Source organism: Oncorhynchus clarkii, chromosome 25, assembly GCF_045791955.1.
Source record: "Oncorhynchus clarkii lewisi isolate Uvic-CL-2024 chromosome 25, UVic_Ocla_1.0, whole genome shotgun sequence".
Taxonomy (NCBI): Eukaryota; Metazoa; Chordata; class Actinopteri; order Salmoniformes; family Salmonidae; genus Oncorhynchus; species Oncorhynchus clarkii.
In genome coordinates this window covers 6,226,459-6,370,637 of record NC_092171.1, presented here as the reverse complement: position 1 = coordinate 6,370,637, position 144,179 = coordinate 6,226,459, and the positions used below count along the sequence as shown (strand labels likewise).

Below are 144,179 nucleotides of genomic sequence, written 5' to 3'. Positions count from 1 at the left end.
AAAGAACCATATAGACCTATCTCCATTTTGAAAACATGTACAGTATCTCAGTTTATCTATAGCCTAGTCTTGATATTAAATACAGACTATACATTTATAGACAATACATGTCCTTGTTAGTTGAGAACTCTGGACATTACAGAGAAATTATTATTAAATCCAAAATCTGGAAATTAAAAAACTCACATGTTCACCTATATGGTTCTTTGATTGAAGGGTCAATCTTTCTAAAAATCAATTTTAGGCTATCAGAGACCATCTTAAAAAAAACGAATTTTCTGTTTGACCTCTATTGAATATGCTAAACTTTTTTTTGTAGCAAATAAACATTGTAAAATAAGTGGTTGTTGTGAAATGTTTAAATAACTCATAAGTCAAGGTGTATTCTTATTTTTATTTTTTAAGCCAAGGTCAGGTATGAAGATTTGTATAGCTGTTTAGTCAGATAGGCCTTTTTAACGCGCGAGTTCCTTTTGCACTCAGCAACGACACGTGTCCCTGATTATCATAAAGGCATCCATCTACTTCTTCCGTTAGTAACGCTTCGTCATGTCTAACCCCGACCCTTATTTACATCACTAAATTATACTTTTTTCTTCGTGTAAGAATAGCCCTTGGATTGATAACATTTTGGTGTTGTAGATTCAGTAATCTACAACATTTTGTCTTCAAAAGTAAAAAATAAAAACGAAGATATATTTCATTATTACAATTAAATTCATTCTTAATTATTTAGGGCAATTTTTGTGATTTTAAACACATTTCACACATTTAATTTATATTCTGCTTTATCACAAATTTGACAAGGCCTATCTTAATTTTCATCACGATTCTTCTGGGCAAAGCTACTTCATCAAAACCAATAGCCCATCAAGGTTATTTTTTAAGCCAATTTTGTTTTTATTTTGAAGACACTATTAGAGGTATTGACCTAGATGTCATATTTATGAAATATATATATAATAGAGTGCAAAGTGTAGGCTATTGAAGATAGTTTTTGTTACAATGTTCTATTTGTGCCCTAGGCTACTTGTATTGTTGCATTTAGGCAAATGATGGTCCTCTGTCCCATGAGACCTTATCTTCAAATATCATCCTTACCCTTTAGTTTTGCATTGGTGAGGGAAAGGCCCTAATAGCACAATATGCTGGCGTTCAGTTGGCCCAGTGTGCTGTGTCAATAGGCCTTTATCTGATCATCTAAAGCTGTGTTTAGACAGGCAGCCCACTTCTGATCTTATTTTCACTAATTAGTCTCCTGACCAATAAGATGAGCTATGAAAAAGATCCGATATGAAAACATTTGATGTGAATTGTCAAAAGAACAATTATTGAAAAACATTTCCGAATTTTTGTTGTACTATAGTTTTTGGACACATGGGCTTTACTGTTTTCTACACATTTCACGAATCAAGTCATGAGAATACATGTTCATATTATCCGATCATAATAATTTTTGGTATATAGATTTTCCGGACCAATATATATATATATATATATATATATGACAACAATATCTAAAGAAATCCACACACACAGCTCTAGAGCATATGCAGTATAAGCAAATCCTGTAACGGCTCTCGTCGAAAGGAGTGGACCAAAGTGCAGCGTGGAAAGTGTTCATGATTTTTATTATCAAAAACCCCTCAAACAAAATAACAAAACTAAAGCGAACAGTTCTGTCAGGTACAGACACTAAACAGAAAACAAGATCCCACAAAACCCAAAAGGAAAATGACAACTTATGTGATCCCCAATCAGAGACAATGATAGACAGCTGCCTCTGATTGGGAACCACACTGCCAAAAATAAAGAAATAGAAAACAGACTTTCCCACCTGAGTCACACCCTGACCTAACCAAACATAGAGAATAATAAGGATCTCTAAGGTCAGGGCGTGACAGTACCCCCCCCCTCCCCCTCTACTCTACTCTCGGTGGGGGCTCCGGTAGGGGCTCCGGTGTGGGACGCAGACCCCGCTCCGCTTGAGGCTCCCCCCACTTCGGTGGCACCTCCGGTGCTGGGATCATCGCCGGGACTTCCGGACCGTAGATCGTCGCTGCAGGCTGGGGACTGTCGCTGGAGGCTCCGGACTGGGGACCGTCACTGGAGACTTCGGACTGGGGACCGTCACTGCAGGCTCCGGGCCATGGATCATCACTGGAGGGTTCGTGCCATGGATCATCACTGGAGGGTTCGTGCCATGGATCATCACTGGAGGGTTTGGGCCATGGATCATCACTGGAGGCTTCATACGTGGAGCCGGAACAGGTCTCACCGGACTGAGAAGACGTACTGGAAGCCTGGTACGTGGAGATGCCACAACGTGTCCTGCCTGGATACGCACTTTAGCTCGGTGAGTGTGGAGAGCTGTAACAGGATGCACTGGGCAATGAAGGCGCACTGGAGGCATAGTGCGTAGAGCCGGTGCAGGTTAAACTGGGCCGTGGATTCGCACCGGAGGTCTGGAGCTTAGAGCTGGCACAGCACGTCCTGGCTGAATACCCCCTGTAGCCCGGGAAGTGCGGGGAGCTGGAACAGGCCACACTAGGTTGTGCTGGAGAACTGGGGATACCGTGCGTAGAGCTGGCGCAGGATATCCTGGGCCAAAGAGACGCACCGGAGACCAGGAGCGCTGAGTCGGCACAATCCGTCCTGGCTGAATGCCCACTCTAGCACGGCAACTGCGGGATAATGGAACAGAGCGCACCGGGCTGTGAATGCGCACTGGAGACACCGTGCGCATCACCGCATAACATGGTGCCTGACCGGTCACACGCTCCCCACGGTAAGCACGAGGTTGGCTCAGGTCTAAACCCTGACTCCGCCAATCTCCCCGCGTGCCCCCTCCCAAAAATGTTTGGGGGCTGCCTCTCGTGCTTGCTTCGTTGTCCTAACTCCTCGTATCGTCGCCGTTCTGCTCTCGCTGCCTCCATCTGCTCCCTTGGACGGCGATACTCTCCGGCCCGTGTCCAGGGCCCTTTTCCATCCAGGATCTCCTCCCATGTCCACTCATCCTGGCCATGCTCCTTGGTCCGTTTTTGGTGGGGTCTTCTGTAACGGCTCTCGTCGAAAGGAGTGGACCAAAGTGCAGCATGGAAAGTGTTCATGAATCTTATTATCAAAAACCACTCAAACAAAATAACAAAGCGAAAACAAACGCGAACAGTTCTGTCAGGTACAGACACTAAACAGAAAACAAGATCCCACAAAATGCAAAAGGAAAATGACAACTTATATGTGATCCCCAATCAGAGACAACGATAGACAGCTGCCTCTGATTGGGAACCACACACAAGGCCAAAAACAAAGAAATAGAAAACATTTCCCACCTGAGTCGCACCCTGACCTAACCAAACATAGAGAATAATAAGGATATCTAAGGTCAGGACAAATCCAATGCAAGTCAACGGAGATTGGGGAGGGAGTAATTTAACGTTTTCTCTCTTTCTCAGATCTTAAACATGTTCAGATCTTACATTTTTGGTATATATATTTTCTGGTTCAATATATTCGTTGGGGCAATTCGTTGGGGCATGGACTCTACAAGGTGTCGAAAGCATTCCACAAGGATGCTGGCCCATGCTGACTCCAATGCTTCCCACAGTTGTGTCAAGTTGACTGGATGTCCTTTGGGCAGTGGACCATTATTAATACACACAGGAAACTGTGAAGCGTGAAAAACCCAGCAGCGTTACAGTCCTTGACACACTCGAACCGATGCGCCTAGCACTTACTACCATACCCCATTCAAAGGAACTTAAAATCTTTTGTCTTGCCCATTCACCCTCTGAATGGCACACATACACAATCCATGTCTCAATTGTCTCCAGGCTTAAAAATCCTTCTTTAACCTGTCTCTTCCCCGTTATCTACACTGATTGAAGTGGATTTTTTTTCTACACACAATACCCCATAATGACAAAGTGCAAAGGTGTTTTAGAAATGTTAGCAATTTTTTTGAAAATGAAATACATAAATATCTAATTTGCATAATTATTCACACACCTTAGTCAATACATGTTAGATTCACCTTTGGAAGCGATTACAGCTGTGAGTCTTTCTGGGTAAGTCTCTAAGAGCTTTGCACACCTGTATTGTACAGTATTTGCAAATTAGAATTATTTTAATTATTCAAGCTCTGTTAAGTTGGTTGTTGATCATTGCTAGACAGCCATTTTCAAGTCTTGTCATAGATTTTCTTGCCGATTTAAGTCAAAACTGTAACTAGGCCACACAGGAACATTCCATGTCCTCTTGGTAAGCAACCAAGCTCCCTTCCATGTATTTTTATCCTTAAAATGAAAAATGCAAATAGTCCGGGTAGCCATTTGATTAAATATTCAGCAGTCTTATGGCTTAGGGGAAGAAGCTGTTAAGGAGCCTTTTGGACCTAGACTTGGCCCTCCAGTACCGCTTGCAGTGCGGTAGCAAAGAGAATAGTCTATGACTAGGGTTGCCGGAGACTTTGACAATTTTTAGGGCCTTCCTCTGACACCGCCTGGTATAGATGTCCTGGATGGCAGGAAGTTTGGCCCCAGTGATGTACTGGGCCGTACGCACTACCATCTGTAGCCCCTTGTAGTCAGATGCCGAGCAGTTGCCATACTAGACGGTGATGCAACCAGTCAGGATGCTCTCGATGGTGCAGCTGTAGAACTTTATAAGGATCTGATGACCCATGCCAAATCTTTTCAGTCTCCTGAGGGGGAATAGGCATTGTTGTGCCCTCTTCACGACTGTCTGTGTGTGTTTGGACCATGATAGTTTGTTGGTGATGTGGAAACCAAGGAACTTGAAGCTCTCGACTCGCTCCACTACAGCCCCGTCGATGTGAATGGGGGCGTGCTCGGCCCTCCTTTTCCAGTAGTCCACGATCAGCTCCTTTGTCTTGATCACAATTGAGGGAGATGTAGTTGTCCTGGCACCACACTGCAAGGTCTCTGACCTCTCTATAGGATGTCTCATCGTTGTCGTTGATCAGGCCAACCACTGTTGTGTCAACTGCAAACTTAATGATGGTGTTGGAGTGGTGTTTGGTCATGCAGTCGTAGGTGAACAGGGACTACAGGAGGGGCCTAAGAACGCTGCATTGAGGGGCCACGGTGTTGAGGATCAGCATGGCAGATATGTTGTTGCCTACCCTTACCACCTGGGGGTGGCCAGTCAGGAAGTACAGGATCTTGTTGCATAGGGAGGTGTTTAGTCCCAGGGTCCTTAGCTTAGTGATGAGCTTTGAGTGCACTATGGTGTTGAACGCTGAGCTGTAGTAAATGAACAGCATTCTCACGCAGGTGTTCATTTTGTCCAGGTGGAAAAGGGCAGTGTGGAGTGCAGTTGAAATTGCGGCATCTGTGGATCTGTTGGGGAGCTGTGCGAATTGGATTGGGATGCAGGATGCATGCTTTGGAATATTGTTATTCTGTAAGGGCTTCCTTCTTTTTACTCTGTCATTTAGGTTAGTATTGTGGAGTAACTACAATGTTGTTGATCCATCCTCAGTTTTCTACTATCACAGCCATTAAACTCTCTATCTGTTTTAAAGTCACCATTGGCCTCATTGTGAAATCCCTGAGTGGTTTCCTTCCTCTCCGGCAACTGAGTTAGGAAGGAAGTTGTATCTTTGTAGTGACTGGGTGAATTGATACACCATCCAAAGTGCTTCACCATGCTCAAAGGGATATTCAATGTCTGTTTTCTGTTTGTTTTTTTTACCCGTTACCAATAGGTGCTCTTATTTGCGAGGCATTGGAAAACTTCTCTGATCTTTGTGGTTGAATCTGTGTGTTTGAAATTCACTGCTCGACTGGGGGATTTTACAGATGTGTGGGGTACAGAGATGAGGTAGTCATTCAAAAATCATGTTAAACACTGTTATTGAGTCCCTGCAACATATTATGTGACTTGTTAAGCCCATTTTTACTCCTGAATTTATAGAGAGAAACGGCAATGGCATCTTTCTGTAGGCACTAACTCCGCCTTGGTTCGTTGGACAAAGCATATGAGGAAAATGAATGCCGTTTTTGGATAAATGCCGAAAATAAAAGTCTGTGTTAAACACAATCTTAGGAGATCTTTTACGTTTTGTTCTATGAGATAATCATCAGTTAACATCACCTTTTGTGAATTTTGGAGACTGATGCAATAATAAAAAAACACCTAAATCACATACAGGCTTCCTAATTCATAAATGTCATTTAACTGATTGCTATTATCTCTTGAAACCAAAAAGTATAACATCTCCTAAACCTGTGTTAAAATCAGACCTTATTTCCAGCGTTTATTTCAAACCAACATTATTTTCACGTTCATTTTTCCCATAGGGAAGGCTGAATGAACCAGAGGTTATTTCTGGGTTTTAAGACGACAAGCCGGCGAGCTCTATTTAGGCTTGCCATAACAAAGATATTGAAGAATTATAGACTCAAGACATTTCAGCTTTTCATTTTTAATTTATCTGGAAAGATTTCGTTAAACATAATTCCACTTTGACATTACGGGTTGTTGTGTGTTGGCCAGTGACACAAAGTCTCCATTTAAGAAAAATGTTGAAAAAGTTAAAGGGTGTGAATACTTATCAGAAATCTACACTCTCTCTCACACACACATGCCGTATATGCAATAGAAGCAAATTCAATGGAGACTAGAGAGAGAGTCATTTTATGGTGCTTTCTCTCTTTCTCAGATCTTAAACATGTTCAAATCTTAATAATTGTCTGGAGCAATATATATAAAAACAATATCTAAAGAAATTCACACACACTCGCTCACACACTCCTAGAGTACTCGTATATTAGAGAAAGAGGGAGATCACATTCTCCATTGACTTGCATTGGGATTATTATTTTTTTGATGCTGTATGATCAACTCTAGGAGTGTGTGTGTGTGTGTGTGTGTGTGTGTGTGTGTGTGTGTGTGTGTGTGTGTGTGTGTTTTGTGGAATTCTTTAGGTATTGTTTTTATATATGTTGGTCCAGACAATTATCCAGGCTGTATCACATCTGGCCGTGATTGGGAGTCCCATAGGGGCGGCGCACAGTTGGCCATCATTATAAATAAGAATTTGTTCTGAACTGACTTGCCTAGTTAAATAAAGGTAACATTTTTTTTTTTTTTTTTAAGTTAAAAATAAAACGATTTTAACGTTTAAGATCTGAAAAAGAGAGAAAACACTGTAAAATGACTCACTCTCCAGTTTCCTTTGAATTTGCTTATACTGCGTATACTCCAAGTGTGTGTGCGTGCGTGCGTGCGTGCGTGTGTGCGTGCGTGTGAAAGAGAGTGTGTGTGGATTTCTTTAGATATTGTTTTTATATAAATTGTCCCGGACAATCTAAATATCAAAAAAGATTCTGATTTGATCATTTGAACATGTATGCTTATTTAAATCGCTTACCATTTTAAACGAAACACTCATTTATCATGGAATTGTATGCTGTCATGAATTTAGATTTAATCTAATCTCATGCATGCAGATGAAGGTTCGATTCTATTTCCTGTCTGTCTGGCGTCTCACAAATATCGACCTTCTGCGTGACTTTTTGATCACAGGTAGGCCTAAATGTAAAAAATATATTGTAATTCGTAGGCTTACTGATGATATTAAAGGTCACAAAATGTGTGTACATGAAAATGGTTTGTCGTCTACCATTCGATATCTGATTTTGCTTGTTTTGGCATCGCGTTATGTGAATGGCTTCGCCTGCAACACTTTCACATCAGGTCACTCCTCCATCTTTACCTTTTTGCATGACAGTTACATTTTGAAATGTATTTATGTATTGAATTGGGAAATAATAAATAATAGCTTTCCTCTCACAGCCTTTTTTTGGTGTCTTTCATGCGCTCTCATCCAGGCTTTTGCTTTCTTGGAACCATGTCCAATTTGGCATTTGAAAAATGGACAAAAAAAACAATTTCAACAGACAGTAGTGTTTCTCTCGATGTTGCTGCTTTATTTAAGGATACTTACAAAAAAAATAGAGGTTATAATGTCAATATTTCATCATCCAAAATGCAAGGGCATATTTGTTGAGTGGGATTTCACTTGCATGAATATGGGCAGATGCCTGCATAGGATTTTAGCTGAAGATAAGTTTCTATCTAGCCAAACGTAATAGATTCACCAACCAGTTCTCCTTTAAATCAATTTCGGTACTGCACTGGTTTACTAAATCCGTCCAACTATAAGTGTCCCCAACAACTAGGGCCACAGTTGGCTAGGCTACCCTGCTGTTACTCAGAATCCGGTGAGAATTCGTTCTAGTTGGAACACTGAAGATATAAGGCATAATTTGGGTCTACCTATCTTTCCCCCCCCCTCTCTCTCTCTCTCTCTCTCTCTCTCTCTCTCTCTCTCTCTCTCTCTCAGATGGGACACATGTACCTTGGAGGCATGTGAACACATGCATAAACACTGCCATTTGATTTCCACTTCTCGCCACATGGTCCGTGGCTACCCTGGCGTGATCCCTCTGTCCATTTGGCCATGGCGGTGGTCTACGTACGCATCTCTCTCTCTCTCTCTCTCTCGCTCTGTCTATCTGCCCATTTCTTTATCTTTGGTTCAGCTCGCTGGTCTCTCAGGTGAGTAAGTGTGTGACGTCCATGGCTTCTCTCTTGGCATTCACCGCGTGCCTTAATTGTATTGAAATTAAATCAAGGTCCACTGTGAACACAAAGAGCTCAAACCCAAGTTCCAACCTCCTCCTCTTCTCCTTTTCATCCTGTCCTTCTAGGCTACGTCCCTATCGCTTTACTATCCCTTTCTCTCAGTTGGCCTTCTAGGCTACGTCCCTATCACCTTACTATCCCTTTCTCTCAGTTGGCCTTCTAGGCTACGTCCCTATCACTTTACTATGCCTTTCTCTCAGTTGGCCTTTTTTGCTTTACATTCGCTGTTCTTTTCCCGCCCCCCTCTTCTCTTCTCAGTCCCACGTAGAGTCTTGTCTGCATGTGGATGCCTGCATGTAGAGTCTTGCACCGCCTGTAGTGTCTTCCACCCCCTGCAGTCTTCCACCCCCTGTAGTCTGACACCCCCCCCCCCCCCGTAGAGTCTTGCACCCCTGTACGTGCCCGACTGTGCTTGACCTAAGAGCTTCTAGTCCGTCCTCTCTGTTTTAGTCCATCAACTCTCCTCCCGCTCTCCTCTCATCCTCACCTGTCCTTCTCTTCCTCTTGGCTCTGGTGCTGTTCTGCCGACGTCCTTTTTGCAAGTCAGAAGCGCCTCGCCAGATAATCCCACGCACACACACATACATGCAGCCCCTTGGAGCACGGAAGAAACATGGACTCGCTACTATACACACACACACACGCAACGTCTATATGCGTGCCTATGCTGCTGCCTGCAGCGTATGTGGTGAGTGTGCAGGTGGGTGTATGCATATGTGTATGTATGTGAAGAAGCAATTCCAACAACACCTGTTCAGAAAAAACACCCAGTCACAGTCAAAGAAACATTCATATGGAATTGCGAATACTATTTTAGCATGCTACTGCTACAGTAAACCATGCACCAGAGAGAGAGAGAGAGAGAGAGAGAGAGAAAGAGAGAAATTTACCTTTTTTTGTATCATGCAGCCCTGGTACCTGCTTGCTAGTTCATTCCTGCAGTCAGACCTTGCCCGTAGTAGCAAAACAAAGGATGACAACACACACTGTGTCTGAAATGGCTCGACAGAGATGCTAAGCTATAAGCTATATCCATTACCCTTAGCGGTCGGATTGCAGCCCGTGGTTCATGTGAAGGTGTTCGCAAGCCGTTAGACCCACACCAAGCATTTCTCTGTCATAGTTAGTTTCAGCTGTGTGGCTCTCTCTCTCTCTCTCCATCCTATTCCCTCCCTCCCTCTCTCTCATCTCTCTCTCTCTCTCTCTCTCTCTCTTCATCCTATTCCCTCCCTCCCTCTCTCTCATCTCTCTCTCCCTCGCTCTCTTTCTGTCTCTCTCTCCTTGCGCAAGCATGTATAGCTCTTAAAGACACGTACGGAAAGAAAAAGGAAAAAGTGAAACATCCAAGATACTTTAAAGCACCACACTCAATGAAATGACTTACATACACGCAAATAAATGAATGAGTAAATACACGTGATAATCAAACCAAAATGAGAATGGTGCGAATACGCCAAGACTCTCATACATCCATATCTGCAGAGGCACTTAGTGATAATATACCATTCCTTTTTCTTTAAATCTTGACCAGTGGGCTCGATTCCCTTGAGTTTAGATTGAATATTAGACACAAGAAGAACACTGCCGTTTCAGATAACATCCTAATGGAGAAAAAATAGTCAGCGAGCAGAGTATTTCCTCCATATCCTTGGGTCCTTCGATTGTGGCGCATCTCCGTCCTGTGAAGCACCATCTGGGGCGGGAGTAGAGGGGTGCACGGGGGCTGGGGTAGGGGTGCAGGGTGCTGCTGGAGGGGGTCTGAGGGGATGGGATGCAGGCAGGTGTCACGCATACAGTCAGGGTTAGAAGGGAAAGGGTAGGAAAGGGGACGATGGGGAGATTTCAGTCGTAACACAAAAATCCTCCCCAATTCTCCCCGCCAAAAAAAATCCATTTGGTTTCTGCTCGCAAGACAAACCAAGAGAAAAAATGCCCAAAATATGAAATATACATATATATACATATATAAACCCAGAGAAAGGTATATATGTATAAGGATCCAAGGGAAGAGGAGGGAAACAGAGGTACAGGCGACTCGCTCAAACATACACACACACACACACACACACTGCACGCAGCCTAGGCATGGGGCTTCAATTTATGCTCTCTGTTTTGACACCACCCCCACCCTCACTCCACACACGCACACAGTCCCGCCCCTATCTGCCCCTGTCCCTGTCCCGTCCGGGTTGAGATGCGGCGTGGCCCAGTTGATCTGTGCTGAGGGATTAGCCAACGGGGCCAGCTGGCAGGGATTACACAGGCAGAGGGGGGGGGGGGGGGGGGTTTGGGGTAGGCCCTAATGCTATGCTAAAGCTGGGGGGGGGAGACCCTCTCTTTCCTGGACACACACACTCCGAGCCCCAGTGGTTATTAAAGGCGGGGGCGACGGGGGCGCACGCAATGTTGTTAAATGTATGTAAATGTTGCAGAGGGGAGTGTGTGTGGTGGGGACGGGGGACAGGGGCGTCTGACAATGCAAGGGGATGACCTCTGAACCCTTGCTCGCTCCATCATCCACGCCGATCAGCTGATCACGGGAAACAGGCAGCCGGCTGCAGGCTGGCAGGGAGGGTGAGAGGGGGGCAGGCAGCGTCCCGATCTGCTGGGGCACCTCCACCCCCCCCCCCCCCCCCCCCCCCCCCCTCATTCCCTCTCTCCATCCCTCCCTCTCAGCCATTTGCTCCTTGCTCTGTTCATCCTAATACATCAGTTACTAGCACATTGTTTTGGACCGTGCTAAACTGTAGCTCGAAAATAGTGGCCTGGGTTCACCATTTACGGATCCACTGTTATGTAGTATTTAGTCAATCCTAAATATTCATATCAGCGATGTAAAATGTAAAAAAAGACCCATGACCACTACCATGTGAAGTTCATAGGAGCACATCAAATTGGGTGTTAAATGAAAGCTAAAAGTCTATATTTCTGAAAAAAGTAAGGCTTAGATACATTTTTCAACCATTTTCCATCCCAAATATTAGGAATAAGCAAAAGCTTTCATATCTGGACAAACAGATGGAAAAGGTGTCTTTAGTAAACATCTAACAGAACAAGTCTTAAAAGGTATTAGGAATGCATCGAAACACGATGTTGACGTCAACTAACACCAACATTGACATTAACTTTTGCAGAAATGATTTGCCTTCTGTAAGTTTAAGAACTATTGCCTAGTGTCTTGTCATTCTGTTACCAAAACCCCACCTGTCTTTAAGATATGTTCACATTTCTATCCCTCGTGAGGGAGGGAGGATAATGAAAGTTCACAGAAGTAACAAGTAAAGGTAGACCCAACAAATTAGGTTATAGCGTTATTACTGGTAGCAATTTGGTTTATGATTTATTAAGTGGTTAAAACATGTAAATCTAATACCAGAATTACTACACAATTGTGAAACATAGCTGTCTATGAGTGGTACAGATTTGGGTCCAGTCTGAACCAACCAAATTGTGTATTTTTTTGGGGGGGCGTTTTGAATGATAGACATCGTCTAGAATAATACTCAAACATGCAAAAGGAGGATATTCAATTTTTCTACCTTTGTGTACCTATTCAGGATACACCACAATGAAGAGAATGACATTCATAATGATGCATTTCTGTATAATACAGACCAGGGACCCATGATGTCATTCTGTTACCATCATTCTGTTACCGGTTGTTAATCCACTTCACTTAGTGTAGTTCAATATCCAAAAAGAGATGATTTTTTTTTTTTTTCAAACTCAAGGTGTCACATCATAGCTGACACGTTTCTGCAGACATCTTTGAATCTTATTTCAAGAGTAGAGTTTTTTTGGGGGGAAAAGGTGGTCACATAAAAGAACCGAGGCACATTTTATAATGGTTTTTGTTACCAAACTTTACATTTGCACTGTTCTTTGAGTAAATGTTTTTTTGGGGAAAAAAATCTTATGTAGAAATTGTTAAAAGTTCTCCATAGAGTTTAATGGTTTTTTAAAACTTTGAAATCAACTTTTTTGGGGGGGGTGTACTTTTTAAAGGGAAACATCTCTGCGTCATTGTGTTACCGTGGAATTGCTCCAATGTAATTGTGTTATAACTCTATATAGTTTCAGAATTGGTCGAGGGGGACTTGTTTTTAGTACTTAGCTTTATTGTCCATTAATCCCCCCCCCCCCCCCCCCCCCCCAAAAAAAACAGACCACGGCTGAGAATATACCTAAAAGGTATCGTATTTTGAATCAGACAGGCAATGCAGCACATTTGAATAAACAATATACATTTTTTTGTGCCCAACACCAATGCACTGATGAACAAGGCCTTCTTGCCATTTTCCCTTTTTACATTTGTTTTATTTGTATTATTTCACCTTTATTTAACCAGGTACAAAAACAACAACACAGAGTTACACATGGGATAAACAAACGTACAGTCAATAACACAATAGAAAAATCTATGTACAGTGTGTACAAATGTAATAAGATTTTCCCGTCCTTAGAAATGACATATTGCAGAGGTGCACGGGGGGGGGGGGTGCTGAGGAGTATTTATGTCTGTAATAAAGTCATTTTGTGGGGAAAGACTTCTGATTTGAGCTGCAACAAACACTCAAACTGGACAGTTTTATCTCAATCTCTTCATTCAATGACTCAATCATGGACACTCTTACTGACAGTTGGGGGCTGCTTTGCGTGATGTACACTACCGGTCAAAAGTTTTAGAACACCTACTCATTCAAGGGTTTTTCTTTATTTTTTAAAACTATTTTCTACGTTGTAGAATAATAGTGAAGACATCAAAACTATGAAATAACACATGGAATCATGTCATAACCAAAAAAGTGTTAAACACTTTTATAGTTGAGATTCTTCAAATAGCCACCCTTTGACTATTTGAACATTTTTGGGGGGGGATTTCTGCATATAGACACATGCAAATGCAAACAGAACAAACATCCACAATTCCTTCCACATGTAATGAACAGTTGATGTGTGGTGGTGGTGGAGAAAGCACTGTTTGTTTGGTCATTGGTCGTGTGATATGTTAGAAGGAGATGTCGACCCTGTGCAGGCTAAACGGCATGCTTTTTTCCCCGTTGCCCCGTAGAAATTTGAGACACATTTCCCCCACAGCCTTTGATCTACATTTTTGGCAAGTGGAAAAATCTCTCTCTCCTTATCACGCCGAATTGCGTGCATTTCGAATAAATAAAATGACTTCTGATTTGTGCCGTTGAAAATATCGCATCGTCCCTAAAGAGAGCCTGTAACTGTTCGGTAGATATTAAAGCAGATTCAACTGCTTCTTCAGCCACCACCATTTTGTTTTATTCTATGTCATTTTGTGAGAAGCTGTATTCTATGTTTCTCACCAGGGGTCGAATCTTTAGGAAACGGTGATATAAGGCACAGAAAGCTCACTACTGTTTTCACTCTCTCAATCACTCTCCATTTTACTCGTATTCTCTCTCTCTCTCACACACACACACACACACACACACATACAAATATACATACATGCACACACAGAGAGATTGCACACTTATATGTGTGTGCAGGAACACGAACACATAAACATACGCTACACATTGCACACACACACCGGTATCGAGAAAGATTATTGTAAAATCTAAAGGAGATTCTGAGCGGCCTTGCAGTCAGACGGCGTCGGGTTTTAATGGTGAACGTATCAAGTCACACATGGAATCGCTGCGAAGCATAGGGAACGTTGAGGACTTTTCACATGAACAACACTGTAATGTTGCCTCGAGGTTTGGAGTGGGCTGATAGGGAAAGCATGTGTTTGTTTGGAAGTTGTTAAGAAGGGGACTGAGCATTGGATTATTTGATGTCCAAGCTCAAATGTGTTGGTTTTTGCAGAGCGTTTTAGCCATTCTTATTCCATTTTATGAAGAGAGTAAATATGTGCATTCTCTAATTTCTGTGTGTGAATGCATGTCAGCGAGAGGTGTATGTTTACAAAGGACTTTGTAGGGTAAATACTTTGTGTGTGTGTGTGTGTGCGTTTGTGTCTGACTTACATAACGTGGCCTACATAATGTGGACTACACACGTGTGTGTGTGTGTGTGTGTATGTGTGCACGTGCACATGCTTGCGTACGTGTGTGTGTAAGAGCCCATGTGTGTGTGTGTGTGTGTGTAAGAGCCCATGTGTGTGTGTGTGTGTGTGTTACATAGAGGAGGAGGAGGAGATTTGGTATTTTTCTCTATCCCATCTCCCTGCTACCACATCCTCCATTTTAACTGGTGTGCAGCAGAGTTTCTCTCCGCCATGGTTTGGTAATCTGATGGAGAGATTAGCACTTAGGCAGCATTTGGGCCGGATTATGATCTCATTACAAACGACTGGTGCTTCTCCAGACCCTGTTATACGTGTTAATGTGGCATTACACAGATTTCAGTCTATTTTTGTCAGCCATTTTGTAAGTAATCGACTACTCGTAGGAAGAACAGATTTTATTTCATTCATCTTATGAATCGCATGTTTGTTTTTTTGTGGGCAGCTGCTGGCATAGCTCGGCACCTGTTTGTGTTCTATTCCAAAACAATTATTTGTAAGCACCCTTTTCATTTAATTGAATATATTTATAATACTGTATGTGGCTCTTTTTTATTTCTTTTTTGTTTCTTCATCTTGACATGACAACTGTTTTTTTGTGAAATCCTCTAGTATTTTAGGAAATATGTTGGCTCATAGCACACACACACATGGGCTCTTACACACACACACACACACACACACGTATGTTAAGGAAATTAATGCATGTTGAATTTTTCTAGGCCTACTCTAAAATGTAGAAATATTAGCATTAAGGAGAATACACTTTTTGATTAAGAAAAATGCCCATGGTTATATATAAAGATGTTGTGTGAACCATTATTGTATGATTGCATCCTTTCAACAAATAGGTCTATAGTTTAATATTACATGCTGATTTTGCGAAAGATTTGATGTTAATCTACAGTGCCTTCAGAAAGTATTCATACCCCTTGACTTATTCCACATTTTGTTGTGCTATAGCCTAAATTCAAAATGGATTAAATAAAATAAAAATCTCACCCAATACCCCATAAAGTGAAAACATGTTTTTAGACATTTTTGCAGATTTATTGAAAATGAAATACTGATATATCTAATTCATGTAAGTATTCACACACCTGAGTCAATACTTTGAGTCGTCTTGGGTATGTCTGTATCAGCTTTGCACATCTGGATTTCTCTATTTTCTCCCATACTTCCCTGCAGATTTTCTCAAACTCTGTTAAATTAGACGGGGAGTGGCGGTGAACAGCAATCTGCAAGTCTTATCACAGATTTTCAATGGGATTCAAGTCTGGGCTTTGGCTGGACTTTCACATTCTTCTTCTGAAGCCATTCCAGCATTGTTTACCTCTTTACCCCAGTTTAAGGACATTTGCACTCTAAAGCAGGTTCTCATCAAGGATTTGCATGTATTTGGCTTTATTCATTGTTCCCTCTATCCTTACCAGTCTCTCAGTCCCTGCCTCTGAAAATAATTCCCATAGCATGATGCTGCCACCACCATGCTTTACGGTAGGGATGGTGTTAGACGGGTGATGAGCTGTGCCTGGTTTTCTCCAGACATAGTGCTTTGCATTCAGGCCAAAGAGTAACATTTTTGTAACATCAGAACACATAATCATTTGCCTTATGCTTTCAGCGTCTTTCAGGTGCCTTTTTGCAAACTCCAGGAGTGCTCTCATGTTCCTTTTTCTCAGGAGTGGCTTCCGTCTGCCACTCTCCCATAAAGCCCATATTGGTGAAGTGCTGCAGTGACTGTTGTCCTTCTGGCAGCTTCTCCCATCTCAGTCAAGGAACTCGGTTCTTTCAGAGTGGTCATTGGGTTCTTGGTCACCTCACTGACCAAGGTCCTTCTTGCCCGGTTGCTCAGCTTGGTCAGACGGCCAGAGTCTAGGAAGTTCCATATTTTTTCAATTTCCCAACGATGGAGACCACTGTGCTCTTGGACACTTCCCCGGACATATGCCTCATCACAATTCTATCTCAGAGATCTAAGGACAGTTCCTTGCACTTCGTGGTATAGTTTCTGCTCTGACATGCACTGTCAACTGTGTTATCTTATATAGACAGGTGTGTTTCTTTCTAAATCATGTCCAAACAATTGAATTGACCACAGGTGGACTCCAATCTAGTTGCAGTGACATCTCAAGGGATGACCGAAGGACATTGGATCAACCTGAGCTTCAATTTGGAGTGTCATAGCAAAGGGGTCTGAATACTTTTGTGAGTGAGATATTTATGCCTTTCTCTTAGAGACGAACCCAGAAAGACTCACGGCTGTAATCCCTGCCAAATGTGCTTCTACAAAGTATTGACTCAGGGGTGGGAGATATTTCTTTATTTCATTTTCAGTAAATTTGCGAACATTTCTAACAACATGTTTTCACTTGGTCATTACGGGATATTGTGTTTATACTGGGATGAGAAAATACATTTTGAATTCAGGCTGTAACACAACAACATGTGGAAGAAGTCAAGGGGTGTGAATACTTTCCGAAGGCGCTGTATTAGCTGTAGTATTGTGCCAATCCAAGCTCATGTGGCTTGTGCTGTACAAATGTTCACATGAATATATTCTCGACTCATCCTAGATACTATTCCTTATGCTCTCCTGCATGAAAAACGCAGCTTTTTGATGTTAATCTTTCAGTTTAACAACTGGCCAGCAAATGATTTATTTATATCCATAAAGCAATTTCAAATGATGTCATCAAGGTTTGTAGTTGCACTGATTGCAGATGATTATGGACTACACGTCTCTGAGCCTATATGGCAATGCAAATACAGCAGCTTTATCGACATCACTAACGCATTGACAGACGCTGTGCACTGTCCCCTTGCCCAGATAAGCTCGACTAGCTGTATCTGACTGGAGAGTACAATGGGAATGGCCTTGCATTATACGCTATGTCACATTCTGCTATGATGTCTGATACAGATGGATGTGTAGGTGGATAGGAGGACATTTTAAAGCGTGTGGGTTTGTCAGTGTGTGTGCAGAATGTAAATGTGTGTGTGAGTGCGTGTGTGTTTGTATGAATAAAGCATGTGTGAAGTGTGTGTGTACTGTATGTGTGTTTGTGTGTTTGAAGCGAGCAGTACGATAGGAGGGGGGAGGTGAGAGTAGCCGTGTTCCTCTATCTGGCACACGCCATAGAGCAGCTCGGCAAAATGGCTGATGGCAGCATGTGGTATTGTGTCTGCTGGAGCACGAACACACGTGTGCACCGCCTACTCATGGTGAGCTCTGTTTGCACACACACTCACAGCTCCTCGTAAACACGCGCACACACACACACACACACACACACACACACACACACACACACACACACACACATACACATAGTCTTGAAGATTTCACTGATTAAAGCAAGCACACTAGAACGGGAGACGTATCTCTATTGTATTTTTAACTACAAAGCTAAGCAGCCTCAATCTGTATCAAATAGGGGAAATAGCTATGCCTTTTTAGTTTTGATATAGTGTGTGTGTGTGTGCGCGCGTGTGTGCGTGCGTGTGCGTATGTTAATGTGCGTATGTGTGTGCGTGTGCACACTCATTTCAATTCCAGTGCGTGATAGAGCTGTTCATTGTGGACAGATCGATGACCTTGACTCTCAGTGGGTTAGACACTGATGTGCTCCAATGACCAGAATATCAGTTTCAGTTTCATTAGCGAGAGCACTAGAGTTACAGACTGACTGAGTGGTGTGTGTGTATGTGTGTGTGTGTGTGTGTGTGTGTGTGTGTGTGTGTGTGTGTGTGTGTGTGTGTGTGTGTGTGTGTGTGTGTGTGTGTGTGTGTGTGTGAGTGTGAGCGAGCGTGCGTGCGTGTGTGTGTGTGTTCGTATTTATCAAATAGTAAATATTTTTAGAGGATAGTTTAATGTGCCACTTGGTGCTAAGTATCCTAAAACGGTTCATCTGGCTATTTGTCTACTGTATATTACCGTGTGAGGGTTTTACTCTTAAAGCTATTCACTGTTACCATGGATGAAAAATATCACAATACAAACACCAGATAGTAGAAACAGGCTACACTACTACCAGTCTGGAGCTGGTGATTATAGCATCCGTATCTGCTTATAGTGGCCTAAATGGTCTCCACACAGCTAGCTAAATCTTACACAGCTTCTCCCCTGCATTATGGGGAGAAAGACCTACCCTCAACCAATCACAACATAACACGACAGTCAGAGAGGATACTGGGGTGTCTTCAATAATGCAGGCCGTAGCAAAATGTTTCAAAATGGAAAAACCTTTTGCGACGAGATCAAGAGATTCTGTTCAGGTAGATCCCTCCTGGTTTTGTTCTGTTTGGTTTAGTTTGGTTCCTATTGAATACACCACTGATGTTGAGGGGGACTGACCGCTTGACTGACACACATCGCATCTCTGAGAGAGCTTCCCCAAAACTTCTCTCTGCCTCTGCATCATTCTGCATTCAGCATGACCCAATTTCCCCCCCCCCCCTCTCTCTTCCATCCCCCTCTTTTTCTCAAATAAATCGCTTAGTGACCTACTTGTGATTTTGCACCATTTTCCAATCTTCACGTATTATTCAGTATTATTCTGCTGGACGATATCGTACGGAATTACATTTGTGCCAATAATTGATGCTATTATATCGGCACAAGTGTAATTACATAATATCAAAGAATCTGTGTAAAAAAAAAACAATAGACAAACGCACAGGATTTGATTATGTGTTGAATAAAATTAAAATTCAAAACATTATATTTAATCATTTAAATGTATTATCAGCTTTTTCAAAATGCTGAAATAAAATTTTTGATTGTTTGTCTGGTCCTTTGTGGCTTAGCTGGTAGAGCCTGGCGCTTGTGAAGCCTAGGTAGTGGGTTTGAGTTCTCTGACCACCCATATGTAAAATGTACTGTACCACGTGACTGTAAGTAGCTTTGGATGAAAGCGTCTGCTAAACGGCGTACATTATCTAGAAATGGTTGTGCAATTACAGCTTACATTGTTATGCATAGGCAATACGTTATACTTTTTCCATAAAACGGTATGTATAACATTTGTAATTACAATACATGGTTCATGGAGGATGTCTTTTCTGAGTTAAACGTAGAATAACGTCCCTACTACTAATAATAACAGTATGTCATCGTGATTGCGGGGATAAGGTAAATCAATTTTGCAGTCTTGTTAAGCAGAAAGAAGAGTGGTAATTTTTAATAATAAGCGCCGGCTTAATTCAATGGCCCACATAACATTGATAACTCATTTAGGTCTGCACCAGTTGGTATTGGAGATGCTGTTTTTATTACTGTTCGTTTTTTAGAAAGCCATAACATGGGTATGCTGCCAGTAGCTACCACCGACAGTGGGTTTTCAAGTATGTTCATTTGTTTTTAAATTAGAGTAGGCCTATATTGTTCAAGAGCATGCTCTGCTAGGCTAATTTTAGAGTGACATGGGGCATGTCTTGGCTAAACCAAAACAAAAGCCTACTGTATATATCATTTATTAGCTACAGAGATGAATGAATGTCACAGTGTGATAGGTGGCGGAGAAACAAACACCAGACTGAACAGTATCTACCAGTCACACAGTGATGGGACAGTTTCACCCTGCGATTGTGCATTTTGGCATCGTGCAATGAAGGGGATGTACTGTACAGTCATACGGTAGTAGGCCTGAAATCCCTGAATCCACTACTGGATATTGTGCAGAAGATGTGGTCATGTGAGCATGTACCATTACTATGCGTGTCATGCATGTGTGAATAATCACACACTGAGGGAATGAGGCGTATGCTGCAGTCTGTAGCACAGTGCTGCATGTGTCTTTTACTGTTAGCGTGAGTGTTGTTTATTTTTCTGTGTGTGTGTGCGTGTGCATGCGTGTGTGTGTGATTGTACAGTGTGTGAGTTTGAGCACGTGTGTGTGCATGTTTGTGTGTGCGCGAATGTGTGTGTGTGTGTGTGCATGTGTGTGTGATAGATTGAGGCTCCTTCCACTATACCGTTTACCAGTCCTGAGGAGAGGAGACGAGAAAAGCAGAGAGGAGAAAAGCGGAGAGAGAAGAAAAGAGGAGAGGGCACTGGGGACACGGTCGACCCTGATTGATTGGAATCAGACTCCACATGACGGCAAATCATTTTCATCCATTAACTATCTATCTCTCTCTGTCCATCCATACTCATCCCTCTCCTCCCTCGTCCTATCGCTCGCTCTGCTTTTTCCTCAAAGTATTCCATATGTTTGTCATTTCCTACTTCTCAATAACGGTAGTTGCACAAACGATCTAGCTATACTGTATGAACCTCTGAGCTGGTGGATTTGGAATGTCTTTGGTGTCAACTGCATTTGATTGGTACTGTTTTGCTGCATTGGTATGATGAGCCCAATCCATTAGTATTTTATGATACACTTTCATCTCTCTGTAGGGATTCCACTATAGAGATTCCCTCATTTTTTACTACGAGTGTTCAAGCTCAAGGGTATTTCTTCTTCTGCCCCTAAAGAATTGAACACAAAAACACTGGCCTACATCCTCTCTCTCTCTCTCTCTCGCTTTCTCTCTCTCTCTTTTACTCTCTCGCTCTCTCTCTCACCCTGGCTTTCAACTCAATGCGAAGCTCTGCTTCAGGGTGAATTTGCAATTTATTTCCGAAGACAAAAATACCAAAAGGGACGATATAGTCTTTTGTAGCTCCCTCCTCTCTCTTCTCCTCTTTTCTCCTCTCCACATCACTGTGCACTTCCTTCTTCTTACTCAGGCCTAGCAGGTTCCTCTGTCCCAGGGGTGATCGCACGGAGAGAGTATGGAAGGATGGATGGGTAATGGGCGCTGGGGGTTGGGCAGTTTGGGTGCAGGAGGAATTTCTAGACCATTGAAATTCCTTGGTATGTGTGGTCCATCGGAATTGTGTACACAAGTAGACATGCATGCACACGTATACACACACACACACACAGGCACGCACACACACACACACTTGCTCATTCTGTGGTATTAAACCCACATGGTATTTAAGTTGGTGCAACATTTTACCACACAATCATCATAGTTTGTGCACAAAATCCCAAGGTCTGTGTGTATTTCATACAGATAAGAAATCCATCTAGTATTTGTTTCATGTCCTGTATGATTTCTACTAGAGCGGGTCAGCTGGAGAGTGATTGGCTTGGCCTGGGAGGAAAAGTTGACCCTAACAGCAGGCTCAGAGTCTGTGTGAGGAGAGGGGAGTGAGTCACTAAAAAGGATTTCACCCAAAGCCTCTTTCCAAAGAGGAGGGAGGGATGGGGTTGAGGAGGGAGGGATGGGATATTGGATGACACAAGGTCCAGATTAACCCTAATCCCAGTACTGGTGCTCCATGCAGGGTTTAGGTGAGGGAACCAGCCTGTAGGTTAAAACCAGGGCGGGGTATCTGGGGAGGGAGTTGCTAGGGAAGAAAGAGACTGGGGGGGTCGGTGTGTGTGTATGGTGGGTGTGTGTGTGCTTCCATGTGTGTGTATATATGTGTGTGTTTGTGTCCATGTGTGTGTGTGTAGGCAGCAGGGTGAGGAGTGGTGACAGTGGCACATGCCTCTGGTGTCTGTGGGATTATGCACAGGGTTTAATCTGCCCTGTGTATGTAGGGCAAGAGTGGCTTAGCCGGGCCATTCTTAGCACGGGTCGATTGGGTTCGAGTTTGGGGAGGGCCAATGGGCTCTCCCCCTCTCTATAGATCCGGGCAGGCCCATAGTAACTTGCTATGCTCCATTGCCATTGTACACAAGTGCAGAGTACTCTTGCATGCTTGCAATCCCTTACCATATACTTGGTTGATGTGAGCGGTTGGATAAACTTGCTGGATTGTAGGCTATTTGGTAGGGGATAGTGATCTTGATCCGCAATAGACTTCCCTCCCCCCCTTTCCCTCTCTCTCTAACTATCTCTCTCTCTCTCTCTCCTGGCTTAAAGCAATGATGTAACAGGCAGTGAGATGTCACGCGGGTGTCACACCTACAAGGTGACCTTGTGCCACTACTGTACATTTCCTGTACCGACAGCTTCTGAATGTACTGACTTCTTGTAAGTGAGAGTTAAGACTACACATGAGCTGGACAGAGCCCAGAATTCACTCCTTTGTATCTATTTTGTCATTCAAATAGCTTCCTGTCTCTCTCACACTCTATTATAGGTCACTTCCTGTTTCTCAAACTCTGTTAAACATTCCCTACTCAGATCAAACAATGTACAAGGTAAGGCCTTCACCCCCCTGATCCATTGCACACAAACTGTCCGTCCTTGCGTTTGAATAGCCTCTCTCTAGTTCTCTCTCTCTCTCCCCCTCTCTCTCCTTCTCTCTCTCTCTCCCTCTCTCTCTCTCCCGCTCTCTCTTCTCTCTCTCTCTCTCTCTCTCCCTCTCTCTCCCTCTCTCTCCCTCTCTCTCTCTCTCCCTCTCTCTCCCTCTCTCTCCTTCTCTCTCCCTCTCCTCTCTCTCTCTCTCTCTCTCTCCCTCCCTCTCTCTCTCCTCTCTCTCTCTCTCTCTCTCTCTCTCTCTCTCCCTCCCTCCCTCCCTCCCTCCCTCTCTCTCTCCTCTCTCTCTCTCTCTCTCTCTCTCTCATGTGGCTAGCCTAAAAACATCTATGAAATTTGAAGATACAGTGTCATCAAGTAGAATGAGCCACGATGATGTAAGGCCGTGTTTGATCTCATAATGTGACCTGGAAAAAAGCCTGGCCTTAAAGACATAAAGTCAGGATGTCACCTGAGGTAATAAATAGGTCAAATTCTCACGTGTCATGGTAACTGATTATTTTTTGATTGGATCAACTTTGCGTATTTTGCCAATCCTGTCTATGTCACCACGGGGCAGCACCTGGGAAACGCTCTGTCAGAGAGTCACATGGCATTATTAAGCACAGACATAATCAGTCCTTTTGTTCGTTGGTGCCAACCGTGCCTCAGTCCCACCTGCCCAGGAAGAGGAGAGCCCTTTAGAAACGGCGAGCGAGGTGGGGTGATTGGTGAGTTATAATTTTAATGAAGGCCCTCAAGCAGTGTGAGACTAGCAAAAGCAACAATTACGCCAAAGTGCCAAACAGTCTGCTGCTTTTTTTCAAATGCTAATTCAAATCAGTTGTGGAGTCAAGAGGCAAAGATTGAAGCATGGCAGTAGTGGCCTATCTGTTTCTGACACACCTGGAGCCCAATCCCTATTCGCTTTATAGTGGCACTAAAATGGTGCACTATATAGGAAATAGGGTGTCACTTGGGATGCACTCCTAGACTGACACGGACTGTAGGTAGTCTCACTAATAATCAAATGGGGAAGCATGCTCACAAAGTATCTGACACCAAAAACACACTAATTCACATGTCCCACACCATGCACCGGTGTACACACACACACACACACATAAACCCCAAACCTGGTTTTGACTCAATTAGTTTTTTTTTTTTTTTTTTCAAACAACTTATATAACCACCACTGCAGTCAAACAGAATGGATGAGCCATGGAGTTCAGTGGGTTTGTTTATTCCAGGTCATTTGGTAATCTCTTTGATTCTCCGCCCAGATCTGCATAACCACTTCTTCTGACTGACGACAGCTGCCGTGTTTTTTCTTTCTTTCTTCTTTGCTCCCATGGGACCTCGTTTATCAAAGGTGCATGAGCACAACAAAAAAAGACTTTAAACCTTGCGTGCGGCAGTATTGCCCTAAAGGTTGGTATTTATCGATGTTGATCTTGCAGAGGAAATGTGCGTGTGTCCACCCAAATCTCAGACCATGCGTGGCTGAATGTTGCAAGCAAATGTGGTTCTTTTGAGGGGAAATGGAAATGTTTGGTGCTCGAGGAATTATAATAATGGAAGGCTAATAAAACATTAAAAACATAGGCCTAGTGATAAAACAGATGCATTTCCCATTGGTAAGGAGATCACATAGTAGCATGCGTTTCTTTGAGTTTTATGATATGGGCCTGAATCATAATCATATTTTCTGACATGACTGGTTTATTCCTGTTACACAACACATATTAGGATACCACTTATCCATCACCCATTCAATAGTCACACATGCTCAAAAGTAAATAGGGCCAGTAGCCTAGACAGCATGGGTAGGCTCCAGTATTGCTGTGAGATAGGAGTGTGGTATCATAGCCTATTTCATCTACAGTAAGAGCCTATACCAAGACAGGAGGTAGAAATACAAACAGCTATTGACAAACAAAATATTGAACAACAATTGTGACTTTGCATAGTGTGGGTTGTAGCATTTACTTTTAAATGGTTTGAACAGACAATCAATCATGCAGAATGTGCGGCAGGTATTTGGCACTCGCTATAGGCGGCATGCTTTTAAAAAAAAAAAACTTTTTTTAATGTCACTTAAAAAGATTAAAATATTCTGCCCACACTTCTACAGAAATGTGATCAACTTTGATTATGTAAGAAACAGACATGGCCCAGTTCCAAAATGTCTAAATCATACAGCAAATGAAGGTGGTTTTGTTAGGTGAATGGAGGCGTTTTCCAGGCAGGGGTTTAAATGCTCGTTTATGAGCACACACATATAATATGGTTTGGATTTACCATGGCATTGTTGAATACTTGTTTCTGATTGGCTTGAAGGGCATTCTAGAGTGTGTATTATTTCCCTATAACGCGTGGTATATTTGCACGGTGGAATTGAATCTATAGTTCATTCTTACACGTTCTATGTTTGAGCTGCTTTTGAAAGCAAAAAAAAATTACCCATTGTTGATTAGATTTTCATAATGGCAAGCTAGGAATGACGGTTTGGTTAGCTGAACTAGCAAATCTGTTTGTTTGGTTACCACGGTAACTACTCTAGTAAACTCGCTAGCTACTTCAGTGGATGTTGAACACATTTCTACCGGCAAAAACGAACACATTTGTAGCGGAAAATGTGTTAAATTATAGCCGTGGTATAAAAAGGCTAATCAACTTGGGGCTCTACTGTATGCGTTCTCTGGAAAATAATGTAACTCCGTGGAAGGTCAGTTCCACTCGTTGTCATTCATTATTTTCCATAGAATGCATAGCCCCTCGTTGATTATCCCTTACATGTCGCATACAACAGTTTGAGAAATCCCAATAATTTGTGGCACACACAAACCCTAGAATCTATACATACGCCAACATTTTGTATGAAATGCACGCACCGTTGATAAATGAGCGCCGGCGGATTCTAAAGGAAGTTACCGCTGACAACACACACACGCACGCACGCACGCACACACACACAGACAGAGTTACCCATACTGCATCATTAAACAGATCAATAGTTTGCATCCACAGTAAACATCACCTTACTTACTCTCCATCCCATGCAAATGTTGTGAGCATGATCAGATCAGGGGAACAATCAAATGTATTGCAAGCTAGCATTTCCTCTTGTGATTAGAATACAAACCACACATGGCCACATAGTCAAAGGCTTTTATTCTCCATATACAGCCTATTACACTTGAACATGGCAACCATGACATACATTAAGCTAATCACACAACGACGACTAACCAAATCTCTCTGGAGTTAGGAAAAACATGGAACACATTCATCTTTTTTTTTTCAGAAGAAAAAGAGGACACGCACAGACACATGAATGGGCTTAAAACACAAGGGCACAGCAGTCTTCTGTGAATCCCTTTCCTACACAACACCCCTCCATTTTTGCCCTTCATTCCGAGTGCTCCAATCAGTCAGCATCAACAGGCTTGTGAATCTTTCGCGTCTCTCACCGTCGCTTTCCCTTCTTGCTCTATTTTAGCCTGGGATGCCTTCCCCTCGCTCTCCTGGCTTTAGGTAATTACCTCACATTTGCATCACAAAGTCCCCCGAGCAGCCCTCGGATCCCCTCAGCTCCTCCGCAGGTGATTGAGCTTCAATATCTACCGTCGCAGACAGAGAGAGAGAGAGAGTTATGGAAGGGGTGATGTTATTTGTGGATTACATAGCCTACCTATATGTTTCATATCCACCTTGACAGGCAAAAAGAGAGAGGGGGAGAGAGGGATTGAGGCAGTTTGATATATGTAAATCATATGTGATATGATTTGCTTACATAAGTAGGCTACGTACGGTACCAGTCAAAAGTTTGGACACACCGACTCATTCAAAAGTTTGGACACGGCTACTCATTCAAAAGTTTGGACACGCCTACTCATTCAAAAGTTTGGACACGCCTACTCATTCAAAAGTTTGGTCACACCGACTCATTCAAAAGTTTGGACACGCCTACTCAAAAGTGTTAAAATAGTCCAAATGTATTTTATATTTGAGATTCTTCAAAGTAGCCACCCTTTGCCTTGATGACAGCTTTTCCACACACTTGGCATTCTCTCAACCAGCTTCATGAGGTAGTCACCTGGAATGCATTTCTTTTAACAGGTGTGCCTTTCCGCCAATCAGTTGTGCTATGACAAGGTAGGGGTGGTATACAGAAGATAACCCTATTTGGTAAAAGACCAAGTCCATATTATGGCAAGAACAGCTCAAATAAGCAAAGAGAAATGACAGTCCATCATTACTTCAAGACATGAAGGTCAGTCAATGTTGAAAATGTCAAGAACTTTGAAAGTTTCTTCAAGTGCAGTCGCAAAAACCATCAAGCACTATGGTGAAACTGGTTGTTATGTCCTTGAGGCCAAATTTGAGATTTTTGGTTCCAACAGCTGTGTCTTTGTGAGACACAGAGTAGGTAAATGTATGATCTCTGCATGTGTGGTTCCCACTGTGAAGCATGGAGGAGGAGCTGTGATGGTGTGGGGGTGCTTTGCTGGTGACACTGTCAGTGATTTATTTAGAATTCAAGGCACAGCATGGCTACCACAGCATTCTGCAGAGATACGCCATCCCATCTGGTTTGCACTTAGTGGGACTATCATTTAGTTTTCAACAGGACAATGACCTAACACACCTCCAGACTGTGTAAGGGCTATTTGACCAAGGAGAGTGATGGAATGCTGCATCAGATGACCTGGCCTCCACAATTAGCCGACCTCAACCCAATTGAGTTGGTTTGGGATGAGTTGGACCGCAAAGTGAAGGCAAAACAGCCAACAAGTGCTCAGCATATGTGGGAACTCCTTCAACTCCTCCTTCAATGTTGGAAAAGCATTCCGGGTGAAGCTGGTTGAGAGAATGCCAAGAGTGTGCAAAGATGTCATTAAGGCAAAGGATGGCTACTTTGAAGAATCTAAAATCTATTTTGATTTGTTTTTGGTTACTACATGATTCCATGTGTGTTATTTGATAGTTTTGATGTATTCACTATTATTCTACAATGTGGGAAATAGTCAAAATAAAGGAAAACCCTTGAATGAGTAGGTGTGTCCAAACTTTTGACTGGTACTGTATGTACACTGAGTGTACAAAACATTAGGAACACTGGCTTTTCCCATGACATACAGACCAGGTGAATCCAGGTGAAAGCTATGATCCCTTATTGATGTCACATGTTAAATCCATTTCAATCAGTGTCGATGATGGGGAGGAGACAGGTTAAAGTAGGATGTTTAAGCCTTGAGACAATTGAGACATTGATTGTATATGTGTGCCATTCAGAGGATGAATGGGTTAGACAAACTATTTAAGTGCCTTTGGACAGGGTATGGTAGTAGGTGCCAGGGTCACTGGTTAAAGTGTGTCACGAACTGCAAACACTGCTGGGTTTTTCACGCTCAACAGCTTCCCATGTGTATTGAGAATGGTCCACCACCCAAAGGACATCCAGATAACTTGACACAACTTTAGGAAGCATTGAAGTCAACATGGGCCTGTATCCCTGTGGAAGAGTCCATGCTCCAACGAATTGAGGCTGTTCTGAGTGCAAAAGGGAGTTATATATAACTCAATATTAGGAAGGTGTTCCTAATGTTTTGTACAATCAGGGTATATGCATATTAATACACTCTCAAAAGCATAATGCCTGGTAAAGCTCTCTCACTGCCTGAGACAGGAATTATGAGTCGATGTACAGGTATGTTCTCTTGGTTTATGATTGTGAACATCAAGGTGAACAACTTAAATAAAGTCCTGTGATTGAAATATTTCATCTTCTACCTTGTATAATGGTAGTTTTAGTTTATATTCAGAGGCAACACATTATAACGAAGAAAAAAGTCATTTCTAAGGTTATTCCAGCAAAATGTATGGCAAGCTTGTTATTGACAAAGTGTCCAATCTCAAAAAACATACTACAGTTTCGGAGCTCTTGGCTTCTTAACAAAAGAAGGGTGGCTAAGACTGCTTACCACCATCAAAATGGGTCTGATGGTGGTCTTTTCCTCCTCCATTTTGGTGAGCAGGGATGGACCACACATCCTTCCCTTACCCATTATCCCCTTGTTTTTGAGAGAAAACAAACTTCAATTCAACTTCCTGTGCCTAGTAGAAACTTCAAAGTGGCCATATCCTCATCCACAAAATGGAGATCATGTTATAACAAGTCTGTTACAAAGGGATTTATTTTTGACAGCGATCCAATTCACTTTACACTAAACACAGGTACCAGCACTGGAGCAATAATAAACCTAAACTGTAACAGTGGAAGAAAATGCATGGTTATTATACTCAAATATGGCAGATTATTTCGCCAATCTCATAAACAAAATGGCACAAACATTTCAGTGACGATTCTTCGGTAAATATAGGAGGATTCACAGACAAGTGAATGAAATATTTCAAACGAAAGGAAAATGGTTGAGCATTCAAATCTGGAAAATGTTTTCTGCGGAGCAATAAGAGACCTAAACTTTATTTTAATTGAATTACCTTGCATTTTCTTCCACGTTTTCTACCACTGTTAAAAACACATGAATTACTTGATTGGAAATTACCAAAGGGGAAAAAATATATAGTCTGTCTTTGCCCTCTGCTGCGTTTAAACAGATGCACCGCCCTGAACTAACCCCCAGAATGAGCGATGGCGGGTGGTGAAAAAAAGCTCATTTGCATGCTGAACGGCGTTCTTAATGTGGATATTTATTTAAATTTAATTTATTTCACGCACACACTGCACTGTAGGCTTTTGTGCCAAAGTCATATTAACCCCTGCCTAGTTATTATTCAGTGCACGACGTCCCGCACGCACGTTGAATATTCATGTTGATGGACATTCGCTGTCGTTTTACTCCTCCCATATCCCAACGCAACAGCGGCGCGACGCAGCGCCATGGAGACTGTCAAAGTACAGAAGGAACTATGTTTACTGTTATCCGCTAAAGCGCAACTGCTTCTCGCTTGGCGCCTTCTTTTGATTGTGTCACTCGCTGTCGCAGACATGGCAGACACAACAGCCATGCCCACCAAAGACCGCGCTCTGAAAGGAAGGGAGGAAAAAATGGTCGTGGCAGGTAAATGAAATCACGTCTCTCGTAAAACTACATCGTGCCACAGAAGATGTTTGTTTACAAGTCCTCCGGGCACCGCAAAGTCAGATGACGATGCACACGTTTTTTGACGATTGTCATATGACGTTTCTATGTTAATATATGGTTATTCACCTCTCTGGTTCAACTATAGGCATATGGGTTTAACGACCAATGAGGGGTGGTCCTGAGCCTAGTTTTGTGACGTGTTAGGCTACACCTTATGGTCACCAGTCATATTCAAAGTTATCCCAAACTATTTACCGTATCACTTTATCAGGCGCATAGTTTGCCCTCAGATCATTGAAAGTGTTGTTTGACTTGGTCTCTGTGTCATAATGGACAAAATATATTATTTTGACAAAGTAGCCTTTGCAAACATTCCCCTCCACTGTGGTGTAATTCTTTAGGGGCTATTTATTTGATATAATTTGAGTGAGTTTAATGCTTATCAGAGTATGTGCTTGGATGGTGTCTATAAATGTCTATGTAAGTTGTTTTTGTAATAAGCATAATCACCAATTTCAAGATTCCAACCACATAAGTCTGCACACATGACATATCAGATTGTTGGCATTGATTATGCAATGCATCATCCATCCTGAGATTGCAAAGAGGATGATTTTGAGGTCCGGTCAACCCCCCCACGCCCCTCCCCCTGGCCATCTAGCTGCTTAGTGCATGGCCTTGAGCACCACACCCAAAGCATTTTGGGGAGCTCTGCAGCCCACTGCAGCGTCCAGGGGCCCATCTGTGCATTATGCGCATGAGAAGCTCCGCCCTGTCGTAAATTCCCGGGCCGTCTGTCGGAGCAGCTCGGAGACACCGCATGGCGGAAATCTGTCCTCCCCTAGTCACCGTGGGGGGGTTGGGGTGGTTTGGGAGGGGGACTGAGAGAAGGACACCCTGTTCCTGGCCAACTTGGTCCTAAACGTGTCAGGGCCCGTTTTCACAAAGCATCTCAGACTATGATCAGGTCCCCATGTCCATGTAATCATATTCATTAGGATTTAAAAGGGGGAAATGATCCTAGATCAGCACTTCTACTCTGAGAACCTTTGTGAATATAAGCCCAGGCTTGTAGCTCAGCAGTAGAGCAGATGCTTTGCATGTACTGCACAAGACTTATCCATGGTTGATGGTTCAATCCTCAGCATATATCCTAATCGTGGTCTTGTTGTCTGTAGGCACTAACCAGAAACACCTAGCTTTAGGATAGACAGATAAGGTGGCAATACTATCCTAAGTCAGACTTTAACCTCAGGCCTTCATGGAAGGAAGTGCACACAGGCTATAGTGGTGTGAATGTCTACACACTGTGCTTTGCCACATTTTTTAAAAACTAGGCAAGTCAGTTCAGAACAAATTCTTATTTACAATGACAGCCTACCCCAGGCCAAACCCTAACCCGGACGACACTGGGCCAATTGTGTGCCGCCCTTTGTGACTCCCACGGCCGGTTGTGATACAGCCTGGAATTGAACCAGGGTCTGTAGTGACACCTCTAGCACTGGGATGCAGTGCCTTAGACCCGCTGCGCCATTCGGGAGCCCACACTTGCCTAACTGTTGTTCTCGGAAAGGAACTTGTAATGTCATTTCTCTGATGTGGTCTATCGACCAACATTTGTCCTGTCAATGCAGGTCATGTTTCCTACATGGTGTCAGTATCCCTGATATGACCCCGTCTCTTGTCAGTAGCCCAGATGGTCTCCCATCCAGGTTCTGACCAGGCCCAAGCCTGCTTAGCTTCAGATGACCGACAGCAGAGGGAATGACTCGTTGGCTTGTATTTGGTTTGACATGGCATCATAGTAGTAGCCGCTGACAGTCAGGATATAGCCTACTGTAGAGAAGGAGTCCTAACTGAGAAAGAATCCGCATGCTTTTGTTTTGGAATAGAGGCTACCTTAACACGGTTTGCTCTTTGGTTTTCCCTGTAGCCTCGTGTATTTTGTATTTTCTTCAGTATTCTGTTGCATGCTGCCGTCTTTCCCTGTACCTCCTGAAGTTATCAATTCCTCAGATTCCATACTGTAGCAGCTCCATCTTGCTGACTGTAGCAGTCAAGATCAATCGGGTGATGGGGCGGGAGTCCTCTCCATAGCAACCGGAAATGGTTGCTAGGATACACGTTATATGGGAAGCACGGGGGATGAATGTTCTGACGGTCTGTGGTCTCCCCTTCTCCCTCACTGTTTAAACGTTAGCACAAACTTGCCCACAACCCCAGTTTTCCCACTTAATGCTGTCTCGCTTTGGCTGAACTAGCGAAAGTCGTCGCTTTTAATGCCTCACTACTAGTGGCCCGTTGCAAATAGCTTTTTGGAACTTTTTCAAATATGCTGACCGTGTAGATATACCAATGACTATTTTTACTCACAGAAAAAGATAGTATAGTAAGTTTAGTTTTAAACTTTCAGCCACAACACTCCAAATGGAAAACCATTTGGTTTGTCATGTATTTTTTTCTCACTCAGAAGAGCTCAAGGCTCACTCACCTCTTCTTTCCAATAGCTATACAACTACAGACCACCATCACCACCACCATATTGCTCCATCCCACCTACCTCTCCCCACAATGCCTCGCTTCGCCTCATCCCGACTTATCATCCCATGATGCTTTGCGGTGCAGCAGAGCGTAGTTGGCACCAGTAGAAAGCGCCAACCTTCGCCTCGTGCCGGACTGTCTGCCAGCCTGTGTGAGGGGACAGAGAGAGAGAGAAAGAGAGGGACAATGCCACTTGGGAGAAGTTAAAAGTCTGGAATGCAACCTCTACATCACAGCATTGGCATGGAATTCCCGATTCCCGGAAACCTGGATTCTCTCATATTTACGTGTGCGGCAGGAATCTGTTTCCGCGGACGAAAAACGCAGGAATGTTACAGTGGCACGAAAGGCTAACAAAGGAAAACTCCAGTTCGGTGACGGAACTGGACATATTATCTGGTAGCAAAAGAGCGAACTTAGCCCTACCATGACCGGTGGAGAGACTGGCTAAAGCAAGTTTTGACCGAACGTGGTAGCCGATGGTTTGCGGAGTTGTTTTATTTCTACCGCCACAATTAAAAACCAAATCAGCCAACAAAAGCTGTCTGATTACTGATTACTACTGCTTTACGGTTCGACTGTAGGCGCTTTTCAATTTCCTCCAAAAACAAAGGACAAAGGAAACGCCCATATTTCATCCAAGTCACACCAAAAGTATTTTTCACACGTTGTATCCTTTTGTAAGCTCACCACCACCCTCCCTTATTCCCTTTCTCTCCCTCCTCTCCATTGCTGGCATATTCAACCAGTTATTTTGCCTCCTCGGTGCTATTTGTAAGGTGGGGTGTTGTTGGCAAAGGCGCCCGCTGGCAATGGCGGGGGGACTGGGCTCAGTGAAAAGAGTCATCCTGAAATCATCTGGACCTCTGCCAGGGCTCCATGGGAGAAATACCCACAGCAGAGGTTGGTGTGTGTGCTCCAAGGAGATGTGGCTTTCGTGTGTGTGTTAGTGTGTGTGTGTGTGTGTGTGTGTGTGTGTGTGCGTGTGTGTGTAAGGGAGAGAGAGGCTGATGATAGGAACGTGGTGGGAGGAGAGGAGGGGGTGTGAAGAGAGAGAAGGCAGGAGAATGGCAGGAACACAGAGAGAGAGAGTGAGAACGAGAGAATAGAGAGAGAGCGCGATTTTGGCGCTGAGCGAGATTCTGTTGACGACCGCTACATGTCAGCGTGTTCTTGGCCTTCTCTGTTTTTACATATTTAATTCCTTGTTTGTTTGTTTTTTCGACCCCCGTTCACTTTTTGGACCTGGCGCCCGTGCCATTGCGTTCATTTGCTGCCCAAAGGCATGGCGGTCTCGGAAGCCAAAAGAATCTCGTCGTCCATCCCTCTGCCACAGTCATCTGTTGCTTCTCCCTGGCGATTTTCTTCTCTTTTTTAAGCATTTGGCATCCTACACTCCTCCTTCTTCTTCTCCTACTCCTCCCACTCTTGCTTTTCTGTCCTCTCTCCACTTATTTCTCCACTTATTGCCTTCTTGCAATACTGCGATACTGCCGTTTGCCTGATCCTGTCTTTTTGTGAGAGGGTGGTGGGTGGTAGGGGTATGAGTGTGCCCATGAATAGGGTGGCAGGGCCAGTCTACCTACTGGCTCAAGATGTAACCTGACACGGGGGAGCGCAGTAAGACGAGTGTCTGCCCGAAGCGATCTATCCCAACATTAGGATTAGGAGTTTTTCCTGATCAAGGTTGTTTTTTCGTCAGGAGAAACTGTCTGCAGATCTTAGAGACTTTCCACTGGCGCCCCGTCATTCAAGATGGCTGTTCAGGGGTGGGTAGAGTGAGGCTACTCTGGGGTTCAGGGTTTACATTGATTTGTCGCAATGTTGTCTTTTCTATTTTCGCAAAGAGCTTCGTGTTGGCCAAGTTATCGTATTTATCCACTTGCTTCTCCACACAAGTCAATACATTTCATATTGTGGGTATTTACTGGATCTCAAGCTGAAATGCTATATAACATCTATTTGTATGGACCCTATTACACACAGTGCATTTGGAAAGTATTCACACCCCTTGATTTTTCCCCACATTTTGTTACGTTACAGCCTTGTTCTAAAATAGATTAAATAAAACATAATACTCGGCAATCTACACACAATACCCCATAATGAACAAGTGAAAAACAGTTTATTTGAAATATTTTCACATTTATAAAAAATGTAAAAGATAAATACTTTATTTACATAAGTATTCAGACTCTTTGCTATGAGACTGGAAATTGAGCTCAGGTGCATCCTGTTTCCATTGATCATCCTCGAGATGTTTCTACAACTTGATTGGAGTCCACCTATGGTAAATTAAATTGATTGGATATGATTTGGAAAGGCACACACCTGTCTATATAAGGTACCACAGTTGGCAGTGCATGTCAGAGCAAAACCCAAGCCATGAGGTCAAAGGAATTGTCTGTAGAGCTCCGAGACAGGATTGTGTCGAGGAACATATTTGGCGAAGGGTACCAAAAAATGTCTGCAGCACTGAAGGTACTCAAGAACACAGTGGCCTCAATTCTTAAAAGGAAAACGTTTGGCGCCATCAAGACTCTTCCTAGAGCTGGCTGCCCGACCAAACTGAGCAATCGGGGGAGAAGGGCCTTGGTCAGGGAGGTGACCAAGAGCCCGATGGTCACTCTGGCAGAGCTCCAGTGTTCCTCTGTGGAGATGGGAAAACTTTCCAGAAGGACAACCATCTCAACATCCCTCCACCAATCATGGTAGAGTGGCCAGACAGAAGCCACTCCTCATTAAAAGGCACATGACAGCCTGCTTGGAGTTTAACAAGAGGCACCTAAAGGACTCTCAGACCATGAGAAACAAGATTCTCTGGTCTGATGAAACCAAGATTGAACTCTTTGGCCAGAATGCCAAGCGTCACATCTGGAGGAAACCTGGCACCATCCCTACTGTGAAGCATGGTGGTGGCAGAGTCATGCTGTGGGGATGTTTTTCACCTGAAGGGTCTGGGAGACTAGTCAGGATTGAGGCAAAGATGAACAGAGCAAAGTACAGAGAGATCCTTGATGAAAACCTGCTCCAGAGCACTCAGGACCTCAGACTGGGGCAAAGATTCACCTTCCAACAGGACAACAACCCTAAGCACACAGTCAAGACAACGCAGGAGTGGCTTCAGGACAAGCCTCTGAATGTCCTTGAGTGGCCAAGCCAGAGCCAGGACTTGAACCCGATCGAACATCTCTGGAGAGACCTGTTAATAGCTGTGTAGCGACGCTCCCCATCCAACCTGACAGAGCTTGAGAGGATCTGCTGAGAAGAATGGAAGAAACAGGTGTGCCAAGCTTGTAGCATCATCCCCAAGATGACTTGATGCTGTAATCGCTGCCAAAAGTGCTTCAACAAAGTACTGAGTATAGGGTCTGAATACTTATGTAAATGTGATCTGTTTTTTAAATTTTTTATATAAATTAGCAAAAAATTCTAAAGACCTGTTTTTGCTTTGTCATTATGGGGTATTGTGTGTAGCTTGATGAGGGAATAAGGCTGTAACGTAACAAAATATCAGGGGGTCTGAATACTTTCCGAAGGCAAAGGTCGCTAGTCATTTCATCAGAAGTCTAAAATTACAACCCAAGCTAACCATTGTCTGTGGCTTTAGGATCACAATTACGGCCATCATTTCTATTATATGATATTTCCCTAATTGACAGTGAAAGCAGTCCACTGTAGAGATAACATTGAGCATATTAGAACAACCACACACACAACCGGGTGGCACCTGGCGATTGGAGATCTTCACTATTCAGGTTAATGTCAAACATGATCTGAAATTCACCCAGATATAACACTGACTAAAAGCAAACGCCCCCTTTTACACTCTGGTGTATGTGTGTGTGAGCATTTGTGCGCACACATTCACAGCCGTTTATCCACAAACTAAAATGAGTCTGTGAAGCAGTGTAAACCAGCCTGGCTCGGTTAGAGATTTACAGACTAAGTCACCTCAGTCGTGTTAGCATTAATCTGTGTGCTGGTTAGTCTTTCAGTTGTATACTTTGCGCTTTATTTCCATTCCATTTATTCCATCCATATCGGCACAGTTGGCATCGATGCACCGCTCCCGCAACCACTTCCGTATATGTAGCATATCATTTGTTTTTCAGGTTCTGTTCAATAACAAGGGGCACAGTTTGGCACGACAGCCATTTCCACCATGCACCATGCATCTTTCCACGTTTTGACCCCCTTGACAGAAATGGCTGCTGGTTGGTTTGAGGTAGGGGAGGGTGGGGTAGGGCTGGGCGATATGGACAAAATATTATCTCACGCTATTTAAAAAAACAATTGACGGTATTTGATGTTTTTTTAATAATACAAGTTCTAAATTTGTGTTATAAGTTAGTGCGTGACCCTAAGGTGGCAACACATACATTCTAAGTGATTTCAATGGGTGTTTCTCCATTCTGATTGTGTTATACTGTTCAACTTCAAACCCCCAAAAACGTCAGCATTTTCATTTGCATTTGAGATCATCTCCACACTGCCACGTAGGGCTGCATGATATTGGCACGTAAATCTGGGCCTTATTTTTAACCAAATTTAGAGCAAAACACTTGGGTTAACTGTTGGATTCATGGGAATATAATGTATATTCTAATTATATAGTTAGAATATACTAGTGGGCACATTTAATAAAGTGTGGTTTGACATGAAAATAAATCATCTTTGGCTACATTGAATGTTTTCTCTTAGCTACTTCATGTAGCTAACATATTCTTACTTTGCGTTTACCTCTTTAATTTAGAAGACACTGTTGCCCAAACAACATGCTGATTTAGGTCTACACCATCACTGGTATTATCAGGCTGTATAGCTAATTCCGCTTGCTCTTACTCCGTGCATTTATTAGCCAGCTAGCGATTAGCATTAGCGTCCACCAAGATTTAGGAACAACTTGTTAAGAAAAGGCAAACTAGCTGTTTGCAGATGTAAGAAGCACAAGCAAATAGTGATATTATAGAATGCTGCTAGTAGATTTATATTAAGAAGCAAAGTGAAAACGGCGTCATTGTCGTCAACATTGTTGCATGTGCTGCATTGACCATGCAGACTGAACGCAAGTGTCTCGTGGTTGAGGAACATCCAATGCGCTCCTTGAGTGACAGGAGGCGGGACGAGGTCTGTGTGGAAAGCGGCATGGAGAGAGAGAGAGAGCGGAGAAAGGAATGACTCAAGTTGCGGAGTAAACTATAAAAATGGACGTTACACACGGCGTATCACATTTAACAATCCAATCATTCAAATACCGTTATAGAAGGTAAAACAATCCAATCATTCAAATACCGTTATAGAAGGTAAAGTAAAAACCAAAACCGGTCCGTGCATCAATACCAGTATATCGCAAAAAACGGTATACCGCCCAGCCCTAGGGTGGGGTTAGAAATGGGGGTCAGAACCATTTAATCTTCTTAGTGTCTTCCAACTCTAGAGCCACCCGGCTCTGATCCCGCTTAGCAAGAACAGGCCAGCTTGCCAAAGCGGTCATTAATCCGACCCATGCCGCATGCCACCGTTTTAGTTTACCTGGGGAGAGAAGAGGAGAAGGGGAGGGAGGGGGAGATTATACTGGGACATCGCCTGACGAGTGCCACTTTACCCTGCTCCGCTGTGGTGACCTTTGTCCTCCTGACCTCCATCCACTACTGTTAAGCAGCATGGCACAGATAGGACACATACATACTCTCACATCGGCATGTTGATGTCGCCACTCACTGGTCAGGGTTCTGATGCTGTGATGTTGATTGTCTCATATTAATCCGTCATCGTCGGTCGTCATCATTTTCATTTGAATTGCACAAACCATATTATACACAAAGATACTGACTGTCATTTCTCTCTCTCTTTCTCTCTCCCCCTCCCCTCCCCCCATAGAGAAGCATGCTGTCAATGGCAACCCCACAGTGGAGCCGTTTCCAGAGGGCATGGAGACCATCATGTTTGGTAAGCCTCAATGTCTTTCAAATGACCGCTACCACCGATGACCGCTTTCACTTTTCATTGGTTCTCGTTAGCTGTGGTCATATTGCAGTCTTATGAACAATAGTAGCAGTGTTATTAGTATACTATAGTGATAGTGTTATATGGAGGAACACAGTAGTATTGATAGAGTATGTGTTTTTGATCATCTAGGATCAGCTTACCCTCCCCAAATTCTAAACTTGACAAAATCCAATCAAATTACATTTGTCACATGCGCCGAATACAACGGGTGTAGTAGACCTTACAGTGACATGCTTACTTACAAGCCCTTAACCAACAATGCAGTTAAGGAAAATACCGCCATAAATAAGAAATAAAAGTAACAAATAATTAAAGAGCAGCAGTAAAATAACAATAGCGAGGCTATATACAAGGGGTACCATTACAGAGTCAATGTGCGGGGGGCACCGGTTAGTCGAGGTAATTGAGGTAATATGTACATGTAGGTAGAGTTATTAAAGTGACTATGCATAGATAATAACAGAGAGTAGCAGCAGTGTAAAAGAAGGGCGGGGGGGGGGGGGGGGGGGGGGGGGGGGGTAGGGGGGGGCACAATGCAAGTAGTCTGGGTAGCCATTTGATTAGATGTTCAGGAGTCTTATGGCTTTGTGGGTAGAAGCTGTTTAGAAGCCTCTTGGACCGAGACTTGGCGCTCCGATACCGCTTGAGGTGCGGTAACGGAGAGAACAGTCTATGACTAGGGTGGCTGGAGTCTATGAGGTAAAACCATGTCAAACTGACCTTAGATCATGTCTTAAGTATGTCTCTCTCTGGGCCAGGTATGGGCTGTTTCTGGGGGCCTGAAAAGCGCTTCTGGCAGAAATCGGGGGTGTTCTCTACCCATGTGGGCTATTCAGGGGGACACACACCCAACCCCAACTACCAGGAAGTGTGCTCAGGTAACTACACACACACATACACAAACCCCACCCTCCTCACACAAAAACACGTCTATGCACACTAGTGAATCACGGGTCAGCTTGTTTGTTCACCCGTCCGCAACCACCTGACTACAGGTGATAAAGTGAGAATCTGTGGCCCACACCCGACCCCCTAACCCACAAATATAGAAAATGTGCTCCACAGTCAGAGATGCCGGAATGATTATTTGTTATTCAACTTGTCTATAATAATTAGATACATGCCGTTTCTCTTCTGTCATTACTTGGGACTCTATTCAATCAGATCCGCTTTAGACGACATCCGCATAGCGGCTGTTTAGGCGGTGTTGTAGGTGGAACTGCGTTAGAGCTGTCATATCCACAAGCGGCTCCTGGCATTATACCTAAAGCGGAGTCGCATTACGAGAAATCCCGTGCAGCCTTGTTTACAAGTTCGAACACTGGAATGAGAGATGTAAACTACATCTGGGTTAGGCTGATGAAAAATCTCATTATTTTGTTGAATGATTTTCAATTTGAGCGTCATTATTTCAATATAGCTTACACTTTCTCGTTCTGAACTTCTAACGTGAGTGGGACGGGTCTGGCTTTGTGACAATGATCAAGAGCAGCTACTCACCGATTTGACAGCCCCAATGCAGTTACACCTCCCCGGTCCTATGTCATACATCGATAGTTTTCTCTTTCATCTCTGCTTCTCTCGTGCAGCGAAGACAAGGGACGGGGAGAAAATGCAATAAAAAATATGAAAGATTTCAAATGACATCGGTTTGACCGGTTTTAAGGGAATTTAAAGATGTGATATCAGCCCAACACATTTCTGAAACGATTTGAGTTTGTCTTGGATGCATATTTTATGTGGTTGAAATACTGTCCGCTTTTTATGATGCTGATAAAGATAGCATCTTTATAGACGCTCCCTAACCGTCCATTCATTCTCTTCAATCCTGTTCCAGGGTCAAAATGTACATTTGTTGAAATATTTTACTGCAAGAACTGCTTAATTCTGCAGGAGTTAATATTAAGGCTATGTGAGCGGTTATAGACCTATAGTCAGTGTCCAGATTTCAGTTACTATTTAACCCATCTGAGCAGTTCCCTTGACGTTCCGTATTGTTTTGTGACTGTCGAATTTGCATAGCGCCTCACAATCATCACGCACAACATATCTCCCAAACATTAGGCCACTGGTCTGGCCCTCCCTTCTCTTTATTTTCAAATCTCCATTATGCAGCTTTTCTCTTGTTGAATTCAACTCAGACATGATCCTTTTCGCCTGAGTGGATCAGCGTGAACTTTTTCAACCCGAGTTCGCAAAAGCATTTGGCAATTGGCATGTGTTTGGCGCGCGTACAGTTAAGCCTTAAAGCTTAGGCTTACGCACTAACGCAAAATAAAGTCAAAGCTGCGCATGACTTATGTACGCCATGTCTTTGTTGGCGTGTATGTGTATATGTCTGCAGTGTTTGCTTGTGTACGTCTGTGCAACACCTGAGTATCTGGGCAGAACATACACTGTATATACAAAAGTATGTGGACAAAAGTATGTCCACCTTCAAATTGGTGGATTCGGCTATTTCAGCACACCCGTTGCTGACAGGTGTATCAAATTCGAGCACGCAGCCATGCAATCTCCATAGACAAACAACGGCAGTAGAATGGCCTTACTGAAGAGCTCAGTGACTTTCAATGTGGGACCGTTATAGGATGTCACCGTTCCAACGAGTCAGTTCGTCAAATTTCTGCCCTGCCTAGTGCTGCTAGAGCTGCCCCGGTCAACTGTAAGAGCAACAACATCTCAGCCGTGAAGTGGTAGAGCTCAAAGAATGGAACCGCTGAAGCGCGTAGCGTGTAAAAAATGGTCTCTCCTCGGTTGCAACAAACTGCCTCCGGAAGCAACGTCAACACAATAACTGTTTGTCTGGAACTTCATGAAATGGGTTTCCATGGCCGAGCAGCCGCACACAAACCTAAGATTACCAAGCGTCGGCTGGAGTGGTGTAAAGCTTGCCAACATTGGACTCTGGAGCAGTGGAAATGCGTTCTCTAGAGTGATAAAATTGCGCTTCACCATGAGGCAGTCCGAAAGGACAAATCTGGGTTTTGGCGGATGCCAGGAGAACGCTACCTGCCCTAATGCATAGTGCCAACTGTAAAGTTTGGTGGAGGAGGAATAATGGTCTGGGGCTGTTTTGTCATGGTTCGTGCTAGGCCCCTTAGTTCCAGTGAAGAGAAATCTTAACGCTTTGGGATGAATTGGAACACCGACTGCGAGCCAGGTCTAATCGCCCAACATCAGTACCCGACCTCACTAATGCTCTTGTAGCTGAATGGAAGCAGGTCACCGTAGCAATGTTCCAACATCTAGTGGAAAGCCTTCCCAGAAGAGTGGAGGCTGTTATAGCAGCAAAGGGGGGACCAACTCCATATTAATGCCCGTGATTTTGGAATGAGATATTCGACGAGCAGGTGTCCACATTTTGGTCATGAACACACACACACACATTTCACAATTCAATGTTTTTCCCGTGGCTAGCGTGGACAATGACATGCCCAAAAATAGACCTAGACCACTTTTTGTGGGCCACGCAGAGTGGCATGGCATCCCCTCCTTTGACAGTCCTCCGCCCTGATAATACCAGCGTTATCACCAATTTCAAGATAATACCTGTCCAGTATCCCTGCATAGGATAGTTAGAGTGGGTAGTGCCACCCGACTCCTCAGAAGGATCAGTCCGAGTCAGAGAGAGAGAGACGGAGAGAGAGAGAGAAAGAGAGAGAGAGAGGACGAGAGATAGGCGTTCTACAGTAAAGCTCTCTGATCCTCCCTCTCTTTCGCTATGCTTCTCTTTCATCTCTGCTCCCCCCCCTCCACTTGTGACCTACTTGGAGGGATTGGATTCTGTACTGCGGCGTTTTGCTTCACACTGGTTCCTGTGCCACCTTCGCCTCCGCTGCCATACACTGCTAATGTACTCCACCACTACTCCTCTCTCTACTCTTACTGTAACTCAACCCTGCAGCTCAGCCCAAGGCAATTGCCCTCTTCCAATACCAATCCTTCTACCCTTCATTGAAGACGTCCTTGATCTGATGTAGCTGGATGGTTGAATGCTATGTGATGGATATGTTGCTTGCACCTATACAAATGTGTTTAGGTCAGTGGTTAATTCAAGGGTGGAAGGGTGGTTTTGAAGTATTTAGACAGGGGACAATGTTCACTCCTCAGTAGACAATCAGCGTTTTATTTTCAGGGGATCGGTTTGAGCAAGGCGAGGCACAGAATTGCCGATATCGATCACATAATGAGAAGTTGTTTGGGGATGCACAGTGATTTGTAGATCCAGGATTCCATGCAGTCCCACTCACACCCGTGTAGCTCAGTTGGTAGAGCATAGCGCTTGCAACGCCTACGGTTGGGAGTGCGATTCCTGCGGGGCACCAGCACGGGGAAAAAGTTGTGAAAAAGTATGCACTCAGTACTGTAAGTTCCTCCGGATAAGAGTTGTCTGCTAAATGACTCAAATGTCGACCGGCAAAATGGGGGAGAGACAGACATCTTAAACCTGCAACGGAAGAAAGAGAAGGAGGGTTGGGATGAAAAGCGTAACACAGTGGATTTCAGACTCCGTCCTTGGGCTGCTTGGCACTGTGAAGGGACAGCCTCTGGGAAGAGGAATTCATTCAAATAGATTCATCATTGTTGATTGGTACTGATTCATCTTTGGCCATGATAGCCATTGTGGCCTTGTTCGAAAAGTCGCTCAAACTAAAAACCATACATATGATACTGCATGTCACCTTTTTAGGAGAGTACTTATGGTTTTGGTTAGCATAACACTTTGTAGAGCAGTTCATTGGTGCATTCGAAGATTCAATGTGAACAATACCAACGGGTGCAATGTCCCTGTTTTATAAATGAAAGAGATGAAACGATCCCAAACACAGTGAGAGTGTTTTCGGCTCCCCCCGCCGCTCAAGGCATTGGAATGCAAGCATGAGCACGGGTGAGCAGGGAGGCGAGCGGGCAGGGGGGTGAGCGGGCGGGCGGCGAGAGGGGCGCTTCTGGCTTGGCTGGCGGACCTTCTGAGTGGAATCCCTTTGGGGGGTGCGAGCTCCCTCTTGCTGGCAGCCCCGAAAAAAGCTGGGGGGAAAAAAGGGAGAGAAAAAAGAGAGAGAGGAGAGTTGGGCACAGCGGAGGAACGAGCATCGCTTCACTGGGTGTGACGGATCCAAACGCTGCTCTGGAGACAGAAAGGAGGAGAGGAGCTGTCCACTGAGTCACGGGAGGGGGAAGAGAGACAGAGACAGGGGTCCAGTCCACTACAGTCCAGTGTGTGTGGGTGTGTTAGAATCAGGCCCTGTGAGTGTCTAAGAGGGAGGGAGAGAGGGACTGACAGCTGGGACTGCTTGATTGATGTGTATGTCAGTTTTACCGGGTCCCTCCTGTGTGTGAGTCACACCTTTTATCTCCTGTGTGTGTGTATGCATGCAGCCGTGTGTGTGTGTGTGTCTGTGCATTCTTTCTGTTTTCCTTCTGCACACTTGATTCAGTGTGTGTGTGTGTGTGTGTGTGTGTGTGTGTGTGTGTGTGTGTGTGTGTGTGTGTGTGTGTGTGTGTGTGTGTGTGTGTGTGTGTGTGTGTGTGTGTGTGTGTGTGTGTGTGTGTGTGTGTGTGTGTGTGTGTGTGTGTGTGTGTGATTCATAGACCATACCTGATTTATTTATTTATTTTCCATGTATATGACTAGGGTTGCACATTTTGGGGAATATTCAGAGGTGGAAATTTTCCGTGGGAATTAACGGAAATATATGCAAATTAATATTAATACCATTTAAATGTAGATGTTTTTTTGCATTGGATATATTTACCATATCATATGGAGACAGAAACCTTTTACCTTATCATAAGTAGACATACAGTGCCTTGCGAAAGTATTCGGCCCCCTTGAACTTTGCGACCTTTTGCCACATTTCAGGCTTCAAACATAAAGATATAAAACTGTATTTTTTTGTGAAGAATCAACAACAAGTGGGACACAATCATGAAGTGGAACGACATTTATTGGATATTTCAAACTTTTTAACAAATCAAAAACTGAAAAATTGGGCGTGCAAAATTATTCAGCCCCTTTACTTTCAGTGCAGCAAACTCTCTCCAGAAGTTCAGTGAGGATCTCTGAATGATCCAATGTTGACCTAAATGACTAATGATGATAAATACAATCCACCTGTGTGTAATCAAGTCTCCGTATAAATGCACCTGCACTGTGATAGTCTCAGAGGTCCGTTAAAAGCACAGAGAGCATCATGAAGAACAAGGAACACACCAGGCAGGTCCGAGATACTGTTGTGAAGAAGTTTAAAGCCGGATTTGGATACAAAAAGATTTCCCAAGCTTTAAACATCCCAAGGAGCACTGTGCAAGCGATAATATTGAAATGGAAGGAGTATCAGACCACTGCAAATCTACCAAGACCTGGCCGTCCCTCTAAACTTTCAGCTCATACAAGGAGAAGACTGATCAGAGATGCAGCCAAGAGGCCCATGATCACTCTGGATGAACTGCAGAGATCTACAGCTGAGGTGGGAGACTCTGTCCATAGGACAACAATCAGTCGTATATTGCACAAATCTGGCCTTTATGGAAGAGTGGCAAGAAGAAAGCCATTTCTTAAAGATATCCATAAAAAGTGTTGTTTAAAGTTTGCCACAAGCCACCTGGGAGACACACCAAACATGTGGAAGAAGGTGCTCTGGTCAGATGAAACCAAAATTGAACTTTTTGGCAACAATGCAAAACGTTATGTTTGGCGTAAAAGCAACACAGCTCATCACCCTGAACACACCATCCCCACTGTCAAACATGGTGGTGGCAGCATCATGGTTTGGGCCTGCTTTTCTTCAGCAGGGACAGGGAAGATGGTTAAAATTGATGGGAAGATGGATGGAGCCAAATACAGGACCATTCTGGAAGAAAACCTGATGGAGTCTGCAAAAGACCTGAGACTGGGACGGAGATTTGTCTTCCAACAAGACAATGATCCAAAACATAAAGCAAAATCTACAATGGAATGGTTCAAAAATAAACATATCCAGGTGTTAGAATGGCCAAGTCAAAGTCCAGACCTGAATCCAATCGAGAATCTGTGGAAAGAACTGAAAACTGCTGTTCACAAATGCTCTCCATTCAACCTCACTGAGCGCAAGGAGGAATGGGAAAAAATGTCAGTCTCTCGATGTGCAAAACTGATAGAGACATACCCCAAGCGACTTACAGCTGTAATCGCAGCAAAAGGTGGTGCTACAAAGTATTAACTTAAGGGGGCTGAATAATTTTGCACGCCCAATTTTTCAGTTTTTGATTTGTTAAAAAAGTTTGAAATATCCAATAAATGTCGTTCCACTTCATGATTGTGTCCCACTTGTTGTTGATTCTTCACAAAAAAATACAGTTTTATATCTTTATGTTTGAAGCCTGAAATGTGGCAAAAGGTCGCAAAGTTCAAGGGGGCCGAATACTTTCGCAAGGCACTGTAATTAAAATGATTAAATCCTTCCAATAGAAATAGAAAAAAACAATTTAGTTACGAATTTAACTTTAATTAAATGAGTTCACTCTTCACATGGGATGATTTCACTGAACAACAAAAGAAAGGGACTATTGAATGATCCATTGCATCTCCCAAAAACATTTTCAACATACATCTGTAAAATTCTAGTCTAGGAACTAAAGCTTTGATTGTCTTCCTCTCAGGCTTCCATGTCTTCTCCCTGGACCTCCTCAATGTCCACCTCTTGAACATCAGACTCTGAGGCCTCATCTTCACGGTCACTTTCCAACCGTGTTGAGGATGGCTCGTTGTCACCAATTTTTCAACCCTTGTAATGGTCAGCCTGTTGCGTGCTTTGGTGTGTGTGTTCCCAAACAAGGACCAATTGCGCTCTGAGGTGGCTGATGTTGGTGGGACTTGGAGGATGATGGAGGCAACAGGGGAAAGAGCCTCAGATCCACAAAGTCCCTTCCACCAGGTGGCTGATGAGATGTTGGCAATACTGCCATATTGCATCTCCATCCCAAAGCCCTTGCTTGGAAGTGTACTTCGCCAGACTGCCAAGAACCTTGCCCTCATCCAGGCCAAGGTGGCGAGACACGGTAGTGATGACACCATAGGCCTTGTTGATCTCTGCGGCAGACAGGATGCTCTTGCCAGCATACTTGGGGTCCAACATGTACGCTGCGGTGTGTTTGGGCTTCAGGCAGAAGTCTTCACGCTTTTTGATGTATTTCAGAACAGCAGTTTCCTCTGCTTGGAGCAACAGTGACGTGGGCAGGGTAGTACGGATTCCTTCTCTTCCATCTGCAAGCAGAGTCTGAACATCAGACAGGACCGCATTGATCGTCGCCCTCAATCCGTGCAATGGCTACTGCTGTAGGTTTCAGGAGTTTCAGTCTGCTTACTCTCCCATAATACATCATCCAGGAGGATCCTCTTGATGGGGCTGTCCATATCGTGATATGGCCATTTCTTGGAGAGACTCCTTCCCCTCCAGGAGACTGTCAAACGTGATGACAAAATCAAATCAAATCCAATTTTATTTGTCACATGCACCGAACACAACAGTGAAATGCTTACTTTCAAGCCCTTAGCCAACAATGCAGTTTTAAGAAAATAAAAAATGAAGAACAAGGTCAAAGATAAGAAAAACAACTGATTAAAGAACAGCAGTGAATAACAATAGCGGGGTCAGTGTTTCAATGTACGGGGGTGTTGCTGGGAAGCTTCAATGTGGTGCTCTTATTCTTCTCACTTTGCTTGGTGAGGTGGATTGTTGCTATATCTTGATGACCCTTCACATACCTAACCATTTCCTTGGCTCTCTTGTAGAGTTTAGCCATTTTTTTCAGTGTCATGATGTCCCCGAAGGAGCAGATTCGATGCATGAGCAGCACAGCCAATGGGTGTGATGTGAGGGTAGGACTCTTCCACTTGAGACCAAGCAGCCTTCATGTTCGCAGCATTGTCTGTCACCAGTGCAACCTTCTGTGGTCCAAGGTCATTGATGATTGCAATACAGTCTGTTTTCTCTATGATTTGCTTGACCTTCACTTGAACTCTGTTGAACTCTGCATCCAGCAAATGAGTAGATAAAGCATGTCTGGTTGGAGGGGTGAATGCTGGGCGAAGAACATTCAGAAATCTCTCTCAATACACATTGCCTGTGAGCATCAGAGGTGAACCAGTTGCGTACGCAGCTCAAGCAAGACATTCATCAGCATTTCTCTGACTACGTTCCTCCATTGAGTCAAAAAACATATGATTCCAGGAGGACTATGAGCTGTCGCCATCGATAAGGTGTCTGATTCATCATTTTCACCTCGAATAGAAGTAGAGGGACTTTTGTCAGAGGTTGCTTGTTCTGAGCGCTGAGGGAACTTTATGGACTTGGCCAGATGATTCTGCATCTTCACATATGATTTGGCACAGTATTTGCAAATGTACACAGCTTTTCCTTCTACATTAACTGCAGTGAAATGTCTTGACACATCAGATAGTGCCCGTGGCATTTTCCTTTAAAGATTAGAAAAAATGAGTAAAAAAACCAAAATACAATTCCCTGTACAGATAAATAGTTAAGCAGTTAGATTAAGCAACTCCTTTGTAAGATAAATATTTTTATGTATGTGTATGGAAACAGGTGAATTAACACTCCTCAGTTAGCAGGCTCAAGCAAGCTAAAACCCACATGGTAGCAAAAACTAACTAGCAGAAATTGTTAACAAGTTAGAAATGATTTAAACACACTTTGCTGTAGGCTACTATTTACTAGTTAACAAAAAATCATGTATTGTAATCACATCTTACCAGAAAGTATGTAGTCCTAGGCTCAGACAGTGTAGTAGTGTGGGCTCAATAGCATCTCATGTCCAAGATCTTGAGAATCAGCTGTACATGTGATGAAAGAATGCATTGTGCATGCAGAGGGTTGCAATTCCATTGGATTGGGGATAGTTTAACCAAAATATGCCACAAGACCTAGAATTCCCTTATGTGTATCCCACAAAAAAGGTTCACTGTTATAAGCTAACTTTTTTAAAATGAATTTAAGCAAAATTCCCAAAATTCCAAGGCTTAAATTCCCATAAAAAAAAATCTGGAAATTTACCGAAAAGTTTCCGACCCTTTACAACCCTATATATGACCCTCAGCTTGCTTATTGCTTTGTGTCTGCATATGTGGATGTGAGTCTTACTGCACCAGCTGAGTGTGTGTGTGTATATGTGTTTGTATATGTGGATGTGAGTCTTACTGCACCAGCTGAGTGTGTGTGTGTATATGTGTTTGTATATGTGGATGTGAGTCTTACTGCACCAGCTGAGTGTGTGTGTGTATATGTGTTTGTATATGTGCGTGTATGTGTGTAACAGCTGACCCTGAGCAGGACCCACTCTCCGGATGCCTCCAGGCGGCTTGTTGAAGCTTTGGGGTCCTGGCAGCTGCAGGCAGCCAGAGAGGTGCCCCCCACGGTGCCTGTGTGCTTTTGGCAACTTCCGACTCGAAACAGAAACAGTTGCTGTGCACCCACGCCGCCTCTAGCAATAACATGTATCTCAAGTGGATTCACGCGCGTGTGTGTGCATGTGACTGTGCGCTCCTCTTCACACAGAGGCTACATTCTAATCAGGCAACGTTAATGGGCAGACTTCTAAACACTAGCGATGCTGAGCAAATTTAATATATTACATGTGATGCTGGGTGAATATTTTAAAGGGCACTCCGTAGGATTTCTACATTCAGCTAGACCATTACATCTATGCAATAGCTGTTTGTGTCAATAAATTGATTTCAAAGGAGAAAAGGAACACATTTTAGAAAATGATTGCTATAGTTTGATGTGTAAGTGGGGCATGCAAAATACTTTACAAGATGATGATGATAATGATCACAGAAATAAATGATCAATCAGACTTCTCACAGTAGGATAGATGAAAAGATGTGTTCACCCATAATATTCTATTCAATTGAATGGAAATGTCTACGGAATGGAGTTGCATGAGCCCATATGTGACTATGATGTGTTCGACACTGTTATGGCCTGGGTTGCATTCCTTTTGTCACACTGTAGAAAAACATTTTGCAAACGGGAAAATAAATTGCACCTTTTGTGCCTAATGAACACAACCATCTGGTTTGTCCCCAGGTTTGACAGGACACGCTGAGGTGGTGAGGGTGGTCTTCTCCCCCGAGGACATCAGTCTGGAGGAGCTACTCAAGGTGTTCTGGGAGAGCCACGACCCCACTCAAGGTAGCACCTTATACACACACACACACACACACACACACACACACGATGCACACATGCAAAAGAAAAGTTGCCCTCCTCAGACAGGACCCAATCCCGGGGGGGGCAGGGTGTATTAGAGCAGAAGGAAGCATGGGTGTGTGTGTGTGTTTCTGTGTTTGTGCATGCGTGCTTGCGTGCGTGCGCGCACATGTGTGATGGCAGTGGGGGTTGGGTGGGTCTCAGGAGGGTAAGTCAACGACAGACTGTGTTAATGTGTCTGGGAGCCAATCATCCATGAGACTGACGGCAGGGGTAGTTTGTGTTTGTTCCTCAAACCTTCCATGACTAGGCTTCTGCCAAATAATATAATAATACAAATATAGAATCATACAAATATAGAATAATATATGTTTGGCATGTTTTGGAATATTTTCATTCTGTACAGGCTTCCTTCTTTTCACTCTGTTAATTAGGTTAGTATTGTGGAGTAACTAAAATGTTGTTGATCCTTCCTCAGTTTTCTCCTATCACAGCCATTGAACTCTGTAACTGTTTTGAAGTCACCATTGGCCTCATGGTGAAATCCCTGAGCGGTTTCCTTCCTCTCCGGCAACTGAGTTAGGAAGGACGCCTATATTTTTGTAGTGACTGGGTGTATTGATACATCCAAAGTGTTGTTAATAACTTCACCATGCTCAAAAGGATATTCAATGTCTGCTTTTAGAATTTTTACCCAATAGGTGCCCTTCTTTGCGAGTCATTGGAAAACCTCCCTGGTCTTTGTGGTTGAATCTGTTTTTGAAATTCACTACTCAACTGAGGGACCTTACAGATAATTGTATGTGTGGGGTACAGAGATGAGGTAGTCATTCAATAATCATGTTAAACACTATTATTACACAAAGATCAACTCATACTGTGACTTGTTAAGCACATTTTTTTTCTCCTGAACTTATTTAGGCTTGCCATAACAAAGGGGTTGAATAGTTATTGACTCAAGGCATTTCATTTGTAAATCATTCGTAAAAATGTAGAAAAATATTCCACTTTGACATTATGGGGTGTTTGTAGGCCAGCGACAGAAAATCTCAATTTAATACATTTTAAATTCAGGCTGTAACACAACAAAATGTGGAAAAAGTCAAGGGGTGTGAATACTTTCTGAAGGCACTGTACACACACACACACACACACACACACACACACACACACACACAGTTCTTCCCATTGTGTGTTTGTGAGCGTGCATGCGTGTGTGAGATCTCTGCCTTTTTGCCTTGCCTCAGTTCAGAAGGGCTTAGTCCCAACAATGTGATGTCGAACTGCATAGCCTCCACCAATCACGGCTAGGATAGCAACATTCCCAGCCAACCAGATACTCCCAGCAGCCTCCTCTTTGTGCCCTGTTTCCATATTCAGTAACACACTTAATCTGGTGAGTTCTCTTGGATGTTGCATAAAGACGTACGTGCATACCCTCAACACAAATTAGAAGTTTGTTCTTTCTGTCTCCTCACCAACACCCTCCATTTCTCTTTCTTTATTTCTTTCTCTCTCTCACACACACACACACACTCTACTCTTATACACACACTGCTGTGTCGTAAAATGATCAAACCCTGTATGTGACATCTGCATATGGAAATACTCAAATGTAACGTTTGTTCCTGTGTGGATTCGAAAACTACTGTACTAAGAGCTTTGTAGATTCTCTTGGGCGCATATACATCATCACACACATTACGTGTACGCACTCTCAAAACGCATTCACACACATACAGAGCACACACCCACACACCCACACATACATGAAGAGACGCATACAGACAGACAGACAGACAGACAGACAGACAGACAGACAGACAGACAGACAGACAGACAGACACACACACACACACACACACACAGACATACAGAGAGCACACACACGCTTGGTTGCTTCAGCAGTTCGTTACTTCCTTGTTAAAAGAGGGACCCAACCCCCTGTTCTCTCAGCGGACCCCGGGGCTCTCAATCTGTCTGGAGGATAAGAGCATCTTATCTCCCCTTTCCTTACCCATTCACCCCTCTCCTCCTCCCATCCCTCCATCCCCCTCTCCCCCTCATCCCCTAACACCCCAGAGCTGATGCTTTCCTCTCCTCTCCTCTTCCCTCATTTCCTTTCCTCTCCTCTCATTTCCACTCCTTTTCTCTGCTCTCATTTCCTTTCCTCTCCCCTTCTCTCCTCTCCTCCTCATTCCCCTCTCCTCTTGTCCCGTCAGCACATCCGCAGAGCAGAGCGGCGCTATGAGTCGACCGCTCCCCCCGAGGCCGTCCCGCTCATCTTCACGCTCCCCTTTTATGTCTTAGTCACTCTCTCCTCTCCTCATCCTCTCTCTCTTCCCCCATCATCAACCCCCACTCTTCATCTTACCCCCCTCCCCCCCCCCTTGTCTCCTCTCGTCTGTTTTTTTTCCTCCTTCCCCCTCTTTCTCGTTCTTTCGTACATTTTTTCGAAGACATGCCCGCCATGTGTCTGGCTGCCAATGCTGCTGCGTCAGTGAGCAAGGCAACAAAATGGCCGACGCAACCGTTTTCTTCAGAGGACAGCGACGCGCTCGCTGTGTGACTGTTGAAGTGATAGACCTGGGCCACGTTAAGTAGGCTCCACGTGTCCATCGTTGCAGAATGAAATGGCACGAATAGAGCTGACCCGATTCCTTATTCTACATGTCAGAGAGGCATGTTTGTTCGACATAATGCATCTGAATGTGCCACACTGCTGTGTCCTGCTCAATTGCGGGCCTGTTTACGCTAGCACTGGACCACGGAACCTGTATTTGCATTGATGCATTTTCCATGTTTCTCTTCACTAGGTTCCATTCTTTTTTTTCCCCGTTCTGCGAGTTAGCTTGTGCATGGACACACACAGAGGTAAGAGATAGGTTTTGCAGTATATGGTACAGGGCATATAAGTACGTGAATACCTCCCTCTACCTCCCACACAAATGCTGAAGACGGCAAAGCAACATCGCGGATGTGAATGTCGAGAGGATTCCACATAAATCACATTGCCAAACGCATCAACGAACTGCGGGACCCTTTTTATTTGATTTCTTTCTACCTCCCCCTATAAACCAGTGACGCCATCACACATTTGTCTGCTACCATCCATCCATCCCATCTTACCTCCCCTCCTCCCCAGCTGGAAAAGACACGCATCCCTAATGACACACATCCCCCCCCCCCCCGCCATATTTTAGGGGAACCCCCTATCTAAAGCGAGACGCCCTCTTGGGGGGTGACCTTAACCCCCCTCCCGCACCCCTCCGTCATGCTGAAAGTGGCCCACTCCCCTTCTCATTACCACGTGTCACTTCATTACTGACGACGGGTGGGGTGACAGGTCGAATTTATGGAGATTGTCTGCGTTGTGTGTGTGTGGTAGTAGGTGAGGCCTCCCGGTATGGCGTTAATATCTCATTGAGGAGATGAATTAGCTTGTGATGAGACACAACAAACAATCACCAGACATGTACCCGGTGAACCCCCCCCAAATACACCAATATGTGGTGATAGGAGGTGAGGTTTTTGTATACACACACACACACACACACTGACTAGACTGATGCTTGAAGACCCCAAGTGGTGTGTTGTGCATTGATATACTGTTCATATTAGCAGTAGTACATATGGTTGTACAGATAGTAAAAAGACAGCATGGCTTTATTTAGAAGACAGACAGACAGACACACACACACGACATAGTGATGAAATCAAATCAAATTGTATTTGTCAGATGCGGCGATTACAAAAGTGTAGACGTTACTGTGAAATGCTTTGCTTACGCGCCCTTTCCCAACAACGCAGTTCAGAAGTTAGAACATGAACACGTAGAGAAGCAGAAAAAAGTAGCACAATATAACAGCACAATGAAATAGCAATAACATGGCTATGTACAAGGAGTAGCAGCAGACAAGCAGAGCGTCTTCCCCTGTCCCTCTCCATGATCCTCAGTGTGTGTGCGTCCGTGCGTCACCCTCAGCCAACCCTCTGATGAGCAGCCCTGTTCTACTTTAGCAGGGTTAGCTGAAGGGCTAGCTGTGCCCTCTTCCTCAATGATCCCCTACTCCTAACCCCTACCCTCTCACCCTGCCAGAGAGAGAGAGAGAGAGAGAGAGTGGTGGAGGGACGGGACGGGTGACTGTTTGTTTGTGTGACTGCCATCCTGCTCGTGCACATTTACACGCACGTTTCATTGCGTACGGGCCCTGAGGGGGTCTTTATTACGTTTCTCTCTCCTGCGCGTCAGCAACGGGTTACGTAAGACAGGGGCAAAAATAGCAGCAGTGAGTGGAGCGGTCGGTCTCTGGGTTGGCACGCACACAGCTCAAGCAGTCCCGCGGGCCACAGCGCTACCTGGGTACTGGCTGTTGCTCCAACACTGGGGGCTTTAGTGGCACTGCGGCTCTCCTCTAGTACTGTTCTGTAGTACTATTGCCTTTCTTTAGAATAGAAGTTTAGAATAGAATGCAATTTGAATACTAGCTGTGAACGAAGGAGTTTGGCTTGTGTTTAGTGTGTTTGTCTCTGAAAATAGAAAAAGTGTTATTGTGTGTGTATATATATTACTGTGGGCTAAGTTAAGCTATTCTAATCACATCGGATAGCCTTACGCCTAATAGGCTTATTTTTTATGCGAGTCGATTTGAATAAAATTGCCAGTGTTGTCTTGGTTCTGTTCTTTGGTGTGAATTATTGTGAGATGTGCAAGGTTATGGTGCAGGATTACATTGGCTTCCTTGCCAATCCATGCGCTCTGTTCTGCTCTGTCCTAGCTGCCGACTGTGACACTGAGTGACTCGGAGTTGTCCTCGTCTCTGCTCCACTCTCTGCCAGGCACGGAGACATGAGTGTGTGTGTTCGTATATTTGTGTGCAAAGGCGCGTGGCACTGCCGACAGCAGGGTGAGAAGGGAACTAAAGAGAGGAGGAGAGGAACGCGGCGAGAAGGAACGGCTAATCGGAGCACTTTAAGTTGTTAACGGGATAAGGGAGTGGGGGGGGGGGGGGACGCACACACTTTTACACCATAACACAGTCTCTATCAAACAGTTTGTTATCTTTTGGCTTGAGTGTTTAAAACAAAGTGTTAAGCACTGAGGGGCTGAGATGGTGGTGGGGGGTGTCTGCCATTTTGTTTTCTGAATTATGGTTCATCATTATTTCGAGTAGGCCTTTCTCCCTCAGTTCTCTTCCCTCTTTCCACCCCTACTTCTCGTCCTCCTCCCTCCCTCCCTCCCGTTTGCCTTTTTTTATAGCAGCCGGCGTGCCCCTTAATCTGATTAACTTCTTACCGTTTCATCCACTTTTTTGCCTGCAACTGAAAAACACACAAATCTGTGCATAGTATAAGGCCTATACAAACGTGCACACACACACACAATGCACAGACATGTTTCAAATACACACACACACACACACACTCAGACCTATGCACACACATACCCACACACGTTTCACAGACACACACACACACACACACTCCTCATCCGGCCACGCGATTTCATCAGAGTGGCAGAGAGAGATGAAAGAAAGAGAGAGGGGCAGAGAGAGAAATACAGGAAAGAGACAGAAAGGAACGAAAGAAAGAAAGAGGCTTTTAGGATGTATCCACATCCAACAACTGCCAGAAGTAGGAAGCTAGCTGCAGGGACTGTAGTGTGTACGTATGTGCCGGAGTTAGTGCTGAAAGAGATTTTCTTTCTGGAGAATGGATAAGTAGGAAATCTCTTGAGGGTTTAAAGCACAACCAAGAGGGCTGTGTACCAAATGGCACCCGATTCCATCTACTTTGGGCCCGGGGCCCATAGGGCTGTGGTCAATGGTAGTGCACCACACAGGGAACTGGGTGCCATTTGGGAGGCAGGCGAGATGTGTTGTTGGGGAGAGTTGTCACTACTAACTAGTAATCTCCCTAGAACTCAGAAAACAAACTTTTTATCACCCAACTTTTGTTGCCACATTTTGAGATTTTTTTTGGGGGGGGGGAAGGGGGGTCATTTTTTGGGAAGGGGATCGTTTTTTTTTTTAAGAACACAATTTTAATTAGGGCTTGGTGATGCGTAGGTTAGGTGGGTGACCTTTTGTGAAATGTGCGGAGGGTGGGGTAACCCCTAGCCCCCTCTACACCCCCCATTATCCCCTCTGTTTTCAGAAGCAAGGCACTCATGAATTATTCAAGAGGAGCAGGGAGGCTCTCATTAATAATTTCTGATGCTCTTTGATGGATGGTGGAGAAAAATAAGGGCCCTTAAAAATAAAGGAAGGGGAAGAGAAGGAAAGAGGGCATAGATGGGGAGTTTTTAAGTATTAGATTATTTTTGGGGCTCTGAGGACTTCTTAACGGAAGAGTAAGAGGGATCAAATGTGACATGATTTACAATATTTAATCGTGATATAGGATGAAGTGTGATGATGCCGTGGATCATGTCATGGATTCCTTGGTTTCATCATTGTCTCCCTCTACTCCATCACCAACCTCTGAAGTGAAAACTATAACATTTGATTATATTCTATTTTATTCCATTCTATTCTGTTCCATTATATTATATTAATTCCATTTAATTATATTCTATTTTATTCTATTCCATTCTATCTTTCTGCTCTCCTCCTACATTCATCTCTCCCCCCTTCCCCCTTTTTAAAAAAACTAAGTTTACCTGAGTCCCTTTTGCTTCCAAAATATTTGTTTTCAACTGTTTGTCATCCTACGTCATGGTGAAAGCCATGTGGGGCATGAAGTGGTAACGGCGATGGTCACTGTGGCGGTGGCTGGTTAGGGACCCTAGGAGGTCACACGGGAAGGTCACGCGGAACGGTCGGCGGCACTGGGCCAGCCAATCAGGGAGCGGTGTTGTGCCCTTTGATGAAGGTGTTTTGGCGGCAGCCATAAGCCTTATCGCACTGACGGGAGCTGGGGGTAAGATGGCCTTCATCCAGCCCTGCCGAGAGAGAAGGAGAGAGAGAAAGAGAGGGACAGAGGGAGCGGGGGGAAAAAATATGACGGAGGGATAGAAGGAGAAAGGGATCAGAAGCAGGACAGAGAGTGAAATTGAGAGGGAGGGAGGGATGTGAAGAAGGACCAGAGAGGGGAAGATGGTGAAAGAGGGAGAGAGAGCGAGAGAGAGAAAGAGAGCGATGAATAGAGGGACAGACGGCCTAAAAGAGACTGAAGCCATTCGATGCCAAACGTCCCCCAGGATAGTGGCATTTCAAAAGTAGAAAATAGAAGCAAGCTTTTTGGCCACTTAGCAGTACATATACGGGAGCCAAGTCTTCTCCGACGCGTCTGATGTAAAGCTGATGAAAATATTGACAAGCTGCAGAGCACAGCTTGACAAGCCGCGCTAGCAGACTGAGAATGGGAAACAGATACACTGCCTGTCCTCCACTACTGTGTCTACAACACAAGAGAAAGAGCTGCACTTCTATAGAAATAGACGCACGGAGATGTTTAAATGGGTAACTCAATGACAAATGTAATTTCAGTTCACTTACAATTTGAATAATTTTTTTCATACAGTATGGAAATGTAGCCAGGCGGTGTAGAAAATGTATGCTACAATCTTGACCAATCAAGTCTGCTCCTTCATGGCAAAAATATGATGTGTATATCACAATGTTTGTTGGCACTTCTACTACAATTACCTGCGTTGTCTGTCTCGTCTGTGTGCTTTCAGGGATGAAGCAGCAGGCAGACTATGGAACCCAGTACCGTTCAGCCATTTACACCTCCAGTCCCTCTCAACATGAGCTGGCTCTCAGCACCAGACAAGCCTACCAAGAGGTACTGAAAAACCTTCTAACCCTACGCTAACTACACAAACAAACACACACACACCCACACCCGTGTGCACTCACACACACATAGACGCACGCACGCGCACACACACGCACCAGTGGCGGTCGGTGCCGTTTAAGATGAGGGAGTACGATAAGGCGTGGCCTTATTTCTATGACAGCATATTGGGATGACTGTCATTCATATTCAATTCACCCAGCTCAATGTGACCTCGATAGGTTTAGGCTACTACATGATACTCGAACGTTCCCTATACCCACCACGAGGTTGCTACAACCTAGCTTATGAATGAAAGTTTACAACGTAGGTGCACACAGGTCGAGATAATTGTTTTAGGTGACAGACTGACACATTTAATAGCGCCTTGCACACTCTTGCCTGCATCTAGCTGGTCTAGGGTGTGATCATTAGTCCAACAATCTGCAAACGAGAGTTTCTATTGGACAAATGAAGGTATGTTTATCCCCGTTTCAGTCCGTTTGCTGGAGTTTAAGAAACATTTTTCAACAGAATCAGTGGAATGGATATACCCTGATCACATGTAAACACAATTACCTTTCATAGCAGCCACGTTGTATTGCTTGGAGCGTCTAGGCGCTCCCCTTCTCTCACCTTTTCCCTTCGCTTGTGGACTTCAATGCATAACAGCTGTCTGTCACCAGGTGAAAGCCAAACCATATCATAAGCCCTGACCTCTACACACAGCCTACATGGTTGTCACCATATTAGCTAAACTAACGTCATAATCAGCATACTGTAGCTAATAGAACTAACGCATCAGTAAAGCCGCTACAATCATGCAGTACAGTGTGTACAGTCAGTAAGCAGTTTAGCAGTTACATCTACGAGCCCCGGTGGCAATAAAGGTGTAAAACCAAAAGCTTATCTTGACTTGGAAGAGTTCCAGTGTTGGATAGTCATAGCCAGCTAGCTAACATAGCATCCCTCTGTTTGATCCGGGTGTTTGAGTAGGCTAAACTAGCTAGTTGCATTTGCTAGCTAAGTAAGTGAAAGTGAAAAATAATGTCTCTCTCTCTCTTGCTTCTTCTTCATTTTTGAAGAAATCAATTTGTTCAAAACTGTTCAACTACCGTCTTTCTCTCTCTTTGAGTCAACTAGTCTCCTGGCACCTACTACCAAAACCCGTTCAAAGGCACTTACATCTTTTGTCTTGCCCGTTCCCCCTCTGAATGACACACACACAATCCATGTATTAATGTCACAAGGCTTAAAAATCCTTCTTTAACCTCTCTCCTTCCCTTCATCTACACTGATTGGAGTGGATTTAACAGGTGGCATCAATAAGGGATCATAGCTTTCACCTGGTCAGTCTATGTCGTGGATAGAGTAGGTGTTCCTATTGTTTTGTCAGTGTACTCACATACACTATGATCTAACACTACACTTCTAACACGTTGCCTCTTACACTAGGATAACAGTTTTGTTTTTTGCCCTAGCACTACATAATAATACAAATAATCATAATAATGATGAACTCGTCGTCAAGCTGCGATTATTTGAACCAGCTGTGTAGTGTTAGCGCAAAAACCAGGGTCTCCAGGAACGAGTTTGGGAAGTACTGGTTTAAACAAACCTGAATATCTGCTTTACGTTGACATTACGTCATTATTATAGAATTTTGATATCACAAGTGCCGCTGTGTAAAAACACAGACTACTTTTTGCTCCCCGGGTTCACTTGTCTCCAGCAAGTCATGATTCATTGCTAGCAAATGATAACCCTTCAATATCATAGAACCAGGTACTTACTGTAGCACCGTAGGAGGCCGTTCCTTCTCTTGCTAGAATAAAAGACGCCCCTGCTGTGTTCCGACCTGGTACCCACGAACCTGCAGTTTGCAGTTCGCAATGCTCGTCAGTGGTCGAGAGCTTGACTTTGAGCCAATCAGAGAACACAAACCTCCACATGGGAAAGCCAACACAAGTGACAAGAAAAATAAAAAAAGAGGGCACTTTTCCCCGGTGTTGTCCAACCCCTATTTCACGAGAATTGTTTTAACTAAAACAATAAAGCCTTATAATAGGTCTTTACATCTAGCTAAGGAATCTTGTGCTTGAAGGATTTTTTTGTTTGTTAGGTTGAGTTTGATAATGTGCACCAGGCAGTCACACACACTTCGTATGAAACAAATGGGGTGGTAAGTGCAGCACAATGCACACAACACTAAATGCTTTACCAAGCTAGTGATATATCAAGATTTTGATGAAATAATTGAATTCACTCTCCATTATTCCATGGTTAGTGCTATCCGGGATCCTTGGGACATCCCTACCCTGAACCCTAAACTGAAAAAGAACCCTTACCTAACCTTAACCCTTACCTTAACCATTTTCATTTTCAAGGATCCTCACTTAGCATTATCCCTTCCTGCTTGCTAGCTAACATTAGCTAAATGGTTAGCATCGCCATTTAGCACAATGTAGCTAGGTACTCCACCGACTCTCTACAGTTAACAGGCAGCTTAATTCAAAAACAAATCCATTGTGATGTAATTATATCTAGTTGAGGCCATCTGGTTAGTATCAACAAGGGCTTACTACATAGTCTAGCTAGCTAGCAACAATGTTAGAACATTAATTAGCTTAATAGCTACAGGCACAAGTCAACAAGCCTCTGCCACCTTGTGGCCTGGAGAATTTAAACAAAGCAAATTGGAGCTAGAACTGTTCTATGTGAACAACAGAAAGTTAACTTCCATCACTCTGGGCGGAGGTGGTAACTACCTATCGGCAGTCAGGTTTCTATGTGTGTCTGACCCTTTAGTCTACAGAGGTGCCATTTTGGGCCACTTCGCATCAGTTGCACTGAGGAGACAGTGAAATGCTTGACACAGCAGAGGCCACAGCAGGGTTTGTGACTGAGCGGGACTCTGTTGTCCCTCTTGTTTTCTGTTGAGTCAGGTCACTGGGCTCTTGGCTGACACTGAGGTTACAGAGGTGGCAGGGCATGTCCTACTGTCCTTCTGTGACAGTCTGGACGGATAGACGGACCTAGCCCTCCACCCCTCTGGGGGGGTCATAATATATGTGTGTGTGGTGATTCCTGGGGTATGAGGTTCATGTGTCTCATTACGATTTAGGAAAGGAAAGGGGATACCTAGTCAGTTGCACAACTGAATGCATTCAATTTGTCTTCCGCATTTAACCTAACCCCTCTGAATCAGTTTGTGTGTGGGGGGGGGGATCAGCGGCCTTTTGACAGCCCTTCAGTCTCGGCTCTGTGATCTGATTGCATCCCCTCCCTGTCCCCTACCTAGCTCCCCTTGTCCCCTCTCTTTGGTCCCAGCTGCCACCCCTGCCTGACATTTGACCCCTGCCCAAGGCCAAGGCTAGGGGGGGGGGGGGGGGGGGTCGCTGTCACAGCAGCCTGACAGCCCACCAGTCCATGACCGCTGACCCTGGGACCGATCAGTTACCATGGCGATCCCATTCCCCTCATTCCCTATGAATCCCATTTAGGACGGGATGGAGGAATGGATTAGGCAATACATGTGCGTCTCAGAGTCAGTTTGGATTAATGTGCCATTAGAGAGAGAGAGAGGAGAGGGAGAGAGAGAGGCGCAGGGTGTCAATCTAAGATGGGGTGAATAGGCGAGATGGCTTGTTTCACAAACTGGCCTCCAGTAGAAAAGATCAGGGCTTTAGAGGCTAACTGTTAACCCCAGTCATTGTCATTGAGAGGTTAACCACTAACCCCAGTCATTGCCATTGAGAGGCTAACGCTAACCCCAGTCATTGGCTGTATGTGCAGATAGGGGGCTTGCTGCGGTTGGGGCCGTTCAAGATCACAACGGTCAAAGCTGTTGACAATAAACTGTTGAAACAAACGTTTGCTTCTCAGGGAGCTTGTGGCCTTGCTGGTTAGTTTTGAACAATTGCATATTGTAGAGAGAGAGATTTGTTTTGTAAGCCTGGGTCATGTTCATTAGGCACTGAAATGGACAAAAACGGAATAAAACAGAGAAGGACCACTTGTCCAATAAGAAACAGTTATTTCCGATTTGTGTTGCAAAATGTTTTTTCGTTGCATACCTTAATGAATCCTGCCATAGAAGGACTTCCGTCTCTCTGTGATAACTTAAATGGTTAGTCTTTTCTATATAGCTCAAGTCTTCATTCGTACAGTGCCAAAGCACATCTGATGGATTTCAAAGAATCTGTCCGTTGCAAAATAGCTGATGTAATGTGAAATTACTATTGCTCTGCCGTCTCATTACGATTTGGTGCTCTGTGTGTGTGTGTGTGTGTGTGTGTGTGTGTGTGTGTGTGTGTGTGTGTGTGTGTGTGTGTGTGTGTGTGTGTGTGTGTGTGTGTGTGTGTGTGTGTGTGTGTGTGTGTGTGTGTGTGTGTACTGCACGCACGTCCACTGCAAGCATGACTGTGTGTGCTTACGTGTGTGTGTGTGTATGTACAGTGCCCGTATGTGTGTGTGCCCCCCTAAAAGCACATCCTCATCCTTGGAGAGATGTGGTTGGCTTGGCAATAGGTACTAGAGGCTGCCCAAGATTCTGCCACACACACAGACGCACGTACACCCAGCCCAATGAATAATTAACCCTTACAAGGCTCCTTCCTTTTGCAGGGCTTTCAGTTTCTTAACTTCGGTACAGCGGCACAAAAAAGATAGTGTGCGTATTTAAAGCAACAACAAAAAATAGAGAGGCAGAAAAGCTTGTTTAAGCGTGAGAAGAGGGGAGGGCATGGAGGAGAGGAGAGGGGGATGAGGAGAGGAGGAGGTGGAGAATTCGCTATAATGAAATTTGAAATGTGCGGAACATCAAAGACTTCTGGAGCAGCGCTGCTGTGCTAAGGAGCACCATAACGTCCCCCCCCACACACACACACACTCTCTGTCTCCCCCCCCCCTCTCTCTCTGTCTCCATATCTCTCTACCTCTCTCTCCTGTCTTTCCCTCTACCTCAATCACTCTACATTTCTCTCTCTTTCTCCATCTCTCTCCTCCCTCTACTTCTCTCCCCCTCTCCTCTCTCTCTCTTCCTTTTCATATTTTCTCCTTCTCTGTCTCTCTCCTGCAGTGTCTCTCCTGAGTTAGGGGGAAGAAAGGAGGGATGGGAGGGTTTGATTAAGGGGAGAAGCGTGGCGGGGGGGGGGGGGGGGGGGATGGGGTGAGGTGGGCTAGGGGGTTTGTAGGAAGTTGGGGGAGGGTGTGACCGCGTTCCGTTCTGTGTGTAGAACAATGGTTTTTAACAAGCCAGCCAGAGTGCATTGAGTGAGTGTGTGTGCGTGCCTGCGCCCGTGCGTGTGTGCACCTTTGTGTGTGTGCGTGCGTGCGTGTGCGTGCGCCTGCGTATGTGATCGGAGCCTTGGCGAAGCAAGTGTGCCCTCTGATAAGAGAGCCTGGCTTAAAGAGCTGTGTGTGGGGGGGCTAAAAAGTCCAGAGGAGAAACCCAGGCGTTCTTCAATGGGGGCAGAACTGCTCTTTTCGGGGCTCTAAAGAGTGTAGAGTACCTGTGCTCTTTTACAGTCACTAAGGAATGCCTTATCCAATTCGTCACCTTGGTTTGGTCCATAAAACTCCTGTCCTTCCCTATGTGTGGTCTTTGACTGTGTGCCTGTCTGTGTGTGTCCATGTATGTGTCTACGTACAGTTGAAGTCGGGAGTTTTACATACACTTAGGTTGGAGTCATTAAATCTCGTTTTTCAACCACTCCACAAATTTCTTGTTAACAAACTATAGTTTTGGCAAGTCGGTTAGGACATCTACTTTGTGCATGACACAAGTCATTTTTTTTTTACAGACAGATTACTTCACTTATAACTAACTCACTGTATCACAATTCCAGTGGGTCAGAAGTTTACATACACTAAGTTGACTGTGCCTATAAACAGCTTGGAAAATGCCAGAAAATGGTGTCATGGCTTTAGAAGCGTCTGATAGGGAAATTGACATCATTTGAGTCAATTGGAGGAGTCAATTGGAGGTATTTCAAGGCCTACCTTCAAACTCAGTGCCTCTTTGCTTGACATCATGGAAAAAACAAAATAAATCAGCCAAGACCTCCGGAAAAAAATTGTAGACCTCCACAAGTCTGGCTCATCCTTGGGAGCAATTTCCAAATGCCTGAAGGTACCACATTCATCTGTACAAACAATAGTACGCAAGTAAAACACCATGGGACCACGCAGCCGTCTTACCGCTCAGGAAGGAGACTCTTTCTGCCTCCTAGAGATGAACATACTTTGGTGCAACAAATGCAAATCATTCCCAAAACAAAAGCAAAAGACCTTGTGAAGATTCTGGAGGAAACGGGTACAAAAGTATCTATATCCACAGTAAAACGAGTCCTATATCGACGTAACCTGAAAGGCCGCTCAGCAAGGAAGAAGCCACTGCTCCAAAACCGCCATTAAAAAGCCAGACTACGGTTTGCAACTGCACATGGGGACAAAGATCATACTTTTTTGAGAAATGTCCTCTGGTCTGATGAAACAAAAATAGAACTGTTTGGCCGTAATGACCATTGTTATGTTTGGAGGGAAAGGGGGAGGCTTGCAAGCCGAAGAACACCATCACAACCGTGAAGCACGGGGGTGGCAGCATCATGTTGTGTGGGTGCTTTGCTGCAGGAGGGACTGGTGCACTTCACAAAATAGATAGCGTCATGAGGAAGGAAAATTATGTGGCTATATTGAAGCAACATCTCAAGACATCAGTCAGGAAGTTAAGGCTTGGTCGCAAATGGGTTTTCCAAATGGACAATGACCCCAAGTATACTTCCAAAGTTGTGGCAAAATTGCTTAAGGACAACAAAGTCAAGGTATTGGAGTGGCCATCACAAAGCCCTGACCTCAATCCTATAGAAAATGTGTGGGCAGAACTGAAAAAGCGTGTGCGAGCATGGAGGCCTACAAACTAGACTCAGTTACACCAGCTCTGTCAGGAGGAATGGGACGAAAAATTCACACAATTTGTTGTGGGAAGGTTGTGGAAGGCTACCCGAAACGTTTGACCCAAGTTAAACAATTTAAAGGCAATGCTACCAAATACTAATTGAGTGTATGTAAACTTCCGACCCACTGGGAATGTGATGAAAGAAATAAAAGCTGAAATAAATCCTTCTCTCTACTATTATTCTGACATTTCACATTCTTAAAATAAAGTGGTGATCCTAACTGACCTAAGACAGGGAATTTTTACTAGGATTAAATGTCAGGAATTGTGAAAAACTGAGTTTAAATGTATTTGGCTCAATTGTATGTAATCTTCCGACTTCAACTGTATGTCCTTGCACCACGTTGTGTCTCAGCATACTCTTGAGTTGAACTATCAGTGATATATATCTCTATTATCCCCATAGTCTGTATTTTATCTCACACACACACACACACACACGCACACACAGACACACACACGCACATGCACACACACACAGACACGCGCGCGCGCGCACAGACACACACACACACACACACACACACACACACACACGCACACACACCCCTTAGTCCTACTTATCCACCCTCTAGTTTATAATCGCCACAGTGAAAAAGGCTCTGAATGCTACTAAAATCCCCTACCGTTCACTATTGAACATGCAAAATCCATGCAGGTAACACATGCATATAATTGCGTGCATTCATATGTACATATACAGAATAAGTATTTCGAAAGTCATGGATAAGTCGAAATTAAAGGAGTGTTCATAGGTGAGCTGTGTGATATCGCAGCGTGTAGCCAGAGTGCTGTGGCTGTGAAAAAGCACAGCCACGCTGGCTGGTTTCTCGCTGCCTCCCAAACAAAATGTAGGACCGCACTCTGGCTGCAGATTTGAGAAGCAACCTAAAATGGATGCCTGACCCGGTCTGTGAGTGGGATGAGCGGAGAAGCGCTCACACGCTCTTCATCCTACGTGCACAGATGCGCACTCACACATACTCACACACACAGAAATGAGCATGCACACTCACACTCACAGAGGATACACAGAACGTAGCACCCACTCACACGGCAAATGTACTTTACATATAGTACCAGTCAAAAGTTTGGACACACCTACTCATTCCAGGGTTTTTCTTTATTTTGACTATTTCGTACATTGTAGAATAATAGTGAAGACATCAAAACTATGAAATAACACATATGGAATCATGTAGTAACCAAAAAAGTGTAAAACAAATCAAAATATGTTTTATATTTGAGATTCTTCAAAGTAGCCACCCTTTGCCTTGATGACAGCTTGGCACACTCTTGGCATTCTCTCAACCGGCTTCATCGGGTAGTCACCTGGAATGCATTTCAATTAACAGGTGTGCCTTGTTAAAAGTTAATTTGTGGAATTTCTTTCCTTCTTAATGCGTTTGAGCCAATCAGTTGTGTTGTGACAAGGTAGGGGTGGTATACAGAAGATAGCCCTATTTGGTAAAAGACCAAGTCCATATTATGGCAAGAACAGCACAAATAAGCAAAGAGAAATGACGGTCCATCATTACTTTAAGACATGGAGGTCAGTTCATCTGGAAAATTTCAAGAACTTTGAAAGTTTCTTCAAGTGCAGTCGCAAAAACCATCAAGCTCTATGATGAAACTGGATCTCATGAGGACCGACACAAGAAAGTAAGACCCAGAGTTACCTCTGCTGAAGAGGATAAGTTCATTAGAGTTAACTGGGACTCAGATTGCAGCCCAAATAAATGCTTCACAGAGTTCAAGTAACAGACACATCTCAACATCAACTGTTCAGAGGCGACTGTGTGAATCAGGCCTTCCTTCATTGTCGATTTGCTGCAAAGAAACCGCTATTAAAGGACACCAATAAGAAGTGACTTGCTTGGGACAAGAAACACAAGCAACGGACATTAGACTGGTGGAAATCTGTCCTTGGTCTGATGATTCCAAATGTGAGATTTTTTGTGAGATGCAGAGTAGGTGAACGTATGATCTCCGCATGTGTAGTTCTCACCGTGAAGCATGGAGGAGGAGGTGTGATGGTGTGGGGGTGCTTTGCTGGTGACACTGTCTGTGATTTATTTAGAATTCATGGCACGCTTAACCAGCATGGCTGCCACAGCATTCTGCAGCGATACGCCATCCCATCTGGTTTGCACTTGGGGGACTATCATTTGTTTTTCAGCAGGACAATGACCCAACACACCTCCCGGCTGTGTAAGGGCAATTTAACCAAGAAGGAGAGTGATAGAGTGCTCCCTCCACAATCATCTGACCTCAACCCTATTGAGATGGTTTGGGATGAGTTGGACCGCAGAGTGAAGGCCAACAAGTGGTCAGCAACTCCTTCAAGACTGTTGGAAAAGCAGTCCAGGTGAAGCTGGAGAGTGTGCAAAGCTGTGCAAAACAAGGAGTGTGCAAAGTTGTCATCAAGGCAAAGGGTGCCTACTTTGAAGAATCATTGTTTACCACTTTTTGTTTACTACATGATTCCATATGTGTTATTTCATAGAGTTGATGTCTTCACTGTTATTCTACAATGTAGAAAATAGTTCAAATAAAGAAAAGCCCTTGAATGAGTAGGTGTGTCCAAACTTTTGACTGGTACTGTATATGATGTGCGCTGTCAGTTCACTGTTCCCATAAAGAACAAAGGCCATAATTGGAGAGTAGGGATACACAAACACACACACACACACACTCAAAAGTGTTCATGGCTCTGTCGCTGTCCCGAACCTGTCAGTAGAAGACATTAATAGTCAGGCCTCTAAAGTTTCTTCTCTCTTTCTTTGTCCTCCTTTTTTTCCCAGATAAAGAGTGAAGAGCAGGGAGCTCCCCTATTCCTCTCTTATTGGCCGTTACCTCTCCCTGCCTATCCATCTCCATGCCCCTCTCCTCTTCATCACCCTCTCTCCTCTTCATCACCCTCTTTCAATCTCCCCCCTCACTCAGGTCATTTGGTGCACTGTCATGGTTGCTCGCTTTGTCTATCTGGATAACAATTGTGTCGAACCTCTCCCTTCCCTTCGTCTTTCAGCTATTATTTTGCTGTTGATCCTCTACATAGGGAAGGATTCCCCAACTAGCGGCCCACAGGATTTTAATTGGCCCAGAAGTTTTCAGAGCAAAAAAAAATATATATATTTTATTTTAAAGTTTTATTGTTGGACTTAAAAAAAAAACTGAACAAATCAGCTCCACGTCATTTTAATTTTGGAAATCTGTTCCAAAGTATTCACACGCATAATAGAGAGATATATGTGACCGTAAACAAATGCAAGCAAGGTTTGAAATGATTATGTTTTAGTCAAATGTTATGCAGTGCTTTCGGAAAGTATTCCGACCCCTTGACTTTTCCCACATTTTGTTATGTCATTTTTTTCAGCAATCTTCGCACAACACCCGATAACGACAATGCAAAAAAACCTCTCTATAAGGTCCCACAGTTGACAGTGCATGTCAGAGCAAAATCCAAGCCATGAGGTGGAAGGAATTGCCCGTAGAGCTCTGAGACAGGAATGTGTTCAAGGCACAGATCTGGGGATTTTAGCAGCATTGAAGGTCCAAAAGAACACAGTGGCCTCCATCATCCTTAAATGGAAAAGTTTGTAACCACCAAGACTCTTCCTAGAGCTGGCCGCCCGTTCAAACTGATCAATCGTGGGAGAAGGGCCTTGGCGATGGTCACTCTGACAGAGCTCTAGAGTTCCTCTGTAGAGATGAGAGAACCTTGCAAAAGGACAACCATCTCTGCAGCACTCCACCAATCAGGCCTTTATGGTAGAGTGGCCAGACGTAAGCCACTCCTCAGTAAAAAGCACATGACAGCCCGCTTGGAGTTTGCCAAAAGGCACCAGAACACTCTCAGACCATGAGAAACAAGATTCTCTGGTCTGATGAAACCAAGATTGAACTTGGGCAAAGTGTCTGAATAACTTATGTAATTCTGATATTTCAGTAGTTTTTATAAATGAGAAAAAATGTGTCACTATGGGGTATTTTGTGTAGATTGATGAGGGGAAAAACATTTTTTTTAAGAATATGGCTGTAACGTAACAAAATGTGTAAAAAGTCAATGGGGTCTGAATACTTTCCGAAGGCTCTATATCCTTTTTTGGGCATTTTGCGGTCACTTTGCAGTCTACAAATGATGTTCCGACCCCCTGACCATCTGCACCAGAAAAAATTGTCCTGCGGCTGAATGTAGTTGATGATCCCTGACATAGAGAGCATGTCAGGAGCATCATATTATATATAATATTATATCACAATGAGGTATTGCTTTTCAATACATATTTAATTTTTTAAAAAACTTTTTACAGGATATTGTAGAGTGCACTGTGTGAAGATGAGAATATACGTGTATTTTTTCGAGCAACCTTTCTTTGATTGAGTAACGTATTTGGATTGTAGTAACATTATTATGGGATGCTGTGTGCTCTGTTTAGATATTACGGTATGTCATTTATCTGTGAAGCATTACCCAGAAGAGGACTGGGGGGGAAAGGAACAGTCCTTTAGCTAGCTTGCTTTTGACAGAACTGTCAACCATGTTTTTTTTTAAAGATTGCATAAATGACCATGTCCATGGTGAGGGCAAAACTCCTCTAATAATGTCCTACTGATGACTCAATGTGTTTGTGTGTGTCACTCTCTCTTTCTGTCGCTCTCTCGGTCTTTCTGTCTCTCGCTCTTTCTGTCTCTCTCGCTCTCTTTCTCTCTCTACAGCGTGGGCCTTTCCTGAAGTAGAAATAGAGAGAATACGGTAGATAAATAGAGAGTGAACCTTTCTTTTTCTTTACTCGGTGTGTCACATTTTATTTGTGTCGGGCGTCCGTCTCTCTCTCTCTAACGGTGGGGGTCTCTTGCTTTCTCGCTTGACTGGAGCTACGGTGAAGCCCGCTCTCCACGGTCCTTCCGTCGTCACACGGGAGAGAGACGCGCTCGCTCGGCCGTAGTGCCTTTGACAGCCAAGCATTTCCGACAGGCGTGAAGATGGGCTGACTGAGCTAGCTCGCAATGCAGGGCTCACTGGGGCTATTGTAGCGCTAAGGTGCCCTGCACTCAAAGGCTGTTCAGACCCATTGCTAACACTAGCGCTAGCTGATTCTCCAGCCGCAGTGAGCCTTGCGGCTCCACTACGGCGTTTTGACACGACGTGACTGCATGCATTCTGATTTATGGGCTCAAAATGGCTGCCGTATTGTGACTTGCATTAGAGTCAGGCTTGAGAGTGTAGCCTATTCCTTCTCTGTTATCAGGCCATTTCTTGGGCATTGTATTCCTCTCATATAAAAGCGAACTTCTAATGCATCTGATGCCCTGGGGCTTTCTGTCTATAATGAGTGGGTAGTGGGTCTATTTATAGTCCGGAAAAGCTGCCCTCCATTGTAAAATATGCAAAGGGTGGGTAATCCCTTTGCAGCTTTCATTGGGGAATGTGTATATTATAACAGTGCATTTGCCATAGGAATATCCTACATTTGATATAAGTGCAATGCTTTTTGTCCCTCAACTTCTCCAAATGTGGCGTTTGATTTTGATGCAATGTCAGTCCGAAATATCTCATCACAAACCCTATTGGCCAGTGAGGACTGATGGTCTTGAATCCTGTTTTGAATGTGCTCGGGTTCTAAATGATCCTTTGGCTACAGATCTAGGATCAACTTACCTCCTCAAATACTAACCTTAACCACTCCCATCAAAATCAGTTTGTTTTCTGGGGGCAGTCAGTGCTTTGACATAGAGAGAGAACCACCACCTCGGGCATCACCTCCAGCACAATCCCACTCTAAATTCTTCACTGCTGCCTTGTGGCTAAAGGCTGGTACTGCATGTCGTGGCTTTATTCTTTCTCCCTGACAAATAAGGGACTAATACTGCTCTGTAAGCAGTACAATGTCTCTCCGCAATGTTTGGCATCCTCTCTCCTCCTCTCGGACCTTCCAATGTGTTTTGAGAACGAGGCCAAGACAACGAGGATGCAAAGAATCGAGGAAGGATGAAGGGATCCCCTTGTGACGGTGAACAATCCAGCACACCTTAGAAGGATTGTTTCTGTTGTGGTCTCCAGAGTGCTAGTCTTTAAATGTATTTTGCGGGTGGAGGGAAGCCGTGTGTTTTGCTGCAAAGGAGTACTCCCTCAGCAGGTAGAGAGTGTTTGAATCCTGCTCTCGGGGTGCTTACACCATGTTGCAACACTTATGGAGAGCTCAAAGCTACCGGGGGACCCTTTCAAGCGTTGTCCCAGAGCGCGAGGGAACAGAGCCAACGCTATAGAGAAACAGAGTCTGTTTCATGTGTCAATCAATCAACCACGCTGATTTCTAAGTCAGAGAGCAGACCCATTATCTTTGGAAAGAGGGCACCTGGTTCATGTTCTGGGCATATCGTAGCAAAACATTTCAAAATGGTGTGCAATGGATAACCAAAATGAGCAGTTTAGCACCATTTCCAGTTATTTTTCGTACATTTTCTGACTAGTAAACAAAACCTTGAAGTCAGTTTGTAGCTGTTGTTCCGATTAGGGCATTTCCTGACCATGTAACCTGACTAATGCCTCAAAAACGGAATCTAGATTTTTTTCCCTGGTCAGGAGGGAAATCTCCTGGCTCCGTTCATGATACATTTCTTGTATTTTGACCTTGTGTCCATTTCAGGTGTTATCTGAGAAGGGCTATGGATCCATCACCACAGAGGTTCTAGAGGGCCAGGAGTTCTTCTACGCGGAAGACTACCACCAGCAGTACCTGAAGAAGGTCCCCAAGGGCTACTGCTGTCTGAAGGGGACCGGGGTGAACTGTCCCATCGGAGCTGAAGCAGACGATGACAAAGACGAGCTGTGAAAAGAGAGAGCGAGAGAGAGAGAGAGAGAGAGAGAGGGTAGAGAGAGAGAGAGAGAGGGGGTAGAGAGATCGAGAGAGAGAGAGAGGGTAGAGAGAGAGAGAGTGGATTGAATACAAGGTGGGTTTTTCCGCAGATCTGAGTTTGTCGCTATCCAGGTGGAAATCATGCTTTTTAATTTTCCTGCTTCATATAGTCTCTTTATGGCCAAGTTAGGAGACTTGTTTGGACAATCTTGACTTTCTATAAACAATCAGCAGTAGGTATGGGTTGAAAAATGTTTCCACTCCCTAAAGTGTTTCTGAACTCGCTTAGCATTGTGTTTATCTGACTAATTGGCTAAATCATTTCAAAAGTATTTAGCAATCTGTATGAACTCTATTGTATACAATGATAATTGTATTTTCTCATTTAAATTGAAGTGTTACAGTTCAATATAGCCCATATCAAGGTTATTTTATTATTATATTGGTGCATGATGCCATGAGACCTCTTTGTATGTGAGGCTGAAGTACTGATAGAAATCCACAAGATGGCAATAGATACCAACAAACTTAACCTCTCAACAAAACAGCTTTAGCATTTCATTCCATCCACTCAATGTGACATCCTCACCCTTTAGGGCTATCTTCCATTAAGAGAGAGATTAGTACCCTTTCCGTAGAAGGGATTTGCACGTTGTGGTAGAATTCTTTTTTACATGTGTGTTGGAATCACATCAGTTTTCTCTCCTTCCATTGTCTCATTGCTCAGAAACATACACTGAGTATATACCAAACATTAGGAACACATTTCTGATATTTAGTTGCCTTCAGAACAACCTCACTTAGTCGGGGCATGGACTCTACAATGTGTCGAAAGCATTCCACAGGGATGCTGGCCCATGTTGACTCCATTGCTTTCCAAAGTTGTGTCAAGTTGGCTGGATGTCCTTTGGGTGGTGGAACATTCTCGATACGCACAGGAAACTGTTGAGCATGAAAAACCCAGCAGCGTTGCAGTTCTTGACACTTCTCCCATACCCTGTTCAAAGGCACTTACATTTTTTGCCTTGCCCATTGACCCTCTGAATGGCACACATACACAATCCACGTCTCAATTGTCTCGAAGGCTTAAAAATCCTTCTTTAACCTGTCTCCTCCCCTTCACCTACACGGATTGAAGTGGATTTAACAAGTGACATCAATAAGGGATTATAGCTATCACCTGGTCAGTCTATGTCGTGGAAAGAGCCCGTATTCATTATGTGTTGTACACTCAGGCTTATGTGTGAGAGCATCCCTGGTTTTCAACTAAACAAAATCAAATCAACGTTTATTGGTCGAGTACACAGTTTAGCAGATGTTGTAGTGGGTGCAGCGAAATGCATATGTTACCGGCTCCTAACAATACCGTAAAATGTTTTTTTTAAAAGCACACACGGCCTCCCGAGTGGTGCACTGGTCTAAGACACTGCATTGCAGTGTTAGCTGTGCCACTAGAGAACCTGGTTCGTGTTCAGGCTCTGTCGCACCCGGCTGCGACCGGGAGACCCATGGGGCGGCGCACAATTGGCCCAGCATCGTCCAGGTTAGGGAAAGGTTTGAGTGGCAGCGCACTAGCGACTCCTGTCGCAGGGCGGGCGCAATGCACGCTGACACGGTCGCCAGGTGCACGTGTTTCCTCCGACACATTGGTGCGGCTGGCTTCCGGGTTAAGCGGGCATTGTGTCAAGAAGCAGTGCAGCTTGGCTGGGTTGTGTATCGGAGGATGCACGGCTCTCGACCTTCGCCTCTCCCGAGTCCGTACGGAAGTTGCAGCGATGGGAGAAGACTAACTACCAATTGGATGCCACGGAATTGGGAAGAAAAAAGCACTATAAATCAAGAACATTGGGACAAAGCCAATTAATAACCTAAATAGCATCGTAACAGTAATCAAAATGCAAACTATACGCATGTACACTGGAAGATTTTAGACAAGATATGCTATATTGAATAAAAATATACATGCAACAATTTCAAATATTTTACTGAGTAACAGCTCATATAAGGAAATCCGTGAATTGAAATAAATTAATTAGGCCCTAATCTATGGATTTCACCTGACTGGGAATACAGATGCATATCAGATGCATCATTTTTTCACACAGGAAAAAAAAGATAAAACGCGTAAAAAAATATCTTGCTGCGTTTTGTAAAAACAGATCTAAAATGCTTCCAATTGTAATTTATGCTCGTTATCAGACTAATTGTGTGCTTCAGTTGCACTTCTAAACTCTGATGTGTAGCTTCTTTTAAAATGCTAGATTAACTTTAAGCGAAACATTAAGGAAATGTAGCTGGCTTTCTATTACAGCCCTAAACATTAGAAATATGATGGCCATACATAGTTATGCAAAAAATACCTTTCCTTTTCATTGTAAGCTCATTTACTTTTGTGGCTGCCAGCCAAACAGCGTTGCACTTCTATTGTCATCTGATGAAAATGAAGCTATTTTATGTTGAATGTGTTGCACTAATGTATTTTCTGTGAAAGGAAAACTGTAGTTGCACGTCCCTTTTCACTCTATTGAAGCAAATAAAAACACAGTTGACTTTCAATATGAAACGTGACCGCTGTCACCTGCTCCTGCTTTCTACTGTTGTGCTGTTTGCAAACAAACACGTGACTGGCTCAACTGTGCTGGGGAACTAAGTAAGCTTCATAATGCAAAATAATGTGACGGATAAACATGAAGTATGCGATCTTTAACGTATTGCACAAGTTGACTGCAGGTATTTACCTTAAAAAATAGCTACAAATATGAAATGTGTCAAATGTATTGAAAAACGTATAAATAAATATTTTCAACAGTATTGAAAAACCATCCCGTGGCTATTTCCAAATACCCCAGTATACAGTATATGCAGAATACCGCCCAAGCCTAGAATGTTCAGCAGTAGGTATATTCGAGTAAGCTATGCCAAGAATCCAGTATATAAATAAATATGTATAAATGTATATGTATATGTATAAACAGTATAACTAAATATAAAGTACAGTCGTACAAAATATTTGAATGAGCTACAGTATGTCAGGAATGCAGTATTTAAATACTCAGTGTGAAACAGGAAGTGTCCAATGGTTCAATGTCTCTGACATGGGACAGCAGAGTTGGCTGTGTGGGAGAGTGTGTGAATTTGTGTATGTGCGTGTGTTTATGAGTATGAGGTGTGTGTGTGTGATAGCTTTTGTGTGTGTGTGTGTGTTTTGAATCACCTGGTAGGCTAGTGATGGCTGTTCAACAGTCTGATGCCTGGTAATAGAAGCAGTGTTATAGTCTCTTTGTCTTGACACTGATGCGCCTGCACTATCTCTGTCTGCGCCGAGTGAACAGTCCGCGAGGTCCTTAATAATCTACAGAGTGGCCATTAAAGCTGACATCCGCGATAGGCAAAACAAATGTGCCCCTTTTTGTTATTGTTTTTGTTTTGAGGAAATGAAAATCCAGCATGGTGGTAAAATAAAAACGTAGTACTCTGTTGTTCTATGACGTGTACAATGATGTCAGGGGGGGGGTCGTGTCAGTCCCTGGCCATAGAGAGGCTTTTTATTCTCTATTTTGGTTAGGCCAGGGTGTGACTAGGGTGGGCGTTCTATGTTATTTTTTCTATGTTTGTATTTCTTTGTTAATGGCCGGGTATGGTTCTCAATCAGGGACAGCTAGATGTCTGTCGTTGTCTCTGATTGAGAACCATACTTAGGTAGCCTTTTCCCACCTTGTGTTTTGTGGGTAATTATTTTTCCGTGTGTGTTTGTGTGCACCTCGGTTGGCTCACGGTCTTTGCTGTTTACCTGTTTGTTTTTTGGTTGTTTCGGTTTCACTTTCATTAAAAGATGTGGAACTACATGCACGCTGCGCCTTGGTTGATTTATGACAGGGAGTTTGAGGATAGCTAGCGTGACAGAATTACCCACCACAAGAAGACCAATGTCACACCCTGACCATAGTTTGCTTTGTATGTTTCTATGTTTTGGTTGGTCAGGTTGTGATCTGAGTGGGCATTCTATGTTGGATGTCTTGTTTGTCTATTTCTATGTCTGGCCTGATATGGTTCTCAATCAGAGGCAGGTGTTAGTCATTGTCTCTGATTGGGAACCATATTTAGGTAGCCTGGGTTTCACTGTGTGTTTGTGGGTGATTGTTCCTGTCTCTGTGTTTTGCACCAGATAGGGCTGTTTTTGTTTTTCCACGTTTGTTGTTTTGTAGTGTTCGTGTTTATCCTTTTTGTTATTAAACATGAATCAATATAATCACGCTGCTTTTTGGTCCGCCTCTACTTCACCACAAGAAGACCGTTACAGAATCACCCACCACAACAGGACCAAGCGGCGTGGTAACAGGCAACAGCAGGAGAGGCAGCAATGTCTGGACTATACTACTTGGGAGGAAATAGACACGTGGGCGGTCGACCCAGGAGGAGTGCCGGAGCCCGCCTGGGATTCGCTGGAGCAGTGCGAAGAGGGGTATAGAAGAATGGAGTTGGAGAAGCAAGCACGGCGGCGCGGTAGGAAGCCCGAGAGTCAGCCCCAAAAATGTCTTGGGAGGGGGCACACAGGAAGTGTGGCGAAGCCAGGTAGGAGACCTGCGCCAACTTCCTGTGCTTACCGGGGGGCTAGAGAGACCGGGCAGACAACGCCAAGTGCCATGAAGCCGGCTCTACGCAGCTGGTCTCCAGTGCGTCTCCTTGGGCCGGCTTACATGGCACCAGCCGTGCGCACGGTGTCCCCGGTTTGCCTGCATAGCCCAGTGCGGGCTATTCCACCTCGCCGCACTGGCAGGGCGACCGGGACCATTCAACCGGGTAAGGTTGGGCAGGCTCGGTGCTCAAGAGCTCCAGTGCGCCTGCACGGTCCGGTCTATCCGTCACCACCTCCACGCACCAGCCCTCCGGTGGCAGCCCCCCGCACCAGGCTGTCTCTCCGGCTCATCCTTACAGGTGCTCCCGCCTGTCCAGCGCTGCCAGAGCCTTCCTCCTCTCCAGCACTGCCGGAGTCTCCCACCTGTCCAGAGCTGCCGGAGCCCCTCTGCCCGGAGCTGCCGGAGCCCCTCTGCCCAGAGCTGCCGGAGCCCCTCTGCCCAGAGCTGCCGGAGCCCCTCTGCCCAGAGCTGCCGGAGCCCCTCTGCCCAGAGCTGCCGGAGCCCCTCTGCCCAGAGCTGCCGGAGCCCCTCTGCCCAGAGCTGCCGGAGCCCCTCTGCCCAGAGCTGCCGGAGCCCCTCTGCCCAGAGCTGTCGGAGCCCCTCTGCCCAGAGGCGCCGGAGCCCCTCTGCCCAGAGGCGCCGGAGCCCCTCTGCCCAGAGGCGCCGGAGCCCCTCTGCCCAGAGGCGCCGGAGCCCCTCTGCCCAGAGGCGCCGGAGCCCCTCTGCCCAGAGGCGCCGGAGCCCCTCTGCCCAGAGGCGCCGGAGCCCCTCTGCCCAGAGGCGCCGGAGCCCCTCAGCCCAGAGGCGCCGGAGCCCCTCAGCCCAGAGGCGCCGGAGCCCCTCTGTCCCGAGCAGCTGCACCTCTGTCCCGAGCAGCTGCCCCTCTGTCCCGAGCAGCTGCCCCACTGTCCCGAGCTGCCCCTCTGTCCCGAGCTGCCCCTCAGTCCAGTGTCATTAAGTAGGGTCGCCGTGGCTAGGAGGCCACGGAAGCGGACAAGGTGGGGGACTAAGACTACGGTGAAGTGGGGGCCACGTCCAGCACCAGAGCCGCCACCGCGGACAGATGCCCACCCAGACCCTCCCCAATAGGTTCAGGTTTTGCGGCCGGAGTCCGCACCTTGGGGGGGGGGTGGGGGGGTTGTGTGTACTGTCACACCCTGACCATAGTTTGCTTTGTATGTTTTGGTTGGTCAGGGTGTGATCTGAGTGGGCATTCTATGTTGGATGTCTTGTTTGTCTATTTCTATGTCTGTCCTGATATGGTTCTCAATCAGAGGCAGGTGTTAGTCATTGTCTCTGATTGGGAACCATATTTAGGTAGCCTGGGTTTCACTGTGTGTTTGTGGGTGATTGTTCCTGTCTCTGTGTTTTGCACCAGACAGGGCTGTTTTTGGTTTTCCACGTTTGTTGTTTTGTAGTGTTCGTGTTTATCCTTTTTGTTATCAAACATGAATCAATGTAATCACGCTGCTTTTCGGTCCGCCTCTACTTCACCACAAGAAGACCTTTACAACCAAGCAGCGTGCACCAACTTGGAGTGGGAGTTGGACCGGGGAGGAGAGAATGGTAGAGGACAAGACCTGGTCACTGAAGCCCGAGAGGCAGCCCCCCAAAAAAATTGGGGGTGGGCACACGGAGTCAGGTTGGACTTGGAGTCAGGTTGGAGACCTGAGCCCACTCCCCGTGCTTACAGGGGCGAGCAGGTGACAGGTCAGGCCCCGTGCTATGGGATGATGCTCACTGTGTCTCGGCCGTGTATTCACAGGCCGGTGTATTCACAGGCCGGTGTGCTCGGTGCCAGCGTCCCGCATTTGCCGGGTGGAAGCCTGTGTGTCCAGTGCCTCGGCCAAGGAAGAGGCCGCCTGTATGTCTCCCCAGCCTGGTGAGTCCTGTGCCTGCTCCCAGAACCAAGCCACCCTCCTGTCCGGAGCTGCCAGAGTGAACCATCCATTTGTAAACTAAATAAGGTTCTTCTTCTAAATATGTTCGTAATCCCTGAGTCTCTGTTTGAGAGGGACATGGGTGGGGGGTGTGTGTGTGTCACCTTTTCTGCTCTGCAGATGAGCAACACTGGGACTTGTATATGATTCACAGACTGTTTTAGAACTCAGACAAACCTTATACACACAAATGATTGAACAAATACACACACATACACACGGATACACACAACAGTGCCTAAAGAGAGAGACACAGACCTCTCTACCAGTGGCGGTCAGTGCCATTTAGATAAGGGAGAATATATTTGTTTTTTTATGAGCATGGCCTTATTACTATTGATTATTGGATGACTGTAACGCTCTGGGCGTAGTGGGTGCGAAGTCAGGCGCAGGAAGCAGAGAGTACAGGGTAGTGCTTTAAATTGCACACACGGCGAACATAAGCCACCCCACAAAACACAGGGCGCACACGAAACAAATGCCCCAAACATGGGGACTCAAAGAGTCGGGAGAAAAGCCCACGAATGAAAAACACGTCAACCTCAAACATGCACAGTAGCAACACAAAACAATCCCGCACAAAGAACAGGCGGGCCTACCGGTAAATAAAGCCCGACCAATCAGCCTAAAACACAAAACAGGTGAAAGCAATAAACAGAAAGGGGAAAAGGGATCAGTGGCAGCTAGTAGGCCGGTGACGACGACCGCCGAGCGCCACCCGAACAGGAAGGGGAGCCACCTTCGGTAGGGGTCGTGACACTGTCATTCATATTCCCTTCACCGAGATCAATGTAACATTGATATGTTTAGGCTACTACATGATACTCACATGTTTCCTATATCCATCATAAGGTTGCTACAACCGAGCCTATGAATGAAAGTTTACAACAGAAGTGCACAGGTCGAGAGAAGAATGTGAGTAATCAAGGTGACAGGCAATGACACATTCAATAATGCCTTGCACACTCTTGCCAGCATCTAGCTGATCTAGAATGTAATCATTTGTCCAATAATGGCAAACAAGAGTTTCTATTGGACAAATTCAGGTATGTTTATCACCGTTTTGTTCCGTTTGTTTCCGTTTAAGAAACATTTTTCAACAGAATCAGTGAAATGAATACACCCCTGATCACACGCAGACACAGTTCATTTTCATAGCAGCCACATACAAATAGCACAAGCACTTTGCGCGTTGTATAATTCCTTCTCACATCTACACGCTCTCCTCCTCTCACCTTTCCCTTCGCTTGTGGACTTTAGTGCACAACACATCAGCTCTCTGTGACCAGGTGAAAAAACGTTTCCAAGCCAAACGTTCATATCATAACCGCTACACACACAGCCTACATTGTTGTCACCATATTAGCTAACGTCATTGTCAACATTCAGTGCATTCGGAAAGTTATTCAGACACTTTGACTTTTTCTACATTTTGCTACAGCCATTTTGTTTTATTCTAAAATTGATTAAATTAATTGTTTTCCTCATCAATCTACACACAATACCCCATAATGACAAAGCGAAAACAGGTTTTTAGAAATGTTTGCAAATATATAGATTTTTTTTTTAAATAATGAAATACCTTATTTAAGTATTCAGACCCTTCCCTATGAGACTTGAAATTGAGCTCAGGTGGATCCTGTTTCTATTGATCATCCTTGATATGTTTCTACAACTTGATTGGGGTCCACCTGTGGTAAATTCAATTGATTGGACATGATTTGGAAAGGCACACACCTGTCTATATAAGGAGATGATTGTGGACTACAGGAAAAGGAGGGCGGAGCACGCCCCCATTCCCATCAAAGGGGCTGTAGTGGAGCAGGTTGAGAGCTATAAGTTCCTTGGTGTCCACATCACCAACAAACTAACATGGTCCAAGCACACCAAGACAGTCATGGCAACCGCTCAGCCTCCGACCGCAAGGCACTACAGAGGGTAGTGCGTTTCGGCCCAGTACATCACTGGGGCCAAGCTTCCTGCCATCCAGCACCTCTATACCAGGCGGAGGAAGGAAGGCCCTAAAAATGGTCAAAGACTCCAGCCACCCTAGTCATAGACTATTCCCTCTGCTACCGCGGCAAGCGGTACCGGAGAGCCAAGTCTAGGTCCAAGAGGCTTCTAAACAGCTTCTACCCCCAAGCCATAAGACTACAGAACATGTAATCAAATGGCTACCCAGACTATTTGCATTGCCTGACTCTGTACCCCCTGTATATAGCCTCGCTATTGTTATTTTTCTGCTGCTCTTAATTATTTGTTACTTTTATATATATATATACAGTGCCTTGCGAAAGTATTCGGCCCCCTTGAACTTTGCGACCTTTTGCCACATTTCAGGCTTCAAATATAAAACTGTATTTTTTTGTGAAGAATCAACAACAAGTGGGACACAATCATGAAGTGGAACGACATTTATTGGATATTTCAAACTTTTTTAACAAATCAAAAACTTAAAAATTGGGCGTGCAAAATTATTCAGCCCCTTTACTTTCAGTGCAGCAAACTCTCCAGAAGTTCAGTGAGGATCTCTGAATGATCCAATGTTGACCTAAATGACTAATGATGATAAATACAATCCACCTGTGTGTAATCAAGTCTCCGTATAAATGCACCTGCACTGTGATAGTCTCAGAGGTTCGTTAAAAGCGCAGAGAGCATCATGAAGAACAAGGAACACACCAGGCAGGTCCGAGATACTGTTGTGAAGAAGTTTAAAGCCGGATTTGGATACAAAAATATTTCCCAAGCTTTAAACATCCCAAGGAGCACTATGCAAGCGATTTAATATTGAAATGGAAGGAGTATCAGACCACTGCAAATCTACCAAGACCTGGCCGTCCCTCTAAACTTTCAGCTCATACAAGGAGAAGACTGATCAGAGATGCAGCCAAGAGGCCCATGATCACTCTGGATGAACTGCAGAGATCTACAGCTGAGGTGGGAGACTCTGTCCATAGGACAACAATCAGTCGTATATTGCACAAATCTGGCCTTTATGGAAGAGTGGCAAGAAGAAAGCCATTTCTTAAAGATATCCATAAAAAGTGTCGTTTAAAGTTTGCCACAAGCCACCTGGGAGACACACCAAACATGTGGAAGAAGGTGCTCTGGTCAGATGAAACCAAAATGGAACTTTTTGGCAACAATGCAAAACGTTATGTTTGGCGTAAAAGCAACACAGCTGAACACACCATCCCCACTGTCAAACATGGTGGTGGCAGCATCATGGTTTGGGCCTGCTTTTCTTCAGCAGGGACAGGGAAGATGGTTCAAATTGATGGGAAGATGGATGGAGCCAAATACAGGACCATTCTGGAAGAAAACCTGATGGAGTCTGCAAAAGACCTGAAACTGGGACGGAGATTTGTCTTCCAACAAGACAATGATCCAAAACATAAAGCAAAATCTACAATGGAATGGTTCAAAAATAAACATATCCAGGTGTTAGAATGGCCAAGTCAAAGTCCAGACCTGAATCCAAACGAGAATCTGTGGAAAGAACTGAAAACTGCTGTTCACAAATGCTCTCCATCCAACCTCACTGAGCTCGAGCTGTTTTGCAAGGAGGAATGGGAAAAAAATTCAGTCTCTCGATGTGCAAAACTGATAGAGACATACCCCAAGCGACTTACAGCTGTAATCGCAGCAAAAGGTGGCGCTACAAAGTATTAACTTAAGGGGGCTGAATAATTTTGCACGCCCAATTTTTCAGTTTTTGATTTGTTAAAAAAGTTTGAAATATCCAATAAATGTCGTTCCACTTCATGATTGTGTCCCACTTGTTGTTGATTCTTCACAAAAAAATACAGTTTTATATCTTTATGTTTGAAGCCTGAAATGTGGCAAAAGGTCGCAAAGTTCAAGGGGGCCGAATACTTTCGCAAGGCACTGTATATATATATATATATATATATATATTGTTTTGGGGGGTGTATTTTTCTTAACTTCATTGTTGGTTAAGGGCTTGTAAGTAAGCATTTCACTGTAAGGTGAACTACACCTGTTGTATTAGGTGCATTTGATTTGATAAGATCCAACAGTTGAAAGTGCATGTCAGAGCAAAAACCAAGCCATGAGGTTGAAGGAATTGTCCATAGAGCTCCGAGACAGGATTGTGTTGAGGCACAGATCTGGGGAAAAGTACCAAAACATTTCTGCAGCATAGAAGGTCTCCAAGAACACAGTAGCCTCCATCATTCTTAAATGGAAAAGTTTGGAACCACCAAGAATCTTCCTAGAGCTGGCTGCCTAGACAACCTGAGCAATCGGGGGAGAAGGTTCTTGTTCAGGGAGGTCGATGGTCGCTTTGACAGAGCTCCAGAGTGTGTAGGTCGGGGTATTTTTCAGCAGTAGGGACTTGGAGACTTGTCAGGATCGAGGGAAAGATGAACGGAGCAAAGTACAGAGAGATCCTTGATGAAAACCTGCTCCGGAGTGCTGAGGACCTCAGACTGGGGTGAAGGTTCACCTTCCAACAGGACAATGACCCAAAGCACACAGCCAAGACAATGGAGGAGTGGCTTTGGGACAAGTCTCTGAATGTTCTTGAGAAGCCCAGCCAGAGCCCGGACTTGAACCCGATCAAACATCTCTGGAGAGACCTGAAAATAGACAGAGCTTGAGAGGATCTGCAGAGAAGAATGGGAGAAACTTCCCAAATACAGGTGTGCCAAGCTTGTAGCGTCATACCTAAGAAGACTCGAGACTGTAATCGCTGCCAAAGATGCTTCTACAAAGCACTGAGTAAAGGGTCTGAATACTTATGTAAATGTGATATTTCTGTTTGTTTTTTTATTAATTTGCAAAAATGTATAAAAACCTGTTTTTGCTCTGTCATTATGGGGTATTGTGTGTAGATTGATGACGGGATAAACGATTTAATCCATTTTAGAATAAGGCTGTAACATAGAAAAATGTGGAAAAATCATGGGGTCTGAATACTTTCCGAATGCATTGTAGCTTTGTATTTATTCATTTATTTAACCTTTATTTAAATAGGATAGTCAGTTAAGAACAAATTCTTATTTACAATGACGGCCTACCAAAAGGCAAACATAAAAAAATAGAGGACAAAACACTCACGACAAGAGAGACACCACAATACTACATAAAGAGAGACCTAAGACAACAACATTGCATGACAGCAACACATGACTGACTACTAGCTACTAGAACTAACACATTAGTAAACCCGCTAGCTAAAATCATGCAGTTCAGTGTACAGTCAGCAAGCAGTTTAGCAGTTACACCGGCCAGCCCCAGTGGTAAAAAGTTAATAAAACCAAAAGCTTACCTTGACTTGGAAGAGTTCCAGTGTTGGATAGCCATAGCCAGCTAGCGAACATAGCATCCCTCTCTGCTTTATCCGGGTGTTTGAGTAGAATAAACTAGCTAGCTGCATTCGCTAGCTAAGTAAGTGAAAGCGATTTTTTTTAAATTAAATACATCTCTCTCTTTCTTCTCCTTCATTTTTGAATAAATACATTTGTTCGAAACTGTTGAACTATTGTCTTTCTCTCTTTTTGAATCAACTAATCCACATTTTATGCAGTGCAGTGTTAGCTAGCTGTAGCTTATGCTTTCAGTACTAGATTAATTCTCTGATCCTTTGATTGGGTGGACAACATGTCAGTTCATGCTGCAAGAGCTCTGATTGGTTGGAGGACATCTTCCAGAAGTTGTCATAATTACTGTGTAAGTCTGGAAGTGGGTGAGAACCATGAGCCTCCTAGGTTTTGTATTGAAGTCAATGTACCCAGAGGAGGACGGAAACTAGCTGTCCTCCGGCTTCGCCATGGTGCTCCCCTACAGAGTGCTGTTAAGGCTGCTGTAGACCTTCATTGCAAAACATTGTGTAAATACAATACTGTTGATCCATCCTCAGTTTTCTCCTAGCACAGCCATAAAACTCTAACTGTTTTAAAGTCACCATTGGTCTCATGGTGACATCCCTGACCGGTTTCCTTCCTCTCTGGCAACTGAGTTAGGAAGGACGCCTGTATCTTTGTGGTGACTTGGTGTATTGATACACCATCCAAAGTGTAATTAATAACTTCACCATACTCAAAGAGATATTTAATGTCCGTTTTTTTTACCCATCTACCACTAGGTACCCTTCTTTGCGAGGCATATGAAACCTCCCTGGTCTTTGTGGTTGAATCTGTGTTTGACATTAACTGCTCTACTGAGGGACTTTACAGATAATTGTATATGTGGGGTAGTGAGATAAGTTAGTCATTCAAAAATCTTGTTTAACTCTATTTTTACACAAAGAGCAACTCATAATGAGACTTGTTAAACACATTTTTACTCCTGAATTTATTTATGCTTGCCATAACGAAGGACTTGAGTACTAATTATTTTTTTAATTAATTTGTAAACATAGATTTTTTTTAACATTTCAGTTTGACATTATGGGGTATTGTCTGACAATAAAATCACAACGTAATCCATTTTAAATTCAGGCTGTAACACAACAAAATGTGGGGAAAAAGTCAAATGGTGTGAATACTTTCTGAAGGCACTGTAAATCAAATGTTTTCAGGATTTTCTCATTGCTGTCTCTCTATTATCACTGTGAATAGGTGTTTTGAGCAATCATTCCTATTCCAATCATTCCGTTGGCCTCATGGTAACATCCCTGAGCAGTTTCCTTCCTCTCTGGCAACTGAGTTAGGAAGGACGCCTGTATCTTTGTAGTGACTGGGTGTATTGAGAGGTAATCCCTGAGTCTCTGTTTGAGGGGTACATGGGTTATGGGGTAGTATTTGTGTGCGTGCATGCTCCGTGGTCATATGTTACTGTACGTTAGAGGTGGTGACTACTCTCCTAGAGTATCTGTCACCTTTTCTGCTCTTCAGATGAGCAACACTGGGACTTCTTGAATATGATTCACAGACTGTTTTAGAACTCAGACAAACCTTATTATAGACAGAAGATTGAACATGCAAATACACACACATACACTGTAACGGATCTCCTCCTCTTCATCTGAGGAGGAGTAAGGATCGGACCAAAGGGCAGCGTGGTAAGTGTTCATGATGATTTTAATAAAAGAAAGCACTGAACATTGAATCAAAACAATGACGTGAATATACCAAAACCGAAACAGTACCGTGTGACCCAAACACTCACACGGGAACAAACACCCACAAACAAAAAGTGAAACCCAGGCTACCTAAGTATGATTCTCAATCAGAGACAACTAACGACACCTGCCTCTGATTGAGAACCATACTAGGCCGAACTCAAAAACCAACATAGAAAAACAAACAGACTCCCCACCCCAACTCACGCCCTAACCATACTAAAAAAAAGAATAAAATAACAGAACTATGGTCAGAACGTGACATACACACACACACAAGTACACACAACAGTTCATATAGAGAGAGACACAGACCTATCAGTGGCGGTCGGTGCCGTTCAAGGTAAGGGATATAAAAAAATATATATTATGAGCATGGCCTTATTTCTATTACAGCGTATTGGATGACTGTCATTAATTTTCTCAAAGGAAAAACATCAACCAATTTCTAAAGACTGTTGACATCTAGTGGAAGTGACAGGAACTGCAAGCAAGTGCCTTAGAAATCTAGATCCACATAGAAAACCCATTGAAAAGAGAGTAACCTCAAAAAAAAAAATCCTGGATGGTTTGTCCTTGGGGTTTCGCGTGCCAAATAAGTTCTGTTATACTCACAGACATAATTATAACTGTTTTGGAGACTTTAGAGTGTTTTCTATCCAAATCGACCAATTAGTGCCCCCTAGCCTTAAGAAGTTTTAAGCGGCAGCTTGTTATTTTTATTGTCTTGAGGTGGAATGTATACAGCAGTTACGATAACAGCTGAAAACTCCCTCAGAAGGTAGAAGGGTCAATATTTGACAGTCAGGTATTCCAAGACGGGTGATCAGTGGATCGACACTTACACCGCGAAAAATTTATTTGTTAAAAACTGTTAAACTATTGTCTTTCTCTCTCCTTGAGTCAACGACTCTCCACATTTTATGCACTGCAGTGCTAGCTAGCTATAGCTTATGCTTTTAGTACTAGAATAGTACTAATTCTAGTACTAATTCTCTGGTCCTTTGATTAGGTGGACAGTTCAATGTCAGTTCATGCTGCAAGAGCTCTGATAGGTTGGAGAACATCTTCCGGAAGTTGTCGTAATTACTGTTTAAGTCTATGGAGGGGGGTGAGAACCATGAGCCTCCTAGGTTTTGTATTGAAGTCAATGTACCCAGAGGAGGACGGAAACTAGCTGTCCTTCGGCTACACCATGGTGCTACCCTACAGAGTGTTGTTGAGGCTACTGTGTTTAAGTCAATTGTTTGGTGACGTGAATATATTTAGTATAGTTTTATCTAAAAAGGATAACTTTTTTAATGTTTCATATTTTTATGAAATTCACCGAGGGGGATGGTGAAATATTGGGCTTTACATACATTTACAAAAAGACTTAGAAATCTATTTCAAATTACAAAAAATAAAATGACAGTAAGGATCTTTAAAAAGAACTTGCAGTGTTTTGTGTTGGCGGTACTCCTCTGAGGAGCCTCCACTTCTGTCTACCCAAATTCTAGTTACACCCTCCAGTTCACCCAGACACACACAGTCATACACATACTGAAGTACTCACACTTTCATACAGACTCACATCTCTACTCAAACACTCATGCGTACCCTCCAAAGAGTAGAGAAGAGAAATCTAGAGAAAGCTCTTTGGGTGACCGCAGCAGACAGATTTCACCCTGCTCTAGTTTTTTCCCCCCCTCCCTCTTTCTCTCTTTGTGTGTGTCACTTCCTGACACCTGTGTGTAGGTGGACCCGACTGGGGTGCAGGTGCACGCTCTCGGGGCTTATTTTAGTATTGGGCCACAGATTTTTGCATGGGTCTGCATGTAGCTCTCTGTCTCTCTGTGTATCTATGCGAAGCGTTTGAACGATGAGGATATGAACTATGCCCGCTAGCTCAGAGACATATGTGGTCGGGCTGGCTACCTGTTTGTTAGCGTCTGTACTTGTCTGATAACCTATGATAAAGCAGCCACACACACACACACACACACAAAGCAGACACACACACACTTACACACAGCATCTGAGTGGAATGATTTTAATCACACACTGTTGTAGTTTCAATGTCGGTGTCTCAATGAGGCCAACAGCATGCTACGGCAGCACTGTTGATTGTTTTCCACACTGTGAGTCACAGTTTCTCTGAGCCTCTGGAGGGTTCAGAGGTCGTGATTGGCTGTGTGGCCTCCTCATTGAAAATGATGAACGGTTAAATGTATAGGGTACTGAGGCTTTATTATAGTCAGAATTTAAGGATGTGTAGTTTGAGTAGATGACCCTGTTCACTTTGGGTTGAGGGGAATTGCTGTAAGCAGTAGGATGGGCAGGCCAAGAGTTTGACTGGTGATATTAAGGCAGCGATTGTAACAGCCAAACTGTCCAGGTGCAAATGTCTCTCTCTCTCTCTCTATCACTCTACCTCCCTCCAGCGATTTCCCCCCCACCCACTCTCTTTCTGTATCTCTCTCTCTGTCACACACACTCGCGAGATGAAGACACTCAGCAGTTATTTCGGGGTTTCCTGTCTCTTGGTGGCTCAGGCTCACAGGTGCAGGGTGCCAGCGAGTTGGGCCTCCAGCCAGGCCTAGTGGAGCACGTGCCACTGGGGCCAGAGAGAGTGACACGCCACACACTGCCCCCCCGAGACCATCCGTGTGTGTGTGGATGGGTGAGTACTAGGGTGTGTGTGCGAGTTTGTGCATGCCCTTGCTCGAGCTTGCGTGTGTGCACGGGTGCGTGTACCCATGCGCGTGACATGCTCATGCGTGTGTCCGTCTGCATGCATGTGTGTGTACATCTCCTTTTGTGTGTGTACGCCTTCATGCATGTGTGTATTTGTGTGGAGGTTGTAGTGCTATCTCCAAGAGTTCAGAGGTCAACCATCCCAAAAAAGGAGACAGCTTGTAAAAGCCACCAGGGAAGGCCACCGGCTCCTCCCTCGCCCCCGGGCTGCAGATGCCCAGGCCCACACAACGGTGCGTTTCTTGGGGCGACACAGAGGGCCCGCTGTGCTCCGGAGCTCCAGAGCTGTGACGCTCCGATTAAGACCCGGCGTGCCGGACGGACGGAGAGGGGACGCAAAACACATCTGGCATCCACGCACACACACATGCACACACGTACATACACACTCAGCCACACACACGTACAAGCATAGTCACACACACTGACACACACGCTCATATGCGCATTCACGCACACACACAAAACAGGACATAGTCAGAGAGAAGCTGACAACACAAGCGGAAGAGAGGAGCTGAGCAGCGAGGCTGCGTGTGTGCGTGTGTGTGTGTGTGGGGGGGGGGGGGGGGGGGGGGCTTTGTGCTCAGTGCGTATAGTAATGGCGCCATGACTGCCATGGCATGTCTAATCAAATGGAAAAACTGGTATTTATCGATAAGGAATGATAATGGTGCACCTGAGGTGGGTCATGATGATATAGCCAAGCTTTGTCAGGTGCACATATAACCAACCGATTGTTTGCCCCTTTCCAAGTCTGTACATCGTATCGCTGTCGGACGAAAACCTTCGCAACTGATTTTTTTGGCCCAATGAAATGTTTTCAAATGTATTGAAAGCAGTAACTCCCCTGAATGCACTCTGAACATTTCATTACTCTAGGACCAAGAATTTTTTTTAAAAAAAGCTTCTGAAGTTTTGTAATTGTATGTTCGAAGACGTTGTGCTTTTGTGAATTTATGTCTTTAAATAGGTTCTAACTTAGAATGTTCTAATAAAGTGACGAGGCCCTCGAAGCCGAGTGTTTGGAGGATATATTGGCACAGGTGTTGTTAGGTCCGAGGCGAAGTCAACTGTCGACAAACTGTGCCAATATATCCTCCAAACACTCGGCTTCGAGGGCCTCGTCACTTTATTAGAACATTCTAAGTTAGAACCTAACCTTCGAGGGCTTTATCACTTTTATGCAACGCGTTACCAACATATTCCAATAATGATTGACACACTTTCAATTTATTTATACTATGTCATCCTTCCACGAGATATAGTCCCAACACAAATCTAGGGTTGCTACCCAAGCCGACTGGTCGTTCGTTCTATCGGTTCGGTTGCTAGAGATGCGACCCAGTCGTTCAGTCTTTTTGTTCTGTATCTATCGTTCATTCTAAATGTTCCATTGCCATACTGGCTGGCAACGTTCTTATCCCGCTCTTGCTAGCTAGCCAACTACGGCTAACTTACAGTCACGTCAAAAAAGTGCAGCCAGAATCACAGCAAAGTGGTTGCATTTGTTTATGCTGTTTTCTCGTGACATTTATTTGGATACATCCATAACAATGAGCTAAATCATCAGGACACTGTTGTTCAGAGGAGCTAGCCAACAGCACAGTTAAAACAGTCACTTCAAACTGAAGCTGGAAAGACTGCAAACTAGCCGCACTTCGTTTCCATTGACCTTCCATTGACATTGTTTTGTATATACAGTATCCATACAAATTATGCCGGCTGATTCGTGATTTCAACTGGCTGAGAAACGCTGCCTGCTTGTCTGTCTCATTCCGACTCAGGACACGTTCATTATTATGGGACAGCTGGAGATCGAATTTGAATATTGAAACAATGTTGCAAATGTCTGAGAGACAGACAGCGAGGTTTATACACTTTTCCGCTGTTGAAAGCTAAATGTCTATATGCTTTTTATATTGGAGATCGAGTTTATAAATTGCCTGGCTGGGCTGATGAGACAGTGGATTGCGCAGTCAGATGGAACCGAGTAAAGCGGCATTTTACCGTCATCGATTTTGCCGGCGGTAACTTGTGGAATAGACACCGACTGGGATGCGGTTTTAACCAATCAGCATTCAGGATGAGACCCACCCATTGTATAATTAGTATGACCATCTCTTCAGAGTGACCTCCGTTCCCTCTGAAAGACAGTCAGAATATCATTACCAATTGTTCCCATTCCAACTGCCAACTGCCTAGGGGTACCATCTCTTAATTATAGTAATAATGTTGTCCCTTTCATTCAATTCAAATAACTTTATTTTCCCGTGTGGGGTTGTGTGGAGTTTTGCATACAAATAATAAATAACAGACAATCTAGGACAGAGCATACAGTACCAAATTGCTGTTAGCTATAATAATATCTGTGGTGTATTGAAGGGCTGAGCTCGAGGCTTATACCGTTGTTTTGATTCACAGGGGTGTGCAGCAGGGGTGCGTGGGTGCACCTCTCTGCATTAGGGCTGCAGTCACAGTGCAGGACGCCACTAGCGGTGGCGGTTGGGACGGGGGCGGGAAGTGGGGGCAGCGGGGGTGCAGAGATGGAGCTGGAGCTCTGGTAAACAAGATTGCATCACTTCCCTTCTGGATGTCAACCAACTAACTAGCCACTCCCATGTCGATGACTCATTTACACCTCCAGGTTCCTAGGTTGCCAGTTTCACCTCAAACCAATAGTTGTTTTCCAGTGGGGAACCCCACCTAAAGGTTAGCCTCAAAGGACTGCACCTGGCAACCTGATTGGCTGATTGACCTTTCTTTGATTTGTGACAACTAGTGGACTAATTTAATGAGACACCAAATGTATCAAATGTCATGTTCTCAGTCCCATTGCCTATACAGTGATATGTTTTTTCCCAGGATGATGTTATTTATTTGGTCCACTAACCACTAAGTCACAATATTGTGTGTGTGTGTGTGTGTGTGTGTGTGTGTGTGTGTGTGTGTGTGTGTGTGTGTAAGTGAGAGAGAGAATGACACATTGCAGAGGCATACCGGCAGGCTCTTTGTGCCCAGCTGTGGACTCAATAAAGGCCCATCTGGACACAATAGGGCCTGTCTGAGGCCTCCTGTCCTGTGACTGTCCTGTCTCGGACTGTGTCCAAACACCATGAGCTTTGAGCCTGTACACCACTCCATCCCAGTGAGCACAAGACATTGAAAAGACGTCTTTTCAGTGTCTTGTGCTCATCGGGATCCTTCTCTCCACTAGCTAAAGACAAAGACACAATCTTAGTACCAAAATGAAGCCATGGGGGAGTTGCCCCAACTCTCCCAAGAGTCTGACTGTGAATGTTAAGTTTATCCGTTGAGCTAGGTATGTTTGTGTCATTTCAAATTACACTGTATATTTTCTCCTTGGTTACTTTTTCCTTGTTAATGATTCTAACCATAACATCTTTCTATTACCATCAGCCACTCTCTTAACCAAAGTATAAATAGACCTTAAACGAAGCTGGACTTATTTCAGCATTTATCATGACACTATCAGAAGGTGTTAAGTGACAACATATATATATATATATATATATTATTTTTTATTGAATATTAAAACATACAATCTACCTGCAGTGAAGCCGCTCAACATCCACATCACATTAAGTGACAATACTTACAGTTCACGAAAATAGGACACATACTTACAGTACCAGTTAAAAGTAGTGTTATTCTTAAGTGTCATCATTTTTTTACATTGTAGAATAATAGTGAAGACATCAAAACGATGAAATAACACATCTATGTTGTAACCAATAACGTGTTAAAGTAAATCAAAATATATTTTATATTGGAGATTCTTCAAAGTAGCCACCCTTTGCCTTGATGACAGCTTGGCACCCTCTTGGCATTCTCTCAACCGGCTTCATCAGGTCACCTGGGTGGCTACTTTGAAGAATCTCAAATATAAAACATATTTTGATTTGTTTAAAACTTTTTTGGTTACTACATGATCCCATATGTGTTATTTCATAGTTGTGATGTCTTTTTTGATGTCACTATTGTTCTGCAATGTAGAAAATATTAAAAATAAAGAAAAACCCTTGATTGTGTAGGTGTGTCCAAACTTTTGGCTGACACTGTATAAGTAACGCAAAGTAGTCGTTGCGTCAGTCCTTCCGTTTTCTCTACGCTAGTCACACAAACACACACACACACTAGCTGTGCTAACTCTGCAGATTTTAATCTCCTGTTTCTTTGAATTGCATGATATGGTTCTGCTTCCTGATAAGAGCTATGGAGTGGTAAAGATAGTTGGTGGAGATGGTGTGTGTGTGTGTGTGTGTGTGTGTGTGTGTGTGTGTGTGTGTGTGTGTGTGTGTGTGTGTGTGTGTGTGTGTGTGTGTGTGTGTGTGTGTGTGTGTGAGCGCATGTGTGTGTGTGTGAGCGCATGTGTGTGTGTGTGTGAGCGCATGTGTGTGTGTGTGAGCGCATGTGTGTGTGTGTGAGCGCGTGCACACAAGAGGGAGAGAGAATGAAAGAAGAGAGATTCAGGAGGAAACCATGTTTGACACTTCTCCCATGCAGCTGCTCCCAAACACCCACACTCTTCCTGTTGGAGTGTGTGTGTGTGTGTGTGTGTGTGTGTGTGTGTGTGTGTGTGTGTGTGTGTGTGTGTGTGTGTGTGTGTGTGTGTGTGTGTGTGTGTGTGTGTGTGTGTGTGTGTGTGTGTGTGTGTGTGTGAGTGTGTGTGTAGGGCTGCTATTGGATTTGTACATGGCTCTACATAGATACAAACTTACATACTTTTATGTATCGTATTATTTTTCTCATATGTAAATACTTCGTCAAACTGTTTTCCATTTACTACAGAACGTGAGCATATGACCATGTACAAGATACCGCATAGCTACCCTATGAGCAAAATATGGTTGAAAAAATGGTAAAGCACTAGTGCAGTCAGCCTGATTTCCCTGTGTTTTATATATATATATATCCACACTATAGGGTTGGAATAATACTTTGAAATTGTGAAAATTATGATAATGCGCGTTTAGTGTCAGAGCTTTTTGAAAAGACGGCCTGAAATTTCTGCCTGTTTTGGTGGGATGGAGTTTTGGCCTTCCATGGTGACATCACCAGGCAGTAAATGAGTTAATAGACCAATAAGAAAGATAGATCCATACCTGTCTGCCAATAACAACTCATTTTCCCCTCCCCACTCAGACCACTCCCAGACAGTCCTAGCAAACTTCTTGCTCGCGAAACTGCTCTTTGCTTAGAAGCCATCTTTGTTTATTTTCTATTTAGATAAAAATAGCTGCATTGGACCTTTTTAAAAATATGTTGAAAAGACATTGTGCTACCTGATACCATTCAGTAACCTATTTATGACTGAGAACAGCCACAGAGATATGAATAAGTCGACTAAACCTTAACCCCCTGTAGCTCCGTGAGGCTCACGCTACGCAGCAGGATTGTCAAACAAAACTGGCCTTAAAAAACATCCGGTGGTGGCAGCTTGTGGATGGAAAACGTTAAGGTGAGTGTGTGACCACACGCCCACACACACACACACACACACACACACACACACACACACACACACCTATATGTGTGAACCCATCCTCCCACTGCGTAGGTAGGCGCCCCAGCTCATTGAGGGTGGAAGTGACTAGTGGTAGGTGGACTAGGTATAGATGGTTCAGGACAAACAGTGATGTTTGTTGTGGTGAGTTGTTTCCATTGTACATATACTGCTCATCAGCAGCGACAGCTCTAGATATGACTGGTCACATCCGAATGAACTGACTGGCTTGTTCATAGCAGCCAGACCTCTCCATTCAGGCGAAGCTTGGTTTGAGACCTTACTTGTGCTGAGAGGGTCTTACTTGACCTGTTTTTCAACACACACTACACACACACACACACACACACACATGCAAATACACGTGTGCGTGCACACACATGCGCATACTCACCAGCATACATACACAGTGGGCAAAATAAGTTACTAATGTATATGAATTACACATAAATGATGAATGACAAATATTACTGGCTAAAACATCATTCAGACATAACCCTTAAGCATGCCCGTGTCTTATAGTGTTTATGTTGCATTACCATCCAGTGTGAGTTCAATGGGTTCTATGGTGTTTATTCGAAATGCGAAGAGCCTATATGATAAGCAGGGCTAGCATGTTGCCCGTGGGGCCGGTCTTCTTTTCAGTCTTTCTCTTGCTCTTCAAGGCCGTGTGACAACAGAACATGACAGGGAGAGTGTGAGCTGTGGTGAGCCACAGACCAAAATAACTCTAGTACTTGTTTTATAAAAACCCATGTGCACCCACCCACACACAGATGCACACACAGATACACAGACACACACATAGCTAAGTTACACGCGCGCAAGCGCACACACACACAAGTGCACACACAGTTACACGCATGCACGCACACACACACACACGCGTGTACACATACAGATTCAAACACACAGTTACACGCATACAAGTGCACACACACAAGTGCCCCCAGAGAAGAAGGCCTCTTGTTGGGCTGATCAGTGAAGATGGTGGGAGAAGCTCCATGTACACTGACTATACAAACATGGAAAACACCTGCTCTTTCCACGACACAGACTGACCAGGTGAAAGATATGATCCCTTATTGACGTCACTTGTTAAGTCCACTTCAATCAGTCTAGATGACGTGGAGACGGGTTAAAGAAGGATTTTTAAGCCTTCGAGACAATTGAGACATGGATTGTGTATGTGTGCCATTCAGAGGGTGAATGGGCAAGACAAAATATTTAAGTGCCTTTGAACGGGGCATGGGAGTAGGTGCCAGACTCACGGTTTGTGTCAAGAACTGCAATGCTGCTGGGTTTTTCACGCTCAACAGTTTCCCGTGTATATCAAGAATGGTCCACTACTCAAAGGACGTCCAGCCAACTTGACACAACTGTGGGAAGCATTGAAGTCAACATGGGCCATCATCCCTGTGGAACACTTTCCACACCTTGTAGAGTCCATGCCCCGGCGAATTGAGGCTGTTCTGAGGGCAAAAGGGTGTGCAACTCAATATTAGGAAGGTGTTGCTAATGTTTGGTTTAGTCAGTGTATACACCACCATGATGACAACACACAGGATAAGCATTCAGGCCAACGGCATAGCATGCGATACCAATGTCTGTTCTTTTCCACCAACAAATGATTTGCAACCATCACAACAGGATATTGTACCACACCTGCATTGTCATTGGTTGTCGGGGAAAAATGGACTGTGTTTTATGGTTGTGTGACAGCGCCTGGTAGCCCTTCCTCTCTGTGGTTAGCATGCTATCGTGATGCACAGTATGTGTGTGTGTGTCGGTCGAGGGCCACCCTGTTGCCACAGCAACGGCACCTGGCTGAGTTAGTGTGGGCGGAGGGAGGGCGTGCGGGGGAGGTGGACGGGTGGATGGGTAGCCGGATCGACCCAGCCCACCTGTCAGCAGGCCCTGGCCACAAACGACTCTTTTTCATCCTCCCCGTGCTCTACCCTTTCCTCTGTCTCTGGCATCTCTCCGTGTGTCTACAGCCTGTCACGCATGTGGCCGACACACACTGACATAATGTCCAGTATGTACACACTGACATAATGTCCAGTATGGACAAACTGACATAATGTCCAGTATGTACAAACTGACATAATGTCCAGTATGTACAAACTGACATAATGTCCAGTATGTACAAACTGACATAATGTCCAGTATGTACAAACTGACATAATGTCCAGTATGTACAAACTGACATAATGTCCAGTATGTACAAACTGACATAATGTCCAGTATGTACAAGCTGACATAATGTCCAGTATGTACAAACTGACATAATGTCCAGTATGTACAAACTGACATAATGTCCAGTATGTACAAACTGACATAATGTCCAGTATGTACAAACTGACATAATGTCCAGTATGTACAAACTGACATAGTGTCCAGTATGGACAAACTGACATAGTGTCCAGTATGTACAAACTGACATAATGTCCAGTATGGACAAACTGACATAATGTCCAGTATGTACAAACTGACATAATGTCCAGTATGGACAAACTGACATAATGTCCAGTATGTACAAACTGACATAATGCCCAGTATGGACAAACTGACATAATGTCCAGTATGTACACACATTCCACACGCATACACAGATTTACACAGATACTCGCGCTCGTATGCTCATGCACACATGCTCACAGCGTGTGCACACACGCACACGCACATGTTCACAAGAGTGAAAAATACCTTCAGATTGTTAAACTTCCCTGACACGGTAAGGCTACTGCCTACATACAGACTTGAAATCACTGGCCACTTTAATAAGTGGATCACTAGTCACTTTAATGATGCCACTTTAATCAGGTTTACATATCTTGCATTACTCATCTTGTATATACTGTATTTTATACCATCTATTGCATCTTGCCTATGCCACTATGTCATTGCTCATCCATTTATTTATATGATTACATGTTGGATATTGCTGCACTGTCGGAACTAGAAGCGCAAGCATTTCGCTACACTCGCAATAACATCTGCTAACCATGTGTATGTGACCAATAAGATTTGATTTGATTTGAATCCCCACCCACACACACACATTCACACACATGAAAACATGCCCAAGCTCCACACCCTTCTTAGTGACTGTGAGATTCCCACCATGGTGGCTCCCTCTCCCCCTGTCTCCTCTCTCTCCCTCCTCTCTGTACCGTTATCCTAGTATCATGCTCCATGTTCCTCTAGGAAGCACTGAATAAACCAGACCAGGGAAGCTAAAGCTGATCTTGGGAGGACCCAATCTTTCTCAGTACACAGTACAATAGGCCTGATGTTGACATGGGCTGTAACACACACATACACACACACACTGTGTCTTATCAATGTGAGTGGAGCTGCTTCCCTCTCAGTCAGTAACACCAGGTCTCCACCACCACACCTAGTTCCTCTGACTGAGGAGAAAGAGGAAAGCCTTTCATCCTGTTGCCTATAAACCAAGGCCTCTTGTTTGGACAAGGCTAGAATCTCTTTGCCACACTTCCAGCTCTCCTATTCAACTGGAGGAAGCCAGAGGGATATCGAGGTTTAGACAAGGCCAGAAAGTCCAATATGACTAACTGCTTGTAAGGAAGAGGAGTAGTATGAAGGATCGGAGCACCAAAACGCAGCGTGGTAAGGGTTCATGTTTTTTAATGAATAACGAACACTGAACAAAACAATAAACGTGAAGTAAATCAAACCGAAACAGTCCCGTGTGGCACAGACACTAACACGGAAAATAAACACCCACAACTCAAAAGTGAAACCAGGCTACCTAAGTATGATTCTCAATCAGGGACAACGATTGACAACTGCCTCTGATTGAGAACCATACTAGGCCGAACACAGAAATCCCAAATGATAGAAAAACGAACATAGACAACCCACCCAACTCACACCCTGACCATACTAAAACAAAGACATAACAAAGGAACTAAGGTCAGAACGTGACAGTACTTTTATAAACGCCGACCCTCGCCGCCGACCTCGGACAGGCGGGAGACTCCGGCAGCGCCGGACAGGCGGGAGACTCCGGCAGCGCCAGGCAGGCGGGAGACTCCAGCAGCGCAGGGCAGGAGGAAGGCTCCGGCAGCGCTGGACAGGCGGGAGCACCTGTAGGGAGGAGACGGCCTGGTGCGTGGGGCTGCCACAGGGCCCACCAGGCTGGGGAGACCTACAGGAGGCTTGGTGCATGGAGGCGGCACCGGATGGACCGGGCTGTGGGTGAGCACTGGAGCTCTGGTGCATACCACTCGCACCTCTCCCTTCGGCTCAATACCCACATTCGCCCGGCACGGGCGGAGCGCAGGCATAGAACACACTGCACCCTCCCAGTGCCCTGGAAACACAGCACGCAGCGCCGGCGCAGGATACCCTGGACCGAAGCGGCGTACTGGAGACCAAACACGCTGGGCTGGCACAACACGCACTGGCTGGATGCCTACTCTCGCATGGCACTTGCGGGGGGCTGGCCTATAGCCCACCGGGCTATGAGCGCGTACTGGCGACACCGTGCGTTTGATTGCATAATACGGTGCCTGACCAGTACTGCGCTCCTTCCGATAAGCACGAGGAGTGGGCTCAGGTCTCCAACCTGACTCTGTCCCACTCCCCGTGTGCTCTCCCCCAAAAAATGTGGGGCTGCCTCTCGTGCCTGTCGCGCTGCCGTGCTGCCTCCTCATATCGCCACCGCTCAGCTTTCGCTGCCTCCAGCTCTGCCTTGGGGCGGCGATATTCCCCAGCCTGTGCCCAGGGTTCCTTGCCGTCAAGTATCTCCTCCCATGTCCAGGAGTCCGTAGATCGCTGCTGCCCGATACCACGCTGCTTGGTCCTTGGTTGGTGAGTAGTATGAAGGATCGGAGCACCAAAACGCAGCTTGGTAAGGGTTCTTAAAGGGTTTTTTAATGAATAACGAACACTGAACAAAACAATAAACGTGAAGTAAATCAAACCGAAACAGTCCCGTGTGGCACAGACACTAACACGGAAAATAAACAACCCACAACTCAAAAGTGAAACCAGGCTACCTAAGTATGATTCTCAATCAGGGACAACGATTGATAGCTGCCTCTGATTGAGAACCATACTAGGCCGAACACAGAAATCCCAAATTATAGAAAAACGAACATAGACAACCCACCCAACTCACGCCCTGACCATACTAAAACAAAGACATAACAAAGGAACTAAGGTCAGAACTTGACACTGTTGAACGTGTGTTCCGTTAGCTTTTTAAAAAAAAAATATTGCAGAACCAGAGGCCTGACCTTCTCAAAAGCTTTTTTTTCTGATATACAATCTAGCTGAAGGGAGATACTCTACTGCTCCTCTCAATCCATTTTCTGAAGTAAATGCTAAATAGCACTTCATTTCTATGATTAACTCTCTCATCCTCTTTCGCTCTCTCCATATCTGTCTCTTTCTCTCTCCATCTCTGCCTCTTTATCTCTCTCTCGCTCTCTCCTCAGGGAGGAAGAGTGGCAGCTCCTGCAGGCACCCTGTCACGCTGGCATAGTGGCATCATTCTAAAACTGGTATTAGGCATTTCCTGCTGTGTCCGTTGGCGGGTGGAAATCTGTGTGTGTGTGTGTGTGTGTGTGTGTGTGTGTGTGTGTGTGTGTGTGTGTGTGTGTGTGTGTGTGTGTGTGTGTGTGTGTGTGTGTGTGTGTGTGTGTGTGTGTGTGTGTGTGTGTGTGTGTGCGTGCGTGTGTGTGTGTGTGTGTGTGTGTGTGTGTGTGTGTGTGTATGGGCGGAACGCACCTGGTCCGCGCAGCTGTGGGGATCCTAGCAGGGGGGAGATAGAGGGATGGGAGGAGACGAATGAGGCCCTGTGTGTTACTATGGGGCCCGGAGAACTCTGTCTGAGAGGGAGAGGTCTGTGTGAGTGTGCGCACATATCTGTGTGCTGTCAACTCTTACAAAAAAATATTTGTACTATTGTCTGGATTGCTTGTTTGAATTCATTAAATTCATAAAAACTAGTAAAGCCAAGATTGACTTTTTCTCATCTTGGTGACAACATTTAAAGCAATTGGTTTACCTGATGGGGGAGATCAGAAAGGGACTTGAATGCCAAGGGTCAGATAATGACATGATACAACAATATTGTTATTTTCTTATTAAAGTAGGGAGGGAACACAACATACTATATGCTTTTGATCCCGTTGGCATTTTCACAATACTGTATCTCCATATTGTTGAAAAGGATTCCTCCCTGTTTTTCCTTTGAAATGATATTGGTCAGAGGTTGGACAACACAGTTTGGGTGTTTCATATTTGATGAAATACTTTATTAACAAAGTCAAATCTGGAGCTTATGACAGCAGTCAAACCATTATCATAAGTTCAAACCATTACCTTACGAAATTTTTTTTTTCAGTATAAGTTTTAAGTATCTATGATCAGTCATAGTAGTGAGGTGTTAGCAGGGCCAGCCCCAGACATAAGAGGTCGTATATATTTTTTGTATATATATGTATATACTTTGGGAGGGGAAACTCAGTCAGAGTTAGAATAATAGAATACATAAGGTACAAGTTAAAGGCTAGGGGAGTTAGGTCTAGATTCAATCCGGACTGCAGGAGATCCGCATTATAGCGCGATTGACATTTCAATTCAAAGTTGACATGCTCGCGGAGACTGCATTCACGGTAAACGCTGCATATGTCCCGCACGATCGGAAATGACCTTTAAATGTCAATGGCACTATAATGTTGATCTTCCACTGTCCGGAGTGAATTTAGCCCTTAGTTTGAGGATTGAGTTGTTGTTAGTTGGGATGCAGTTGCAATTCTTAGGGTCTTCTGCAGAGGGAGCAAGTCATCTGGAAAACAGGGAATACAACGATCACGTGTGTATCTCTACTAGTAGGTGTAACACACTTGACCTGGGATAGTGGTGCTTATTAAAGTGTGCTCAAGTGTTTAAAGAATAATGTGGGACACACACACACACACACATACACAAACATAGATTAGACACACACACACATACACAAACATAGATTAGACACACACACACACACATACACAAACATAGATTAGACACACACACACACACACACACACATACACAAACATAGATTAGACACACACACACACATACACAAACATAGATTAGACACACACACACACACACACACACACATACACAAACATAGATTAGACACACACACACACACACACACACACACACACACACACATACACAAACATAGATTAGACACACACACACACATACACAAACATAGATTAGACACACACACACACACACACATACACAAACATAGATTAGACACACACACACACACACACACACACATACACAAACATAGATTAGACACACACACACACACATACACAAACATAGATTAGACACACACACACACACACACATACACAAACATAGATTAGACACACACACACACACACACACATACACAAACATAGATTAGACACACACACACACACACACACACACACACACATACACAAACATAGATTAGACACACACACACGCATACACAAACATAGATTAGACACACACACACACACACACACATACACAAACATAGATTAGACACACACACACACACACACACAAACATAGATTAGACACACACACACACACATACACAAACATAGATTAGACACACACACACACACACACATACACAAACATAGATTAGACACACACACACACACACACACACAAACATAGATTAGACACACACACACACACACACACACATACACAAACATAGATTAGACACACACACACACACACACACACACACATACACAAACATAGATTAGACACACACACACACATACTCAAACATAGATTAGACACACACACACACATACACAAACATAGATTAGACACACACACACACACACACACACACAAACAGATTAGACACACACACACACACATACACAAACATAGATTAGACACACACACATACACAAACATAGATTAGACACACACACACACACATACACAAACATAGATTAGACACACACACATACACAAACATAGATTAGACACACACACACACATACACAAACAGATTAGACACACACACACAAACATAGATTAGACACACACACACACACACAAACATAGATTAGACACACACACACACATACACAAACATAGATTAGACACACACACATACACAAACATAGATTAGACACACACACACACACATACGCAAACATAGATTAGACACACACACACACATACACAAACAGATTAGACACACACACACACATACACAAACATAGATTAGACACACACACACACACACGGCATCCCACCTGGATGTCTAGTCTATCAGTGGATCTGAGTGCTGGTTAATTGATAATAGTACGGTACGGTCAACATCAAACAGGCAGAGACCACAGGGCTTTCATTCACAGAGTCCGTTCATAATTATTCCAGTTGAACACAACGACCTCTATAGAAGATCTGCCTTCAAACACCAATCAATGCCCTGACCCCCTAATGTTGATATGCTAACTGTTTAGTCTTCTACTGATCCCAAGATGTCTTTTCAACGTCTTTTCAACCCAAAATATATATTTTCAACAAAACAAGGTGTATTTTCAACATCTTTGCTCATAGGGGCTAGCATAATGCTTTGTACAGAATTTAGGACAGCAACCTCTACTGTAAGGCTAATACTTTGTACTTTGTCCTTATACCGTTTATGATCAATAGTAAATGTGATTCTTATCATGTCTGAGCTAGTGTCCTTCAGTATTGAAAACCTGTTCCAGGAATTAGGCCGGGATTGTAACCCCCCTGACCTCTACCTGACCTCTACCAAGGGTCTCATGCTATGGACCAGTGATGGTCAACTGGCTGCATGGAGCCAGAGGCCCCACTTGTAGGCCCATGTCCCATTTTTTATTTTTATCAACTTACTGTTGAGAGTTAGAATAATAGAATACACAATGTGCAATTTCTAAATTTGGCTGTGCGTCAGCTAAACAGTCTAGCGGCCAACTATATAAACTTGTAGTAAGCATGGTTGAATTACCAACCTGGGTGGGGCCCGATTATCATCAATTATCACGTTAAAAACGGCAAAAATGTGCCTCCACCCTCTGGCAGAATGTGAACAATTTCAGAAAAGTATCTGTAAAATTGCTAATTTTTCTCTCCTCCCCATAGAATTGCAGGAACTGAACTTTAAAAATGTAAAATGTTTCATCTTCGCTGTCACGAGAAGGGCCGCTAAAATGTTTTGCTTGTGTGTGTATGTGTGTGTGTAGTTTGTCATGTTGGGTAGTCTCCATTGAAACCAGTGACTTGTCCTCTCTTTCCTGCCATACAAAGCTATGACACACACACACACACACACACATATACACACACACACACACACACACACACTTCTCGGTCTAAAAGCCATTACCCTTCCACCTCTCCCTCCCTTATCAACCAACATCCCCACTTTTGTTTGTCTTACTTCGTTTGCTAAGCCCTCCAAATTGTTCCTAGTTGTTGTTTTTGTTATCGTTTGTTTGTTCCTCCAACGACCCTATAGCCTGAGTGGCCATATACCTCTGGTCAAACTGACAAACACACACACACACAACCATCTTCTTCCTTATCTGTCTCTCGCTCTCTGTTAGGGCCAATCAGACACCTCGCTGGCTGCCATAGCCGGAGACACGCGCTAGTGACCCTCACTTCAATTAGCTCCTCCGCACGGCGCCCAATTTCACGGCTATAACCCCCCCGCCAAGCCCCCACTAGGCTCCCAGCAAGGACCAACGCACCCCATCCATCACCTGCACCCTTTGAAGGGAACTAGGGGAGAGGGGACGGGGGTGAGGAAGGGGGCGTGCGTTGGCTAGAGTGACGGATTGCTCCTCAGATGGAGAGAGTGAGACTGGGTAACTTTGACCTGGCCTACAGGCTCTTATGAAGAGAGAGAGGTGGTTGGTTTTCACTACTGACTTCCTGTCCTGTGTGTGTGTGTGTGGATGCATAATGTGAGTGGTCTCATGTGTGTTCAGTGTTCACTGGGTTGGAAGTGTGGGGGTATGACTTTTGGCTGTGAATGGCGCGAGCGAGCGCGCGTGTGTGTGCGTGTGTGTGCTTGTATGCCCATGCATGTACATTTGTGTGTTTGTACAAAGGTCCTGTGGTGAGAAGACAGGTCAGTGTTTGTTGAGTGGAGCAGTCAAAACAACAACACTATTTGACCAACTGTGAAGTCGACTGTTGTCGCCAGGTTACTCTGTCTCTCTCTTATTCTGTCTCGCTGCTATTTCTCTCTCCCTTGCACATAGAAGTCCTTACCTTACTCACATATTTATCCATGCACAGACACAGACACACACACACACTCATTTAAACCCCTTACTACTATTTATCCCTGGCATGCAGTGGCGACCCGTCATGAGCCGTACCTTTTGTGCATGTTATTTTGACATATCAGTTTGCGAACCATGTAAAGAAAAATATATTTTTAAATCATTATGTTTATAAAGCCGCATACGAACTTGGCCTCTTTTTTGCGGAGTGTTGGTAAAGTTCTCTAGTAGCGCCGTGAGTGGGTAATGTTCTCTAGTTGCGCTGTGAATGGCTCATTGTTCTGTCACTCATGAGGACACTACGTCACCGCCAAATCTAAGGGTGGAACTCAAAAATTCAAGCCCCTTGGATGCTGCCATTGAGTTATATTAGAAGTGCCCATCTAAGAAGGCTCAAGGTCATTGGCCACAGATAAATGATGTCAAATCACGTTATATCTACAGTAGCTTTGATTGGACTGATCTTAGCTAGCAAGCTAGCAGTTATCATCATGAATCAAATTGGCAATCTACTGTTAAATGCTTTTTAATCCTTGTCATATGAAGAGAAATAATGAAGAGAAATTATAGATAAAATGTATCGGTGCTCATTGGCCATTGGCCATAAACATTACACAACAATCTGGAAATCGCTAATTCAACAATGAGTGGTTTGGGATGAATCAGTGGCAAATGGCAAGCATTGCAAAGCAATCAATAGATTCAGTGGAGTGTTTGTGTGGTCCCAAGTCTGGGCTTAAGAGTCTCTTTTCCAAGCTTAAAAGGATAAACATTCAACATTGGCCATGTTGTCAATCCAGCATGACTTCTGCTGTGCTCAAAACAACTGGAAACTCGGAACTGGGAAATATGATTTCAAGACAACTGGGAACTCTGAAAAAAAGAGTTCTGACTGGGAAAATACGTTTTGAACGGTCATCCAACTCGGAATTGCAAGTCGGGAACTCTTTCTAGAGCTCTGACCTGAAAATCACTGACGTCATCATGATTCAACCTTGTTTTTTTCCGAGGTCCCAGTTATCTTGAAAGCACCATAAGTCCAGAAAATGCCAGACCTTGATGAGAGTTTGATGACAAAATGTGTCCATGAAGGACGGCCCTTCCACCTTTCTTTTCAAGTGAGCACAGCATAACAAGGTGAGTACAAATATGTATTGTATGCTGCTGCATAAATTATGTAATATGCAGGGAAGATACAGTGGGGAGAACAAGTATTTGACACACTGCCGATTTTGCAGGTTTTCCTACTTACAAAGCATGTAGAGGTCTCATGAGAGGTTGGAGTCTGTTTGATTGAGTGTGTGGACAGGTGTCTTTTATACAGGTAACGAGTTCAAACAGGTGCAGTTAATACAGGTAAGGAGTGGAGAACAGGATGGCTTCTTAAAGAAAAAGGAACAGGTCTGTGAGAGCTGGAATTCTTACTGGTTGGTAGGTGATCAAATACTTATATCATGCAATAAAATGCAAATTAATTACTTAAAAATCATACAATGTGATTTTCTGGATTTTTGTTTTAGATTCCGTCTCTCACAATTGAAGTGTACCTATGATAAAAAAATACAGACCTCTACATGCTTTGTAAGTAGGAACACCTGCAAAATTGTCAGTGTATCAAATACTCCCCACTGTATGTATACTGTAGCTAAGTGTATGTTGTGTCGCTCTTGATTTTGCCTGCTGTTCTGACTTGGTGGTGCACATGTAGCCTATAGCCTGTTTTAGAGAAATGTAATCATAGAATATTGTAAGAGCTTTCATTGTCTGCTTTTATGCCCCCTTTCTTTATCCTATGGTTCTGACATGGTGTGCAAGGAGAATACTGTAAGATCGGCCCATGTTCTGAATTCTGTCGCTGTACATTTCAAAAGTGCTGAACAAATAGTTATATACGTCCGTCCTAGCTCGCTCATTCATGTCTTAATCAAAATTACGGATTGCCTCTCATGCGCTCGTTGTCCCCTTATGCCAAAATTTGTTCATCTCAATTGTCAATAGAAACCACATTTGTATAAGCAAGTCAGCCATATCAGCTATTTATTTTTTAAAGGCAGTAAATGGGGCTGTTTTGCTGCCAGACAAGGCTCCGCTGATAACCAGGTGTAGCAGTGGTAAGGTATTGGGACTGCTGTTGGGACTCTGTTGTCGGGACAGCTTTATGTAGGCCTTAACAGTTTGTGTGCACCGTTTGTCACCGTTATAGTGCAATTCATGTATTGTTTAGTGACTTTGTAGGCATGCATACAAATGTGTCTTTTTTTTGTTTGCCCCACCAAGATTTACATGCTAAAATCACCACTGCTGGCATGCAAACTTTCAATTATTTTCTGTATGTAAGTGGTAACCTAGACAGTGGGTGATGAAATTACATTTCCCCCGGCTACCTTGAGAGCATATGATGGTGGTATGACATGGTTGACTGAGTCAAAATAATGGGCAGATTTCCAAATAAAACTATGTTTCTCTGTCACTATTATTATTACACTGTATCTCCTCTCTTTGCTCTCTCTCTCTCCACCGTCTAACTTTTGTTGTCCCTCAAGGCAGGTACTGGTCAGAGTGCTGGGCCAGTAACCGAAAGGTTGCTGGATCGAATCCCTGAGCTGATAAGGTAAAAATCTGTCGTTCTGCCCCTGAACAAGGCTGTTAACCCACTGTTCTTAGGCCATCGTTGTAAATATTCATTTGTTCTTAAATGACTTGCCTAGTAAAATAAAGGTTAAATTGAAAAAAACTCCTTCATTCTGTCAAGTCATTCTCTGTTGCTGCTGGTTCCCTGGTCAGACCTGACCTTTGTCCAAAATGGCACCCTATTCCTTATTTTTTGTGCACTACTTTTAACCATGGCCATTATGGCTCTAGTCAAAAGTAGTGCACTATGAGGGAGTAATAGGATGTCATTTGGACAAAGATCTGGTGTAAGGGGCTGGTAATGCTGTGCCACGGGGGGAGCCTTCTCTGTCTCCAGCCAGTCTGCCTCCCTGCCTTCATAACATCCAAAGCTCACATCAGGCCTCCTGAGAGAAGAGGGGAGGAGCATGGAGGCCAAAGGGAGAGGAGGAGGAGGGGAAGGGGGAAGAGGTAACTTCCACAAAGCTGTGAACGAGCTGCCAAAGCTGTGAACGAGCTGGCATCAAAAGGAACATCAAATTCGACATACCAATTAGGATCTGGCTAAAAAATACTTGAATCAGTTATAGAACCCATTGCCCTCTATGGTTGTGAGGTCTGGGGTCCGCTCACCAACCAATAATTCACAAAATGGGACAAACACCAAATTGAGACTGCATGCAGAATTCTGCAAAAATATCCTCTGTGTACAACGTAAACACCAAATAATGCATACAGAGCACAATTAGGCTGATACCCGCTAATAATCTAAATCCAGAAAAGAGTGGTTCAATTCTACAACCACCTAAAAGGAAGCGATTTCCAAACCTTCCATAACAAAGCCATCACCGACAGAGAGATGAACCTGGAGAAGAGTCCCCTAAGCAAGCTGGTCCTGGGGCTCTGTTCACAAACACAAACAGACCCCACAGTGCCCCAGGAGAGCAACACAATTGGACACAAGCAAATCATGAGAAAACAAAAAGACAATTACTTGACACACTGGAAAGAATTAACAAAACACTGTGCAAACGAGAATGCTACTTGGCCCTAAGCATAGAGTACACAGTGGCAGAATACCTGACCACTGTGACTAACCCAAATTTAAGGAACGCTTTGACTATGTACAGACTCAGTGAGCATAGCCTTGCTATTGAGAAAGGCCGCCGTAGGCAGACCTGGCTCTCAAGAGAAGACAGCCTACGTGCACACTGCCAACAAAATGAGGTGGAAACTGAGGTGCACTTCCTAACCTCCTGCCAAATGTATGACAATATTAGAGACACATATTTCCCACAGATTACACAGATCCACAAAGAATTCGAAAAACAAACCCAATTTTGATCAATTCCCATATCTACTGGATGAAATACTACAGTGTGCCATCACAGCAGCAAGATTTGTGACCTGTTGCCACGAGGGCAACCAGTGAAGAACAAACACCATTGTAAATACAGCCCATATTTATGTTTATTTATTTCCCATTTTGTACTTTCACTATCTGCACATTGTTACATCTCTATACATCATTTTACATTTGAAATGTCTTTATTGTAATGTTTACTGTTCATTTTTAGCGTTGATTTCACTTTTGTTTATTATCTACTTCACTTGCTTTGGCAATGTTAACATATGTTAACCATGCCAATTATCACATTTCAGGTAAGACCCAAGTGCAGACTGTGTTGCAGTAACAATGTTTATTACAACAACGGGCAGGCAAACGACAGGTCAAGGCAGGCAGAGGTCGGTAATCCAGAGTAGGGGCAAAGGCACCAGATGGCAGGGTCAGGGGCAGGCAGAGTGGTCAGGCAGGCGGGCTCAGAGTCAGGACAGGCAAAGGTCAAAACCAGGAGGGCGAGAAAAAGAGAGACTGGGGAACAGCAGGAGCTGAGAAACAAAATGCTGGTTGACTTGACAAACAAGACGAACTGGCAACAGACAAACAGAGAACACAGGTATAAGTACCCAGCGGATAATGGGGAAAAAGGGCGACACCTGGAGGGGGGTGGAGACAATCTCAAAGACAGGTGAAACAGATCAGGGTGTGACAGCCAATAAAGCCCTTGAATTGAATTGAATTGAAAGGAGAAGGGCATGTAGGAGGAAAGAGGAAAGGTTAGAGGAGGGGAGGGGGAGAGAGAGGGGACAAGGGAGGAGAGCAGCATGGAGAGAAGGGAAGAGGGAGATGGAGAGGAATTGAGAGGAGGAGGAGATAAGAGGTGGAACAGAACCCATCAGTGCCAGACAGGCTGGGTCAAGCAAACACTCAGGGTCCATGTATCATCTTACTCAATCTCTCTTAAACATACACAGATTGCAGTGCATACACACATAGGCATATAGTACATTGCAACGTACACACACATGCCTAGACTCACACATACTAGGTACGCACACACACACTGTCATGTTCTGACCTTAGTTATTTTATTATGTCTTTGTTTTGGTATGGTCAGGGCGTGAGTTGGTGGGTTGTCTATGTTAGTTTTTCTATGATTTGCTATTTCTGTGTTTGGCCTGGTATGGTTCTCAATCAGAGGCAGCTGTCAATCGTTGTCCCTGATTGAGAACCATATTTAGGTAGCCTGTTTTCTATTGTGTTTCGACATGGGAGGACATTCTGGACGGCAAGGGTTGCTACACAGGGGAGGAGATCCTGGCTGGAAGGGATCGCCTCCCATGGGAACAGGTGGAGGCAGCCAGGAGAGCGGGGGCAGTAGGTAAAGGGAGCCAGCGCTATGAGGGAATACGGCAGCCCCAAAAATGTCTTGTGGGAGGCACACAGGGAGTATGGCTAAGTCAGGTAGGAGACCTGAGCCAACTCCCCATGCTTACCGTGGAGATAGAGGGACCAGGCAGGCACCGTGTTATGCTGTGAGGCGCACGGTGTCCCCAGTGCACAGGCATAGCCCGGTGCAATACATAGCAGCGCCTTGTATCGGCCGGGCTAGAGTAGGCATCGTGCCAGGTGCCATGAAGCCGGCTCAGCGCATCTGGTCTCCAGTGCGTCTCCTCGGGCCGGGGTACATGGCACCAGCCTTATGCATGGTGTCCCCGGTTCGCCAGCACATCTAAGTGCGGGCTATTCCACCTCGCCACACTGGCCTGGCTACGGGGAGCATTCAACCAGGTAAGGTTGGGCAGGCTCGGTGCTCGAGAGCTCCAGTGCGCCTTCACGGTCCGGTCCATCCGGTGCCACCTCCACGCACCAGCCCTGTCTCTCCGTCTCCTCCCTACAGGTGCTCCTGCCTGTCCAGCACTGCCAGAGTCTCCCGTCTGTCCTGAGCTGCCAGAGTCTCCCGTCTGTCCTGAGCTGCCAGAGTCTCCCGTCTGTCAGCCAGGAGCTGCCAGAGTCTCCCGCCTGTCAGCCAGGAGCTGCCAGAGTCTCCCGTCTGTCAGGAGCTGGCCGAGCCGTCAGTCAGCCAGGAGCTGCCAGAGCCGTCAGTCATCCAGGAGCTGCAAGAGCCGTCAGTCAGCCAGGAGATGCCAGAATCGCCTGTCACGCCGGTGCTGCCGGAATTGCCCATCACTCCGGAGTTGCCGGAATCTCTCATCCGCCCGGTGCTGCTGGAATCTCCCGTCCATTCGGAACCCGTGGCTTGGGTCCCCAGTCCGAGGTCAGTGGCGAGGGTCACCGCGTTAAAGAGGCCACGGAGGCGGGTAAAGAGGCGGAGAAGGACTATGGTGGAGTGGGGTCCCAGACCCTCCCCTATAGGTTTAGGTTTTGGGGCCGGAGTCCGCACCTTTGGGGGGGGAGGGGGGGGGGGGGGGTTACTGTCACGTTCTGACCTTAGTTATTTTATTATGTCTTTGTTTTAGTATGGTCAGGGCGTGAGTTGGGTGGGTTGTCTGTTAGTTTTTCTATGATTTGCTATTTCTGTGTTTGGCCTAGTATGGTTCTCAATCAGAGGCAGCTGTCAATCGTTGTCCCTGATTGAGAACCATATTTAGGTAGCCTGTTTTTTATTGTGTTTTGTGGGTGATTGTTTTCTGTTTTCTGTTGTGTGTCTGCACCAGCCAGAACTGTTTTCGGTCATTTCTCTTTGTTATTTTGTTATTTCCGTGTTCATTTAATAAATATGGACACATACCACGCTGCACCTTGGTCCTCACCTTCTTCCACCGACGACGGCTGTTACACACACATACACACACACCAACACGCAGCAGATTCCTCTGCACAGGGGGTTAGAATCAAACTATTACCAAATATTCATAAATAACTGACAAATTACAATTATATTTTTGTAACTATTGAAAATGTAAAAGACTTACTACAGAGCACTTACTTTAGTTTTTGTGCGTGTGTGCCTGCCTGTATGCCTATGTGTGCGTGTGTGTGTCAATAAATGTATTCTCAATCACATACAAGCCTTTTGGGGGGGGGGGACTCTATGGTCTTTTGCTAAACAGTAAATGTATTTTCAAAATATAGTTGCCGTCTCAAAACTTAAATACATTAATCAAAACTAAATTATACTTTCAAAATTGCAAATACATGAATCAAAAGAACACGACTGCATTGATGTCATTGTTTATCCCACCAAGGGCAAATCTGGTGTTTCTTTTTTAGATAGAACTCAAGATATATTAGGTCAAATCCAGACAGGAACTATTATTTTAGCAGGTGACCTAAATTGTACATAAGATAAGATTGAAAGTTGTAGTAATAAAAAAGGCAGGAGGCTGAAAAATGTCATCTCTACAAATAATTTACAGGACACTTGGAGATTACTATTCCCAACTACAAAAGACTATTCCTTTTTTTAAATCAAAGTAAGAACATCTATTAAAAAACTAACTACATTTTAATTTCATAAAATCCACTCAACAATTTCTGGATTAAAAAAATGTATGATATACACTGGGGTCACTTGGAAATCTCCTTGTTTTTGAAAGAAAAGCACATTTTTGGTTCATTAATATAACATCAAATTGATCATAAATACAGTGTAGACATTGTTAATGTTGTAAATGACGATTGTAGCTGGAAACGGTTTATTTATTATGGAATATCTACATAGGCGTACAGAGGCCCATTATCAGCAACCATCGCTCCTGTGTTCCAATGGCACACAACGTGTGACACAATTTGGAGAATGAACAGAGCGCATCTTCTGGAACCAAAATATATTAAACACGTAAACTAAAAATAAAATTAAAATAAAATAAATTGCGGATTTAGAAACTAAAATTCAAGACAAATCTCTGGAGAAAAAAAAACATTAAAACATATATACAAGGTAAAGAATCAAATAAAATGTCAATTTAAGCAGGAATCCAATATTTTACTTTTGAAGAGAGACAACAAATACAGGTTAACTTCTTGACCATACTTGAGACGCAGACGTCTCAAGTATGCCCCTGGAAATGCAAATGCGCTACGCTAAATGCTAAATATACTCGTTACAACTCAATCTTTGATCAAAATTCACAAGCAGGGTATTGAATTAAAGCTACACTCGTTGTGAACCTAGCCAGCAAGTCAGATTTTTAAAATGCTTTTCGGCGAAAGCATGAGAAGCTATTATCTGATAGCATGCACCCCCCAAAATGCCAGCACGACACGTAAACAACAGATTTTGCGGTAGCCGGCGCTACCCAAAACGCAGAAATAAAATATAAAACATTCATTACCTTTGACGAGCTTCTTTCTTGGCACTCCTATATGCCCCATAAACATCACTATTGGGTCTTTTTTTTGTTTAAATCGATCCATATATACCCAAAATAGCTTTGTATGGAAGCTGTGTCATTCAGAAAAAAACATCGTTTTTAAACGCTGCGTAATTTTTTTAAATTAAAAAAGTCGACGATAAACTTTCACAAAACACTTCGAAATCCTTTTGTAATCCAACTTTAGGTATTAGTAAACGTTTATAATCTATCAAAATGATTACAGGGCGATGTATTTTCAATAGGTCTTCGCTTGCAAATCAATGGCTGCTAATGTCTTCATCAACTACATCCGGGTGAAGACTGGGAAAATGGATGCCAGATAGATGGATTTTCCAACAATTAATTCAATTGAAAATGACGACAATGGCGACATCGTGTGGAATTTGTATGAATTGCAGGCAGGTCGATATTAAATTCTGTTCTCTTTTAACAACTCGTGGAAGTGACTTATGGAAATTATTTTTAGCTTTCAGAGAGCAGTTTTTCTTGCGTTTTTCAATGAAACACACGATCTGTTATAGTCACAGCCGTGATTTAGCCAGGTTTATAAACTTCAGAGTGTTTTCTATCCACACATACTAATCATATGCATATACTATATTCCTGGCATGAGTAGCAGGACGCTGAAAAGTTGCGCGATTTTTAACAGAATTTTCGAAAAAGGAGGGGGTAGAAGTAAGATTAAACCAAAAAAAAGCATATTTCTTAAACCTGGCAAATATCTCACAGCTCTCACAAAACAAATACATGCTAAACCAGTTATGATTTTAAAAGATACAGATACAAATGCGGTAATTAGAAATAACAACTTGATTAATTACAATTTTTAAAAGCTTCTATGAATATTTAAATGCAGTTGAAGTTGGAAGTTTACATACACCTTAGCCGAATACATTTAAACTCAGTTTCACAATTCCTGATATTTAATCCTAGTAACTGACATACAGTTAAGATCACCACTTTATCACCACTTTATTTTAAGAATGTGAAATGTCAGAATAATAGTAGAGAGAATTATTTATTTCAGCTTTTATTTCTTTCATCACTTTCCCAGTGGGTCAGAAGTTTCTATTGAGTTTCGTGGGTGATTATTTTCTGTTTTCGGTCGTTCTCTTTGTTAGTCCAACGCTCTAGTGGTTAGAGCGTTGGACTAGCAGCCGAAAGGTTGCAAGTTTAAATCCCCAAGCTGACAAGGTACAAATCTGTCGTTCTGCCCCTGAACAGGCAGTTAACCCACTGTTCCTGGGCCGTCATTGAAAATAAGAATTTGTTCTTAACTGACTTGCCTAGTTAAATAAAGGTAACATTTCCGTGTTCATTTAATAAATATGGACACATACCACGCTGCATCTTGGTCCTCCTCTTCTCCTTCATACGACGACCGTTACAGTATCACCCCTATTTACAAAAAAGACAAAACACGTCACTTAATTCAGTACTTCCTAGTTCCATGTATCAAACAGTTATTTCAGTTATATTAAAACCTGGAAAATCTGGAGTCCCCTACTGATTCTAGATCCATAAGTTTAATTATTTGTAACAATAAAATAATAACAAAGCTTATAAACAATAGAGAGGCAAACGTCTTACTAGACTTGATACATATCAATCAAATTGGGTTTATTAAAAATAGACACTTACAAACAAATAAAAGAACATGTTTCAGTTTAATACAAAGAAAAAAAAACAAGGTATAAATTTATGAATAATGACTGTTGACTTTTCTATTTAAAACTTTGGAAGCTTTCAACTTTCCAGCTGAAATAATACATGTAATAAAAATATAATATAAATGTCCTAAAGCAAATATATACACATATATTACATTATCTGATGAAATGGCTTTAGAAAGGGGCACAAGACAGGGATGTCCCCTCTTGCCCTACTGTTTGCATTGGCAATTGAACCCCTTACAGAAATAATTAGACAGGACCCATGTAACAGGTATTGGTAAATATGAATGTTAACTAAATTTATTTGCAGATGATCTCATGATATAACTGACCAATATTGAAAACTAAATGCCTCCTCTGCTAAAAATAATTTCAGAATACTCTAAAATCCCAGTATATAACATTTACATGGGGGGGGGAAATGAAATAATAACAATAGGAGAAATACAAATAATAACTCACAATATACAGCAATCCTTTAAGAGGACCACAACCAAAATATTAGTATTTAATAGCTGACAACAATCAACAAATGTATAAAGATAACTTTATTCCATTACTCAACAATACAAAAACAGATCTAATTGAATGGAACAATCTTCCCATAAATCTTACAGGTAGAAGAAACCTCTTCAGAATGGCACGGCTCCCAAAGATAACACCAATTACCTCACCAAAGACATTCTTTAAAAAAGAATGCAACTTAAAAGTTTTATATAAAATAAAGTTGGTTTGATATCTTTTGAATATCAGAGCAATCTGGAGGGAATCCTATTTGAGTCAGGAAATGATATTAATATGATAGATAAGCTACACAAAACTTAAAAGAGAGCCTATCCAACTGACAATTTCATGGAGAAAGAAAAATCAACTATTCGAACCAAGACTTAAAAAGAACTGATATTGGCACAAGATGGAGGGAATGTTGGAACATATCTAACAAGATTACAGTTAACTAAAATGTACGCTTAAACCTGTTGCGACGACCAAACCCGGATCCGGGATTCTATTTATAGACCTAAGCTCATTACCATAACGCAACGTTAACTATTCATGAAAATCGCAAATGAAATGAAATAAATATGCTATCTCTCAAGCTTAGCCTTTTGTTAACAACACTGTCATCTCAGATTTTCAAAATATGCTTTTCAACCATAGGAAAACAATCATTTGTGTAACAGTAGCTAGCTAGCGTAGCATTTAGCGTTAGCATTAGCGTTAGCATTTAGCAGGCAACTATCACAAAAACAAGTAAAGCCTTCAAATAAAATAACTTACCTTTGAAGAACTTCTGATGTTTTCAATGAGGAGACTCTCAGTTAGATAGCAGATGCTCAGTTTTTCCAAAAATATTATTTGTGTATTAGAAATAGCTCCGTTTTGTACATCACATTTGGCTACCAAAAAAAAAAAAAAAAAAAAAAAAAAAACGAAAATTCAGCCCTCAAAACGCGAACTTTTTTCCAAATTAACTCCATAATATCGACTGAAACATGACAAACGTGGTTTAGAATCAATCCTCAAGGTGTTTTTCCACATATCTCTTCGATGATATATCCTTCGTGGAAGCCTGGTTTCTCCTTGCTCTCAAATGGAAAAATAATTGCACCTGGCTTTGCGCTCCAATTTCGACGCAGGGACACCAGGCGGACACTTGGAAAATGTAGTCTCTTATGGTCAATCTTCCAATGATATGCCTACAAATACGTCACAATGCTGCAAACACCTTGGGGAAACGACAGAAAGTGTAGGCTCATTCCTTGCGCAATCACAGCCATATAAGGAGACAATGGAAAACAGAGCTTCAGAGATTCTGCTCATTTCCTGGTTGACGTATCATCTTGGTTTCGCCTGTAGAATGAGTTCTGGGGCACTTACAGACAATATCTTTGCAGATTCTGAAACTTCAGAGTGTTTTCTTTCCAAAACGGTCAATAATATGCATAGTCGAGTATCTTTTCGTGACAAAACATTGCGCTTAAAACGGGAACGTTTTTTTATCCAAAAATGAAATAGCGCCCCTAGAGATCCAAGTATAAATTAATATATAGAATTGAGTATACAAGAGACAAAATTCACAAATTATGTCTGAAGTGTAAAACTAATAATGACACAATAATCAATGCCTTCTGGGAATCTTATGAAGTCCAAAGGTTATGGGCGGAGTCAGAAAGTTGTCTGTCAGAAGTATTACAATGTAAATGTACTTTTAATCCGTCTGTCTACATATTTCAAGACATGGCATTTGAGAGTGCAGTTCAAACTGGAAAACAACCAATCCTCCATCGTTTACGCAATGGAAGGGTCAAATGCTTTATTATCTAAAAATTGCAAGGGCATGGGCTACGGAGAGAAACAAAATGGTGCAGTTTGAAGCCATGTTGCGGAAAGGGATGCAGGCGCTGGATATGGGGGGGGGGGGGGGGGTCTGGACAGGTGTGATGTAGTTGATGTTTGTATGATGTTGTTGATGTATGTGTATGTTTTGTATTGTTAAATCTTTCTTTTAAGAACACAATTGCCTGCAAAAGGATTAATGCTGCCCTACTTACACTATATAAACTTAAGTATGTGGACACTCCTTCAGATTAGTGGATTCTGCCATTTCAGCCACACCCATTGCTGACAGGTGTATAAATTTGAGCGCACAGCCATGCAATCTCCATAGACAAACATTGGCAGTAGAATGGCCATACTGAAGAGCTCAGTGACATCTAACGTGGCACCGTCATAGGATGTCACCTTTCCAACAAGTCAGTTCGTCAAATTTCTGCCCTGCTAGAGCTGCCCTGGTAAACTGTAAGTGCTGTTATTGTGAAGTGGAAACATCTAGAAGCAACAACGGCTCAGCCATGAATTGGTAAGCCACACAAGCTCACAGAATGGGACCTTGTGTGGTGTGAAGTTTGCCACCATTGGACTCTGGAGCAGTGGAAATGCATTTTCTGGAGTGATGAATCACGCTTTACCATCTGGCAGTCTTGATGGACAAATCTGGGTTTTGCGTATGCCAGGAGAATGCTGCCTTCCCCAATGCATAGTGCCAACTGGGATGTTTTTCAAGGTTCAGGATAGGCCTCTTAGTTCCAGTGAAGGGAAATCTTAACGCTACAGCATACAATTACATTCTAGACAATTCTGTGCTTCCAACTTTGTGGCAACAGTTTGGGGAAGGCCCTTTCCTGTTTCAGCATGACAATTCCCCCGTGCACAAAGCAAGGTACATACAGAAATAGTTTGTCGAGATTGGTGTGGAAGAATGTGACTGGCCTACACAGAGCCCTGACCTCAACCCCATCGAACACCTTTGGGATGAATTTGGACTCTGACTGCGAGGCAAGCGTAGTCGCCAAATGGAAGCAAGTCCCCTCAGCAATGTTCCAACATCTAGTGGAAAGCCTTCCCAGAAGAGGGGAGGCTGTTATAGCAGCAAAGGGGGGACAATCTCCATTTTAATGCCAATGATTAATGCAATGGCATAACTCTGTTACATCTGTTACGCCACAGCCTGACGCTTTATTTGGAGATTGGGTTGCAAGATCAATATATTTTCTTTGCAGTCACAAAATCATGATGATCAAAGAATTATGGGCAATTACTCATTTTATGCATATTTCACCAAACAATTTCATACGCATCCAATCAAATGTTATTCCTGATTTTAAAAATAAGCACATTGTGTGCATGAATAATTTATACATTCAATACATATACTGGTTTGTCATAGTTTTGTTGACTTTCATTGGCACACAGATACACAGTCCACAATTGAAATAATGAAAGGTGAGTACAATGGACGTGGATATGAACGTATTGGCCTACCAAGAAGTAACCCAACTTCATTCTCTGTATCTCTGCATGTCCACAATATTGTAAAAAAAAATTGTAAACATTAGACAGTCCCTATTGCTTAAATAGTTCCCTATATTGTACATGGTGTGACACTGATGGGGTGATTTAGACTTTTGTGCACTAGTGTTTACTGATGGCTGGACACAGTGAAGACATTTGCGTACATTTCCCTTCTGATGAAACAATGTTAATATTCTGTGAACAAAACACTTAGCAGTGAATTTTCTATTCACTGATGACATTTGTATTTAAAGTTTTGCAAAAGGTGGTCTACGATATGCAAGTCAGGTACAAAGGCAAGAAAATGATCTGAACTTCTGTAAATGTATTTGAGCATTTGATCATTGCTGTTCTGTTATAGATACATTTCAACACAGATCCCAAAAATTGTTTGTACGTGATCGAGAAAAAAATGTATAATACTCAAGCTAGCAGAGAGAGCACATACTGGTTAGCTGCTGTGGTGACAAACACTGTGGCAGGAAGCACCACAACCTGTGATCTCTGCAAACGCTAATGGAAAAATTCACTAAGATAGAACAACCAGTGTGTGTGTGTGTGTGTGCGCTTGTGTGTGCGCTTGTGTGTCTGTGTGTGTGTGTGTGAGAGAGAGAGAGAGAGAGAGAGAGAGAGAGAGAGAGAGAGGTCCTCTAGAACCATTTTAGAGACCCAACTTTGACACATTTGCCCTCCTGCTCCCGAAGATAAGAAATCAGGTGTTTTTATAAAAAGACAGAGACAGCACAGAGAGTTAAAAACACACAGAAAATAAGATAACAGCTATAATCTTTAGACATTTCTGAGTTGTTTTAACGTCTTCTATGTGTATCTCCTTTTGGATGTTTTGAGCCATATCTGATCTAACATTATGATAGGACAGAACAGATCATGTGAAAAAGGAAGTTGCAAAACTGCTCTCTGTTCTACTTCTACTCTACATTTCAGGTGCAATGGGACACTGTAATGTACAGTGTCAGTGTTGCTATTGGTGCTCCTCTATAGACTCTTTTTTAATGTAACTTTTATGTAACTATGCAAGTCAGTTAACAACAAATTCTTATTTACAATGACGGCCTACCCCGGCCAAACCCAGACGATGCTGGGCCAATCAGGGCCGGATGTGATACAGCCCGGATTATCACCTGGGTTCTATTCCTTTGTGCCAACCATTACAAACGGAAAACAAAAATGTGCGTTTCTTATTGGACCAATGCAGGTAGTGCCTAATGAACACAACCCTGGCTTCTTCACCTCTGTGTTGATTATTAGTTGGAGGAATGCAATTCAGGTTGAATCGGGTAATTCACTTAGTGGTCACACTGTGTGTGTGTGTGTGTGTGTGTGTGTGTGTGTGTGTATTGATGATTCAAACATCTCACCCTGACCAGTTGATTAATTTGACCAATCAGTCATTGACAGAATCATCATGTTGAAATGTCACTTCTCCCGCCAGTCATTTAGGTTAAAGGGCGAAGTAATCCTGATCCAAGGGTAGTTTCTTAGGGTGGTTGTGGGTTTTTTTCACCCCTATTGGGGGAGGGTAAACTGATCCTAGATCTGTATGAAAGGAGAGGAGCGGAAAGGAAAGGAGATGTTCCTGACTGTGGTATCTCTACCAGCTGTTTCCCTGTACCCCTATCCCCCCACTTCCCTCCTCTCATCCCCCCCATCTCGCCCATCTCTTCACAATGAAACCAATACAAAAGAACAGGAAGTGCCTCTCGTTTACTAGCGGTCCAATCAAAGCCGTCATTATTCCCGTGTCACAATTTTTACAGGAAATAGCAGCTCAAAATATGCCAGCTGTGTGCAAGCGACAGGCGTAGGGGTATTCTTCTTTTTCTTTTTTTCCTTCTGTTTTCTAAAAGTAGCGCGTGACAAAAAGGAGACTAGGAGGCATAGACCCAGCGTCACCCACCGCCACCGTGCGCACAATGTCGTTGTGTGGAGGGAGAAAAAAAGACCCACATTCTCTCTAGGGTTATTATTGTGCGCGATGTGAAAAGGATGGTTCCCATCATGAACTGGGTGCATTGTGTTAACCCCTTCGAGCAGGCATTCACTGCCTAGCCCCTTCCGTTCTGCATCTGTAAGTCCTCTGCTCGGATTACAGCGTAAACAGGGATCCAGGTGAAGCCTAATGTTTTCCAGATGTTGCCTTAATGTCACCGGGAGGTTAGCGCAACATTGAGTGTTGTTGTTCGTTGAGGAGGGCGAATAATCTCCTATTTGGACAAGGGCTTACATCTGGCAACTAGAGAACAGGGAGTGTTGCACACACACACAATAATGCACACACGCATGCACGCACCCACGCCAACACACACACAGAACCCTTATTTACCACTTACTTACTTACTTGCCAAGCCACAACATAACACAATGTCAATTGATGCATATTTGTAACTTTAGGCCTCACATAAAAAGTTGGTGGGAGGTGGAGGTCGTTAACATGTGGGTTGCCCTACACAAGGTACCTAGTTAGATTCCCACCCCTAAACTTAACCAATAACATTTCTTCCCTTAGAACAAGATGGAATAAGGAAAACTAAAATGATCTACTTTTTAAAAAGATAATTCAAAAGACGGCAGCAAAGGCAACATCGTCCTAGCCTGTTTAGCGTTTGACCTTCGACCTTTCCTTTACTAACCCACTAGCATTGAGTCACGACGATGGATGAACTCTCAGTGTAAATTAATACTGGGCCAGCTCCAGGCATAAGTTACATAAGTGGTCACATAGGGCCCTAGCTTTTTTGGGGGGTTCTCAACAGTCGTGTTCCCAACTTACTGTTGAGAGTTAGAATAGTAGAATACACAAGGTGCAATTTCAAAATTTGGTTGTGCATGTCAGTCACTGACAGTCACTCAATTAGCCATGTCAGCTAACAATCTTCAATTGGTAAGTTAGTCTAGCTAGCTATCTAAACTTGTAGTAATAATGTCTGAAAAACGACCCGGTACGCAGGGCATGTATAGTTACATAGTCTTTCCTCTACCATTTCACCATTATACCGACCTGTTTCAATACGCACAGGCAATATCCCTGCTCTTATCTGTGCACATAGCAATCTCTTGCTTTTAGGTAGGTTGTACATAATATCTCTGTCACACACAAATTCACCCTTAATCAAATAAAAGGTTCTCAATGTGGGTTTATGGGTTTATCCTCCACACATTTATCTTCATATTGCATCGTCAGTTCTTTTTTTAATAGCGTCTATGTCTTCCCTAATTTGGTTTTCGTACAAATGTTCACAGTCAGACTGTTGGGAAAGGTTAGACATTTCGGTTTCCCTGCCTCCCCCTGTGGAGAGATCCCATTGAAAAACATTTATAGCTATTCTGGCAATTGGCATATCTAACAGTCTATTCCAAAGTCTCACCATGCACACCTTCCACTCACAGGGTTCCCAGCCCATGTCCCCAGTTATTGCCAGTATCGGCGCAAACTTGTGGACACCTAAACAAGAACGCACTGCACCATTATGGGCATGTTTGTTTTTGCGATAGCTCTTAGCATCCCATCCCAACTGAATGCATGAATGCAACCTCTAATAGTCTAAGCCAATCTACTAAGCTAACATATGGAATTGTTTTAAGATGGTCATTGATCATTTAGCTATTTGATTTAGAATTTTAGGAATAAAAAAATAATAATATTAATAATATTTGAATTTGGCCTTTACTACTCTTGCCCATAGCAACGCATTGAGTAACACGTTTAGAAATGGCAAAAAAAAATATGTTCAAAAAAGAAATCATGAGGAATAAGGTTTTGAAGTGTCTGTCATATATCTAGGAGATATAAGAAAGCTCAGGGAATTTCTTTTTTTTTACACACATTTTTGTTGACACAAACCTACCTCCATACTTCAATTCATTTGTATGGGTTACCTTCGTACAAGTCCCGTGATACTTGTGGTGTTCGTAGGTTAAAACAGAGAACGCCATTGTATTCGTGAGAGTCATATTCGTTTGTAGCCCAAACCATTAGGACGCTACAGACAACAGTTGGCACATCAGTATTACCAACTTTAGACGAACCATTCAGACGCTACAGACGTTTTTGTGAGAAGACCGGTTTTCGTGATGTCTCACGGTCTGACGAACACCGCTGTAGCTTGGCCACCTTCCACCACAGATACCGTAAGGTCGACGTAGACGGATGTGGTGGATTGAGATGCAGCCAATGCAAAAAATCTGATATCTCTAGCTTAAACTAATGTATTTTGATGGGGATTTTTTTTTACTATGTTACTTAGATTGACACACGGCTTTTCATTAACAGCCATTAGAGGGTCGTCACAAAGAGGATAAACACATGCACACACACACTAGCAGATAACCAGACACAAACATACACAAATGTGTGCATATACACACACACACACACACTAAATTGTTAACAACTGTCTCCTATACTGTAAATAACCATTGGCACATGGCTAGGTGTCAGTGCAAATTAAAATGTGTGTACTCTGATTAGATATACAGTACCAGTCAAAAGTTTGGACACACTTACTCATTCAAGGGTTTTTCTTTATTTTATACTATTTTCTACATTGTAGAATAATAATGGAATCATGTAGTAACCAAAAAAGTGTTAAACAAATCAACATGTATTTTATATTTGAGATTCATCAAAGTAGCCAGCCTTGGCTCCCGAGTGGCGCAGTGATCTAAGACACTGCATCTCAGTGCAAGTACCTGGTTCAAATCCAGGCTGTGTCACATCTGGCCATGATTGGGAGTCCCACAGGGCGGTGCACAATTGGCACAGCGTTGTCCGGGTTTGGCCAGCGTAGACCGTCATTGTACTTTAAATAAGAATTTGTTTTTAACTGACTTGCCTAGTTAAATAAAGGTTAAATAAAAAACTGCTTCATCAGTCACCTGGAATGAATTTCAATTAACAGGTGTGCCTTGTTAAAAGTTAATTTGTGGAATTTCTTTCCTTCTTAATGTGTTTGAGCCAATCAGTTGTGTTGTGACAAGGTAAGGGTGGTATACAGAAGATAGCCCTATTTGGTAAAAGACCAAATCCATATTATGGCAAGAACAGCTCAACTAAGCAAAGAGAAACAACATTCCCTCATTACTTTAAGACATGAAGGTCAGTCAATATGGAAAACTTATTCAAGTGCAGTTGCAAAAACCATCAAGCGCTATGATGAAACTGGCTCTCATGAGGACTGCCATAGGAGTGGAAGACCCAGAGTTATCTCTGCTGCAGAGGATAAGTACATTAGAGTTACCAGGCTCAGAAATTAAAGCCCAAATAAATGCTTCACAGAGTTCAAGTAACAGACACATCTCAACATCAACTGTTCAGGGGAGACTGCATGAATCAGGCCTTCATTGTTGAATTGCTGCAAAGAAACCACTACTAAAGGACAGCAATAAGAAGAAGAGACCTGCTTGGGCAAAGAAACACAAGCAATGGACATTAGACTGGTGGAAATCTGTCCTTAGGTCTGATGAGTCCAAATATGGTTCCAACCCTGTTCCAACCCCCGTGTCTTTGTGAGATGCAGAGTAGGTGAACGGATGATCTCTGCATGTGTGGTTTCCACTGTGAAGCATGGAGGAAGAGGTGCGATGATGTGGGGGTGCTTTGCTGGTGACAATCTCAGTGATTTATTTAGAATTCAAGGGACACTTAAGCAGCATGGCTACCACAGCATTCTGCCGCGATACGCCATCCCATCTGGTTTGAGCTTAGTGGGACTATCATTTGTTTTTCAACAGGACAATGACCCAAAACACACCTCCAGGCTGTGTGAGGGCTATTTGAGCAAGAAGAAGAGTGATGGAGTGCTGCATCAGATGACCTGGCTTCCACAATCACACAACCTCAACCCAATTGAGTTGGTTTGGGATGAGTTGGACAGCAGAGTGAAGGAAAAGCAGCCAACAAGTGCTCAGCATATGTGGGAACTCCTTCAAGACTGTTGGAAAAGCATTCCAGGTGAAGCTGGTTGAGAGAATGCCAAGAGTGTGCAAAGCTGTCATCAAGGCAAAGGGTGGCTACTCTGAAGAATCTAAAATATTAAATATATTTTGACCAACTTTTTTGGTTACTACATGTGTTATTTCATAGTCGTGATGTATTCACAATTACTCTACAATGTAGGGGGGGGAGAAAAAATAAAATATATATATATATATATATATATATATTTTTTTTTTTTTTTACTTGAATGAGTAGGTATCCAAACTTTTGACTGGTACTGTAGATAGTACAGTACATAACAACACACCCAATACACACTCATACACACTAATGAACATACACAGCCTACAACAACATGTACTATGAATACCATGCAGAGACATTAACACCTCATGATTTGGGCCATCCTCTATCTCTAATAGCTGTCTTTGTGAGTCTGTGAGGGTTTAGTTCTTTAGGGCCTATCACAGTTTTTCGCAGTTTCAAAGGAGCTACTCTCGTCCTTCACTGTGTGAATCTTATCTCTCCCTGTTTGAAGCATTTATCTTTATCTGAGCTCTGTATGTTCAGTTCATCAACCTATTATCTGTCTGTTCTTTTTCTCTCTCTCTCTCCCTCTCTCCCTCTTACTTTATTTCCGTCTTTCTTTTATATTTTTTCTTTCTCTCACCTTTCTTTGTTTATTTATTCCTTTCTCACACTTTCTTTCTCTCTCTCACTAGCTCTTGCGCCCTCTCTTAGCTCTGTGTGTTTGTAGTTTGGCCTCTCAGAAAAAGAAGTGATGTCACTGATGTTACTTTTACTGTTCAATTAAATTTAGCCCTATCTCAGCGCATTCTTCAGACTCCAAGATTGCCTAGCTTACATTAGCAACACTCTAGCAATGTCAATGCTAAAGGCCTTGGTGACGTAATACCAATTACTTCGTTTTTATTTTAGAAATGCAAACATTATAGTTGCTTCTGTTACAGTACATATCATGCACTCAGTAGATGAGCCCCCAATATATTTTGGATTGCCACTGTGGGATGAATAAAGTTGCATTGAATTGAATACAGTAGTCTTGCAATAGCTAGTCTATAGTGTACGTGAGTTCATAGCCATGAGACTTCTCTAAAATGCAAGTTGCTCACATTCTTCTACCAGCTGTACCAATTGAACATCACTCTCACGAATATATTTTTGTATCATTATTAATGACAATGTTATTTTAAGTATAAGAGCTATACTGGTTTGTGAGAACTTTGTTTTCAGGGCCGTGCCTCTTTTGGCCATGTGAAGAGAAGAGATGAGAACATACCATTTGAGGAATCTTGAGAGCCAATGATCCTCGGCCACATTGGAAGGTCTAACCTAGTGGTGGGGAGATATTTTGAGCCAATTACAGAGTGAAGAAAGTATGCTAGGCTAGCAGGAAATGAGCACACACAGGACAATACACAGATCGGAGACAAGGAATGCATCCCAAATGACACCCTATTCCCTATATAGTGCACTACTTTTGGTCAAAAGTAATGTACTATATGGAATAGGGTGCTATTTGGGACACAAAACCTATGCATTTCCAATTAACGTCTATAGCTCTTACACTGAGTCCTGTCTGGCCTTAGCCCAGCATTCAACACAAGAAACAATAGGCCTATCCCGTAATGGTTGACATATTTCACACACAAGACTTTCAGTGATATCTTACATCACCATCCACGCTGCATCTGTTACACTGACCCTGAGTTAAGTATACGAAACCCCCGCATACCTTCAGCTATACGTAATAAAATGAATACCATTTGTGCATGAATAATAAGATGAATTTCCATGTTTAGACACATGTCCCAGACCATCCCACCATTCAGACTGACTCGTTAGAGCGTGCGGAAGAGAGAGGGGCAGGGGCTGGACGGACAATACAAATGGATGACGGACAGACACACAGGCGGGCAGAGAGACACATAAACAGAGATAAAGACAAGACGGACCAATTGACCGACCAAACGTCCCACTGTACGAAAGACTAGACAGACAGACAGACAGACAGACAGACCCACAGACAGACATGGTTTCTGTTCTGATTAGCTTACTTTCTCACTAGTTCGTGCAAGACTCACCTAATCAGGTCACTCTGTGTCCCAGACCCCTCCTTGTGTGCAACCATCTGGAAGGGGTAAGGGTTGGTCGGAGGGGGGTAAGGGGGTGGCGGGGAGGGGGGGTAAGGGGGTAAGGGGGAGATCAGTGACCCAGATTGGCAGAGGGTGAGTGGAGGAGGAGAGCAAGGGGGAGGAGGAGGGAGGAGAGGGGGATCAGCTGTGTGTCACCTCTCAATCCCATTGTTTCACTTCATTAGAGGTGTGTGGAGGAGAGGGAGTGATGAGGAGAAGGGGGGATGGGATGAGTGGAGCTGAAGATGGCTGAAGAAAGAGAGTGAGCAGAGGGAGAGGGGGATGGAGAAAGTAACTGCTGTGACCCGTCTTATTTCTCAGGGACCCTCTTGACCCAGAAACACACACTAGCGCACACAGGTGCAGAGATACCCACCAGGGACCTCTTGTCCTCCCACGTTGTGTCTCTTGGAGACCTGACCAGCTGAACCCACAGCAGTAGCAGGGCCCTTTCCTTCTCCCGCATCTACCTTTCCCTCTTTCACCTCTTCCTCGATCTACCTCTCTTTCTGGCTCCCTCTTTAACTCCCTCTATCTGTCTATCTATACCCCTCTTCCCAACTGTCTGACTCCCTCTTCCTCCCCCTCTCTCTCAGACACACACACACACACAAGAACTGGGTCCTCAAATGGCTTTTGCCTAAAGAGGGAATCAGATTCAGAATCCCTTTATTCGCTAAGTACATTTACACATACCTGGAATTTTACTTAGTGAGAAGGTGCTGCCAGCAATATAAAATGTAGAATACAGACAGACACAAGTCAACATGGTCATCATACAATTTAAATACAGTGAACATAAAACATACAACTCTGGAGAGAAGCAACACTATCACTATGACTGCTAGAGCCTGTTAGGTTTCTATTGATGTTAATCCAATATTCAAATTGCAATTTCAATATTCAAATTGTTCCAGATGGGGCTGGTTTAGCTTAACCTTAGTTTACGTTGGTCCAAGTTACATCACAATTGGCAGCACCCAATTGGCCCAGTGTCGTCCGGGTTTGGCCGGGGTAGGCCTTCATTGTAAATAAGAATTTGTCCTTAACTGACTTGCCTAGTTAAATAAAGGTTCAATTAAAAATGTAAAAATCACATGGGTCTGATGGATGCTAGAAGATTCGTATGGGATCGGCATTTATTAGATTTATCAGCTGAACCAAAGTTACGTTTTCCATATGAGATGGCAGAGACATTTAACTGTCTCCAACTATGCAGACTAATATAAGGCATTGTGCATCGTAAACTGATTACCTGTAAAAAAATGTATCTCAGATGGGTCTAAATTTGTAACATCTCTAGTCTACTACAGGATCATAATGACATACCTTATGTCTGTCTGTCTGTCTGTCTGTCTGTCTGTCTGTCTGTCTGTCTGTCTGTCTGTCTGTCTGCCTGCCTGCCTGCCTGCCTGCCTGCCTGCCTGCCTGCCTGTCTGTCCATCCATCCGTCTGTCTTCCTTGTCTGTCTGTCTATGTGTCTACAGACCCAAAACAGGATTTCCCACGTGACTATGGCATCATACTGTCATTGTGTTCACCTACAAGGTCCCTCCCGCCTCCAAATGTACCTCAGGTGCGGCAGACACTAGCCTAAGCAAAGGTATGTGACATTGGACCCAGCCCCCTTTTTTCTGTGTTTACGCCAAAGAAAAGGCGCATGTCTGAAACAAATGGCTACTCCGGCAGGTCTCTTCTTGAAAGGCACAAACAGTTTGTTCTCCGATAAAGAGATAAAAAACAGGGGGCGGCTGGGCACACTATGAGCAGGCCATGTTTGGCCTTCTGTTAGCTTGTTTCAGCTCCCCTTCCTCCCTTGTCATTCCCAGTGCCCATCCCAATATTGTATTTATGCAACAACAACAAAAAAGAGAAAAACCTTGTGCGCGGCACTGCGTCTAGGTCAAGGTGCTGGTTTTGGTATTGGTATTGTGCAGTTCACAGGGACATTTCTAGTTGAGAACATGATAGCGGTGACTATTAATGTTTCCATAGTGTGGAAGTCATTACATGGGCTACTGTAAACCTACATGGGTGGTAGAATTCGGGTAAACTTTCACAAAAATTCCAGGTTTTTCAGAAATCCTGGGTGGAAGATTCAGGATTTCCTGCTTATTCTCTTCTGATTCTGGGAATCTTCCAACCGGGATTTTAGACCAGGGATCATCAACTAGATTCAGCTGTGGGACAATTTTTTTCTTGAGTGGATGGTCAGGGGGCCAGAACATAATTACAAATCATTTGTAGACTGCAAACTGACCGCAAGAAGCCCAAACAGATATAATTGACTGAAACGTCATAATTTCAAACCTTGTATACGATCATTTCTCTTTATGTGTGGGAATACTTTGGAACAGATTCCAAAATTAAAATCACTCGGAGCTGATTTGCTGGTGTTTTTATAATATTTTATGTCCAACAATAAAAAAAATATGAAAAATATTTTCTTTTTTATCAGAAACCTTGGGGGGGGGGGGGGACAAATAAAATTGTTGCCAATTGGGGAACCCTGCCTTAGGCTCTATAGAATTGTCCTGAAGAACATTGTCTCAATGAAGATACACTATAAATACTCATTTGGCAAAACTAAATTAAATTAAGTTAGTAAACGTTATTATTTAGTTACTATTCAGTTACTATAGGCCTTAGTAACTGTCCTGAAGAAGATCATCTCAATCATGAAATATTGTACATATCATAGCTTATGTTCAAAAGTAAAAAAAGATTTCAGTAATGCCAGTTATACTGTATATGGACATTTGTTCATGCTGTTGTGATAATGTGACGTTCTCAAATGCTGTGAATGAATATGATATTAGTTACTATTATCAGATAGACTTTGTCGGAGCAAAATATTAGCAGACTTGGCATATACATTGTTCTGGAGTTGGACACAGTGGCATGAGAGAGCGCATTGGAATTTCTAAGCCCCTCAAAGCCTAAAAGAAAACTCAAGGGTCTTCTTTGATGGCAGACAGAGAGAGGGAGAGAGGAGTTGGATGACACTACAGATAACACAAATGAAGTTTCATTCTGTAAATTACCCCGTGATACTTGTGGGAAAAGGTGCCCTTCCCACTGGGCACACACTGGTTGAATCAACGTTGTTTCCACGTCATTTCTTTGAAATGACATTAAACCAATGTGGAATAGATGTTGAATCGACTTCTATGCACAGTGGGTTTTGTCTTCAATCGCCTGCCTTTCCAACCGCCTGTGTGTGAGTGTGGGGCTAGCTCTCAGCGAGATGACACTGGATTTCTAGCTACTCTCTCCTCTTTTGTTACCAGGAGAAGAAATAGAGAGTCTTTGTTGACAGCGAATTAAAAAACGAACGCCTTGAAAGGTTTTCTTTGGGTAGAGGCGAGGGGGAGGCGACAGGGGTTACGAGGGGGGAGGTGGGGTAGGGAGGGCGATGCTAATTATGCATGGCGATTGTTGATAGCTTGATTGTCTGCGTCCAGCTGCACGGAGGACCGGGGGAGAGAGAGAGGGCGGGGATGCGGAGCGAGGCAGACTCACTGACGCCAGTCTCGAAATTCTCCCATCCATTGAAAGAGAGCCTCGTTTGTGTCGGGGCCTTTCCAACAGCGCAGCGCGAGGGCACCTGATCCCTGCCCAGACGCACCAGTGTCACACGGATTCAGAGCTCTGGAATCTGCAAATAGGAAATAAAAAAATCCTGGGTGCGTAGGGAATGAACTTGCAGGCCACTGCGTAGGCTGTGCCATTTTTGACCATCCAGAATTATAACATTGTAGCCTACCAAAGCGAAAAAAAGTGTTCATAATTTTTCAGTATGCTGTTATTCCTATAATAACAACATAACTGTATTATATAACTTTTTCTTATTCTTATAATTTCATATAGCCCAACTTTGTTCATCACCATATTCTTCCAATTTGTCTTGATTTATTGTTTACGCATATGCAATAACATGCAGTTGCTTGTACAGATAACACATACAGTACCAGTCAAAAGTTTGGACACACCTACTCATTGAAGGGTTTTTCTTTATTTTTACTATGTTCTACATTGTAGAATAATAGTGAAGACATCAAAACTATGAAATAACACATATGGAATCATGTAGTAACCAAAAAATTACTAAACAAGATTCTTGAGATTCTTCAGAGTAGCCACCCTTTGCCTTGAGGCTTTGCACACTCTTGCCATTCTCTCAACCAGCTTCACCTGGAATGCTTTTCCAACAGTCTTGAAGGAGTTCCCATATATGCTGAACACTTGCTGGCTGCTTTTCCTTCACTCTGCGGTCCAACTCATCCCAAACCATCTCAATTGGCTTGAGGTCAGGTGTAGGCTCTTATTGTAAACAAGAATGTGTTCTTAACTGATTTGCCTAGTTAAATAAAGATTCAATAAAAATATATATATATAAAAACATTGTGGAGGTCAGGTAATCTGATGCAGCACTCCATCACTTCTTGGTCAAATGACCCTTACACAGCCTGTTGAAAACCAAATTATAGTCCCACTAAGTGCAAACCGGATGGGATGGCGTATCGCTGCAGAATGCTGTGGTAGCCATGCTGGTTAAGTGTGCCTTAAATCAAATCACAGACAGTGTCACCAGCAAAGCACCCCCACACCATCGCACCTCCTCCTCCAAGCTTCACTGTTGGAAACACACATGCTGAGATCATCCATTCACCTACTCTGCGTCTCACAAAGACACGGTGGTTGGAACCAAAATTCTCAAATGTGGACTCATCAGACCAAAGGACAGATTTCCACCGGTCTAATGTCCATTTCTCAAGCAAGTCACTTCTTCTTATTGGTGTCCTTTAGCAGTGGTTTCTTTGCAGCAATTCGACCATGAAGGCATAATTCATGCAGTCCCCTCTGAACAGTTGATGTTAAGATGTGTCTGTTACTCTGTGAAGCTTTTATTTGGGCTGCAATTTTTGAGGCTGGTAACACTAATGAACTTATCCTCTGCAGCAGAGGTAACTCTGGGTCTTCCTTTCCTGTGGCGGTCCTCATGAGAGCCAGTTTCATCATAGTGCTTGATGTTTTTTGCGACTGCTCATGAAGAAACTTTAAAAGTTCTTGAAATGTTCTGGATTGACTGACCATGTCTTTAAGTAATGATGGACTGTCATTTCTCTTTGCTTAGTTGAGCTGTTCTTGCCATAATATGGACTTGATATTTTACCAAATAGTGCTATACCACCCCTACCTTGTCACAACTGATTTTCTCAAACGCATTAAGAAGGAAAGAAATTGCACAAATTCACTTTGAACAAGACACACCGGTTAATTCAAATGCATTCCAAGTGGCTACCTTATGAAGCTGGTTGAGAGAATGCCAAGAGTTTGCAAAGCTGTCATCAAGGCAAAGGGTGGCTACTTTGAAGAATCTCAAATATATTTTGATTTGTTATTTAACAAGGCAATTCAGTTAAGAACAAATAGTTATATACAATGACAGCCTAGGAACAGTGGGTTAACTGCCTTGTTCAGGGGCAAAACAACAGATTTTTACCTTGTCAGCTCAGGGATTTGATCTAACAACCTTTCAGTTACTTGTCCAACACTCTAACCACAAGGCTACCAGCCGCTCAGAACTTTTTAAACTACATTTTACTACATGATTCCATATGTGTTATTTCATGATTTTCATGTCTTCACTATTATTCTACAATGTAGAAAATAGTAAAAAATAAAGAAAAAACAAACTTGTCCAAACTTTTGACTGGTATTGTATAAATAGTAATTTTCCTACCAGGCCAGAGATTTTAGGACAATATTTGTCCACCCTCCTACCCTTGTCATATTTAAGAGGTCGAAGTCTTGTTGGGACAACAAATCACGTTCACAAAATGTATTTTTAATCTAGCAATGGACCGAAGACTGGTCACACCACACGTTATAACATGAGTGGTTCGCTCTTGAATGAGGTCATTGAATGACTTGTAGTCATTAGGAGTCAATGAGTGTGTGGGGGGGGGGGGGGGGGGGGGGGGCAGTGGAAGGCAGTGGATAGCAGCCTACCCGCTGACATTAACATCTGTGCAACCACTGCAAAGGGGCGGGCTAGTGGGCCAACTTCACTGATAGTGCTTATCCATCAGAAAACAATTAAGTTACCTCTTTATTTGTTCATATTATAAAAATACTGAGTGTGAGAACTCCTTACTAAATCTATATTTTTCTATGTTTGTGTGTTTTAATTGAATCTTTAACACATCCTGGGTTTCACCAACTGATGATAAATATGTACTCCCTCTTTCTTCAGATTATGCACACACCAACATAAATGTTATCTACTACTATTATTATTGACTCTAACGAGGATTGGTTGCGCTGTCAGAGGAGAGGAACCAAATTGGTTATTTTTAGGGAGTCAGCGTATTGTCAATCTCATGCATTATAGGTCGGGAGTCGGGACAAATCTCAGTGGGCTGCGGCAACAGAAAGAGAGAAAAGGGGGCAGGTCCACGACTTTGAGTGAAGGGCCCAGTAAGCGAGCTCCACGAAGAGGTTCTGGTGAGGGCGGGCGTTTGCCATGAGGGGCGCGTTGGAGCGGGTGAATGGATGACGTCGGGAGACTGGCGCCAGGCTGTCTGGGACTGGCGCGTTAGATCAACACAGCTGGGGTGGAATAGGACACACAGCTGGCGCAAGGGTGCATTCCTCCACAAAACAGGATTGTGAGAAAAGGGAAAATAAGACCAAAAAGGAACAGAGGGACACACTTTGGTTTAAACAAAAAAATGCATGGGTTAAAAAGAAAGAGAACAATTTATAACTTATTTTCAGTAAGTGTTCATCCCGAATTGTATTCACAACATCACCCAAAGGATTTTTTCGTCTGCCGTGACTAACTAGATTTCATTTTTGTTTGGATTTTGTTCCTATCTTTTATCTTTATTTTAATTGCGAGGAGAATTATCAAGGAAAATCCTTGAGAGTGGTGGGGAGATATAGACACTGTTCACAATTTAGCCATAAAACAGAGAGGGTTGCTGGGGCTATAACAAAACAAAGATAATAATATGATAGCTAATAATAGCAAATTCAAAACTGTAATTCACAATGAAGGGAGATTGAACTTTCAAGCACTCATGTATGATAAGTTTTATAACTGTTTGTATAAATTATCAAATTTCTTGTGAATGGAAAGGATTGTTATTCCTATAAAGCCCACATCTTTTAGATAAAGAAATGTGGAGTGAGTGGTGTGAAAACCATCACCTTTAATACCGCTTATAATTATAGGATTTTCAAGCTGTCTGTCTGCTCTCTCTTGTCTCTTGACATCTTTTAAAATCATGTGACGCCAAGAGAGGTGGAAAAAAAAAAGATTCCAGACGCCGAGATGTCTGCAAAGTCATGACGGGAACAAACTTCCGTTAAAGCTGTAAAGGTAACGTGTGGCTTCAATTTGATAAAGAAAGAAGATCCAGAGTGGGCCCTAAGCCGATATTTGTCTTGGCACAAACTATGTCAGTGAGCAGAATAGTAGCCTAGACACATTTAGGCCTGTTAATCAAGTAGAAAAGCATATCATGTGTTGTCATCAGTATTCAGTGCTCACCAAAACATGCTTTGTTGATTGTGGTCTACCTGAAATCAAGTGTCTAATTGTTGGCCAATCCCTCATAGCCCCCCTCACCCCGTAAGTGACGTTTGAACATCCAATCAGAAACCCTATGCTCCTCAGAACCACCAGGAAGTCTCTACACTGGCTAATCAGAGTTCGAGGGTTTATTTATTTGTGAGAAGGGGGCGGCGACTGGTTGACAATGGTGTATAAAGCCGTCCTCACACTAACAGAACTACTGTAGCTGGTTGTTGCCTGAGTGAGAATATTGTACCCTTCTTATCCGAATCGGAACGTCATTTCGAATTGAAATAATTAATTGTAGCCTACTCACAAACATGAAAGCCATCAGTCCAATGAGGTCTGTCAGAAGCTGCTACGAAGCTGTTTGCTGCATTTCGGATCAGAGTCTCTCCATCACCCGGAATAAGCCATCTATGGAGGAACCCGTGGGCGCGCTGTGCGATATGAATGACTGCTACTCGAAACTCAAGGAGCTGGTACCGAGTATCCCACAGAACAAGTCAGTCAGCCAAGTGGAAATTCTGCAGCACGTTATCGACTACATCTTCGACCTGCAAATCGCGCTAGAAGACGAGTCTTCCGCGGCAACCACGCCTGATTTGGTGCTGTCACTAAAGGTGAAGATGATTACCCCGCTCCCATCCCCGTTATGCTGAATTTGATTGCATGTCTCTTTAATTCCTATTGTATGAAATGGAGGAATAGACGTGCATATAAAGGAAGTCATGTTTTTCGCTATGTTTTACCTGTGAACAATGTGATGTTGTCGGAAAGAGAGGCTGTAACGCTGTAACATGATGAACGGTCCAAATGCATTTATCAAGTATCGGTGCCTGATGCCATTATATGTAACCACAGCGTATCCACTCCATGCGTCACTGTTTATGTCTTGTTGTCAAGTCTGGCTAAGAATTTCGATTTCAGTGGCTATAATATTTCTAATTTTCCTTTTCCATGAAGACTGCAGACCTTGCACGCAATTTCTCCCAAGAAGATGGACGATTGTGCCATTAAACAGGAGGAGTGTGACTTCCAGAAATGGTAGGTATCTATACATCTATTTACATCTATTCATGTGTTATTACTGTTGCATTACATGTTTGCTGTGAATAGGCTGGCACATGGCATTGGACTGCTTCAGGGAAAAAAGTGTGTGAACAAACTCCATACTTCTTCAAATGATTAACAACAACAAATAGCAATATCAGACACTGGTTTTGGAGATGAAGGGGGCATTGCTATGCAGGGAAAGAGTAGTCCCCTTTACCCTCTTTTTCTTACCCCCCCCCCCCCCCCCCCCCCCCCCCCTCTCACCATGGTTGCCAATTAGCCAAGCCAGTGAATGTGTAGGGGATTCATTGCTATCAGCCTGGGGTTAGTGAAAGTTCCACACTAGGCGCCAGTCTGTCTGCTCCCTTTCTCCAGTGGAGGGAGGGCTAGAGGGAGGGGAGCATGAGAGAGGCAGAGAGAGAGAGAGGACTGACTTAACTTTTTCCTTCCCTTTCTCTCTGTGTGCAGGTGCAGAGAAACACATGTCTCCACTTCACTCTGGGTTCGAGGATAAGAGGGGCAGAAAGAAGGGGTAGTATTTGGAGTGTGGGGGGGGGGGATCGACAGCTTCTCTACACTCCTCCAGTCTCTTCTCACCGGACGTGGGCGTAAACAAACACCAAAGCAGAAAAAGATTTGAATGGATATACTCGCTACTTGTTCCTCTCAGTTGTTTTTTTGTATATGTGTGTGTACCCCCCTCCCCTTGTTATCTTATAATTTGAAGGTTTTTCCAACTAGGTCAAATTGTGTACATATCTAATTTGTGAAAGCTATGAGGGAGATAGTTCAGAAGAATGTGGTCTGGGGGGGGGGGGGGGGGGTCCTGTTGTTAGTTGTTAGAATCACAACTCTATACTAGAGTTGATTGTAAGTGTTTGTAGGGATTGTGTATTTCTACGGACAATGTCAAATAATTGCTGAGTTTTATCAACTTTTTATAAAAGTGTGTTTTGTATGTACGTTCTTATGTAATAAAATTACTAAATGTTCTGAATGTTCTGTGAAGTACTGTAGCTTTTTTTTTCTTGGATAGTAATAACTTTAGGGCTGCGTCCCAAATGGCACCTTGTTCCCTTGGCAGTGCACACTTTTAGTCAAGGCCCATATCAGTGCCCTATATAGGGAATAGGGTGCCATTTGGGACATATTTTGTATATATATATATATAAAGTATGGTGGTTGATTAGCTTGAAGAACTCTTATGATTTCATAAAATACTTTGAGATGACAGGATGTATTCAACAGGCGATTGAGGTCTTGTGGTTGGAAATCACATGACGAGTGTTTCCTGTATCTCTCTCAGTTTTTCCATGAGCATAGGCCCTAACTTAAGCAGCACGCTCTCTAGGTGCTAATCATGATGGTATTCAGAGGAGTTGACACCTAGTTACAAATAACATTACTCTTATTATATCCAATCAACACAACATAATAGATCTAAACTGGTTCGATCGCCAATACTTGTGTTTGTAGCCTAATGATTTTCACCTACCCTACCAGAAGTCAACAGCTTTCCCACTGGGCACAGACGTTTCATTTTGATTTACATTTCGTTGAGTTGTCAACTAACGTGAATTCAAAGTCAAATCAACCAAACAAATCCCCATGTCATTGGATTTAGTTTAAAAGTCAGGTGGAAAAAAATACAATTCCCTCACGTTGATGACTTTTTGCAAATCCAATCAGTTTTTGACATTGATTCAACGTCATCACATTGCATTTTTGGGTTGCAATTACGTGCAAACAACATTGATTCAACTAGTTTTTGCCCAGTGGGTTGTCACAATGGATCTCAATGTCAGACCTAAGCTTTTTTGGAGACTATTGCCATATATCTATGCTTTGTTTATTTTGTGATGTAGGTAAATGATTTACTTCTAAGTAGTCAAGCTAGCTTTCAATGTCTAGTTGACCAGTTGGTCCAGAGACAGTACAGAGATCAATATTCAAATCATATCAAATTTTATTTGTCACTAGCGCTGAATACAACAGTTATAGATAGACCTTACCGTGAAATGCTTACTTACAAGTCCATAACCAACAAGGCAGTTTTAAGAAAATAGAGATAAGAAAATATTGACTAAAGTAAGAAAAAAAGTAACACAATAAAATAACAATAATGAGGCTATATACAGGGAGTACCAGTACCAAGTCAATGTGCGGGGGTACTGGTTAGTCGAGGTAATTTGTACATGTATGTAGGGGTAAAGTGACTATGCATAGATAATAAACAGCGGGTAGCAGCAGTGTATAAACAAAGGGGGGGTGGTGTCAATGCAAATAGACCGGGTGGCCATTTTATTAATTGTTCAGCAGTCTTATGGCATGAGGGTAGAAGGTGTTAAGGAGCCTTTTGGACCTAGACTTGGCACTCCAGTACCGCTTGCCGTGAGGAAGCAGAGACAACATGACTTGGGTGACTGTTTTGACAATTTTTTGGGCTTTCCTCTGACACCACCTATTATATACACTACCGTTCAAAGGTTTCTCGTCACTTAGAAATGTCCTTGTTTTTGAAAGAAAAGCAACTTTGTTCACCATTAAATGAACATCAAATTGATCAGAAATACAGTGTAAACATTGTTAATGTTGTAAATGACTATTGTAGCTGGAAATGGCAGATTTTTAATGGACTCGGGTCAGGGAGAGGTTAAAAATGTCAGTGAAGACACTTGCTAGTTGGTCTGCATATGATCTGAGTACACATCCTGGTAATCCGTCTGGTCCCGAGGCCTGGTGAATGTTGACCTGTTTAAATGTCTTGCTCACATCTGCTACGCAGAGCGTCCGGAACAGCTGGTGCTCTAATGCATGCTTCAGTGTTGCTTGCCTCGAAGCGAGCAAAAAAGGCATTTAGCCCGTCTGGTAGGCTCGCGTCACTGGGCAGCGTGCGACTGGATTTCCCTTTTAAGTAGTTTGCAAGCCCTGCCACATCCGACGACCGTCAAAGCCGGTGTAGTAGGATTACATTTTAGTCCTGTACTGACGCTTTGCCTATATGATGGTTAGTCTGAGGGCATAGCAGGATTTCTTATAAGCGTCTGGATTAGTGTCACACTCCTTGAAAGTGGAAGGTCTAGCTTTTAGCTCGGTGCGGATGTTGCCTGTGATCCATAGCTTCTGGTTGGAATATGTGCGTAAGGTCACTGTGGGGACGACGTTGTTGATGCACTTGTTGATGAAGCCAGTGATTGAGGTGGTATTCTCCTCAATGCCATTGGATGAATCCCAGAACATATTCCAGTCTGCGCTAGCGAAACAGTCTTGTAGTGTAGCATCTGCATCATCGGACCACTTCAGTATTGAGCGAGTCACTTGTACTTCCTGCTTTAGTTTTTGCTTGTAAGTAGGAATCAGGAGAATAGAATTATGGTCAGATTTGCCAAATGGAGGGCAAGGGAGAGCTTTGAACGCATCTCTGTGTGTGGAGTAAAGGTGGTCTACAGTTTTTTTTCCTCTGGTTGCACATGTGACATGCTGGTAGAAATGAGGTCAAACGGATTTAAGTTTGTCTGCGTTAAAGTCCCCGGCCACTAGGAGCGCCGCTTCTGGATGAGCATTTTCTTGTTCGCTTATGGCCTTATGGAGCTCGCTGAGTGAGGTTTTAGTGCCAGCGTCGGTTTGTGGTGGTAAATAGACGTCTACGAAAAATAGAGATATAAACTCTCTTGATAGATAGTGTGGTCTACAGCTTATCATGAGGTAGTCGAGCAATACCTCGAGACTATCTTCATTTTAGACATTACAGCTGTTATTGACAAATAGACACACAACCCCACGCCTCATTTTAATTTCTGCCGATGCACGGAGAACCCAGCCAGCTGTATATTATCCGTGTCGTCGTTCAGCAATGACTCGGTGAAGCATACAATATTACAGTTTTTAATGTCCCGTTGGCAGGATAGTCTTGAACGGAGCTCATCCAGTTTATTCTCCAGTGATTGCATGTTGGCTAATAGAACAGATGGTAGAGGCGGGTTACCCACTCGCCAACGAATTCTCACAAGGTATCCTGATCTCCGCCCCCTGTTTTTCCTTATTTTCTTCATGCGAATGACGGGGATTTGGGCCTTGTCTGGGAGCAACATTATATCCTTCGCGTCAGACTCATTAAAGAAAAATCTTCATCCAGGTCAAGGTGAGAAATCACTGTTCTGATGTCCAGAATCTCTTTTCGGTCATAAGAGACGGTAGCATAAACATTATGTACAAAACAAGTTACAAACAATGCGACAAAACACACAAAATAGCACAATTGTTTAGGAGCCTGTAAAACGGCAGCCATCTCCTCCGGTGCCTTTCTTTACAGCAATAGAACTTTGAAGAAAATTCAAGCCTGCTTCACCTTTGAACCTTTTTATGTCTAGAGGTTGGCGATTTAGGTAGCCCACCTTTATGTTGCAATAGGTAGTTCTCATTATTACACAAAACATTAGGAAATAATATCATGAAATTGTTATTTCTACTATTTCAAACTCCATGTGTTGTGTGCCAAATGTGTGCAATTGCTCCTTTGAACTATATGATGAGAATTAACATGCTATTGATACCTGTACCTATTTGGTTTGTAAATGCTTTTAGAAGACCAAAGAATGTCACAAGTATTTGTATTTTTATTTATTATGGATCCCCATTAGGGGGTCCAGCAAAATGAAGGCAGTTTATACAAGTACTCTGACCTCTGAGACTACCTGTGCCAATGAAATAAAAGCACTAGCCTCTCTTGCCCTACTTGACCTAATTTGTGAATATGTGCTGACATGTAGTGGTTAAACTTAAAATTGCATGCTGCAAGTCAGTATGGCAAAGACCATAGAGCACCACAGTGGAGGTGTCATAATACCCATAAAACCTAGCGGTCAATCAGGCTTATGGTTCAAATAAATTAGTGGTGGGAAAATGTTCCCATAGCAGATTTTAGAAACACTTAAAATGAGGGCTGTGTTTCGTGTAGGCTTACCCTGGCATGACGTTTTAATTACCATGTAAACTCTGTCGGACAAGGTGACTTTTACCAATATATTCAGCTCTATTTACTCTCAGATTCGGAGATGCCAACTAGCATCAAAGTAGAAATCATGCAAAACTACAAATCCCTGCAAGCTCCTGTGTGACACCTTTGCTAACAGGTATTGTGTCAATTTAAAACTTGCACAAGACAGTTTAAAGAATTGTCTGTTTTAAAAAAGTTGCCAATTTATTCATTGCTACATTTAGTTAACATGATATAGTTAATTCAAAGAATTGTATATTTGCCTCGATTCAGCAATCTCATCCAGATCATCATGGAATTTGTAGTTCTTTATCATAGCCACATTAGCAGCTAATTAACGTTTCATTATTTGAGGGGTAAATACAGGCGAATGTATCGATAAAAGTCACCTTGTCCTTGAGAGATTTACACGGTTAACAAAACTCCACGCCAGGGTAGGTCTACATGAAACACAGCCCTTATTTTAAGGGTTTCTAAAATCCACTATGTGAAACATTTATGGTGGAAAAACTACTGGAACCGTTTACCTGTTTGTCCGCTAGGTTTTATGGGTATTATGACTCATACTGTTGTACTCTATCGACACATTGCACATATTGCAAGATGATGATCCTAGGACATATCGATTGAAGTCTATTGAAAACTCGAGATTTCACAATTTTTGATTACCATTAATTCGTTTTTCACCCTATATGATTTGAAGGTTGAATGAAATTGTGTTGGCCGCTGGCGTCAATGCCCTATGATTACCATAGATAGCATACAGTCAGGTTCTTTATACAAAAACACTTGTATAAAACATTCACCTGATGTTGAACGTTCCTATAACACGTCATCTGTTTTTTTTCAATGTTCCAAGCATGTTTCATTTGGTTCTGGGAACAATCTGGTGGGATCATTGTGGAGACATCACAAAAGATATGTTCCCAAAACACAAAAACTGTCCAGTTTTGCGGATGATTCTACAATGTTTCTTTTAGGTTGTAAAAAAAACATTCACCTGATGTTACAAGAACGTTCCTAGAACACATTTGGTCTGTTCTTTGAAGGTTCCCGGAATGTTTCATTAGGTTGTGGGAACAGTCTAGAGGGAACATTATGGGGACATCACAAAAGATATGTTCCCAAAACACAAAAACTGTCCAGTTTTGCGGATGATTCTACAATGTTTATTTTAGGGCGTAAGAATTAGGGTGTAAAAAACATTCACCTGATGTTACAAGAATATTCCCAGAACACATTTTGTCTGTTCTTTAACGTTCCCGGAATGTTTCATTAGGTTGTGGGGGAACAGTCTGGTGGGAACATTGTGGGGACATAATAAAGGATATGTTCCCAAAACAGCAAAACTGTCCAGTTGTGCAGCTGAATTTACAATATTTATTTTAGGGTACAAAAAACATTCACCTGATGTTACAACGGCATTCCCAGAACACATGCAGTCTGCTGTTTAAAGGTTCCCAGAATATTTAATTCAATTGTGGTAACATTGTAGGGACATGACAAGAGATATGTTCCCAAAACACAAAAACTGTCCAGTGTTGCTGACATTCAGATAATGTTTGTATCAGGGTGAGCAAAACATTTCTTTGATGTTGCAAGAATGTTGACAAAACAGCCTTTCTGAATACTTTAACCTCCACAGGATCGGTGTCCCGACCTCGGGACGGTTGAGCTAACGTGGGCTAATGCGATTAGCATGAGGTTGTAAATAACAAGAACATTTCCCAGGACATAGACATATCTGATATCGACAGAAAGCTTCAATTCTTGTTAATAAAACTGCACTGTCCGAGTTACAGTAGCTATTACAGTGAAAGAATAGCATGCTATTGTTTGAGGAGAGTGCACAGTTATGAACTTGAAAATCTCTGTGTGTGGAGTAAAGGAGGTCTATAGTTTTTTTCTTCTTCTCTTGTTCCACATGTGACATGCTGGTAGAAATGAGGTAAAACGGATAGAAGTTTATCTGCATTAAAGTCCCTGGCCACTAGAAGCACCGTTTCTGGATTAGCTTTTTCTTGTTTGCTTATGGCCTTATACAGCTGGTTGAGTGCGGTCTTAGTGCCAGCATCGATTTGTGGTGGTAAATAGACGGCTATGAAAAATATAGATGAAAACTCTCTTGGTAGATAGTGTGGTCTGTAGCATATCATGAGGCGCTCTATCTCAGGCGAGCAATACCTCGAGAATACCTTAATATTAGACATTGCGCACCCGCTGTTATTGACAAATAGACACACCCCTCGTCTTACCGGACGTAGCTGTTCTGTCCTGCCGATGCACCGAAAACCCAACCAACTGTATATTATCCGGGTTGTCGTTCAGCCACGACTCGTTGAAAAATAAAATATTACAGTTTTTAATGTCCTGTTGGTAGGATTGTCTCAAACTTAGCTCACCCAGTTTATTCTCCAGTGATTGCACGTTGGCCAATAGAACAGATGGTAGAGGCGGGTTACCCACTCACCAAAGAATTCTCACAAGGCACCCCTGTAGGTGTGACGGCTATTACATGGCTTATCGAGAAAGGACACATTCACAGTTTATTCAGCGAAGACATACACAACTACATACATACATACATACATACATACATACATACATACAGATGGGAGAACAAGTTTTTGATACACTGCCGATTTTGCAGGTTTTCCTACTTACAAAGCATGTAGAGGTCTGTAATTTTTATCATAGGTACACTTCAACTGTGAGAGATGGAATCTAAAACAAAAATCCAGAAAATCCCATTGTATGATTTTTAAGTAATTCATTTGCATTTTATTGCATGACATAAGTATTTGATACAACAGAAAAGCAGAAATTAATATTTGGTACAGAAACCTTTGTTTGCAATTATAGAGATCATACGTTTCCTGTAGTTCTTGACCAGGTTTGCACACACTGCAGCAGGGATTTTGGCCCACTCCTCCACACAGACCTTCTCCAGATCCTTCAGGTTTTGGGGCTGTCACTGGGCAATACGGACTTTCAACTGCCTCCAAAGATTTTCTATTGGCTTCAGGTCTGGAGATGGGCTAGGCCACTCCAGGACCTTGAGATGCTTCTTACGGAGCCACTCCTTAGTTGCCCTGGCTGTGTGTTTCGGGTCGTTGTCATGCTGGAAGACCGAGCCACGACCCATCTTCAATGCTCTTACTGAGGGAATGAGGTTGTTGGCCAAGATCTCACGATACATGGCCCCATCCATCCTCCCCTCATTACGGTGCAGTCTTCCTGTCCCCTTTTCAGAAAAGCATCCCCAAAGAATGATGTTTCCACCTCCAGGCTTCACGGTTGGGAGGGTGTTCTTGGGGTTGTACTCATCCTTCTTCTTCCTCCAAACACGGCAAGTGGAGTTCAGACCAAAAAGCTCTATTTTTGTCTCATCAGACCACATGACCTTCTCCCATTCCTCCTCTAGATCATCCAGATGGTCATTGGCAAACTTCAGATGGGCCTGGACATGCGCTGGCTTGAACAGGGGGACCTTGCGTGCGCTGCAGGATTTTAATCCATGATGGCGTAGTGTGTTACTGATGGTTTTCTTTGAGACTGTGGTCCCAGCTCTCTTCAGGTCATTGGCCAGGTCCTGCCGTGTAGTTCTGGGCTGATCCCTCACCTTCCTCATGATCATTGATGCCCCACATGGTGAGATCTTGCATGGAGCCCCAGACCGAGGGTGATTGACCGTCATCTTGAACTCCTTCCATTTTCTAATAATTGCGCCAACAGTTGTTGCCTTCTCACCAAGCTGCTTGCCTATTGTCCTGTAGCCCATCCCAGCCTTGTGCAGGTCTACAATTTTATCACTGATGTCCTTACACAGCTCTCTGGTCTTGGCCATTGTGGAGAGGTTGGAGTCTGTTTGATTGAGTGTGTGGACAGGTGTCTTTTATACAGGTAACAAGTTCAAACAGGTGCAGTTAATACAGGTAATGAGTGGAGAACAGGAGGGCTTCTTAAAGAAACAGGTCTGTGAGAGCCAGAATTCTTACTGGTTGGTTAGTGATCAAATACTTATGTCATGCAATAAAATGCTAATTAATTACTTAAAAATCATACAATGTGATTTTCAGGATTTTTGTTTTAGATTCCGTCTCTCACAGTTGAAGTGTACCTATGATACAAATGACATGCTTTGTAAGTAGGAAAACCTGCAAAATCGGCAGTGTATCAAATACTTGTTCTCCCCACTGTATATACACACATACATACATACATACATACACGAATACATACATGAATACATACATACATACACTGTGTAAACTTCAGCACAACTGCAAAACCACCATGAAATCTCTATCAAAGTTTAACAACTCTATGGCTGCAACTGTAATAATTTTAGAAACATTAAATGTCTATTTATAGTATACATTTTATACATTATTAAATTTATAGCAACATGGCTACAGAGCACTCAACTTATATTGACCCTGTTTGACCACCAGAACACATCACCACAGCACATGGGCTACACATGTACAGTAACATAAAATTATTCCATATAATTTGGGAGCACGTACAGTTGAAGTCTGAAGTTTACATACACTTAAGTTGGAGTCATTAAAACTTGTTTTTCAACCACTCCACAAATTTCTTGTTAACAAACTATAGTTTTGGAAAGTCTACTTTGTGCAAGTCATTTTCCCACCAATTGCTAAAAGAAAGATTATTTCACATAAAATTCACTGTATCACAATTCCAGTGGGTCAGAAGTTTACATACACTAAGTTGACTGTGCCTGTAAACAGCTTGGAAAATTCCAGAAATGATGTCATGGCTTTAGAAGCTTCTGATAGGCTAGTTGACATCACTTGAGTCTAATGGAGATGTACCTGTGGATGTATTTCAAGGCCTACCTTCAAACTCCGTGCCTCTTTGCTTGACATCATGGGAAAATCAAAAGAAATCAGCAAA

The 144,179-nt window shown here is 43.4% G+C and overlaps 1 protein-coding gene across 1 annotated transcript; it reads left to right on the top strand.

The window, feature by feature from the left end:
- Positions 1-29,786: 29,786 nt before the first annotated feature.
- Positions 29,787-74,909, top strand: LOC139383513 (methionine sulfoxide reductase Ab). Its single transcript, XM_071128078.1, has 6 exons — positions 29,787-30,045; positions 38,494-38,562; positions 39,381-39,500; positions 49,707-49,811; positions 57,511-57,617; positions 71,220-74,909. Exons 1-6 carry the CDS (start codon positions 29,865-29,867, stop codon positions 71,403-71,405), a joined length of 768 nt encoding a protein of 255 aa, XP_070984179.1. The 5' UTR covers positions 29,787-29,864; the 3' UTR covers positions 71,406-74,909.
- Positions 74,910-144,179: the final 69,270 nt, after the last annotated feature.

Excerpts from the sequence above, each read along its gene's own strand:
- LOC139383513 (XM_071128078.1), top strand. The coding sequence starts at position 29,865 with ATGGAGACTGTCAAAGTACAGAAGGAACTATGTTTACTGTTATCCGCT. Across the intron at positions 30,046-38,493 it reads GGAAAAAATGGTCGTGGCAG|AGAAGCATGCTGTCAATGGC; the intron begins GTAAATGAAATC and ends CTCCCCCCATAG. Across the intron at positions 39,501-49,706 it reads CTACCAGGAAGTGTGCTCAG|GTTTGACAGGACACGCTGAG; the intron begins GTAACTACACAC and ends GTTTGTCCCCAG.